The sequence below is a fragment of the Eulemur rufifrons genome, chromosome 8 (assembly GCF_041146395.1).
Source record: "Eulemur rufifrons isolate Redbay chromosome 8, OSU_ERuf_1, whole genome shotgun sequence".
Lineage (NCBI taxonomy): Eukaryota > Metazoa > Chordata > Mammalia > Primates > Lemuridae > Eulemur > Eulemur rufifrons.
The window spans coordinates 8,034,384-8,156,478 of NC_090990.1; the positions used below are offsets into that span (position 1 = coordinate 8,034,384).

The following is a 122,095-nucleotide window of genomic DNA, read 5'->3' on the forward strand; positions in this document are numbered from 1 at the left end:
GATTCCTCCCTTTTGGTAGGATTATGAGTGGTAGTTTTCTATGACAATGAGCACCTTAACAGTGTTTGTAAATTAATAAAAACTGAGAGGTTGGCATATTTTAGACATTTTTATCATTTTTCTAGAAGTTTCAGAATTGCAAGAATCTTTTGGGCAGAGTAAGTTAAGGTCAGTGTTAGACACTGTAAATCTACTCTGCTAAAAGCTGAATCATCTCTTTATTTGCTACAATGGTATTTATTTGCCATGAGATCTACTTTATGCAGTGATTAGCTTTAGAATATTATTCTTATGTTGGCTGTGAACTTTCCGAGACTCCCTTTTACAGAATGTCATTGTGAACCCTTTTTCCTGCATCACGACCATGTCTTCATTGCATTTGTGGTCTTTTAAATTTGACACAACCAGTTTCCTTATTTCTGTGTTACTCTTTGTCCATGAGCCTCCTGAGTCTTAAAATTAAATAGTTTCTTCTGATTCTTGATATTACAATGTGGAATTTTTTTTTTTTTTTTGAGACAGAGTCCCACTCTCTTGCCCGGGCTAGAGTGCCGTGGCATCAGCCTAGCTCACAGCAGCCTCAAACTCCTGGGCTCAAGTGATCCTCCTGCCTCAGCCTCCCAAGTAGCTGGGACTACAGGCATGCGCCACCATGCCTGGCTAATTTTTTTTTTCTGTATATTTTTAGTTGTTTCTATTTTTAGTAGAGACGGGGTCTCGCTCTCGCTCAGGCTGGTCTCGAACTCCTGAGCTCAAACGATCCACCCGCCTCAGCCTCCCAGAGTGCTAGGATTACAGGCGTGAGCCATTGCGCCTGGCCTGGAATTTTTTTAACTTAAGAAAATATCAGTGACCTCTAAGTGACTATTGCAAAGTTAATTATTTTCCAAATAGCCCTAAAATATCTAAACTGATCCTAAAGAACAATTTTAAAATCACATCAATGACTTATAGGTGAATGTGTAAATCAAATCAAATAAGTATTTTCCCAATTCTACCCTTTCATCCCTGCTCCCTCTGCTTAAACTAATGTTAAAGAATCTAATATTTCTTTTACTTTGCCTTTCATATAGTTTTGTAGATTTTATTTAATACAAGTATGCAAAGGGCAGATATGAAGGCAGTTTAACCAGTGTTATATGTGTTACATTAATGCGAGTTCATGTCTGTCTGTAGATTAATCAGAGGACTAGTGATGGAGATTGGGCTGCTGCTTCAGGGCTGGTATGACCCAGGGACAGGCGTGTCCCAAGTAGCTCTAGATTTTCTGGTCTCTGGACCTCTATATCACATGACAGCAGCTTAACAGTTGTTGAGGTTGTCTTTACACTTTAAGGGACTAATATTTGAATAAAGACCCTAATTATTTTATTATTGCAGCATTGATACTAATCATTTATAATCAACTCATCTTTATGATATTAATAAGTTAAATGTAAGGATGATTTGTTCTAGAATTTGAAAGCAATATCTTGGAAAGTACAAACACGCATATTAATTAAAACCTTAGATATGTAAAATAGAGACCAAGTTCTTATTTTTCTAAGAGTGTATGCTATTAATATTTGGAAGTATAGTTGGTGAAAGAAATTCACATGCTCTAAACTTGTACATCCGTTTAATGAATGTTATCTGCTCCTTCCAGGACTGATAAATATCAACAAGGTGGAACAGGAGGGATACGTAGACTTATTCAAGGCGTGTGGTAGAAATATTCAGGGTGGTTTGTTCAGGCATAGAAATCCAAAAAAAAAAAAAAAGGCATAAGCCAGGGTCAGAGAAGTCCTAGGGATTTAAAGATTTTCAGTATCTATCATTAGAAAACCAAAGGCACTTGATTCTTTAGCATTTTTTTTTTAAACATTTGATAGAATTGTTAAGGTTTCAGTGGTATGTATGGAAAGCTTTCTCTCTGCCTGTGCACTGATAGGATTGATCATTCATTTTCTTACATTTGATAAAAACTTGGCCTTGAGATATCATGTATTAGTTAAGTAGGTATGTAAAAACAGTGCTATTGAAGTCAACACTGAATACGAATGTTACGAAGGATTGCCAGGGCCCTTCCACAGGAGTTTCGAGCAGTGCTGGAGGAATCTTAAGGGAGTTAGTTACTCCAACAACTTTTAGAGTCTATAGTTGCTTTAAAATGCATTATCATATTGTGGCTAATCACATGATTACTACAGTTTAGAGGTGTGGGTATTTTCGGTTATCAGAGTGATCGGAGGCACTGCCACCATTGATTGCTCAGGGCAGTGCTAAATGCCCAAAACGAAAGGGACAGTCTTTCACAGGAGGAGTTGGCCAGTCCAAAATGCAGTGGTCCTCTGTTGAGAGACTCTGCCCAAAGTCTCTCTTCTTTTCTTTTAACACCCCTTGTTTTTAGTATAGTTTAATAAAGAACTTAATTTAAAAATATCATTTGAGAAATTGTCAGATTTGCAATGATTTTGATACTGTATAAGATTTTAGATATATATGCCAGGCACAGTGGCTCACACCCATAATCTTAGCACTTTAGGAGGTTGAGGTGGGAGGATCACTAGAGGCCAGGAGTTTAATACCAGCCTGAGCAACATAGCAAGACCCTTTCTCTACAAAAAATAACAAAAATTAGCAGAGTGTGTGTGTGGGGGTGGGGTGGGGGGGTGTGCCTGTGGTCCCAGCTGCTGGGGAGGCTGAGGCAGAAGTTTGAGGCTGCATAGTTTCTGAGCTATGATGACACCACTGCACTCTAGCCTGGGTAACAAAGCGAGGCCCTGTCTAAAAAAAAAAGATATGTAATTTGACGATGTTGTGAGTTAAGAGAGAGAGAGAAAAAACGAGGATCTGGTTTTTAGCAAGTAGGATTAGAAGGGATAAAGAGGAGGGTCCACCGACACAGACATATAGAGACCCTTTAAAAGAAGGCGTAAAGATCTTCTTTTCTCTGGGAAGAAATAATGAGTGCATTCCTATTTGGACAAAGAGGGAAAAGATAGTATAGAAAGTCACAGAAGCTTATCAATCATGAAACAATTTGAATTATATTGTAACTTGTTATTAAGAAAAAGTTGAGATTGATTTCAGTCCTCTCAAGGGTTTTTAAAAAAAAATAAAAAAGAAAACATTTAGATTCATTGATATAATAAAGAATAAAATGTTTTAAGTACTTTATTATTTTAGTTATCTGGTGGCAACTGTCAGGATATCTCAGTTGTAATTGTGCTGTGAGCTAGCATCAACAAAAGGTGAGGAAAAGAGAAGAGAAAAGTGACAAATAAAGAGGAAAAAGCAAATGAAAAGCAGATGGTAAGAAGGCAGCACCTTGGAAGACGGCAACTCCATCCTCCCATGCCCTCTGGACACAGACCTCAGTGTCATCCCTGTCCTTTTTTTTACGCCTAACATCTAATCCTGCAGCAAATCTTGGGCACTCTATTTTAAAAATACATCCAGGATCCAGTTACTTCTTACATCTCTTCCTCTGCCTGGACCAGCCCCCCATCACCTCTTGCCTAGATTGGGCATCAGCAGGCCCCAGCCCTGAAAGGCTTCTTACTCTCTGCTCCGTCTCCTAGGGCATTTCTTCCCATACGTTCATGGCTCGCAGCTCTTCTATTTCCTCGCCTTTAGGCAGATGTCTCCTTCTGGGTCCTTCTCTGACCAGATTGTTGGATATGTAGGCACAGAGATAGAGACAGAGATTGTAATTTATATCTCCCTTTTCATAGCGCCTTTTTATTTTTTCCTACAGCACTTTCATTTATCTGATATACCATGTATTTTACTTATGTATTTGTTTATCATGAGTCTCTTCCCAATAGGGCAGGGATCTTCCTTCTGTTCACTGCTCAGGGACAGGGCCTGACACATAGTAGGTGCTCAAGGGAAGGTGAAGTGTAGTTAAGAAGCAATAGCAGAAACCCAAATTATGAGACCTTGATTGAATTAGCCTAACCTCCTTAAATCTGTCTTGTTAATTGAGGATGCTAGTACTGTACTTGCCTTGGGGAAGATTGCCTGAGCTAATTTATGTGAAGGCAGCACAGTGCCTGCTGGTCCTCAGGAGAAGCTTCATAAGTGATAGTTATGATGATGATACTGTTGATTCTTGTGAGAAGGAAAAGACGAACCAAGGGAAATGGTAAAGCACTGTGGCTCTTTCCAAAATCTTTTATTAAAACATTTGCATTTTTTGCAGATTTTTTTGTTCTGTTCCTCAAAGACAACTCCACTTGCCCAATGTTAATAAATCCATCTATAAAACTTAGTAAGACGGAAGGTGAAACGCCTATTTCATTGACCCAGGGGCATAAGGTATCACACAGGACCATCTAGTGGAAGGCGGTGGTAGTCAGTAGACATTAATGGTTGAGGGAGTCACATCTTAGGGGCTACTAACCTCATCACTGTTTGACACTAAAATGTACATTTTTAACTTGATGACAATCTCAAGTCTCATGGAAAAGGATTGATTATATTCAATATACGATGTTTACTAAGGAAAGACATGTTAAATATATATAAGAAAGATGCTCAATATTAAAATGTAAAGGAATGGACTTCATGAGTTAACCTTCAATTATCTGACATTTTATTCACTATTTACTTACTAAGAGTTTATATTGGTTTGGCTAGTACTGAGCTCTCCAACAAGATGTAATGTCATACATAGAATACATTCCTTGTGCCAATTACAAATAGAAAATAGTTCAGATGACCAGGCCCTAAGTTAAATATAGTGCCTATGCTTGTTAAAGGTGACCAGGTGAGTGGTTAAATAGCTCCAGAAAAGAAAAAGAAAGTCCAACTATCTTAAGAACTGGGGTAAAATGTCAAAGCCCTGTTCTTTATGACCATGGGCAGGCAGTATGAAGAATGTCTTTAAATTTCATATTCCTTGGGTTATTAACAATTAGAACATAAAGTTTCAATGTAAGTAGAATCTTATGGATCAAGGAAGGAAAGATAAGTTATTATAAGCAAGTTCGTGAAGAAATAGGGGGATTATGCTCAATGGTGTGTGGATGTATACATGCTAGAGGCATTTAGGCTATTACAGTGGAAGTTCTTAAAGTGTCATGATTTTCGTATGTTATGAATGACATCAAATGACTCTTGAGGCATATGTTGCAGAAAGGACAATCTTCAGAGATTATTATTTAGAAACAATTCTGTCATATGCATCAAGAAATGATTTTGTCATCTTTTTATTTTACTATACTATGAGTGTGTCAAACACAGATTTTTAATGGAACAACTGTAGCTCTTTCCAAGCATCTTTTATTAAAACATTTGCATTTTACTGTGAGTTTTTTGTTCTGTCCTCAAAGAGAACTGCTGTGGCTAACGTTAAAAAATCCACCTTTCTATTTCAGGAACTTGAAAAATTGAATAACGTAATGAGGTCTAATTGTGTTTACAGTCAACACAGTATTGATATAAGCAAAAGAAGGACACTTACATTGCATAATAAGGTACTCAGCAATGCTTTGTGTTTCTATTAACAAAGCCAATTTGTTTCTTCTTAGCAATGATGCAATTCCAAAGCAAAAATTTGATGTCATTCTAATGAGTCTGCTTTCAGTTGTAGTACAATGAAGCCCTAGTAAAGATTAGCAAGAAATCCATTTTATTGTAGATAATAAATCTGAGAAGTAAGCTCTCAGCATAGATTGAAGTTGATCTATGGACTTGCTTTATAAATAGCCCTTTGAGCAAACTCTACGGTTCTGTATGTGGTTTTAAGTCACTGTAAATTTGTAGGCAGGTACATATTACAATTGTCTGTTTTTCTTTTTAGGGCTCATGTAATCAAAGAAGTTTCTTTGTTGTGTGTATCTTTACAGAACACAACAGGAATTGAAAATGAATCAGGTGAGTTTAAAAATAAGAATTTATACAAATACATGACCTAGATGTTAGACCAGCTTTTGATTTTTAAAAGATAGTAACACACACATTCCATTCCTCCCAGATTTTCATTTTTGTTTCTTAATACCATTAATTAGTTCATTGCTTTCATGTTGTGCATTTGTTCGTTCGTGGAGTGGAATGTGCATTGTTTTGGTGTGGGTTGGCATTTCTGTGGATCCCCGAGTAGAGGACTCATTCTTAGGGATTTTAGTTAAGACTTTCTTTTTGACCTCTTCCCTGCCACACTCTAGTGTGACTTGTTTTGTTTTTGTTTGTTTTGAAGCTTATTAAGCTTTCATTTTTAATACTTTTTATTTTGTAATTATCCATTTGTTGAAAAGGGAAGATTGAAAGTTATTTTTAGAGACCCCAGCTGATCAAATGAGAAACTTTAAGCATTTGTCCTTGAAAAAATCTGTTCATAAAATAAAAACAAGAAGGCAGATATTGAAATGTAAGATGTGTTTCTCTTTACAGGAGGGTGCAGGATTACCTGGTGTGTAAACTGTTCTGCTATGGATATTTCTGTAGCCACAAGGGTGTTCTGATAAGTAGAACCAGTTATGTGGATTTAATATATTCTAGAGTAGGATTCTTATTTTCTGGTCTCAATATAATTTCATTTGCAGTTACAGAAATTTGTGGGTGTCAGAAACATTCTTTTTTAAAAATCTTCATAAGCATATTTTTTTTTAAAATACAAAGGACAAAATCTAAAACTGTGAAGTATATAATTTTTTTTAGTCCTTACCTTAAAACTCTGACTTGAAAACATTTTGTATCCCTCATCAAATGAAACTTTGGACACCTTTTTATCATTTACAGATGCTTCTAACTAGAGATCACAAGTACAATTTAATTAGGTGGCCAAGTTTAATAAACTCAGTTCTGTGTTGCATTAAGAGAAGTGAAAATTTTGGAAGGGATTCTTTTGATATCTTTTCATTGCTGTCTTTATCAGGAATATGTTTATCTTAATGCACAGGACTATACATCATAAAAAATGAATCTGGCGAACACATGGGGCACATGGTTTCTATTATTTTAAAACTTGCGGATTTACTGACATGCTTTTGAAGGCAAATTATTTTTGAAATAGTGAGAAGGGGGAGGGAAAAGAGACCGGAGTAGATTTTCACAATCATCGTCCATCAAAGTTATATGGATATAGATTTCCTAGATTTCATTTATTTTCCAATTTTAAGATTGATTCTTAACGTGAACCGGGTGAACCAAAGGAGTCTGCTTCTCTACTGTTTAAGAGTTGTTGTCAGAGGAGTCTCCATTCTGGATTAGAATGATCGTGAACGCTTCCAAAGAGGAATCTAAATAGTGCTATCGTTCTTGTTGCATCACCGTTCAGCAGTCATTTATTTGAGGTGCTTACAGCTTTAACCTTAGGCTTAATTATGCCTTAATTCTTGTACAGTATTAGGTTAGCAATATTTATAGTGTGTTTAGACTTGACACGTCATACTTTCGCTTTAATATTTCACTTACAACAAACAAACTTGTGTTTAAGAAAAGCCCGCATGCCATTCAGAATTGTAGCAATAACCATTTCTTTTTTTGGCTCTTTTACAATTTCATTTTGCTCTTGACAAGTTTTAATATCAGATCTGCATAGGACTGCCTTTGATGCCAAATGCCACATATCAGTGGAAAAGTGTGCTCTTATGTTTCTAATAGCACATTTCTGATTTGAGTGTAATTTAAATGGTCTGGTAGTAATGAAACTTTTATTAGGACTATAAAAATTGTTCACTTTATATGAGTAAAATTTTCAGCATCTTTTGTTATAGTTTCATGATTTGAAGAATATTAGTTGTATGCTGTTTAGACTTGATTATTATGTCATGGCATGAAATCTATCAGTGCTTTTCAACAATTGTCTCAATAATTTTTAAAAATTAAGAATTCAGGATAGTTTATGGTTTTCCTCTCATTTTCAGCCAGTGAAAATGATAAATAAATGCTTGAAAAACTTCAAAATAACCCTACACAAAAATTCAGTTATAAAAAAATTTGAGCTTGAACAAGATTGACTTACAATTAAAATCCTGATGATTATTTTAAGGTTAGATTATTTTCTCTAGGAACTTACCAGCATCGCTTTGATAAATTTTAGCTGTCACATCTCTCTCTTATGATAGGTATGAGCTCTAAGACAATAGCACAGAATAATTTGTTTATATATACCTGCCATTTGAGTTTTAGGAACTGAAGGATCCTAGGTGTGAACATACCTTATTGTTTGCAAGTGATTCCTTTAGAAGAAGCAGTAGAGTCCAACGCCTGCCAGCATTTAGGCACTGACTACTGAAGCCACATTCTGAACTGCTGTGTTCAGCCATATCAACATATTCCTAGTCCGTCCTGGTGTAGTAGCTTGCCAGGTCCCTGCTCTACGCCCAGCTCTGGGGCTCCACAAACCTCCCAGACCCACAGGCTCTCTGTCTTTTTCTTCCTTTCTGTTCTTCACTCAAAACTTACCCCTTTCTTAATATCTCTTACCTTCTCAATTTAGAACCCAGCTTGTTTTGTACGTGAGTCTTTGTTCCTTCTAACTGAGCCCATGCCTGGTTGGAGCAGAAGGAGTAAACAGTGTACTTCCCCCCCCCCCCCCCTTCATTTTCCCTTCTCTCCATTTTCAGGTCCGAGATGTCCTTTACTTGCTTCATTAACATTCCACACCCATCCTGATATTTAACTTATGAGATGTTCCACTATTTTCCTTCTTATTTTACTAGATTTATCTAGGAAAATTCAAAACTTTGTGTCTCTCTCATTGAATAAAGAGTGTGGAGTACTTTATAGAATATCCAAGGCCAGCTAAGTTCCACAATGTAAATATGCTCATAGTAGTTTAGAGTAGGTATGCTAGAGTTTAATACCACTTGCTATCTATTGAGTGCTTACCAAACATGCCAGTCACTGTGTTAAGCGTTGCATAAACATTGTCTCATTAATTCAGTCTTTGTAACCACTCTAGAAAGTGCAGGTTATAAAACCTTCATTTTGTGGATGAAGACATTAAGGCCCAAAGGTGGCCATGGCTTTCCATTGATCACTCAAGTAGTCAGTGAAAGAGATCTGATGCAAACCCAGACCTGTCAGATTCCAGGGCCCAGGTTCTTGGTTACTGTGCTATACTGCTGTCCATCAGGATAAGCTATGTTATGCTGAGGTAACAGGCAAGTCCAAAATCTCAGTGGCTTAACACAGCAGCAGTTTATTTCTTGTCCTTGCTCACATTGAGTGTGGATCACTGTGGGATTCTGCTGTTGTAGTTGCTCAAGCACCAAGGGTATGGAGGCTTTGTCTCAATATGCAGCACTTCTGCTTGCATTAATTGGCCACAGTTAAGTCACATGGGCACATCTAACTTAAAACTAAGGTCAGGGGAGTAGTGCAGTCCCATCACGTGCCTGGGAGGAGGAGAGGAGAACGGAGATGTTTGGGGACAGCGCTAATGATTTATTATATCTGCCTTGATTACTAATTTATTGAGCCACACTTAGTTTTTTTAAAAAGAATCTTTGTGTAAGTCAAATTGTTATTAATATGTATAGTTTTCTATCAGTGTAGTGGCTTATGATTATAGCATTCTGCATCTCGATCAGTAATATATGGTATTGCCTTTAACTGGCAACAAAACAATTTAGCCTTTGAAGCTTGTTTTAAGGACAAGTAACAGAATAAGCTTTTAATCACTTGATGCTGCAGATCAAACCCTGAGAATTGTGATAAGCCATTTATAGTTTCATTATCTTAGTTGTTGTGAATGTTCATTTTTTCCTTCCCTCATTCATCCTACACAGACCGCTTCCCAGTGTTGTGGGTTCTGCAGTGAACTAGGTAGCCATGGGCTCTGCAACTTACGTACTCCTAGTGGGAGACAGTCAAAAAGCAGGAAGACAAGCAAGGTAGTTTCTGGCAGTGAAAAGTGCTGTGAAGACAATTAAACAAGGTCCCGTGATAAAGGGTGGAGGTGGGAGGAGGTTCTCTGGATTACATGGTCAGAGAAGGCTGCTCCAAGTAGGTAACTGATAGGGGAACTGAGACTCAGGTAATAACAAGGAACCAGATAAATACATGAAAATCTGGGGAAAGAAAATTCTAGGCAGAGTGAACACACAGTGAGTGCAAAGGCCCTGGGGTGGGAATGAGCTTAGTGATTCAGGAACAGAGAGTAAGCCAGAGGCTAGAGCTTGGCCCCATTAGGGACTCTGGGAGAAGATGGCATTGGTGTGAGAGGCAAGGATGAGGTTTATAGGGCCGTAAGGACCACTGGGCAGTTACACAAGCTGATTTCCATTTTTTGGATATTACTCATACTGTGCTGTGGAGACTGAATTATAAGGGGGCAAGAATGTGGTAATACGTTTGTTCATTATTGAGATAAACACAGTATTTTAGGACAGTTTCTTCAGTTGGACAACTTAATGGATCTGTCAGCTTTTGAAAGAGGGTACTTTTTTATGTTTCATAACTCATTTTACTGCTGTTGTTTTGAAAGATGGTATATAAGATTTTCTTGTTCTGTGTTCCCATCTGTTTATTATTATTGCAGTCCTATTCATTCCTTAACCAAATACAATTTAATGCTATTTCAGTAAACTGAGGCTTATTTGATTTTTTTCTCATTGTTTGCTCCAGAATAGTAGCTTAGTTGTGTTTGTACTTCTAAACAGAGTTTTTCGTACAATTTTAGAGTGTTTTAATACTTTATGATTCTTGTGCTTGTAACAATTACTATGGTGATGATTATTAGTCTATTGTAGCAATAATATATATCTTAGTATGAATATACTATAAAATGTCCTTATTCAATAAATGGTGCTGGGAAAATTGGGTAGCCACATGCAGAAGAATGAAACAAGATCCATATCTCTCACCACTCACAAAAATTAATTCAAGATGGATAAATGACTTAAATGTAAGGTATGAAACCATAAGAATTATAGAAGAAAATGTTGGAAAAACTCATCTAGATAATAGCCTATGCAAAGAATTTATGAAGAAGACCCCAATGGCAATCACAGGAACAAGAATGAATAAATGGGACTTGATTAAAGTAAAAAGCTTTGGCACAGTTAAGGAAATAATCAACAGAGCGAATAGACAACCTACAGAATGGAAAAAATATTTGCAAACTATACATCTGATAAAGAGCTAATAACCAGAATCTACAAGGAACTCAAGAAAATCAGCAAGAAAATATCAACCCCATCAAAAAGTGGTCAAAAGACATGAGCAGAAGCTTTTCGAAAGAAGATAGACAAATGGCCAATAAACATGAAAAAATGCTCAACATTACTAATCATCAGGGAAATGCAAATCAAAACCACAATAAGATATCACCTTACCCCTGTTAGAGTGGCTTTTATTAAAAAGTACAAAAATAATAGATGTTGGCGTGGATGCTGAGAGAAAGAAATGCTTATATGCTATTGGTGGGACTGCAAATTAGTATAACCTCTATGGAAAACAGTATGGAGATACCTCAAAGAACTAAAAGGAGACCTGCCATTTGATCCAGCAATCTCACCACTGGGCATTTACCCAAAGGAGAAGAAGTCATTTTATCAAAAAGACACCTGCACTTGAATGTTTATAGCAGCACAGTTCACAATTGCAAAGATGTGGAATCAACCGAAGTGTCCATCAATTCATGAGTGAATGAATAATATGTGGTATATGTACGTCATGGCGTACTACTCAGCCATAAAAAAATTGAATAAATACCTTTTGCAACCATCTGGATGGAACTGGAGACCATTCTCCTAAGTGAAATATCTAAAGAATGGAAAAATAAATACCATACCTACTCACTATGAAATTGGAACTAACAGCACACATGTGCATAGAGGGAAGCAAAACTTAACTGAAATCAAGCGGTGGGGGGCGGGCAGAAGGGGATGAACGAAAAGCTACCTAACCCTTACAGTGAACAAACACTATTTTGCTGACAGGCACACTTATAACCATGACTCAAGGATTATAAAAGTGATCCATGTAACTAAAAATATTTGTACCCCCATAATATTTTGAAATAAAAAAATTCTTGATATTAAAGAATATTGAATATGATCTCTTCTGTCACCTACTGTTGTTTCTCCACTATTAGTTTTGATCAAATCAATATTTAAGAAACTAAGTGCTTTAAGTAAATAGGGTAAAACTGATAGAATAATTTCTGGTAATTCTATAGGTGAAGAGTGGAAAAGGAGTTACTTATATAAATGTAAATGAACCACCAGTAAAACTTGCTTATTTTTATACATTTTTAAAAGTAAAAACATTTGTACACGTTGACCATGTAAGATGGTGCATGCAGCCTTATATAAAAAGAGCCAATGTCAGTGTTGTAGAGCAGAGTTACCTTAATAATTGCAGTGGACATTTGTCTAAGGGTGTGGAAGACGCTGGTTCTGCAGCCACACGTGCCTGAAACAGAGGCGGGAGGTAGGGTGAGTGGTCAAAGCGGTATGGGGTCAGCTCCCTGGTCATCGTAAGGACCAGAGTAGATTTTGCCAGGGAGATGGGAAACTTTGGAAGGTTTTGAGTTGGGATTAAAAAAAAAAAGTCTTAATTAAAATTTTTTTCTATTACATTGGTATTTTTGTCCTTTAAACTATTTTTTGGTGCATTTAAATTTCATTTGAACATGATTTAAAGATGATAATGTAGAATTTATTTACTTGTTATTTGACATTAAAAATCAACTTTGAGGTGTAATTTGCATGAAGTAAAACATAACTTTTAATTGTATGAGTTTGACATATGTGTACGCTTGTGTAACTGCTAACCACTGTCAAGTCATAGGACAATTCCATCACCCCGAGAAGTTCCTTTTTGCCATTCTGCAATTAGTCCTCTCCTACCCCAGGCAATCACTGATCGGCTTTCTGTCCCTATGGATTGGTTTTTCCTATTCTAGGGTTTTATAGAAATGGAATCATCCAGTACATGCTCTTTTGTGTTTGTCTTTTTTTGGTCAGAGTACGGTTTTTGAGATTCATCTACGTTATTGTATGTATCAGTAGTTCATTCTTTTTGCAGTGGAGGTATTTTATAGGAGACCATCTGACCATCTAGATTAATCTATTCACAGTCCTAATTCCGAAGAGTTGGTGAAACCCCTGGATGGCTATCTTTCATTTTAGTTAGTATACCCTCTAGTCCTAAAAATATCTATGGTGTAAAAAATTGAAACCATTTTCACTGTTTTAGCATATTGTTAATATAGAATTATATTTTTCTAGATACTTATGAATACAAATTTGATTTTTCAGACAAAAAAGGACTTCTGTTATGACTTAAATCTCAATTATTAATAAATATGTGGTTTAGGAAATTACCGTGCTGAATGAATAATGATGGCACTTAAAATCTCATTTTGAGTCATGTGTTTTACTAGATAAATTAGCGATTTTTATAAAATCTGGGACTTTGCCTTTGTGAATGAAAATACTAGATCATTTCTGAAATTTGAAAACAAATTAACAACCCGAATAGCATTTTCTTAAATAACTGGAAGGAACTTGTGGCAAGAAGGTTTACCTTTTACGTTGTTCTGATATTAGCACGTTGGTAGAGAAGAAGTTGTAGGATTATTCAGCTCTGCCACCCTTGTTACCTTTTGACTCACTCTCATATTCAGCTCTGGGTGTGTGACCTTGGGCAGCCCCTCAACTTCTTCATTTTAGCTTTCTTTTCTGTTAAATAAGGATAGTGATAGTGCCCACCCCATGTGGTCATGGTCAACAGTAAATGAGTTAATAAATGTAAAGCACTTCGGCTAGTGCCTGGCATATAGGAAACACCGTGTAAGTTATTATTTATTATCATTATTATTTTCAACCCATAACCGAGTCCTGATTATGCCCTGTAAAATACCTTCTAATCACTGTTACTGCTTGAATTCAGACCCAAACGTCCCTTGTCTGGACCACTACAGAAACCTCCTCACCAGCACTTTCTCTCGCCATCCAACTGTTCTCTGCAGACCTTGAATGCTGTCCTTACAGACCATAAACTGGCCATCCAGGAAGTGAGCAGGGCGAGCCATCACTCTGAGTTCTTGGAATGCCTTCATGGATGAGCTGGGATTTGAACTTGACTTAGAAGGATGCAGAAGATACTGACTGGTCAGAATCGAGGCCAAGAGGACCAGTGGCTGGGGGCATTGCCAGATGAAAGCCTGAACTGAGAAAGACCCAGATGCCTATGTGGGCCAGGGAGGAACTGTAAGAGTAAAATGGGGAGTTTTCTGTGATTTCTTCCAACAGAATTTTTTTCTTTTTTTTTAAATAAAGCCATGGGTATACCATAACAAACCTGTCTGACTTCAAAGGCTGTAGCCCTATGGTTTGCTGCCTTGGATGAAGATGGTTTGAGAAGTTGCAACTCAGTCTCACCCAGTAACAGCCTTACTGGGAGGCAGCAGAAAGCTCCTTCTCTTGCTTACCCCTGCCCAGTTCTTACCTAGCCCTCAGCCCCCCCATCCTACCCATTTGTGCTTCTCCTTGCCCTGTCCCACCCTTCCAACCACCCCATTTCCATCCCCATCCACACCCTAGTCCCACCCTATATCAGAATCTTCTGGAGAGTGGGAAGGGGAAGCTGGCAGGTACCTGATTTTCCTTGCTTCTCTTGAACCTTGAGGGTCTCTGGTTGTAGAGGAATATTGGATTTTATTTAGAATGTTTTTAAAAAGCGCTTTGCATGAGCAGCTTAATAGACTGATTAATGAAGAAGACAGAGGGTTTGGAGAAGTTGCATGTAGAGTAGACTGGGAGCCAGAAAGCCTCATCACGTGTCACTCCCCTGCCCAGATCCCTAGTGGCATCCCACTGCTCTCTGAATCTGTCCAGCCCTTTTCTCTGGCTTCCAGGGTCTGCAGGTCCCGGTGGCGGTTGCCTCTGCTTTCTCCCTGGCTCACTCTGACCCAGCCACAGTGGCCTCTTTTTGTTCCTGGCATGACAAGCCTTTCTCTCCTCAGTACTTTTGTTTGGACTGCTCAGGCCTCATGGATGTATAATTTCAGGTTTGAAAACGATGATGGCAGTGGGAGCCGGAGAAAGGGATCAGATACGACAGATTTTGAAGGTTCAACAGCAGCGTTTGACCGTCGACCACTCTCTTCCTGGATTCCTTTCCTGGCTTTGCCGACACCACGCGCTTGGTGTCCCTTCTGCCTCTGTGATGACTTCTTGAGCTGTGACTCTTTTGCTGCTCCTTTTCTTACATTTCACTCTCAGATAAAGGCATCTTGAGGGCTCTGTTCTCTGCTCTTCTCTCATTCTCTGCTTCCTTTGAAGCATCTCTTCCATTCTCGTGGACTCCACGACTGGTTTGGTCTGAATCCCTCTTACACCCACCTCTCTGCGCCCAGACCTCCAGGCAGTTGACTGTTCACAGAGACCACTGCTCTGAGCTGGGCACCCTATGCCAGGACAGGTGAAACAGAACCTGCCTGTGCTATGCCCTAAACTTGCCTCTTGTGGAGAGGTAATTAACCAAGCCAATCCTAAGGGCTTACAAAATGCAAACTGCTGCTAGTTGGGAAGCATTGTAACCCCGGATAGTGGGGGCAGGCTTCTAGGAGGCTAAGGTGTCCTCTGAGTAGGGCAGAGGCCTAGAATACAAATGCAAATTGCCATTTAAGTAATCTCCCTTCCTTGCTGTGGTCTTAGCCCCACCACCCTGGGGTTAGAAAGCAGAGAGTAAGAACTCTCTTCTGCTTTTTTCTCCTTCCCATGTAGGAGCCCTTACAGGCATTAACAGTAAGTTGTTGCATTTAATACTCTGAAGCCATTGTAACTTATCCCAGTTTATTCTGGTGTATTTTGCTTGTTCTGATTTAGAGATTAGCAATTAAACCCTTTAAATAAAAAAGACCCTTGTGCCTGTTTTCGGGGAGCTGCCCCCTACGGTTGTACTCAGGAAGAAGGGGAGGCGGGGCATGATGTGTAGACCGAGCCCTCCCCCCTCCACTCTGATCACCGCATTCTTGTCAGTTTTGTCTCTAAGAATCTGGTCCTCTGCTCCACAGCCCTGAGAGCCCTGAGAGGAGCCGCAGCAGCAGATTGGAGGCAGGCCGGCTCAGTGCAGCGGTTCTCAAATGGATGCGTGTTACATCTGTGGGTGTTTATCATGTTAGAAATTAAAATACATTTTTAAAACTTTTTATTTTGAAATAACTATAGATTCACAGGAGGTTGCAGACATAGTAGAATTGTGTGTACTCTTCTTCACTCAGCTTTCTCCAGCAGTAACATCTTACATCGCTGTAGAACAATATCAAAACCAGGAAACTGATTGGGTATAATAATGTTGGCTAGACTACAGGCCTTATTCATAAATCAGAAAATTTTAAAACTCCAAATTAAGCAACGGCACACTTCATTAGCCATCAGAATGATGACATCATCACACATCATAGCCTCCAGAAAACTCCACTCTGCACACCTGAGAGTGAAGAAGGCAGATAACATCTTAGTGTTGTTATAACAATAGCTCTGACCTTGTGGAGCCCCGAAAGGGATTTCCTAGCGTCCCTGGACTTACGTGGTATGAGACACCACTGGGTTAGTGGTTGAAATGTGGACTCTGGAGTCTGACTGTCTGGATTTTTATCTTGACTCCACTACTTTAAAACTATGTAGCCTGGGAAGGTTACTCCACAGGGCTGCTCATAGTATTTGGGAGTCCAGACCCTGAAGCCAGATTGTCTGGGTTGGAATTACCTAGCTCTGCCATTTGCTGTGACTATGAGCAAGTTTCAGTTTCGTCTGTAAAATGGGGAACGTAAAAGTACCTATGGTAATTGGTAGTGTAAAGATTAAATGAGGTGGTACAGAGTGGTTGGGATCGTGTCTGACGTATCCTGAGCACTCCGTCCATGTTAGCTGTAATTATTATTGTTGTGAGGATTAAATGAGGTAATGTGTGTAAGGTGATAAGCACAGGTCTTGGCCTAGAGGAAGGAGTAGATATTATACTCTCTAAGCTCCTCACCCCGTCCAGCATGGGAAGGTCATCCTGGGTCAAAGGAAAGGTGTCCGGGGAACACAGTAGAAGGATCCTTCAGAGGCTCCCCCGCAAGGTCAAAACTGGTGAATCAAAATCTCGTTAAGCTTTCTTGTCTTAGGTAGCAGGAACAGAGCAGTTCGTCTAGCCAGTGGGCTTCATGGGGCGGGGGCCTTGATCAGCTTTTAACCGTTGTGTCCTCACTGCCCAGCACAGACCCAGGCCTGAGCAGGCACCGGGGAAGTATTCGTAATGATTGGTGGGCTGAGTGAAGGAGAGAGGCTTTGGCCATTAATTGGGGAAGGGAGGGAATAGGGACTTTCTTTAAGTTTGAGGTAGAAAGTTGGAAACATCAGATTAATGAGATCAATTAATAGTTAATAACTAACTTATTAAATTAACTTAAATTTAACACATTAAATTTAACACATGCTATTTCAGATCCATTCGTTGCTACATGTTTGGAGACTGTACTTCATTAAGCAGTCAAATAATGAGTCCTCATTGCAGTCTATCTGATAGGAAAGCAGAGAAGTCCTTTAGCCTCTTCCATACTGTCAGTAAGTGTTAAAAACCCCGAAGACAGGGAAGTGCCTCTATGCAGGGGCAGCAAGGATGGGGGTGCCGGGAGACGTGGCCACTCAGAGCATAGGGGCTCCTAGCGCGGCTCTGGGTCGGGTGCCTGGCTGAGCTTGCGCTTAGCTCTCTGCTTGGTGGGTCTCGTCCACTCATTCCCTGTAGAGGGGCAAATGGCCACGCTTCTCTCTCAGCCTTACCCCTGCCTGCCCCTCCCACCTCAGCCCTAGCGGCATCTCTCACCTTCTCTGCTTCGGACACATTGGTCTTTTTGTTCTTCTGCTCTCTGAGCCCACCAGGTTTCCCCCAACTCGGGATTTGGCCCTTGTTGTTTTCCTCTTGGCATGTTTCCCCCATATTGTCACACAGTTCCCTTTCTAGTCCTAAGCACTCTGTCTGAAACGACACCTCATCCCATCTCCGTTGTTGTGTCCCCTTTTTGTGCTTGATTTTTCTACAGAGCCTCAGGCATTGTAGTATTTGATTTTGTCTGTGCTGCTCCCTGGAGGGATGCATTGTCGAGGCAAACGCGATGCCTAGAACATTGCTGGCCCACGGGGGGACTCAGAAATATTTTAATAAATTAATTGAGTAGATGCTGCAACTTCTTTTAGACAAGATCGATCCAGGAAGGTATCCCAGGATCAGATTGTGATTCTTCAGTGTAAGAACCAAGATGACCCTGTTTAGAGCATGATTTTACATGTAATACCATCGGGATATGTGTAAAAAAAAGAGATCCAGTTTGTGAGTATGTGGGCAGAGAATTTTTTTTTTTTTTTAATGTTCTTTTGTTCTAAAGGTTTACTTGTAAATTGGTTGCTTGGAATTGAGAGCATATCATATTTTCTAAAAAAGGATTCTTACATTGACCCAGAAGAATACCTCAGATTCAAGAAATCAGGCACATGTCGAGAAAATACTGACCCTGCTATTTTATTTACTTATTTGTTTCTATCCCTCGCTTTTCCCAAAAAAAAAGCTTTAAGTTAGCTTACAAAGAGTCATGTAGTCGTTCAAGTATTTAAGTGACACCAAACATTCCAGGCGTACTGCTGGGGGCGGGGGGGACCGCAGCGCTGAATGAGGTAGACACATCTGTCTTCACTGCACTCTCCCGGGGGAGGCACACGTGACACACAGAGTTACACAAATAATTATTTAAAATTCTCGTAAGAACCATGAAGGAGAAATGAGGAAGAAGAGAGGATGGTTCTATTTAAGAAGGCCAACCCACGAGCCTACCTTCTTCTACTTCTAGAATCATTGCTTTTCTAGAAACGTTTCAGGCAACGTGCAGCCACCGCCACTGCAGCAGAGATTCTGACAGCCAGAGAGGTGGGAGGGGCCTGGGGCTGCTCCGAATCTGGGTTGGGATGCTGTGAATTGAGGTCCCGCTGTAGGTGAGTCCCATCGGAGTATGAAGGGCACTATAATAACAGGAAAAGCTTTCCTCTACCAGGTGAAGGAATCCAAATTAAAAATAGTGGGTTAACCTGAAGCAGGCAAATGCACAGAAATTTTTCTTTCGTTTTCCTGTGGTAGCTCTGCCGAGGTCCTTTATATTCTTGAGTGTTTCAGAAATTTTAATTTATGTGGTTTCCAATTTATACTCGTTACAAATTCCCAGCGGGAATGAGGATTCCTGCCTTAGGTACCATCCTGCTGACATTTCCATGGAGGTCTGGAAGTTTTAGGGCAGAGGTTCTCAGATTATATTCTAGCAGAAACCCCACAGTGGTTACTAGTTTAGGCTGTAGAGTCAGACTGGGGTTCAGATCTAGGCCTTGAGCAATTTCGGCAATGTCCCTAAACTTCAGTTTCCTCCTCTGTGTGTGTGGGGAGGCTGTTGGAGTACTCCGTCAAGCATGCAAGATGGTTAGCACAGTGTCTTGCACTGAGGAAGTTCTCAGGAGGTATTTGTTATTAGTATTTCTGTAACAGTACCTGGATGTATCAGTTTAGGTTCACAGACAGGCTGTCTATTCAAAGTGCTGTGCTCCTAGGGAGGTTAAATGGTGCTAAATCTTTGCTTAGGGTCCCAACTGAGAAAGGAGAAGAAAACTCCATTTTACTGTACAAAATGGCCATGCTGATAGGATTCATAACTCTGGCTAATACTTACTAATATTGCTTAATTTATCAGTGTTGTGAAATAATCATTATGTAGGCTAGGATACAATTTAATACCCTTCTTCCTTTTGGAAAAAAATTGTTCACATTTCCAAAAATCCAGCTAATAGATTAAAATTTTAAAACTGGAGATACTATATTTAGAAGTGAGAAATGTCTATGCTTAATTTATTTACACTTTGGCTAATTAAAAGTACCATAAGACCGTTTTCTGGGGTGAATTTGATACTCCTATGTTTTGGGTAGCATTTTGGGGGTTTTGTCAGGACAAAGGTGTAAATCAAGTGGGAACAAAACGTTGTGCCTCTGAGGTGTGTGCACTGTTGGCTTGGCCCTGAGACGAACCCGGAGACGAACCGTCTGTAGGTGCCCTCTCTCAGGCTTTCCAGCTGAAGTAGGCCAGGGCGTAGGCGACTGTGTTCGTAATGACTGTGGGGTTTATTTCTCTTGAAGCAGCCTGTGGACGTTAAAAAAAACCCCGAAATTGAAATGCTAGGAATATGCAAATTTAGATAGTATTCTTTTCTTGGTACATAATATTCTTTAAACCTATAAGAGTTTCATTGTTTTGGGAAAAAATAATAATTTTAGCTTAGAGTTTGCTTTTTGCCTATGTTGGTTCCTTTGAAAGTCCTTGAGAAATGTTCCCTTTGCAGTGAAATAAAACACACTCAGACCACAAAACCTAGCGTTCTTAGCAGTGTCATGATATGCACATCAGTTCTTTAGGGTATATGTGGTACTTACTAGACACTTGGTTTTCTTTGATTTGAAAGTTGTTTTTAAAATAACAGTAATGATCTACCAGTTGGCTCAGATCTCTCTCTTCCTTACATACATACATATCTTATAGTAATATTATTTCTTAGGATTACAATGAATTCCAGTCTCAACTTTGATAAGTAATTGTATAAAATGCTCTATTTTTTAGCGATTTTCTGATATCGTGGTGACTGGTGTTTAGTGACTTGGTAAACAGTGGTAAATTACTGCTTCCTGGAAAGGTCGCATTTCCAGTGAGGGACAACAGTAAGTTGGGAAAAAAAAAAAAGGAAAAAAACCCCAGTAAGTTGTAGTGCTGCTCTGCTCTTGGGTGGAATGTTCAAGCCCTGGTCAACTGGGGGTTGTTGCTGGGGGGATGCACGGATGGGGCAGAATGGGACTGCCAGGATGGCCTTCAAGGTGTGTGCTTGGAAGTATGCATTTAAGTGGGGAATATTGATTTTTATTTTCTAAAAGTGCTAACGTGCAGATGGGTAGCCTTTGATTTAAAAGTAAGCCTAGGCTGTATTTTGCTGCCAGATTCTATTTGAGTTTAAAGCAATATGATGCCAGAGATTTTTATAGTTTAGAAATGGCTACAGGTGGCTGGAACAAAATAGATTAACACAGACATGCTTGGAGATTGCAGTGGCTTCCTTTGGACACTCACAGGCAAGCATCAAAGCAGCTCCTGAACTGCTTGACATCACAATTTTTAATAAGTGCTTTGGCCTGGCTTGCCAGCTACAGGTTTCCGTCACAGCTTTGCATATTTGTGTACTGTACTGGAAAAAAGCCGCGCTGCTTGAGTTTTCTTCCTTTTGCTATGACAATGCTTCTATGTTTTGACTTGTAGAACGCTACTGAGCCTGTGGCAGCCACTGAGACACTAGCCGAGGTACCTGAACACGTGCTGCGAGGACTTCCAGAGGAAGTGAGGCTTTACCCCTCTGCTGTTGACAAGACCCGGATTGGTGAGTGCTCTGGTCGCAGAACGAGAAGCAGTAAAGGGCAGGCCATGCTGAGGCTTTCTGGGGGGCATGTAAGGTAGGGAGCGCACCACAGCAGCAACAGATTTACCCCGACTTAGAAGATTGTGTGGTGTTGATGCATTTTCCAGTCAAGAATCCAGGTTGGACATAGATTAGAAAAATAAAACCAGGAACACACACACACACACACACACACACACACGCACCCTATCCTTTGTGACCTGCCCAAGTGTCCCCCTCCTCTGAGTCTCCCTGGGCCTCTTCCCACAGAATGTGTTGTTCCCTCCTCTCTGATTTCACCGTGATTTGAGTATGATTATGCTACTATCTTTACTGATTATTTTATAATTATTTTTACATCTGTCCCCGTCATTGATTGTGAGTACCTTCATTTCTTATTTATCTTTATGTCTCCAGTACCAGACAGTTTATGGACCCTCAGTAGATATTTAAATGAAAGACATGACCTGAGTGGATCTGAATGCTTCTGGCTGGGATTTCTTGTTGAATACAAACCACGCTTGTGTGTGTTTGATCTTTGTGCCTAATCTTTAGGGAGAAGGCTAAAGAAGTAAATTATAAAAGTTTTGTCAAAATACAGTCTTGGAATATATCATGTTTATATCTTGTTTTTTTAAGATGTACTTCTGATATTCTAATTTTTATGTATATATATATATATATGTGAATAAATTTTTAATAAATGCTTTCCTAATTCTCATTGAAAAGTTACTCAGTGAGCAATTTGAGTATTTATGTTATTATTACTATTATTTTTAGAGATAGGGTCTTGTTCTGTTGCCCAGGCTGGAGTGCAGTGGCACAATGATAGAGCGCTGTAACCTTGAACACCTGGGCTCAAGGGACCCTCCCTCCTTGGCCTCCCAAGTAGCTGGGACTACAGGCATGCACCATTATTCCCAGCTAATTTTCTTTAAAGTTTTTATAAATTCCTAGGCTTAAGCAATCCTCCTGCCTCAGCCTTCCAAGGTGCTGGGATTATGCTGCACCAGGCCCTGAGTATTTATATCATTCAAATGAAAATGGTTCATTTTGCAGCTTAACTAATTGATAGTGGTGTGTTGATGTAATTTATAGCAGACTTACAGAAAAGTAGAATTTGTACATCCTAGCTGGACAGGACTGGCCCAGCCTCCATGCCACATTCTGTACTTGAGGAATTTGAGGCTAAAAGGTGAGGGAACCTGCCCAAAGTGATACCGTGTGCCAGTTCCCTGAACTCCTGGGGCAGGCTCCTACTGTGGTACCGACTGCTTCCTCATCGTTTCTGTTTGCTTTATGGTCAGAGCGTAGCGAATAGAATAGCCCTAAGAATACTGTGGATGAACATACATTTTGGCTATTTGAAACTCTGTAAAGCGAGTTGTTCCAGTAACTAGGTTTTCAGGAAGCTTAGCTAGGGAGGAGAGGGTTTTCCACTTTAAGCAATTGAGCTTTAAAAATATTTATTCATGAAACTGTATTTCTAATCCTTTGTAAAAACAGCTCATGTTCATTAGAAATAATTTGGAATCTGCAGAAAAGCAGAAAGAGGAGTTTAAAAATTATTTGCAGTTCCATTCCATTCCAGTATTTCTTCTCTTCAGTTGTGATTGTGTTATTCAAATATTTGTGATTGTACAGCATGGGTAGTTTTAGATGTAAAAATTAAAAACAAATATAAAACATTCTTTTCTAATTATAAAACAATATAGGTTCTTTACAGACTATTTGGAAGATACGGGAAGATAATAAAGAAGAAAAATAAAAATCCCCATTGAGGACTCCATTTAATTTGACTTGATCTCAATTAATTTAACATTATCTTGCTTTTAGGCCGTCCAGCCTTTTAACCATTTTGTGAAGCTGAATTAATTTTAATGCTTTCAATATTTAAAATAACCACAATAAGTTATAAAAATATTGATTTTATTTTCTAGGTGTCTGGGCCACTAAACCAATTTTAAAAGGCAAAAAGTTTGGGCCATTTGTTGGTGATAAGAAAAAAAGATCTCAGGTTAAGAATAATGTATACATGTGGGAGGTAAGAAAGAATTCTGGTTCTTTGTTTATCAGAGTTCTATATATATTTTAAAGAAATTGTTATCCTGTTCTCTCAGGATTTGATATTTCAAAATTAAAACAATCATTTTAACGTGTTCTTTAAAATCAAGAATATTTTTATTAAAGGAAAAATGTGTTTCCCTGGATACAGACTGCTATTTATATATGCTTTTGTATTTTGAAACTGCTTGGCTGTCCTCAGCAATAAATGTCAAATCTATTTTTTTATATTGCCTTGTCGGGGTGTTTTGCTTTGCAACTAAGACCTTGACTTCCTGTGTGATGGTCTGTCACTTTACAGGCTTCCAGATAAACACCATAAAAGACACTCCAGGGTGGCTGCAAAGAAAACACCAGTAGATTCTCCTCTATATTTTTGAAAGTAATTTCTGTGTCGCTAGGGTATTCAGAGTTGGATATATTTAGCACATGGCACATTTTATATAGAGCTTTTAATTTTTCAAAAGTCTTCAATTAATTTCCTGTTCTCACAACAATGCTGGAAGACAGAACAGAGAATTAGCATGCTCCTTTGAGAGGAGAAGCAGTCAGGAAACAGAGATGAACTGTCCTTCCCTGTGGGGCCCCTGTTTGAGAGGCCTTTAGATGCAGAACTAGAATGCATCTGCCTCAGGGAGAGGCGATTAGAAAGGTGTTCATTACACTGCCTGGGTTCAAATCCTACCTCTAGCTTCATAACTTTGAGGAGGGTACTTAACCTCTGGGCTCAACAATCCTTAATTTAAAAAACGGGGATAACAAAAAATATTTGATTAGGATGTTGTTCCCTGGGGTATTGCATGGACATTCAGCATTTATGTTGAATTTAGTTTAGGTCAGTGCCCTCCCGGAAGCTCCTCACATTCTTAAAGGAACTCCATGGTATAAGTCCTTTTTAAAGGAAGCTAAGTTTTTGGATGGTAAGGAAAAGCATTCCTATCAGATTATCTGAATTGAATTACATCTGTTTTTTTCACACGTTAACATATGAAAGCCTATGGATAAAAAGATGGCCTACTGTGAAAAAAATAGAAACATAAAAGCTTAAAAATAAAATATGGCTAGGAAATGTGTGGACACTTTCCGTCAAGAAGTTCTGTGGCATTTGTATGTCTGAGGTATGTTGTTATTTTTCTTAATGCTATAAGCAGTGTTTTTTTAACTTGAAAAATCTGACAGTTTCTCCCAGTAATTTTGAGTTTCTTGTAAATCTGTTGTAATGTATCTTCTGACTATTAACGGGGAGGGGGGCGCTTAGGAAATGAGGATTTATGAGGAAAATCATTACATTATGTTATTTTAACACTTTTGAGGTGCTCTATTTGTAGAAAAACTGCCTAGCTAAAAATATTAATTACTAAAGATATTGCCTGCATGATTAAAAATGTCTTGACCACAGAGTTATACTCCCAAATAAACTACATTTTTAATTTTAAATGTTTTCCAAGGGAAACTGACGAATATGCTCACCAGGTTAACGCTAATTTTAGTGAGGATAATGTTAAGGAACCAGAAAATGCTTATGCTAGTTCTCTGTGTTTAACACTAAGCTTGAACAAATGCCATTTATGTTAAACTTAATAGTGCCTATTTTACCCAATATAACAATTTGATGTTGTTGGGGCATGTTGTATAAATTATTAAATAGTGCTTTTGGTAAACTAAGCTTCATTTGCATTGAAATTCATGTATAGTATGACTTGATAGTAGCTTGTTGACAAATTATAATTTGGAACCATGACATATTAGTGACTCAGTTTCCATAATAAACTTGTTAACATTCCATTGTTAATTTAAGACGCTTCTTATATACTGCACTACTACAGTTTGCAAATCCTTGTGATAGTGCTGGTTCTTTATAGTCAGGTTTAAAGATTTAGTTCTTGTCAAAGCTGGCTTTTCCTTCCTGCGATTAAAAAAAATCTGGATCTCATTCAGGTAGTTCTGGCTAGTAGGTATATGTTTGATGCAGAAACCTTTAAACCTTTTGCTCTGTTAAAATAAAAGTAGATAGATATGATATATACGTAAGTATGCATGTGGCAAAGGATAGGAAGAATAAATTATAATGTACCTATGTCTTTAAGAAGAAAATGAAAATTGAGTAAGACTTAGTCTTTTCCCATTAATTTATTCCAACCCTGGTCTTATCCTCAGACTTGCATCCGAATGCCTCATATTAATGTAATAGAACCAGCTTATCATCAGAATCTCATCTTGGCATTTGTTCTTCCATCAAAGCCCCTAAGATCAGCTTATCTGTTAACAGCAGGGTCTTAGACCCCAGCCAGAACTCCATTTTAAAGCTAATCTAAGACAAAGTGTTCAATTGCTTTTCTTGAGCCCTTGATTATTTAACCTAGTCTTAAATCCTCTAAGCTTTCACAGAAAACATTCTATTAAATCAGAAATAACAGGAGAGAAACAGTAAAATACCGTCAGGGTGAATGCACAAAATAGGTTCTCACAAGAGGAGAGCATTCTTTGATCAGTCTCTGGCCAGGAGCTGCTAGCCAACTGAAACTCAGGACTTCATGTAATACTTCTCTTGACTATTCCCATATATGCTGAGTAATCTGCAGTATTTTAAAACCGCCTCTGATAAAATCCTTTCAAATTCACTTTTATGGGCCTCAAATTGCTTCTAATGAACAAAACTTTGGAATTGTTTGAATAAGAATTATTTTAATAAGTCTTTTTTTTTTTAAAGATAGACTTAATTTTTTAGAGCAGTTTTATGTTCACAGGAAAATTGAGCAGAAAGTACAAATAGTGCCCATCTACCTGCTGCCCTGACACAGGCACAGCCTCTCCCTCTATCAACATCCCAGAGTGGTGAGTTTGTTACAATCCCTGAACCGTCGCTGACACTGACACTTCGTTATCACCCAGGGTCCATAGTTAGAGTCAACTCTTGGTGTTGTCCCTTTTAATGAGTCTTTTTTTAAAATTTAAAATTAACACATGCTCACTGCAAAATAATATAAACAATACAGAAAAATATATACAAGAAAGTAAAAAATTATTTAAGCTCCTACCATCCAGGTATAACCTCTGTGAATGTCTTCCTGAACATTCTTTTAACTCTGCTTCTCTGCCTCTGTTTTTATTCTGTTCCTCACACACACTAGTACGTATATAAACACTGTATATGGAAACTTACGCAGTTGAGATCAAACGGTGCATGCAGTTTTGTAATGTGCTTTTTTTCTTTCAATACATTGTGGATATAGCCATGTCAACTGCTTATTTACATCATTATTTCTTATGCCTTCCTAGAATTCCATTGTATACCATTCATGATTTATTTAAGCAGGCCCTATGTTGGACATTTAAATAGTTTTAATCGTTCATGATTATAAATAATTCTTCAAAGTATAAAGATCACTGTACATATACATATATGTGCTGCTTTGTCTGATTATCTTCTTAAGATAAATTTCTTGAAGTATAAAAAAAAATGTTAAGTCAAAAAGTTATGTACATTTTAACCCTTAATAAATTTTGCCACAGCCCTCGAGAAGGATTTGTACTAATTTCCATAACCACCAAGAGTACATATTTCTTCCTGGCCTTTTAAAACCCAGTATTGTTCATCTTTTTAATAATTTTTAAAAATTCATTCTCATAGATGAAAAGTGATAGTTCACTGCTTCTATTTGCATTTTGTTCATTCAGGCAATGAGTCAGGGGATGAAAGAAAGAAGTAGAATTTCCTATCAGTTAAAATTGATAGAGAAATTGTCTCTGTAAAAAGACTTTAATTTTTTTAAGGAAGTGAAAACATTTTTTATCACTCTGCACTATTATGATTAAATATTAACAAGCGGTTTTATAGACCTTGCTATTTCAATTCTTCTAATATCACATTATTTGTAAGTTAAAATTGCAGGCAAGAAGAAACAAGAGAGTCATTAATCAGCTGATTCTGCAGAGCCCTTTTTCCGATGAAAGTACTGCTCAGCTCTCACTGCTGCTTTCCGCCTCCTAAACCAGGCATCAGAGTCGCACGGCAGGGAAAGGTCTAAATCACCAGGGAAATCCACCCTGCTGTCTATTTTTTTACAGCCTGGAGCTAATAATGGTTTTTACATTTTTAAATGGTTGGAAGAAAATGAAATGTTTTTGTCACATGTGAAAATTATATGAAATTCAAATTTCAGTTCATGAATAAAGTTTTATTGGAACACAGCTATAGTCACTCATTTACATATCATCTATGGCTGCTTTTGCCCCATAATGGCAGAGTTGAGCAGTACGACAGAGACCGTAAGGCCTTCAAAACCAAAAATGTATTTGTGTGGCCCCTCACAGAAAGTTGGCCAAGCCCGGGTCTCAGTGTGTGGAGAAGAGAAGCAGTAGGAATGAATGTGGTGATGTTGGGTTTCAGGTTTACTGAGAAGCTGAGTGGTTAATGGCAGTGCACAGATTGTGAACTTGGTACTTAAAAGTGGGGTGGCTGAGCCAGTCACCTTCTTCTCTCAGGAACTGTGGGACAGATGAGGAGGACATTGACGTGCAGAGAATTAAGTGATCCTTTCAAACAGGTTAGCCTGTACTCAGATTGGCAGCTTAGTCTGGTGCAAAAAAAAAAAAAAAAAATCTCTGAGAGTTTATTTATTAACTCATTTAATACCTATTTGTTAAGCTTTTACCGTGTACCAGGCACCGTCCTAAGTTCTGGAACACGAAGCCTGTCCTATAACATGGGTGGTGTTATAAACAACTGGCGATTTTTATTTGTGGAATAAAGAAATACTAGAAATGACCTAGATCTTTCCACAGATGAGAAGTCTGAGTTCCAAGTAGCTTGCTTGGTGTTTTAGATCTGTCATTCCTGGGGTCAGGCCAGGAGCCCGTGTTCCTTGGTTGCCTATTTAGTTCTTTCGCATTAGCAAAGCCTAGAGACTGTTACACTTTTTTGCATTGCAAACCCTTTTGAAAATCTCCCCAGAAAATATATAAATGCACATATATACACAAAATTTTGCATATTATTTGTAGGATTATATGGAATTCTTAAACATCCATGGTCCAAAGATAGAGTTTCAGATTTAAGAATAAGAATAGACTCTCTTGTTTACCCAGTGGATGTTGATTGGGGCCTACTGTGAACTAGTCAGCATTTATTGGGCATCTGTTTTTGGGAGATTTTCCAGAAACGTATGTGTAGTTGTAGGTGTGAAATCTACGCAGAGTAATTTCAAAAGAGAGGGTTAGTCAATGTGGCTTGCCCAGTACAGTTGGATATGAGACTGGGCTTTGAGGGCTTGAGAGGCCAAGCTGCTTATTTTCTAAATTTGTATCTTAGACTCGCTTATAAAAGTAACCTGTATATTGGGAAATGTCCTCTGACAAGTGGGCTTATTGTAGTAAAATGTTCCATCACCGATTAGATTCCCTTTTCTTTCCTTTATTCCAGAATCTTCAGAACTTTTTAGAATACAATGATGCATTAGGATAGTTCTTAAAGGAAGTCTCTGATCTCCTAAAGTAATCTGATAAGTGAAGTAGTTTTACTGAAGATCCATTTTTGTAGCCACCGGAAAGTTAATTCTATAGGGTGGCAGTTTTATTCTGTAACTAAAATCAACTGAAATTTGAACACACCAAGAAGGTACAGTATTTTCTAGATAGCAGTGTTAATGAAATTCTTTATAATTTATGAAGATATAACTTTTATTAAATATTTTCATTGAAATGCTTTTATACCAAAGTGAGGTTATCCTTTTTTTTTTATTTTCACTTTTAAATGAGGTAAATTCCTCATAGATTTGGTTTGACTGCACATTAGACAATTTGTATGAAATTAGTTGATACAGACAACTCTGGCTCAGTAAATATTACTTGAACCTGAACATCAGAGACGAACACTTGAATGATCATGTAGAGGATAAAAACATTTTTTTGGTAGTTGAGTACGTTTTAAAAGACAATCAACTAGGACTTACTCCTGCTATGTAACTGTATGTTTGTACCCATTAACTAAATGTTTGAGGTGATGGATATCCTAAATACCCTAATTTGATCATTACACATGGTATGTATGTATCAAAATATCACATGTACCTCATAAATAGGTACAATTATATATCCATAAAAAATTTAGAAAACCAATATGCTATAGATACTTTTCCTCATTAATAAATATGTCAAAATTAAAAGATTACCCACTAAGTAACGTCTTCATTTGGGCTTAGAATTTCTTTATTCCCTAACATTGGAGAGTATGGGCTGTATTTCGAACCAAAAAAATTAGAATAGTGATGGGAAAGGGCGCGGATCCCAGGACTGACTTCTGAAGGCTGAGTCAGGGTTTACGGATGGAGACTCACTGGAGAGAAATGCGAGCCTGCTGCTGTCTTTCAGGAATAGACAGGGAAAGCGGGAAACGGTGTAGATCGTGACACTGGAAATTCAGCAGGCCAGATCCCCAGAAAATGAAGATATGACAGGGAGCCTCAGGCAGAATGGACAAACTAAAATGTGAACCAGGAGAGAGGTTCTGTCCCCACCACTGGTGTGTTAGAGGCCAGGTCACACGCAGTGGAGGGGAGTCCGGAGGACGGCTTGGGGAGGTGGCTTTACTGCTGTAGACTGTACTGTTGGGAGCTGCTTTGGGTGAATACAAGACTTCTCTCCTGTGAGGGTTGCTACGGTATGAGAAGGTTTCTTCATTCCGTGTCTTAATTCTCGAATGATTTCTCTCAAAATAAGTTGGTTAACGCAAGTTGAGGTTGGGTGAGGACCTTGTAGGGGAATAGTTGAGGATTCGAATGATGATAGTTTGCATTAATTGAATGAGAATTTTTTTAAATTACAAATTTGAATTAATACATGTACAGTGTAACAAGTAAATAATAAGGAAGACTGTAAGTTAAAACCCTCGTTACTCCTATCTCCTGAGGCAACTAACAATTTGGCTTCTTTGCACACCTTTCTCTATATTGGCATGAAGATTTAATTTTGAGTGTGTATTTAAATTGGCATGTGTACTGAAATTTGAATGTAGGTTATTTTATCACCGTTTCAAAATGACTGGGTTAAATTGAATGGAAATTGGGTGGTGTGAAAATTACATTTTGCTTGACAAGGAGTTAGCGCCCAGTCTTTGTTTAGTGGTAAAGACAGAAAGGAGGTAGGGCCTGCTGGACACTCTAGGGGAGGTTAGGCCTGGAAAAGAGGGGTTTGGAAGGAGGAAAAAGAGAAAGGTAAGTTGAGAACTCCTCTCAGTAGGACAGAAGTAGGAGACTCCCTCTCCCATTCCCTATCTGCATGTATGTTTTATTTTGGTGTAGGAAGAAATGAGGGCACCAGGTTTGAATCCTGGCTCTGACTTATAGTGACTTGATTATTCTACCCAAATTGCCAACCTTGTGTAAGTTTCCTCATTTATAAAAGGGGCTTAATATTTCATAGGTTATTGTACAGATTCTTATAAAGGTTAAATAAAATAACATGGAAAGCATCTGGCTCAGTGCTTGGTGTAGTGCTATTTCTCTTTCTTCTGTTCCTTTCCTCTGAGTGGGGAGTTTGAATCTGAGAGTCAGTAACTTGGCAAAACTGTTTTATGATAGTACATAATCAGGTACCCTTGTCTTCTTAAACGGGACTGTTTTATAGATTGGATCAGGAAAAAAATTATTGATCATATGGTAATATTTCTCTTTGGGGTCAAGTCAGCTGACTATTTCTTGGCCCTTATAAAAATATGGAAATAGTTTTATTGCATGGCATTTATTACCTGCCTTTCCATTGTCTTTGTCTGAAAGGAAGAGATTGTGGTTGTTTCTCCACTGTCTTCCCACCACCTTAGCCTGATGGTGTGTGGCACGGTCGCAGTCTGGTCATTTGTAGTTAAGCAAAATTTTGTCACATTTTGGAGATAAGTGCTGTGTGTCAGTCACTGAAATTAATTTGATTGGAAACGAAGGTTTGACCAACTAAGATGGGAATTGTATAAAAACACATTTTCTTCCCAGTTCTTAAATATAAGGTTAAACTCTCAATAAAAACAAGAAAGCTACATACTTTTTAAAAATGTGTGTGGATTATGAGGAGAATTTTAGCTTAGCATTTTAATTACCTTCATTCAAATTTAAGTTTTCATTCAAAAGACTTGCTTTTCCCACCCACCTCCCTTTTCTTGTTTTTTTTTTTATGAGATGAAGTCTTACTCTGTCACCCAGGCTTTAGTGCAGTGGCATGATCAAAGCTCACTGCAGCCTCCAACTTCTGGGCTCAAGCAGTTCTCCCACCTCAACCTCACAATTAGCTGTGATTATAGGTGCATACCACCATACCTGGCTAATTTTTAACCAAATTTTTTGTAGAGACGGTGGTCTCATTATGTTGCCCAGGCTGGTCTTGAACTCTGGCCTCAAGCAGTCCTCCCACCTCGGCCTCCCAAAGTTCTGGGACTAGAGATGTGAGCCACTGCACCTTGCCCCATCTCCCTTTTTTGTTATGTAGATTATACTATTATAAATCAGTGGAGGAAAGATCCAGATAAACAAAAGAAGGAAAATAAAAATTATAGATTACCCACTTCTCAGAGAAAAACATTATTGACATTTTTATACTTTTAGTTTCAGATTTTTCTCTTCTTATATTCATATGCTTAAAATAAAAATGATTATATAATCCATACTTTTTATAAATGGCTTTATTCAATCATCAATATATTGTAAGTATACTTATGCCAATATATGTATTTCTTCAACATCTAGTTATTTTTGTTCTCTTCTAATTACAGAAATGGGTATTTAGTTTATTGGAAAAATTCTTAAAGAATATAGAAATATTTAACAGAAAGTAAAAGTTTCCACATAATCTAATTAATCATTTATACAACAGTACTTTGTATGGAGTGCCTTCTTAGGTTTCAGCTATCAGAATGGACCATAATTTACAAGCTAATTCTATTTAAAAGCCATGAATTAGAAACAGTTTGTAGTAAACCACACTACTATAAGCATCTTCGTACATACATCTGGGTACTGTTGCCCAATGATCTCATTAGAATAAATTCCTACAAGTGTATATGCTGGTTAAAGTGTATTTCTATTTTAAAGCTTTTTAAAAAATCCCATCGAAAAATATTCTATCAATTTGTTCTCTGATCAGCAATGTTTGGAGAATATCTTTTTTCATACCTTTTCCAATCTTATTTTTTCTTAAAAAACAATTTTTGCCAGTTTAATAGGTAAAAATTGTTTTAATTTGAAATTACTTTTGATTATTAGTTTAACTTTTTTTTCACAATGTTTTGGCTATGTGTATTCCTTTATGAATTACTTGTTTGCCTATTTTTAAAAATTGAACTGTTTGTCTTTTCCTATAAAACTATTTTCTTTTTGCACATCAGTCAGTATGACTTAGAAGGTACCTTAGTCTCTTTTGAAACAAAATGAGCTATGCATAAAGAATTCACTCAACTGGAACATTTTGCTTTGTGCAAAGGTCTATATTGACCTGAGAGCCAAGAGGTTCCTGCACAGCCTGTATTGTTATCCTGAGGCAGGTGGATAGACTCTAGCTGCCTTCTGAACTATGTGGGGTTTTCCTTGCAATCAACTATCTCTGTGTTTGTCTCTGCAGCCTCGTTGATCTCTGTAACTGTCCCAGTATTTAGGTGGGGAGTGAGTGGGACTCTGCTATCCACTGTGATCAATCAAAACAACACTTTTTATCCCCGAGCTCAGTGTCAGTTTATATTGAGGGAAGGGGAAATAATGCCTGTGTAAGTGACTGTGTACAAATATTCTCTTTGGTGCTTATGATGATTAAATAAAATAACTTGAAAGCACCTTCTAGCATGGAACTTGTCTCGCAATAGGTGCTCATTAGATGATGCTGGTCTTTTAACGAGGGTGGTCAGGGAGAAGGTGCTGATAAATAGAGGTCAAGCAGATCTGAGTTTAAGCCCATCTTCATTACATTTAAGTAGGTGACTTTGGGAAAGTTGTTTAATTCCTGACTTCAACTTCCACATGTTGAAAGGAGATTTAATCATAAACCTGCTACACAGGGTTAAATGAGACAATATGTCAAGCATGTAGCATTATGCCTGACGTCTGACTCCCAATGGGAAGAAAGTAGTGTTAGTGCCCAGTAAGGTGGATGCTGCACCCTGGCAGTCACAGGCTCGGGCACCCACGCATGCCCAGAAAAGCAGAGTTCCCACCATCAGCTGGGGAGTGAGAGCTTTGTTCCAGAAGGAGAGGTGCGATAAAGAAAGGGGATAATGTGAGTAAGAGAGGGAAGAAGGCATGAGTGGAGAGGTCGTGGGGAAGAAATGGAAGCATCTAGATTCTTTCCTTTCTTCCTAAAAAGAAAGTAAAAGACCCATTTCTTTTGCTCAGCACATCTGTCACTAATTGATTCTGCAGTTGTATTTCAGTGTCTACTCAGGTGTTTTACAGTCTAGTTTTGGGGAAATAAAACATGTATATGTATGTATAAGCAAAATAAAAGTTAAAACAGTGGCTACATAGGTGTTCTTTAAAGCGAGGGAATGGTAAATGAGTGCTGGAAGCATCTGGGGAAGGAATTGACTCGGCATGGGTGATCGGGGAAAGCATCTTGCAAGAGTAGATTTGATCTACTCTTAGTAGAAATAGTTTTTGATTCTTTTTTTTTTTTTCTTGAAGGGCACTAGTATTTCCCAGAGGATGTTCCTTTACACCTTAGTCCTGACAGATGCTCTGGAGAGAGCTGACCACTGAGTTTGCAAAAGCATCATACTCTGTCACCCATGTGGCTGGTTCACAATGTGTGTTCACTTCCTAAAGTCCCTGTTAACCTTGCCAGAAAGGGACCTGCTGAACAGCCTAGCCCAGCAGAGTCAGGCCCCTGCACTGGACTGGCAGAACAACCCAGAAAGCTTGGGATTTGAGTGCTGCCAAACACTGCTGCAAGCTCAGATTTCCTCTTTAAGTTACACTTTAGGGAATGTGGTTGTTGCTTGTCTCTGTGTACATATTTGTAAAACATTTGGAGATCATCAAGCATTAACTCTTTTAAGTTTAGGGGAGAAGAATGAACGTGCCCAAATAGGAAAATAATGAGAATTACAGTTTTGAATTTCAGTTTCCACCTTGTATTGTTCTTTTCTCTGTTGCTTATTTTTGTTTCTATGAAATGCTTTATAGAGTACTTGCATATAATGAAAAAGAATTACCTTAAAAGTTGAAAATGGAAACATTTTAAAGATACTCGTATTTTAACAAAAGTGTTTTTTTTTTTCCCCCATTCCCAAGGTATATTACCCAAATTTGGGATGGATGTGCATCGATGCCACTGATCCAGAGAAGGGAAACTGGCTGCGATATGTGAATTGGGCTTGCTCAGGAGAAGAGCAAAATTTATTTCCACTGGAAATCAACAGAGCCATTTACTATAAAACTTTAAAGGTAACAGTGTTAGAATTAGTTTGCTGTTAGTTACTCTGCTTGCGTTTTTCTAAATGCTGTCCTTAGTTGTTATTGGCAATAATGACTTTTTAGAGTTTGAAAGGATTATATTTGAAAGTGGTTTGTCCACACACTCAAGGAGGTTCTGTGTTTTAAGCATATGGTTGCCATTGCTTCGTATGTGTCAGGGAACTAAAGCCTGAAGATCGTGTTAAGTAATTACATTCAGCATCTCTATAGATACTGATGAGTTAAGCTTGTGGCAGCTGCTTCCCTCCTCCTAAGACATAGAGGCATTAGGAACTGCCTGCCTGGCAGATTTATCCAACTGTGAGAAACTATCAATAGCTATGGTGGGTCTGTGCTAACTGAGAACACATTCTTAGTCTTCAGTATAAATGCAGCCTTGGATTAGCTTTCCTTTTCTCTACATTTTACTCAGAATAGAAATTGAACTAAACATGTTTCTTCCTTCTGCCCAGTTTTTCTTTGGAGACACTAATTGTTGAAAAGAAAAAGAGGCCGGGCGCGGTGGCTCACGCCTGTAATCCTAGCACTCTGGGAGGCCGAGGTGGGCGGATCGTTTGAGCTCAGGAGTTCGAGACCAGCCTGAGCAAGAGCGAGACCCCACCTCTACTAAAAATAGAAAGAAATTATATGGACAGCTAAAAATATATATAGAAAAAATTAGCCGGGCATAGTGGCGCATGCCTGTAGTCCCAGCTACTCGGGAGGCTGAGACAGGAGGATCGCTTGAGCTCAGGAGTTTGAGGTTGCTGTGAGCTAGGCTGACGCCACGGCACTCACTCTAGCCTGGGCAACAGAGTGAGACTCTGTCTCAAAAAAAAAAAAAAAAAGAAAAGAAAAAGAAAGTCATGTTCTAGGGTTGGTAGTGAGGTTACGGAGCACATTCAGGGATGTTTGTGTTAGGAAGTTGCTGCATTTCTGTGGCAAGTAAGGCTGTGCCTCTCTCCCTGGTTTTCACTGGGCATGCTGTCTAGGACATGTTCTCTAGGAAGATGAATCTGTACCTTTTGTATGGAAGTGTACTAAGGCAGAATCTTGAGCATGTAAAGATAGATGGTGGGTTTGTTTTTTTTTTTTTTTGTAATCAATATGTTTGCTAAAATTGCCATAAGGCAAATTTCTCTTCATTCACTTGTATCCATTAAAAATGTCATAGACTAGGGGATAGTCCATGAAAAAAAAAATCTGCATCGAGTTGAAAACTGGATGAGCAAACATTTTAAGATAGTGGCTAGCTTTGCAAATGTGTGCTGGGTTTGCTAATGTGATAGCAGTAGGACTTCTGGAAGGTTAGTAACTTGTAGCTGTTTAATTTTCCCTCGCTGCATTTTTCCTGACATTGTTAGCCAATTAGACTGCCCTTTACCACATGTACACCCGTGTCCTTGCTTCCAGTGTCTGCAGGAAATTTTTTTGTGTGGTACTTTCTCATTTAAGACTTTAAAAACCTTGTTTTCCATTTTTGTTCTGTTGAATTGTGGTACATGCTTTCTAGTAGCTATTACTCTACAATATTACTCTACAGTAATTATAGTATTACTCTATAATACTGTTATGCTGGAGTTTGAATTTGTATTCACAATTTGATAAAAGAAGAATTCATTGTTTGTGAAATTGATTTAAAGTGAGAGAGATACCTAGCTGAATCAGTGAGGTAGAATTCTGGTGGAGACAAAACACTAGCTAGGGGATGAATATGAGACAATCAAGGTAGTAGGAGTGATGTTCTGAAGGAGTGTGAGCCCAGGGAAACAGTAGGAGACTGCAATTCCTTCCTTAGACTTCAAGTTAAAATGTGTTCATCTCTGATAGCAAATTTGCAGAAATATTGCGAAGCAAGATAGAATAGTGGTTGGGAGAGTGAACTCTGAAGCTAGACTTCCTGGTTAGATCTTGACTCACTGTGTAACCCGAGGCAAGCTGGTGTGACTTTACTAGCTGTGTAACCTTAGTCAAGCTCCGTCTCTGTGCCTCCATTCCCTCATTGTAAGACACAGGTAATTATAGCATCGACCTCATAGGGTGGTTGTGATGATTGTATGGGTGATATGAATAGAGCCCTAGCACCCCATAAGTGTTAATAGATGCTAGTGGTTATTTTTGGCAAGGTGTGGTATGGTGTCGTGGAAGACTCTGGGGCAGTTTGTCTTGTGAGTAGACTGTTTTGGCCTCTAGATGTGTGACCATGTGAAGTTACTTAATCTCTCTTTGTCTTAGTTTTCTCACCTGTAAAAATGGAGGTGGTAGTAAAACTGATTTCTGTAGTCGTTGAGAAGGTTAAACAAGCAAGTATGTGTTAATATAAGATTCTGTGAACAGTTCTTAGTCTGATGTAAGTACTCAAAGTGTTAACTAGCTACACTACTACTATTCTTTTTACCTGTCTTTGTCCAAAATAACATAGTTCTGATCTTTACAGACCTCTGCGAATCCTGACCTTTGATATGTTTCAAGTAATGCACAAGGCCTTTCAGATGCCTTACGAGTGATTACCTAACTATATTCTTCTAGATTAAGTGTTCTGTGGGTTAGGCTTTGTAAATCCATCACATGTGATGTTCTCTGGGCTCTGTATTGCCTTCTCAACTTTTTATTCCACCCAGATAAGTGGGAAATCTCCACACTGGTTTTGTTTGTAACATAATTAAAAATGATTTTAAATTCTTGAAAGTTAACTGTTAAGCCTACTGTCTATTCATTCATTTATTCATTAGTTTGACAGATATCTATTGAGTATCTACTGTGTACCATGCACTCTCCTACAGCAGTGAACAGGACAGACAAGGTGTCTGGTCTCCTGGAACTGTCATTTTGTGGGGGAGGAGGCAGATAATAAACAAGTAAATACATAAACAAAATAATTTCAGATGATGAGAAGTGCATTCAAGACAATCAAATGTGATAGGGAGTGACTAGGTCAGGAAGGGTGCTCTGTTTCTCTGTTTTCTTCTGAGAGAAGACATTGGAAACCCTCTGTCCAGGATAGGAAGGAGCCAGCTACTCAGAGATCTGTGGGAAGAACAATCCAGGAGGAGGGGCCAGGAGAAGCAAAGGACTGAAGTAGGAATAAGCTAGTTTTTGTTGTTTGTCTGTCTGTTTTTAAAGGACTAGAACAAAGGCCACTGTAGTTGGAGGGAGGAGAGGAATGTTAGGAGATGAGGCTGGAGAAGTGGGCAGTGGCCAGATTAGGTGGGGTTGGGTGGTCCATGGGGAGAAGGATGATTTTTAGTCTTAAGTTCAGATTTTCTATGGGGGAGTTGAGGCTGGAATCTGACCTGCAACTTTTAAAAGATCATGCTGGGGACTGGATCGTAGGTGGTAGGAGTGGACATGCTCTGTGTGTTCTGATGATTCTGGAGTATTTCTCTTATTTTTCTAATATTCCTGACCAGGTGTTAGGAATATCAGGACCCTTGCTTCTTCCTGATGGGTTTGATAAAATTTCAAGTGTATATATAATATATACACACAGATATTTAGAGAAGAGAATATACTTAGTTTTATGAAGTCTGTCTGAATCCCCCAGAAAAGTTGGATGAGTTTCAAGTCTTTTTGTTGTTATTTTTTCTTTAACATCAAAATATATTTAAAAAGTTTGTTCTTTTGACTTTTTTTTTTTAACGTGGATTTGTATTTCCTTTGTTTAAGGGCATAGTTTTTCTTCTGAATTTGACTTAAAAATGCTAAGCAGTACAGAAGGAAAAAAAACAATACAGTGCAGAGAAAAACAAGCCTTGATTTTAAAAGATATATTATTTTCCTCTTGATAAGGGTCTGCTATTGGTGTAGTTGTTTTAATGTAAAGTTAGGACGCATATATAGCTCTATGATATAATAACCATCTCAGCTGCTAACGATTTTGAAAGCTGTTCAGCAGCTAACAAATAGGTTCCTCTTGATCTAGTGCTTCACCAGCTCTTCAGCCTTTTAGAAATTTTATATTAGATTTGTGGTACAAACAGATTCTGGTGTGTTTTCATATTGTGTGTTTTGCAACAACAAAAGAGGATCTTAGGACACGAGTGCCCGCCTAAGTAAAGAGTTTGTGCCAATATTGAACTTCACCAAGTTGCTAGTACAGTTAGCACTTCACCGACGACTCAGTGGAATGAACATGGAAACTTAAGCTCTTATTCTTGGAGGTATCTTGAAAATGTCTGGTGGTGTCTTCCAGCCAGTTTTCTGGTTATGCTGTTTGGGTTGGGAATATAGTGGGAATGCATTTGTCCTTACTCTTTCCCATCTTCTTTTTTACTTTGGTTTTATTTTAAGACTTCACATATTTCTTAGAACCCTAGTCATTTCAAATATCATTGGATATCACCATTTCATAAATACGTGGCTTATCACAGAAAATAGAGAACAAACTATACATTTGGAATTTACATCATCTAGAAATAGTTTACTTTAAAATAAGCTGTTCTTTCAACAGAAACAGATTAGCTCATCAGAATGCCAAAAGGCATTTGTGATGGCTATTTTAACTCATTGTTATCTTTCATATATTAAATTTTTTGGTTTAAGTTTAACTGATTCAGGAAGGGAAATAATATATTCGTTCAAATATAAGAAAATGGTAGGTTTTAGCCATCCAGGCAGGGGTTGAAGGAAGCAAAGGAAACAGTGGCTGCTGCTTTTATTTTAAAGAATTTAGAATATTTTGAAATTTGGGCTATATAAACAGTGATAGTTCTGCAGGGAATGAAATGAAGTAGTATTTACTGTTAAGGGCTTTATCTAGACTAGAAGGTATGTTGAAGTGAGGAACTATTTTGTTTCCTAACTGACATGTTAGGTGGAATTTCCTTCCCCCCACAAAAAACAGTATCATTCTCTTACATAACTACAGTGAAAAGATCAAAATCAGGAAGCTAACACCAACACATTATTGTTAGCTAATCTGTGTACTGTACTCAAATTTTGTTGGCTGTTCCCATCATGTCCTTATAAAACTCCCATCACATTTAGTTGTCATGTCTCATCAGTCTCCCTAGTATAGGTGGTACTTTAGTCTTTGTCTTTTATAATCTTTCAGTTTTGAGGAGAACTGGCCAGTTATTTTATAGAATGTCTCAAAGTTTACGCTTCTCTAGTTTCATCTTGATTAAATTTTGTTTATGCATTTTGGGCAGAAATCTTCTAGAAGTCGTGCTGTGTTCTCTGTGCATCATATTAGGAGGCATATGATGTCAATTTGTCTTATTACAAAGATGCTGTTTTTTCCTTTGTAATTAATAAATATTGAGATATTTTGAGATTATGCAAGTATTTTTTACTCCTCAAACTGTCATCTACTTTTAGCATCCATTGATGATTCTTTGTTTTTTTGTTTTTTTTTTTGGAGACAGAGTCTCACTCTGTTGCCTGGGCTAGAGTGCCATGGTGTTAGCCTAGCTCACAGCAACCTCAAACTCCTGGGCTCAAGCAATCCTTCTGCCTCAGCCTCCCGAGTAGCTGAGACTGCAGGCATGCGCCACCATGCCCGGCTAATTTTTTCTGTATATTTTTAGTTGTCCAGCTAATTTCTTTCTATTTTTAGTAGAGACAGGGTCTGGCTCTTGCTCAGGCTGGTCTTGAACTCCTGACCTCCAGCGATTCTCCCACCTCCGCCTCCCAGAGTGCTAGGATTACAGGCGTGAGCCACCACGCCCGGCCTCCATTGAGGATTCTTGCCTGAATCAATGATTACTGTGATGATTGCCAAATGGTGATTTTCTGATACCATCTTTTTTTTTTTTCTGATTAATTGGGATCTATTTTAAGGAAGAGCTTTCCTTTTTATTTACTCCTTCCTTCCTTTCTCATGGATTCTTATTCAGTGAGTTTTAGATGGAATTTTACTTGTATTGATACCTTTGAAACTTTTTGAACAGATGAATCACTGTGAGAGAAACTGATAAGCCATTTCTCCAAATTCTGTTTAGGTGTCTACACTTTACAGTCAATGTGTTTTTTCTTCAGGTTCTTGTTCTAGGTGTAATCCATATGATGGTGGTGTATGTACTCACTACTCCCAGTCATACACGACTTAAGAATTTAATGATTTAGTAGCATAATACATGGGAGGTATTTCCTTCTATATTTAAAAGTTATAATGTGAAATCTTGATGTTTGGTACAAAACATCTTGATGTTTGGTACAAAGGGCCAAACGCTTTTCAGAGCGGAGCAGGTTGGTGGCAACGCGTAGATAATGCCCTGTTCCCGGCACTGCCTCTTCTTTTAGCATTTCAGTGATATAAATAGCGGCGCATTTATAAATGTGCAGTGGCATATAGTTCTGCCTTGTTCCCGTGCTTAACTTGCTCTTGGAATCTGAAACGTGCGCTGGCAATTATCTTTCAGCGCTCCGCTTTCCATGACGCCCGCTTCTTTTTAATTATGCTTTACGTTTCTCATCAACTTCGATTTCGGGAGCAAAATGGTTCCATGTTTTATTTTTTCTTCTGCGTGGGTAGTCGTGAAGCTTCGAACAGCAAGATGTGACAGCGCCTGGCAGTTGCGAGTTTAAACCGACCGGCTCGCGATGAGCTGCCGTCGCCGGCCTGTCTGTCCGCGCGCCTCGCCGCCCGCGAGGGCCTCCGCCGGCGGGGTTCCTGCGGGCGCCGGCCCGCGCCCCAAGGGTTAAGGAGCCCTTCCTGCCGGCCGGGCTGCGCGCGGCGCCGACAGCTGTTTGCCATCGGCGCCGCTCCCGCCCGCAGCCCGGCGCGCCCCGCCCCCGCCAACAACCGCCGCTCTGATTGGCCCGGCGCTTGTCTCTTCTCTCCCCGCAGCCAATCGCGCCGGGCGAGGAGCTCCTGGTCTGGTACAATGGGGAAGACAACCCCGAGATAGCAGCCGCGATTGAGGAAGAGCGAGCCAGCGCCCGGAGCAAGCGGAGCTCCCCGAAGAGCCGGAAAGGTAGGAGCCCCCGGCCCGGCCCGCGCGGCCCCGGCGCCACGCCCGCCCGCGACGCCGCCCCGCCGCTCCCCGCTCGACCGCGGGGTGGGTCGCGGGCTCGGGCGGCGGCGCCCGCGGCGTCTCGGTGACCTTTTCCGGACTCGGCCCGGCCGGGCCCCGGTCCCGCTCCCGCCCCGAGATCCTGCTCGGGCCCCGCGAGTCGGCCCCGCGACGCCGCCCTGCCGCCGGCCGGCCCGGCCCCGCTGCTGAATCACGGCCGCCGCCGCCGCGCGCTCGGGCTGTTTTCTAACTTGTGACTTAGCACCTGGGCGGCGGAGAGTGCGCGGACGCCGAGCCTGGGAGTGGACGCTTCGCCCGCGGACGCCCGCAGCTGCGCACGGCGGGGTCCGCAGCCCTCCGGGCGGCCGGCCGGCGTGACAGCCCCGACTCCGCAGACCCGGGCCCACCGCGCTGACTCGGGCACGGAGTCGGGGAGGGGGGCGGACGGACGGACAGACGGGGAGAGGAGAGCAGGGACACCGGGGCACGGAAAGCCAGGCGCGCTAGCTTCCGAAGGGTGCCGAGGGGCAGTGTGGAAGTTAAGGGAGCGTGCTGTTCTGCCGTTTTGACTCAATTCTTAGTTTTATGATTTATGATTTCTAACAAAAGGTAAAGTGTAGTCATACTTAAAAAGGGAGGGGATAATTTCTGGGTAGGAAAATAGTTTGGTTGGCTGTATCATTTCCAGCTGGCATACTGACATGTTGAAGGGATTTTTTAAATGAAGAATTTTAATGTGAATTCAGAAATGTTTCATAGAGCCCGGTTTGAATATATGCCAAGGAACAGTGTGGTGGTTTCTTATTAATATAAACACATGGGTTTTTTTTTGCCCGACTTAGGTCTTAAGTAAATTTTTGTAGTCATCTGAATGAAGGAGTTCATCCTTTACCCAGAACATTGCAGAGTGAGTTGTGGAAGTAATATCATAAATAAATAAATCATATCATAAACTTGATTTTGGAAAATTTCAAAAAAAAAACACTATTAAAAAATGTTGGCAAGAAGTCTGTTCTGATTTTTCAATTACATATTCTTTGTATATCACAGCATAATGGAAATACAACTAGTTCACCCAAGGGACAGTTGGTAGGCCTCTTACTGAATACAAGTTCTCTATTTCTCAAAGGTGATTTAGTCACTACTTTAGGTCATTAGATGCTTTGATCCTGAATCAGATGATGCGTCTAGACAATTCCCAGGCCTTTTTTTTAAATTGTTTTAACTGAGTACTGGGATTTTGTTGGTATTAAGTTTAGTGCCTAGTTGTTTGAAGATTCTTCACATAATTCAACTCGTTCCTTTATTCGTGTATAGCTAATGTTACCAGGTAAGGTGTGATTTGTAGGGAACTGGAGATTAGGAGGATGGGGAATCTTTACTGTACCACTAAGCATAACTGACTCATACCTTTAAATATATTTATAGCTCAATAGCAACCTTACCTTAAGACTTTTCTCAGGCATACTTTGGTGCGCATGTTTAGAACATATTTCATTACTCTTTTTTTTTTTTTTTTTTTTTTTTTGAGACAGAGTCTCACTCTGTTGCCCAGGCTAGAGTGAGTGCCGTGGCGTCAGCCTAGCTCACAGCAACCTCAAACTCCTGAGCTCAAGGGATCCTCCTGCCTCAGCCTCCCGAGTAGCTGGGACTACAGGCATGCGCCACCATGCCCGGTTAATTTTTTCTATATATTTTTTTAGCTGTCCATATAATTTCTTTCTATTTTTAGTAGAGATGGGGTCTCGCTCTTGCTCAGGCTGGTCTCGAACTCCTGAGCTCAAACGATCCGCCCACCTCGGCCTCCCAGAGTGCTAGGATTACAGGCGTGAGCCACCGCGCCCTGCCTTCATTACTCTTTTTAAAATTTTATCCTTTATTTTTCTATTCACTTAGTTGGGTAAAAACCTGAAAGTAAACTTTTTGTTTTATTAGTGATAGTGAACTTACACATCTGCATTTTTATACCTGCCTAGATTGCTTGCTGGGGTTTTGTATTGAGCTAAATAGTTAATATTTCTTATCCCATTACTATTTTTGTAACTATTCTGGCAGCATATAACCCACTGAATCCTAGGATTTAATTAAAAGACTTGCACAAAGCTCACTCTTGGAACTCAGTCTGATTTGAACAGTTTTCTGGTAAAGAGGCCTGTTTGCTCTGTATGACCTAAAGTTTGGAGAGTTTAAATAATGAGTCAAACCTTTTTTATTTTTAAATTAAATACTTTGTGAAGGCTAATTTATAGCTTGCAAAGACCTGAAATGGAGAACTTTTTATATTAACTCAGTTCTATTTAATGTGACCTCAGACATTTAAATATCTTTTCAGGCAGTCATAGAGTGAATCAACGTAAATTTTACTCAGAGGCAATGTTAACTTAGTATTTTTGAAAGCCAGATGTTGAAGACATACAGCTGACAGGTGGATTGGTAGTGGACCTGACTTCATTCTGGTTATGAGACAGAGAGAAACAAAGGGCTGAATTCTTCATAGTTGTGGACCTCGGCTCCTTTGCATGACAGCTGCTGTGCTTACAGCTGTGCATTGCATGTGGTGCCTTTCAGAACTCATCAGTTTGCTGGTGGATCATAAGGCGTGTTTGGGCAGTGCTAAGACCTGATTTCTTCACAAACAGTTGTGTCGCCTTTCACCCCCTCCCCTCTCTTTTTCTCTCTCTTATTCATTCATTCACCTAATGTTTATTGAGTCCCTGCAGTGTGCCAGACACCCTGCTAAGTTGTACAGCACAGTGTTGAGCAAAAAAACAGCAGTAACTCTTCTCATGACGCCTGTAGTCTCGTGGAGGATGAATACATTAAATCAGTAAATAGTTGATCAGAGCCGAGGTGGTTGGTGTGTAGTAGGCCCTCAATAAATATTCGTTGATTGGCGAACAAAGACTCACACAAACATGTAAGGAAAGAAAAGAGCACAGTGCCGGGAGAACACAGTTCATATTGTCTCTGACCATGGAGCATGCAGTTTTGCCATGGGCCAAAGATATACATACTTCAGGCATTTTCAACTAGAATTTATTTTGGATTCAGCTTAACTTTTTACATGTCTGAGCAGCCTCTATAAAATTGAAGATGAAAAGTTCCTTGGATGGGATAGATTAAACTTCCAGGTAGAGAGGAAGGAGAGGGTTTTTAGTGTCAGGTGTTCTAGGTTATTTTAATGTGAACCACAGGAAGATTATAATCTATAAAATAGCATAGTAAAAAGCCCAAATCTAGAAGTATTTATCATCTTCCTGTCCCCTATTTGATACTGTGAGAAATGAGATTGAATTTGCTTGTTAGCAATAAACAATGACTGTTGGCAAATGCTCTTACAAAACGTAGGCTATAGTGCAGAATGTGTGCCCTGCTCTCTCTTAGCTACGTAAGAGCCTTACCTGAAGTTCTTTTAACCTGAAGAAACAACAGTGGCTTTATACAAATGGGCTTAGTGGAAGGAATGAAAAACACGGGACTTCTGGGTATTTACCAGGTGTCTGATTTTGGGTAAGTCATGTCACCTTTCTGTAGCACAGTTTTCCTAGCATTAGGAATGGGTGTCATGATATTGATACTTGTGGCCACCTAACCTCAGGAGGTTGTTGTCAAGAGCAAATGACATAGAAAGAAACACGCGTTATGAAGCTTGCAAGTTCTTGGTAACTGTTAAGTGCCACCTCTCAAAACGTGGCTGACAAGTTACTTGCACGTTTCCTGCTGAGGAACTACTGAGTTTGTGACTTATTTATTCAGTCAGTATTTATGGAGCACCTGTGTAAGTTCAAAATAAGCACCGAGTCTCTTCCCTCCTTCTTCCTCCATACATCAGAGTCTTACTCTGCTGATTCGCCCTTATTTTAGGCCTCGTTCTAACCTACTGGCCACACCATTCACAGCAAATTAGGAGAGGAGTTATTTACAGCAGCAAGAAGTTTTGTACCTGATAGCTGTGAAGTGAAGAAGAAAGAACATTTATGACCAAATCAGTAATGAACTATAAAGAGCATAGTTCCTTAAAGTCAGTTAATAGCTTCAGATACTCTTTTATAAACCTTAAATGGTGCCTGAAAATATCAACTCAATAAATAAGTGTTTATCTAGGTGACTTATAGAACTGTTAAATTATAATCAGCTCAACAAGGAAATATTTCATCTGTCTCTGCAATCAGAATTGTTCAAATAAAAAACGTTGGTGCTGTGAAGAAAGGTTTTTGAAATTATATATATTTGAAAATTTTCCCTAAAGATGCTGAATAACTGATGCCTTTAGAAACTTAACATTCAATAAAGGGAAGTAAGAGATCCATATGGAAAGATAACTCAGTCTAAGGTAGTTTAAAAAAAAACCAAAAGGTGCTAAATGAATGCTATAAGGCAGTAAGGACTGTACACCCATGGGAGGGCAAAGGAACTCGAGGCTGGGCTGGGCTGGCCAGGGAGGGTTTATATGGAAAAGGTGGAGGGTGAGGGCATTGCAGAACCTAGGAGAGTCAGGGAGGGCGTTCAGAGGGGCCTTGGGGGCTGTGAGCAGGTTAGAGAAGCTGTAACTGTGTGGATGGTCATCATCATTTGACAAGTATTCATTGAGTCTGTGTCAGGCAGTATTCTAGGTGCTGGAGGCTAGAGTTCAGAGAACTAAAATGACAAAGGTCCTTGTTATCACAGAATCAGCATTCTGGGATTTTTTTTTTTGTTTGTTTGTTTTTTTTTTTTAGAGACAGGGTCTGACTCTGTTGCCCAGGCTGGAGTGCAGTGTTGTGATCACAGCTTACTGCAGCCTTGGACGCCCGGGCTCAAGTGATCCTCCTCCCTCAGCCTCCTGAATAGCTAGGACTACCGCCATAGCTCAGCTAATCAAAAAAAATTTTTTTTGGTAGAGACAGTGTCTCGCTATGTAGCTCAGGCTGGTCTCGAACACCTGGCCCTAATGATCCTCCGAAAGTGCTGGGATTACAAGCATGAGCCGCCTTGCCTGGCCTGAAATTGACATTCTGGAGAGTGGGCACTACAGGCCAGCAGATGAACTAGGCAAGCCTTATAATGTCAATAAACAGTTTTGCGGTATAGGTGAGTGGTCAGGGATGGCCTTTCTGAGACTATAAGGTAAATGACATAGGAAGTTCTAGAGGCTGAGGGCTCCAAGAAGAGGGACCCAGTTCTGTTAGCAGTTCTACTCCTGTGTAGAAACCCACATGAGTAATTTTGGATTATGAAACTCAGTTCTGCCAATGACCATATTGGCCCCTTTTCTACCGGGCACTGCACTAAGTGCCTGGGTTGGTAGGGGAGATTTGAGAGATGACTATAGCAGGCACTATAGAGCTTCTAGTCTGTTTCAGCGCAGGCAGGTATAGGTCAGACTTAGTTGGTGTTCTGGTTGATGTGGAAAAGTAGGAAATGGACACTTTTCGTCATTGGGTAACTTGTCTAAGATCACTCTGCCAATGGGTGTCATAGTCGGAATTTGAACTAGGTATTCCTTGCCTTTTCCCTACGCAATATGCTGTTTTTGTCCACGTCTATATGTGGTGGGCCGCAGCAGAAATGACAACACTGGTTCTGTTTAAAGTTAAAATTAAAGAATACACTTAATAAAAGCAGAGAACTGATGGGTTTCCGTGGAGTTTGATCGCCTGACCTTTCCTAGCAGCTAACAGCTCTGTTTTAGGCTCCTTGGCCAAAGCTGAATGGCAGAGACCTGGCTGTGGTGTCTGAGGATGATGGTAGACGGGCCCTGTACCTATTGGGTGGCTGGTGGGTGGGTCCTGCACCCACTGACTTACAGGGCACTGGCCCATGCTTCCTGTTTGTAGGTGCTAGAGCAGGGTGTGGGGCATTTGGAGGTGGTGGTATTCTTGGGTCTTGCTTTATGGTTGCAAGCTTGTCCATTGAAGTGAAGTGAGCTGTTTCCTGGCTGGTCATCTTGGAGAGGGGCCTGTCCTTCTGTAGCTCTCTGGCTGCCTCCTTGCTGTGGATGCCTTTGCTGAGCATTGGGTGTCCTGTCTGGTAGTTGCTTGACAGGTTGATTTCTTTGCTGCTGTTGTGGTGGTTTGTTTTTAAAAGCTCAGTACAGTTATTTATTTATTTATTTATTGAGACAGAGTCTTGCTCTGTTGCCCAGACTAGAGTGCTGTGTGGCGTCAGCCTAGCTCATAGCAACCTCAAGCTCCTGGGCTCAAGCAATCCTTCTGCCTCGGCCTCCTGAGTAGCTGGGACTACAGGCATGCACCACCATGCCTGGCTAATTTTTTCTATATATTTTTAACTGTCCAGCTAATTTCTTTCTAGTTTTAGTAGAGACAGGGTCTCGCTCGTGCTCAGGCTGGTCTCGAACTCCTGACCTCGAGCGATCCTCCCGCCTCGGCCTCCCAGAGTGCTAGGATTACAGGAGTGAGCCACCAGGCCCGGCCCTCAGTACAGTTTTAATTAATATTTTTTCAACCACAGGAGTTAGGGAATTTTTTGATTTCTAATTCTGCTGCTGCTCCGGAATTGCTCCAAATTTAGGTAAAAATGTTGGTCAGTATTTTTGTTTTGTGCCTTTGATTCTTGCTTATTTATAACCTTGTTTACAAGGAAATTATGTGGATTAACTAAAAGTTTTCAAAGCATTTTGTAAGTTTTTCAACTGTATTTTAGTGGGTGAATTTGTAAAAATCCTAATATATGCCACATTTAAACACTGTTTCAAACACATAATTGATTGAGTATATTAGGAATTATACTGTGCTCTGTCTATTCTTAGGTTGTTAATTCTGGTTTTCATGTCCATATGTAAATTGGAAGGCGAGACTTGCCTCATACAGAAAAGGTTTGATTATGATTAAGTTTTTAAAGGGTAAAAAAAGTTAACAAGACCCTTATTATAGTGAGTTCAAAATAGTTTGAGTTTTACAAGTCTATTTGTAATTTGGAAGTAAAAAAACAATTTTCTATGTTTTCCTCAAATATGAACACTAGATTATTTTCCCAAATTAATGGATTTTTTATTGTTTTTTAAACTCCTGTGGTGTTTCCTTTTCCTAGGTAGTTTCACATCCCAGTTTACAAACGGCTGTTACAACATTCGAACTTACTGTTTGTAGGAGCATTACGTAGAGGAGGGTGTAGTTTTATATTTCAAGTTTTCCTTTAAAGAACTGAGGAATTGGATAGATAGCTCAAGAACATCATTATGGAGGTTAAAAATTAATAGACATTTCTTTCAGTTAAAGATTGTATGGAGAACTGAAAGTTGCAGTTTCACATAGACTGGCACGGTACTCTTTTGGCATTCAGATTACCTGTTTATATTTTGTAGCTGCCAAGTACAGTTCTAAAGTTTGGTTGTGTTAATGTTAATAATTTGGTTGAAATAGTTTAGGGGAGCTGAATGACATAGAGAAGCAAGAGTTATTTGAAAATACTATTGTTTGTCTGAGTGAAAAAGATAAACACTGAAAGTTTTTCTTTTTACCATGCAGATTAAACCAGTTTCATACATTACAAGAGTCCTTGGCTGAATTCATTTATTATGATGTGTTTTGTGTGGGCATAGCTCATGATTTGACACTTATTTTCACATGTCATTATGTGATGAATCACTGCTTTATTGATGGTGACGATGATGGCAATTACTCTTGTTTCCAGCACCGTGCTTGGTGCTCCATATATACCATTGCTAATCCTCTCATAACCCTGCAAAGTAGGAATCATTATCCTCATTTGTAGAAGAGGAAACCGGTGCTCAGAGGGGTTATGTACATGCTTTGCCCAAGTTCACCCAGCTACTAAATTAGTGGCTCTGTCTTGCCTAAATCCAGTTTTTGTTCATAATGTTCTAAGTAGGACATTTATACTGTATAAGTAGCAGTATTTTATTGGCTTTAGTAATTAGCCAGGGTGAAGTTTCACCACTCACCATAGTAATGCCCACTTTAATCCTAAATACTAAGACAGTGATTAAGTGAAGTCTTAGTTGTAGTAAAGCTAAGTTATGGTGAGAGCTGATGGCTTCAGTTATTTTTGCTTTGTGGGTTTATGGATTATATAGATACTGTATTCCTTTGAGCATTCCAAATAAACAGTTTTTAAAATCACAGATTACATTTATACCCTTTGCTAGCTGTTGTCCAGTGTTTTTTTAAACAACGTATATGTTGGTTTGGGCTTTTTATGAATATTTTCATTCTCTTAGGTTTTATATTATTTTGGCATCAGTTTTAAAACCACAAGAACAGAGCGAGACATTGTTTTTGCCCAATTCCCTTTTCAATGCGGAGGGAATCCAGTCTAGGATTGTGGAGCTCTTTTGTTTTGTTTTATTGATGAGTTCAGTTCAAGAAGCCAGTGATGTTCAGCTTCCTCCTTTGCAGGGGGAGGTCTTTTGTTAAGACTGGTTTTATAGTTTGGCTGTTCCACTGATAAAATACTAATTTCAAAGTTTTCTTAAGCTATGTTATGGGTCATGGATAAGCTTTTTATTAATATATACTCTAAAAATTACATCTAAGAACTGATTATAATTGCAATTCTGATTTGTTTGTGGATATAATTTAGTTAAATCATCTTTGTTAGTTTCACTATCTTAGGATGTTATACCAAAAACAGATTTTGTTTGTTTCTTGTTTGCTCTACAAAGTGTTTCTGGGGAGTAGCTTTTTATATTTTACTTTTACCTTTAAGAGGAACACACTTGAAACTATTTAAAGCAATACCTTCTTAAGAGGTTTTGTTTGCTGATAAAGCTTTCCTATTCCAGCTACTTGACTCACTCCAGAGGAGAGGCATGAAAGGAAACCAGAAGGTGAAGAGAGTTGCCCTAACCTGTCGATGTGCACTCTTGAATTTTCCTAATGAGGGGCAGAGGTTGATTTCTTCATTGTCTTTATCCTACAATAGATTCTTAGAATGTGTATGTGCGATATAAAATTTTAAAAGCTTCATGAATTTATAACAAAATGTAACGTGGCTTTTTCTACCTGGAACTTTTACTAAGAGTACTCTACTTTGTTGTTCCTTAAAGATTTAGTAGGTAGCCAAGATCCCACCCCTAACCTCCAGACACACACTGTAGGCCAGGCAGAACTGCAGTTTAGTAACCTGGTGCTTTCGTTTTTCAATTTTTAAAGTATTTTCCTTTCTGTTCTACCCTTTTCACTGATAATTAGCAGGTAACTTTGTTTAAAAGGTTAAAACAAGAAGAAAAAGTCCTGAGGATTATGGGTAAGAGACTAGAAAACCCTCGGTGTTCTGAAGCATTTATCCTAGCTGTTTCCTGTTCCTATTGCTGTGGTCATGATCCTGAAATTTAAAAATACATTTTGATGGAAGTTTTAATAATCTGGCAAATGTGTAGTTACTTTAAATTTTACATGTGTAAGTACATTACATTTATTTTTAATATACAAAGTATATTTGAATAATTTCAGAGGCAAGAGATTTATTCTGATGTTAATATTATGTGTGTGGTATATAAAAATACCTCAGTTTCTAAAATAAAATTATGACATCTAAAATACTAATTTGATACTTTCAAAACTTTGAATTTTTATGTTGTTTGTTTAATCAGTATCCGAATGACCAAAACTTAATTTCATTCTTAATGAATTAGCTGTGTATGTTACCAAAGCAAAATGTGTAGTTTGTTGCAAAGGACTGTCTTTGCTTTGGTTAAAAATAAAAGCAATTAATGTAGTGCTGTTCAGGCTAAAATCCCCACTCCTTTTTTCTATTAAAGCTACAGTGGTAAATAATCTATTTTTCTAGTATTTATAATTCTGCTTCTTGGTGCAGTCTTTTGTAGGTTTCCTGAGACACCACATGCCACAAAAATGAAGGCGAACTGGTTTGTTCACCCATGTTTAGAACCCCCAAACAGAATTACGCTCAGTGTTTGAAGTTACAGTACTGTTTGGAATGGGTAACAATGCAATTTCTGGGCCCTTCGTTATTGTCTTTACTGTTTGTCTTCTCAGGTTCAGTTTTCATTCCTTTGCCAATTTGAGTTGTAGAATATGCCTTTCTAGTTCTGTTCGTATTTTTGTCTTTATCGTATGGTATTATCAGAGCCTGTTTCTTGTGGAGTAAAGCGACTTCTGGACTTAGCAGAATGTCTTAGGTCCTGTGAGCAGTGAGGATTTTGCTGCTCTCCACCTCCTGCCTTGGCACTTGCTCTGCAAGGATGTTAATGTTGGCCCTATGGAGTCCTAAGTCTTCTGTTCCTCTGTAGCAGGTTTATGCTGAGGCCTGCACCGTAGTGGTAATAGTTGCAGTTCTGATCTTTTACATGTGGAACAATCTCGTCTATGTACACATGATGGTGTGTAATTTTGGATTAACACTAGTGTTGAAATTAGTTTCCCTCTCACTGGCATCTGAAAGAATAAATAAAAAGTACCAGTAATGAAAGTAAATGAAAAGGAGTATCATACTATCAATATTCTCAATCTTGAATTTTTGAAGAAAGGACTTAAGATTCCAAATCTACTTGTTTTTAGGAATTTTGTCAGTTGCTAAGTGTAATATCAGAGTGAATGTTTTTTCCTTGTTAGGTGGATCATAGGAGTGTTTGATAACAAGATCAAATTTGAATATTAAGCTTAATAGCTATTTGCAGTTATGATTCTGTCATTATAAATTGAGGAATTCAGGATAGAAAATAATGTAAATTACTGTCTGTATGCCAAGATAAATTCATGGTTGCAGTAAAGTATAGAAAATACGAAATAAAAAGTGACTTATTTCTGACTCTCTTAAGTTTTAAAGAGATGGAGTCCTACAGATTTCTTGGTTAATTGTCAAAAAGTACATGAATTGGTGAAGTTTGTTTTCATAATGAACGGTTGTTGTGCTCCCCTTTCCCTCCCTTCAATTTCTGTGCTAAGCCACACCCCCCAAAAAAAAATAAAAATAAAAAAAATAAATCTATTTAAAAAATTCATTAGTAGGAATACACTGCTTGGGGGCTTTACTGTTGCTTCTGCATTAAATGTAAATCGATCAGTTCTTTGAAAATCGATAACTTGTTTAAAATGAACCTGAAATGTCTATTTATGTTGGGTGGAAGAGAGAAGGGAAAGATTGCTGACCCAGCTATACCTTGAGTATTAGGAGATGCATAGTATGTGGAATTTATTAGGATCTGCCAGAACATATCCTTGAAATTAAGAGACCAGGTTCAAATCCCAGCTCCACCAGTTTAGTAGCATTGTGACTTTGGACAGGTTACTCTGCATACTTTGATCTTTAGTTTACCTGTCCATAAAATGGGGATAAAGAGCTACTCTGCAGGGTTGCTGCGAACATTAAGGGAGAGCCTTGTTAGGAACACTCCTCGCACAGCAACCTTTGGTTCATCCCATTGTAATGGGTGGGCACTGGCAAAATCCATTCTGTGGTGACTCTGCTATCATTTGACCTATCAGTACACTTCTAAACAATGAATAGTTTCAACATCTTCTAACATGTTCTTTTAAAATCCATATGTTTTATTTGGTGACATGGAATGAATTAAGTGGATTTCAACTTAAAGTTGAGTAAAGGGCTTCTTTGGATCTGCAACTAGATGTATACATCATGACACTAAGGAATTCCTCATATGCAAGAGACCTGCTTCTTACTTAAAAGCTGTCCTGTTTCACTGTTACCCAAACTAGGACGCCTGTGGTCACATAAGCTGGTGGATTTAGATAACGCTTGGAATTTGATTTGTTGCACATGCCTGGGCAGAAGTCAGCACTCCTCACTGTTTCCCAAATGAAGGGTTTACTGTTTTCTTCCTGCCTTTCTGTCTTACTGTTGTGTGGTCCAAACCAGTCATGACTTTATTGTTGCAACCAGATTTTATGCTGGTGACATTGTGGATGAGTTTTTCTTACATTTTCTTAGATACTAAATTATCAGACAGCCTTGAAAGTAACTGTGCAGGAGCAACTTCAGGGTTGTATATGACAGATTTCTTTACAGTCTTTCTGGATGTGAAATCAGGAAAAAAGCGTGAAAGAACCATTAAGTTGATGATACCAGTGTTAAGGAAACAAATGTACTGATTATCTGTGCAGCATTTTTATTGAACATTCTGAGGAGGTGGGGTTCTTTTTCAGGGATCACACAGGTACGTTCCTTCTGTTGATACACAATGCTTGTATGAACTCACAACTTGATTTTGTAGTAACATAGAAGACCACTGAGCCCCCAGCGTTGTCTGCCAAATGTTGTGTTTATATCCATTTGTGACTGTCTGGGGAGATGGGCCTTAGATGTTAACCTGATCCTCAAAGGGGTCTAAAATTTTGTCCCCAAAAGATTAAGAACTGCTAAAGTGAACCAGTATGTTTTATTTTCAAAATTGAGTGTCCGTTAGAAGCAAAAAGTAGGTTACAGACTTAAAAGTGAAATATACTCACAGCTTACACTGTTGGAACATTAATACATATTGACGGGGACTGCAGTGAGTTTTTGACAGGATTCTTTTCTCAGTTAAACTTCTGTCCTTATTGGACTAGTATGTTTCCATAATTATATCTGGGTGGGATCCTGTGAATCAATGTAGAACAAATGAACAAAACAAATGGCTGGATTAGGAATTGTTAGTGGAAGCAGAATGTCATTGTCTTCATGAGAAGGAACATATGCTGACAATTTAGACTTGTAGGCATGGGGTTTCTGTAATTTGTTTGGTAGAATCTGCTGTGGATACTCCTTAACACTGATGCCATTTATTGAGTCTGTGCCAGGCACTGTGCGGCATTGTGTATGTGCGTTATCTCATTTACTCCTCCAGCATCAGGTCGTTATTACCCGTCTGAATCATCGTTGGTTCCCATCTGCTTTGAACAGGATTATTTCTCGTTAATCAAATCATGGCCCCAGGGCTGTGCAGTACAGTTTCATGCTATTTCACTTTTGTGGTTTCTGTTGTTTGAGAACCAAACTTACCTTGAGGACCTGCTTTATTCAGAGTACTACCACAACACGGGGAAGGGGGACGAGAACCCAGTTCAATGTCTCACCTCAGTTGGGGACAGCTCTTTGCACGGAGGATGTGTGACCCTGGGGACATAGTAACCTTCCAGGAGCAAGTGAAATGAGTGCCTGGATTGAGAGTGCGACTGTTTCCGCCAGCCTCAGGCACTGGTCTAGGAAGGGCTGGTGTTTCAAGTCCGAGGTGCCTTCCTCCTGGGGATTCATTTGTTCCCTGTGGGCATTATTTTACTCCTATGTTGGCAAAAGAGAAAAAGCATCCACCAAAGGACAATATGGGATAATCCTCAGAGACCAGCATTGAGTAAGATTGAGTGTTTCTAAAAGGTTCTGTTCTCAGTGCTGGAGTGGGAAAGCTGGGGTCCACAGCTTGTCACTCACTGGGCTTCCTTGCTCTACCGGACCGGTCACTCAATGGCAGTTGATGTCGTCATCCCTCTGTCTCCATTCTCCTTTCCTCTGTCTCCTTCCCTCCCTCCCTTTTTATTTTTAATGAAGTATGGATTCTCTGGGACATACTTTCCACTCAAAATTTGCTTCTTGTTAACATTAGTAGTACCTTTCTGCAGGGGTGCTTGCTTTTTACAAAGTTAAACAGACATGACTTTAATTTTAAATTCCTTCGTGGCGGACATCTTTGTAATAATATATTTGCAGCTCTTCACAGTGTTGTGTAGCTAATGAACACCCAAGAAAAATTACCAAAATACTTCTTTATTTCACCATGATTCCAGAAACTTTACAAAGTATTAGAGATTTTTTTTAGTCTATCAAGAATAATGACCTTGGGTTAAATTTGACTAGTCTGATATAAGCTAGCACATCTGAGAATGAGATATATCGTTGAATAGTCTAATACAATTTTGTGTTTTACATGGAGATCTATTAGAAAAAAATCTGGTATTGAATTTAAAATGTAATTTGTGATTTTAAAAATAATTACTTTATGAGAAGAATATGCTTTAGTTTTATCTCTGCTTCTTGAATCTGAAAGACAGCCCTGGCAGCTTTGGGTTTATCAGACTGGGCGAATTTGTGCCAGCCCATGTGCATGCGGAAGGCCCAAGAAGTCCAGGACCTTTTTTCCCTTGGAGTGCTGGTGTGTCAGACTGTAAGTGCTGACCAGGGGCACAGCTGCAGGCAGGGAGGTGGCTGGGGGACAAGTTGAGACCTTCCGCAGAGATGGGATCAGATCGATGAGTAGTAATGATACAGAGTCTAAAAAACCATGCAGGAATAAAAGTGCCTCATTTCATGGTAGGGCCAAGTGAATAGGGAATTTAATATCTCTATAAATGCTTTTGTAGTATTTTCAAATGCTATTGCCTAATCTTTGCATTTTTAGGAGAAGCAAAATAAAAGCTAGTGAAGAATATTCTCATGATTATCATAATCAACTGCCAAGACATTGACCCTCAGGTTAATACTGGTAGGCACTCAGCATGACTGTTTAAATTAGATATTTGATTTAAATAATGATGGTATAATAACAAAGTGCAGTGAAACAAGAAAAAGAATGAGGTGTGTGGCTGTTTGAAAAGAGGAGACAAATTAATTTTTTGTTTGAAATAATGTGATGCATAGGGAAAGACTGGAAGGGTGTATCCCAAAAGGTCAGCAGTGGTAATGTGAATGCTTAAGCAGCTCTGGCTATTTAATAATGTCTGTTATGAATATTTTTAATCCCTTTTAAATCTTTATAACTGTGTCCATTGTAAATTTCATGTTTCTGGGGACAGTGCATTTTTTTCTTGAACAGTTTTACCGGAGCATATAGGTAGGGGGTAGAGAACAGAGGAACACTTCAGAATACTTTTTGCTGTGCAAGCACAGTAGAAAGTAGAGACCTTTTCCAAATTGTACTGTTATTAAATTGCATATGTTAATCTCAACCAACGGAAACATTTTCACTTATCTCATTAATTTTGTTAATGTAGGCATTTTGTTTTTAAATTTTTTTTGGGAGGGGGGGTTATGATGTAGTCAAATGTTCATCTTAGAAAATACAATCAGACAGGGGAAAATATCATGCCCTCATCAATAATTCTCATCATGGGGCCATCTGCCAAAATCCTAATGTCTGTCCTCTTGGTTACCCTTAAGTTTAGATCTATGGCTACATTGTGGCCCGATTTTATTAATTAGCGATATGGTTTGATCATTGTTCCTATGGGCACTTCTGTAACCAAATGTGAAGAATGAATTTTTAGTGTTTTTAGTTGTATCTTGTCTCAGATTTATGTCTAGATTTTTACTTTGTAAAAATATTTTTAAACTAAGTTTTGTAGTTAATGCATCAGGATGCAGTATTATAAAATTTACCAGGGGCTTTGAAAGAAGAAAAAATGACTTTCCTTTTAGTTGAGAGTAACCAATTCTCAAGGGTGTGGCTGTCCCCTGTGTTTTCAGGGTTGCCAGGCACTGGAAGCACACCCCCTCTGCAGTGGCTCGCAGTCCTGACTGTTCGGCTGCAGGGGACTGAGACCTGAACTGGAATTAAATTCTTTGCTTTATAGTTGTCTCTTCACCTTTTGTGTGTAAGGTTTTCAGATTTTAGGTGTATATTTTTCCTCTATTAAAAAAAGCTACTGAAAAACCATGAGAAGAAACCTAGAAATTGAAGTAATTGTAAAATAGAACAGGCTTGCTTCTTAAGTGTCAGAGGTATTTTATTAGTCTCTCCTCTTGCCACAGGACTTTTTGAGGTTCCAGAGAGTGTAAGGAAAGTCAGTGCTTTCTGAATTTGAATTTGCTCAAGTTTATTTGGTGAGCCCTTTCTAGGATTTGGAATTATCCAGCCAAAGCCACTGAAAGCCTTTTTTAGACAAATTAAAAGCTTGAAGTCCCTTCTGATGTGATCTTTGCTGTTCTCCCATCAGCCTGACATTTGGAAGAGTTAGGAGAGCCTATAGCCTCCACAGCTGCAAAGGCTGTGTGACAGCCCCCCTGGCGGGAAGCAAGCATTTCAAGAATTTATACTGTGATCTGCAGAACTGCAAAATCCAGAACTTTTCCATTGTTTCTGTTGGAAGCAAAGCCTAGAGTCCTGTTTTAATACCATGAGCAACTTAAAACCAGAAAGGTTTTATTTTTATAATTTGCCTCCGGGATTGCAGGTAGTTCTGGGGTGGGTTTAACTGCAGAAAAAGATTTGAAATTTTGCCAAAGTAGCTTAACAGAATTTTTTAATATCAGGTAAATTTCAGTTATTTTAAGTGAGGAAGAAATCTAGAGAAAATGTTCATTTTGTACAAACCAACAGTCATAGCATCTTGCCACTTCAAACACCATGGTCCCATGGGGCTTGTTTTGCCACTGATCTCACCTTGGCGGGTTGGAACAGCCACTTGTGATCCTCTGATAACCACACCCTTGTGTGTGGCACTGCTGACCTTCAAGGAAGCCTTTCTGGCCAGCTTCTGAGGCATTGGTCTCCCATCAGCCCTGCTGTCCGGGTTTCCCGATTCTCTTTATCAGTGACTTTTGATGACTTCCAGGGCACCCAAGTCATTCTCTTCTTATTTTAAAGCATACATTAAGGATATTGAAATGGACTGTTCATTTGTTGTTGAAAAACTTAGTTTTACATACCTGTTTCCAGCTTCTCTCCTCCTCTCCATCATCACACCAACTGCAGAATGTCAAACTGCTACCAAGTATACACGGCAGTGCTGAGGTCTAACGTTAGCCAACTGCCCTTTACCGTCTTGCACTAGTAACATCATTTAGCCATTGTATAAGAGGACAGCTTTGCTGTTATCCCTTCATTGCCTTCCTTACCAACACTATCTAGTACAGATTTTAGTTTTTTAAAATCTTATAAAGAAGTTATTTAACATGTACTTTATACTTTCCTCACAGTTAAGCCATTTTATCTTGCTTTTGGAACTCTAAGTTAGCTCTTAACTAAAAATGTATCCTGAGTGCCAGTGCCACAGCTGGCCTGCTGTCACAAAAAAATACCTTTGCCTTTCAGAAATTTGGAAAGATGTATAATGTATTTGTATCCTGTACTTTCACACACTTGCCTGACATGCAGATGGCTAAGCTGACTCTCAAGGCTCCTCCTGTGCCAGAGTCCTCTGGTTCTTCTCTCTCTCTCAGCTTTGAGTGTAGTTGGTTCATCTCATTATTTCACGTCTGTTCTGTCCTCTTGTCTAAGTTCTGTGCCCTCAGCTGTGTACTTTTGTCAAAGCCTTTCTTCACTCTAGTGTGAAAGCATGGCTCCAGTCTTTAGATTTCTCTCTCGTTTAGGGGAAGGAAGAAGAGGAAGACTGCAAAGGGCGAGATCCTAGATCCTGATGTCATAAGGCGGGTAGAGGAATTCTAAGAATGAAAGAAACATCAAATTGTCAAATGCGAAGGAGAAACTTGGGGCAGATCAAGCCTGAAGAAACACTGGACTTTGTAATTGTGAGATCATTGCTAACCATGGGAAAGTCAGCCCCATTGGAGTGGAGAGGATAAAAGTTCAGTTGCAGGGATAAGGGGTTGATGAACTGGAGGCAGCAGGCACAAACCGCCCTCCAGTGAGTCGGTGTTGATCTTGTTCAGGGTAGCTCCTGTCCTTGGTGACCTTCCGTGGAATAGTCGTACAGCTCTCCCAGATGGAGGCTCCGCTGATTTGGAGTCAACTGTGGATCTGAGTAAGATGGTGAGCTCCCCAAATGAAAATCAGATGACCCTGGCTTCTGTGCACTGATGTTTAATTCTGATTTTATACTTCAGAGTTGGATAGCTCCCCAGTGAGGAGGTAGCATATGCGGAGTTACATATAGTTCTAAATTTAATTTTTAAATTGCCAAATGCATGAGCCTTCACTCTTGTGATGAATTTTTAATGTAACTTCAGCAAGCCTTCTAGAATTTTGCAATCTCTCTGCTGCCTGAACATTTTTAAGTGAAACGTTATTCTCTAGAATTTCCTAGTGTTTGTCCAGTTTATTAGAATAGTAGAACATAGTCTAGACCTAGGTTAAATTATTCATGTGATGCTTTAGGCAGTTTTGATTTTGCAGCTGGCATCCCAGACGCCAGCAGTATCATGCTATACATTGTCTTAGAAAGTAGTCATTATGGCGGTTGAATGTCTCTCTATGGTAGCTATTTCACTAGAAAATCCAATTTTATTGATATTATTCAGTGGTGAATCATATTTGTTCAGATCTGGGTTCTGTGCTGTTGACTGATACTGTTTCTGGCATAAGATAAAATAGAAATGGAAAAAAATGCATTCCAATTTGATTGTTGCTCCTTTACTATAAAATGCAGCGCAAGTCTCTATACAACTTTTTTTTTTTCATTTGCCCTTGAAACCAAGTGAAATAATGCATGTAAAGTGCTTTTAAAGAACAAGGGACTACATTTATTCTACATTTACTCATGAGATTATTTGATTTGTGTCAAATTAAGCTATTATTGGTTTTAAGAAAACTGTAGAAGAAAGCATTTTTAGTGTTATCACCTTGGGTTTTAATTCTGGCTCTAGAGCTAATGTAGTCATACAACCTTGAGCGTGTTACTTCACATTTCTGGTCCCTGAGTGTCTCCCCTGAAAATGAGAGGCATACATTGGGACTTTGGGGTCTTCTAGCAGAACGGTCCATAAGTAGTAAGGGCATCAGCTCTATAAAGTGGGCACAGCACAGGGCTGAGAATGAGTATATACTACATTGGTCTTACTCTCAGCAACTAAGTACACAGTTAAATTAATCATTTCTTTACTATGTGAGCACCGTGATGTAGTAGATAACAGTTTCCCTTTTGTTGCATTCAATTTCTCATCTTGATGTGTGCATTTCTTTTCCTCACGTACATAAAGTTTTGTTCTCTCCCTCATGCTGTTCTTTGTCATGATTTCCATTTCACTTTCCTCCTGTTTCATTCCTGTCTTTCTTGTCTAGACCAAGCGGAGCAGCCAGCTGGCAGTAGCGCCATGTAGGACCCTCAGGAACCCAATGGTAAGTGCACTCATGTGCTTACCAGGCTCCCAGCGGCTCCCACTTCGTGCTGCTCTTGCCTCACAGATAGAAGCCCACTTTGTAAAAGTCCTTATAGGTTTGTTTCTGTTTTTCTTATAATTTGATGACATACAGGGTACAGATCAAGTATCAGCAAAACACTGCACTGATTTAAGGAAATGTAGCCACTGCCACCACCTGTTGTTGCACTATTTGGTGGTTGTGAGTGACAGTAAGCGTGTGAAGTGTGGGCAGGACCTCTTGGTTCTAATTTCTGCTCCATCATAGACTTGATTGGTCCCTCCGTGGCCCTGGCCTTACGGTATCTCCCACAAAACAGCAGGCAGGACTGGTAATTTTGATAGTCTCTTCATCTCTAATCTAAGGCTAATGAGAAGTAACCTGATAGATGTTTCTGGCTAAGATTGAGAACATTGTTTCTCATCTGTCAGATAATCTGAATTCCATGCATGATTGATGGTCATGGTAGATGCATTTCTGTAATAAATGCTGTCAGTGTTCACCAAAATTACTTTGGTGGTAAATTCTTCATTTCTCCGTTTTTAGAACTGGTTTATTAGTCAAGTACTTTTTTGTTATTTTAAACAAATATATAGAGAATCCCACATGTCTTTAGTGACCTGGAAATACATTGGTCTAGCCTAGTGGTTCTTATCCTGGGGAGATTTCCTCCCCAAGGGACATTTGGCCCTATCTAAAGACTTTGGGTTGTCACAACTAGAAGAGGGGTGCTCCTAGCATCTAGTGGGTAGAGGGCACAGGTGCTGCTAAACATTCTCTCGTGTGGGACAGCCATCCACAGCGGCATTGTGTAGCCTGGAATGCCACGCATGTTGAGGTTGAGACTCCCGGGAACACCACAGTTGTCTGTTTTGGGACACTCTCGTTAGTTCTCTCAATAGGATACAGGAGATGTACCTACTGCAAGTGGCTTCTGTTCACAGTGGAATAGGTTTCCATGGTTGTGGCTTTTAATGAGGACACCTAGCGGGAGAAAAGTAACTTCTTACTGATTAGGTTTTAGGAGTGCAAAATGGACGTTTGACATTTGGTGTCAGCCAGGTGTTCTAATGTTCTTTTTAGGCAGGGAATAAACCTTTAAAAAGCACTTTATCTTCTGGATAGTTATGTGAATTCATTTTGAATGCATCTTGTTGGTATTATTAAAATTGTACTTTGTTTTATTATGATATAAATATAGAAATTTCACTTATTCAATACTCTATTTACATAGAGGCTAGTGTACTTTGTTTTTTTATATGACTTGCTAACTGGGTTCGTACAGTATTTGAGAGGTTGCAGAAAATCTTTGAATTTCTTTTGTAAGTGATCGTATTACAACAAATTGACTCCCCTCCCCTCCGACAGGGTCTCTCTGTGTATGTTGCCTGGGTTAGAGTGCCCTGGCATCAGCCTAGCTCACTGCAACTTCCAACTCCTAGGCTCAAGCGATCCTCCTGCCTCAGCTTCCCCAGTAGCTGGGACTACAGGCTTACGCCACCACGCCTGGCTAATTTTTCTGTTTTTTGTAGAGATGGGATCTCGCTCTTGCTCAGGCTGGTCTAGAACTCCTGACCTCAAGCGATTCTCCTAGGCCTCCCAAAATGCTAGGATTATAGGCCCCTGAATATAACTTTTGAATCAAATGTCTGAGGGATATGCCAGGAGCCCTTCCAATGGTAATAAAAGAAGCTGTGGATTTCCTCAGGCATCAACTGCAGCATTGCAGCACTTGTGCTATGTTATGTAGGCAGGTGCCCTGTATATTTGCATTGTGTATGTGGGTGATAAGCATTTTGTTGGGTATTAGTAATATGATAAGGGCAGAGCATAACACACACAGCAAGGCCTTATGTCACAGTGAGCATAAAAACTGGTTGAAAGGAGGTAGAATCTAAATGCCTTTAAACAAAACTGGGTCCCTGAAGAGCTTTAGTCGTCATCAGATTTAGGATAAGTGCTGTTCAGTTGACAAAGGGAGAAAGAAGCCTAAGAGGAGGTTACTCATGAGGAAAGGTGCTTTACATGCACATGCCCCTTGCAGGGGGGATTGGTTCATAATTCTTTACCTGGAGACACACACGAGTCAGCCGTCTCCACACAGGCCCTCAACTTCTGTTCCCACCAGAATGTGGTTCCAGTGAGTGCGTGTGCTTGTGTCCTGAGTTCCTGTCTTTCCTTTGGAAAGAAACTGGTAGACATGTTACCAGGAATTTACATGGGTGAACCCTTATATACGTAGTTACAAAAAGTATCTTCTGTTTTCTTAGAGGCTGAAGAATTAGGTGTTTAAAATGGTATTTTACAGTTTGCTTTTTAAAACTAAATGATTGCTAAGCATTTTGTATTCTTTTTTGTTGCATCTCTTACATTTTTATCAAAATCGGGTGGTGGTTTTTAGGATTAATGTTTGTATTGTAATTGATGTTTCCACTTTTAATCTATGATCTTTTCCATGCGGCTATTTTGTGTCTCTAACCTCATTTTTATCTGTTGTCTACATTTTAGCTGACTGCACTCATCTGTAGTGATTCTGTGTGTTCAGAAGCTGTAAGTGGTTTCTAGTCTGTCATTTCACTAATGCAGAGGTAAAGGTGGCAGAGGCTTGTAGCTCTGGAAGCTGGTGGAGGCCTGTTTGGGGAGAGCGGTGCAGAACGAGGAGTGTTCAGGGAAGAGGAATAGGAACCTGTCTGGATCTGAAGACTGAGAAGCACCGGCTACTGGGAAAAGGATATCTGGAAATTAAAACATGGAAAAGAAGGGTCACAAATTTTGATTAAATCCTAAAGAGACTGAACTTCTGAACCTTCAGTATTGGTACTTCTATAGGGAATCGTTTATCTTTATCGAGTATCTTCATGACTTCAGTTCATTGTTACAGTTTATCAGAAATATGTTGCATTTTAATCTTATCTTCTAAAATACTGTATCACTTGAAATGCAGTTAGTGTTTCCTGAATTCCTTGGTCTGAATTGTTACCGAAATGTTGAACTGTACTGGACCTAGAGTCGAATCCCTCAGGACCCTGCGAGTGCTGTGCTGGTGGGCAGTGAATTATTCATAATTACTCTGCAGTTGATATTGGCGCCATTGTGAATGTGTATTGCTTGTAATCCTGTGGAATCTCTGCTGCTCTTATTTTACTTCCGACAATTGTGGCTAATCATATCTTAACTAACAGGGCCCCAAGTTACACCATATTGTTTTTCTCTAATATGCTTCTTACAGATAACCAGACTTCTGCCAGTCTCTAATATTTGTGTGGTATTGAAACTCAGTATTATTACTGATTTTCCTTTGACATCAGCGTTAACATTTTGAGAATATATTATCTGTTAATTTGATCACTGTTACAGCTATCAAGGAAACTAATGCCCAGGATTCTCAAAAATACAGGATTGATGGGTTCTTCTTTTCTCTGACATGACTTAAATATTTATATTCATCATCCATGTCTTTCTTTAGGAATCCAAAGTGATAACCACCTAGAAATATGCAATTTGCTGTGATTGGATTAATAATTGACATCTTTAAAGATTTAGAATAACAAGTAAATGAATAAATAAATATTGTGTTTCAGGGAAGAAAAAATCCCAGGAAAATAAAAACAAAGGAAACAAAACCCAAGACATACAGCTGAAGACAAGTGAGCCAGATTCCACCTTTGCAAATATGAGAGATTCTGTGGAAGGTAAGCTTGTGATACTGGACTGGTCTGACTTGGGTGTGTGTGTACCAGTTAATTTAACTTTGTGTCTCCTTCTGTGGCCCTTCTGAGAATCATTCTCAGGAACTGTAAAGGGGTTAAACAGCAAAACTGCCTAAACTTAATATGGTGAACTGAGCCTTCCATATCCTACCTTCTCTTCAAAAAATTATCAAAATCCTTGTTAATTATAAAAATCCTTACTAAAAATGAAATTGTTCTCTTGTTAAAATAAAATGAAACATACTGTGTATCGTATTTATAAATAATACAAAGTTCAAAATCATGAAAACAAATCTGTGGTGATAGAAGTCAGACTGGCAGGGCTGGGAGGCGGCTTCTAGGGTCCTGGTAGTGTCCCATTACTGAGCCGTGGGGTGGTCACATGGGTGTGTTTCCTTAGTAAAAACTTTATCTTCCTATATACTTATGATTTATATACTTTAATATGTGTGTGTTCTACACTTCAATTAAGCATTTACTTAAAAATATTAAAAACCTTTGATTTTATAAAACAACAAAAATTACTAAATAAACCTCACTACCTTTGGTGGCGGAATTGAAAAACACATCCAACAGGCTCCTCCTCCTCTTCAGTAATTCAGGCAATATTTTTTTCCCTGATAAAACATCGAGTCCCATGGAAAAAGACATTTGCTGCCTACACCCCAGTTTGTGGTATGGCTGGTCAAAGTGAGGCCGGTTCTGTGCAGTGTGTTCACAGGCCTCCCTGAATGTTCCGCCTCGTCCTCAGCAAGTGATCTATATAATGAGTAAACGGTTCATACTCCTCTTTGTGGTCCCCAAACCTCTTTTTATATTTAAAGCTCGGCAGACTATTATCAAGTATGTGGACACACTTTGGCATGGACCTTTTTAGTTAATGTTGCTGTGCATATTTAGGTTCATATTACTTTAGACAGTTTTAAATCTGGGATTGTTTACCAGTTACGGGGAAAAGACATTTTCCCCCCATCAAAAGAAGCCACAGATTTTGATTGAACATGAACTCTATAAAGAAATTGCAGAGCCTCAGAGAGGCATTTTCTGTTGTCTCATTTTGACTTTTTTTTGGCAACATTCTGGGTCTTTTTGAAAATGTATTTGAAAAGAGAACTAGCTCCTAATTTATAATGTATTATCACCATCAAATGACTGGTTTCCCTGTTTGTGGAAGAGCTCATGGAATTTATGAAATTTGTCTAGGGGGAGAAGGCTGGTTTCTATTTAGAAGCAGAAACCTCATTGCTAGTACATGTAGTAGCAGATGGGAAAAAGTAAGGCTGACGTTCCTGGGAAGCAGCAAGAGGGTTAGGACCGAGTAATTGAACTTGTGGTAATACCTTGCATTGACCCCCTTTTTTCTGCTGTATCCAAGTAGTCCCCACATCCGGCAACAGGTCTGTTGTTTCATAAAAGTCCGGCCACTTTTTCTGCCTTTACTGCTTCTTGCCATTTTCTGCTTAGCATTTTCTGCCAGCATCTCCATTCTATTCTCATTCTGCCAGTCTTGTTCCCTGGTCTCCAGTAATGTCCTTCTCCCTGTCCCTTAACCCATCTTGCAGCTGAATCTCCCAAGTGGCATTCTCCTGTTTTAAAATACCTTGTTGGGTCCCCATTGCCCCAGATAGTCCACCCTAATTTACAGTGTTCTCTGTGTTTTGATTCCTCCCTGCTTGCTTTTCCTCTTCCGTGCTCGATTCTTAAGTTCTTCAGGTTCAGCCTGTGTAGTACTTCTCTAAGAAGCCTCTCCTGATTAGCCAAGTGCCATTGGATGCCCCTGCTGTGTGCTTCTGTACCACACTCACTCCCACGAGCACAGTCATTACTTTACTTCAGCATATTGCCTGCTTGCTTGTTTGTGGCCTCTGTTAAAGTGAAGCTCTATACGGGTAAGGCCCTTGACAGTCTTGTTTACCTAGTACTGGCATATAGTGGGTGCTCAGTAAATGTTTATCTAGTGATTGGGGGAACATCCAGATAACATAGCCTGGAGATGTCAGAGTAGCTCTGCCTCCTCTCCAGAGCCTGTCTTAGCTCTGCAAGTGTCTACAGGTCAGAGGGCCCAATTCTGCAGTGTAGCAGGTAGTGCTATAGGGAAAGCAGCATCATGAACCATCCCCATCAGCATTAAACCTGCTGTTACAGCTACTGTCTTTAAGAGTCACCTGTTGTCCCTATGTTTCCTTCCGACTCCAACCCCATTTCCCTCTTTTCCTTTACAGCAGATCTTGAAAGAGTTACTAACAGTCTCCCTGTCTCTCCTGCCTCCTTCAGTTCTCCTTAGGAACTCTGTTAAGCATTTTGTCCCTACTTCTCCACTAAAACTGTTGTCACGATCACCAGACCTCCATCTTTATAAATGGAATGTTCCATTCTTAGCCCCATCTTACCCAGTCCATCAGTAGTTCTGGACACAGCTGACTGTTCTCTCCTTGAAGTAGTTTCTTTACTTAGCCTCAGGGCCACACCACTCTTGGTTCTCTGGGTGCCTTCCTGGCCATTCCCCTAACCTCTCAGTATGGAGTCATCTGGGCACAGTCCCCTTGTCCCTCTTCTGTCTGCATTCACTTTCTAGGTGACCTCATCTAGTCCAGCGTTCTAAATACCTTCTCCAGCCTGAGGACCTTGACATCTCTAGGCTCACCCTCTTTGTTGAACTCCTAGCTTCATGTGAAGCTATCTGCTTGATATCTTCACTTGAACGTATCAGGTACCTTCAACTTCAGCACGTCCAAAGTAACCTTGATCTCCCCCAACACACATGTACACAAACCAAACCTGCTTCTCCAGCAGTCATCTACAGTGCAGTAAATAGGATTATTGCAGTTGTGGGGACTCCTCTTTGGCTCTTCTTTCTCTCTAACCACAGCCAGTCAACAAGCGCATTTTGTCATTGTCATCTCCAAAATACATCCAGAGTCTGACCACTTCTACCCCAGCCCTACTGCCACTCCTGTATGACTGTCCTGCCTTTCTCTTGGAGGATGTATTAGCCCCTCTATTGTCCATCTAGGGTCTTGTTTCTCAGAGCAATCAGAGTGATTCTTTTGAATGTAAGTCAGACCATGCCGTATTTCTCTGTTAGAACTGTCTGGTAGCTCCCTGTTTCACTCAGATTAAAAGCCAACAGCCTACAAGGTCTTGTGTAAGCAGGTTCCTAGTTACCTCTCTGTTTCATCTCCTGCCCTTTTCCCTTCTCTTCTCTTTGCCCCCACCCCCCAGCAACCCCCCACCTTGCTGACTTCCTTGCTGTTTCTTCAACACATCTAGCATGTTCTTGGCTCAGTGCTTGTGCACTTGTGGGTTATGGGTTCCTCCCCCAGTTATATGCATGGCTTGTTTTCTTTAGGTCTCTGTTCCACTGTCACCCTGCCAGTGAGTCCTCCTTTGACCATTTTCTACCACCTGCCTCAGGTGGGCTAGGCATAGAAACCCGGAAGTTACTTCACATTTCTGTTGCCTTCAGTGAGGTGCTCCTGAGCTCTTAATAACTTGGTAAGCCTTAGAAGAGATGATCTGTAAAGTGTCTTTGACTTGAAAAACTCTGATTACACAATTCTGGAAAATGTTCTGGCTTGTAAAAATAGAGTTTAAGTCAGAAAGGAGAGAGAAAGAGGATTGTCCACTCAAGACAGACTACTAAGAATCTAATCTGGTGATGTGTTTAGCAATTAACTCGTTTTAGTTTGGAATCATGAAAAACTGGAATTTAGTCTCCTGAAATTTCCTATCAGCTACTCCAACACAATTTAAACACTACAGTTTTTATAAACAAAAGTGTACATATGGGTGACTGAACACAGAAAAGAATCTAAGCTCTGCGTGGGCATTCTTATCTGTTGTGTTCATGTATGTATCCTCACTGCCCAGAATGTTGCCTGGTACGTAGCAGGTACCCTGCAAATTCTTGTTGAACGAATGGGTGGATGAAATGGATTCATACCCAGTACAGCTCTATAAATGAAGTTTATGAAGTAGAAGTAATTTATTGTGAATCGTAATCTCCTTTATACATTTTAGGTATAAGAGAAATAACTTGAATCATACAAGTTGATCACAGGGTGGCTGGTTTCCCATGCTTCACCTCCATGCTTCTGCTTCCGTGTGCTTTCTAGGTCCTAAAGAAGAGGAGGAGAAGCCTTTGGCTTCGGCACTTGAGCAGCCAGCCGATCTTCAGGAGGTGGCTGGTCAGGATGTGCTTCCAGAACTGGTAGCCCCTCCCCCTGCCTGCGAGCCGCAACCAGAACCAGACGAGAAATTAGAAACAACAAACTGTGAGGTGAATGATTTGGAGGAAGAGGAGGAGGAGGAGGAAGAGGAGGAAGAAGAAGAAGATGATGAAGATGAGTTGGAAGAAGAGGGGGAGGAGGAAGCTGACATGCCAAATGAAAGTTCTGTGAAAGAGCCAGAAATACGGTGTGATGAGAAACCAGAAGATTTATTAGAAGAACCAAAAAATATTTCAAAAGTTCTTGAAGACTGTCCAGAGGTAACACCTGTTATCAAAATCCCTAAAACTAAGGAGGAGGCCAATGGCGACGTATTTGAAACGTCTCTGTTCCCGTGTCCGCACTGTGAAAGGAAGTTCACAACCAAGCAGGGGCTGGAGCGCCACATGCACATCCACATATCCACGGTCAACCACGCCTTCAAATGCAAGTACTGCGGGAAGGCCTTTGGCACGCAGATCAACAGGCGGCGGCACGAGCGGCGCCACGAAGCTGGGTTAAAGCGAAAACCCAGCCTGACGCTGCAGCCAGCAGAGGACCCAGCTGATGGCAAAGTATCTGGAGAAAATGTTGCTCAGAAAGATGAATCGAATCCTCCCAATCTTGGGCAAGACTGTCTGATCGTGGGTTCAGAGAAAGCTTCCCAAGAAACAGTAAATTCTTCTATTTTAGAAGAGAATGGGGAAGTTAAAGAACTTCATCCATGCAAATACTGTAAAAAGGTTTTTGGAACTCATACTAATATGCGACGGCATCAGCGTAGAGTTCACGAACGCCATCTGATTCCCAAAGGTGTGCGGCGAAAAGGAGGCCTTGAAGAGTTGCAGCCTCCGGTGGAGCAGGCCCAGCCCACCCAGAATGTCTACGTCCCCAGCACAGAGCCAGAGGAGGAAGGGGAAGCAGATGATGTGTACATCATGGACATTTCTAGCAATATCTCTGAAAACTTAAATTACTATATTGATGGTAAAATTCAAACTAACACCACCACCAGTAGTTGTGATGTAATTGAGATGGAATCTAATTCGGCAGATTTGTATGGTATAAATTGTCTACTCACTCCAGTTACAGTGGAAATTACTCAAAATATAAAGACCACACAGGTCCCTATAACAGATGATCTTCCTAAAGAACCTTCCAGCAGCACAAACAGTGAGTCCAAGAAACGGAGAACTACTAGTCCACCTGTGCTACCCAGAATTAAAGCCGAAACAGATTCTGACCCCGTGGCCCCTTCGTGTTCCTTAAGTCTGCCTCTAAGCATATCAACGACAGAGACAGTGTCTTTCCATAAAGAGAAAAGTGTTTATTTGTCATCACAGCTCAAACAACTTCTTCAAACCCAGGATAAACTAACTCCTCCTGCAGGGATTTCAGCAACTGAAATACCTAAATTAGGTCCTGTTTGTGTGTCTGCTCCTGCATCCATGTTACCTGTGACCTCCAGTAGGTTCAAGAGGCGAACCACCTCTCCTCCCAGTTCTCCACAGCACAGTCCTGCCCTTCGAGATTTTGGAAAGCCAAGTGATGGGAAAGCAGCATGGACAGATTCAGTTCTGACTTCCAAGAAACCCAAATTAGAAAGTCACAGTGACTCACCAGCCTGGAGTATGTCTGGGAGAGATGAGAGAGAAACTATGAGCCCTTCGTGCTTTGATGAATATAAAATATCTAAAGAGTGGACAGCAAGTTCTACTTTTAGCAATGTGTGCAACCAACAGCCGCTGGATTTATCCAGTGGTATCAAACAGAAGGGTGAGGGTACAGGCAAGACTCTGGTCCAGTGGGAATCTGTATTAGATCTCAGCGTGCATAAAAAGCCTTGTAGTGACTCCGAAGGGAAGGAATTCAAAGAAAATCATTCAGTACAGTCAACCTGTAGTGCTGTAAAGAAAAAGAAACCAACCACCCGCATGCTACAGAAGGTTCTTCTCAATGAATATAATGGCGTCGATTTACCTGTAGAAAACACTGCAGATGTGGCCAGGAGCCCAAGTCCTTGCAAGTCCCTAGAAGCCCAGCCAGATCCTGACCTTGGCCCTGACTCTGGTTTCCCTGCCCCGACTACTGAGTCCTCACCTGGTGTTTGTCCTTTGTCACCTACCCTGCAGCCATCTTCCCATTCTTCCAGTCAGCTGCCTCCTCTCTTGGTCCCCACCGATCCCTCTTCTCCTCCACCCTGTCCTCCCATATTAACTGTTGCCACTCCACCTCCTCCCCTCCTTCCCACCATACCTCTTCCAGCCCCCTCTTCCGGCACGTCTCCTCATCCATGTCCCTCGCCACTCTCGAATGCCACCACACAGTCCCCACTCCCAATTCTGTCCCCTACGGTATCTCCCTCTCCCTCTCCCATTCCCGCCGTGGAGCCTCTTATGTCTGCTGCTTCGCCTGGGCCTCCAACACTTTCTTCTTCCTCCTCCTCCTCCTCATCTTCCTCCTCTTCATTCTCTTCTTCCTCCTCCTCTTCCCCTTCTCCTCCTCCTCTTTCTGCAGTATCATCCGTCGTTTCCTCTGGTGATAATCTGGAGGCTTCTCTCCCCATGATATCTTTCAAACCGGAGGAATTAGAGAATGAAGATCTGAAACCCAGGGAAGAGCCCCAGTCTGCTGTTGAACAGGATATCGTTCAGGAAACATTCAACAAAAACTTTGTTTGCAATGTCTGTGAATCACCTTTTCTCTCCATTAAAGATCTAACCAAACATTTATCTATTCATGCTGAAGAATGGCCCTTCAAATGTGAATTTTGTGTACAGCTTTTTAAGGATAAAACTGATTTGTCAGAGCATCGCTTTTTGCTTCATGGAGTTGGAAATATCTTTGTGTGTTCTGTTTGTAAAAAAGAATTTGCTTTTTTGTGCAATTTGCAGCAGCACCAGCGAGATCTCCACCCAGATAAGGTGTGCACACACCATGAGTTTGAAAGTGGGACTCTGAGGCCCCAGAACTTCACAGATCCCAGCAAGGCCCACATAGAGCATATGCAGAGTTTGCCGGAAGATCCATTAGAAACTTCTAAAGAAGAGGAAGAGTTAAATGATTCCTCTGAAGAGCTTTATACGACCATAAAAATAATGGCTTCTGGAATAAAGACGAAAGATCCAGATGTTCGATTGGGTCTCAATCAGCATTACCCAAGCTTTAAGCCACCTCCATTTCAGTACCATCACCGAAATCCCATGGGTATCGGTGTGACGGCCACAAATTTCACTACACACAATATTCCACAGACTTTTACTACTGCCATTCGCTGCACAAAATGTGGAAAAGGTGTTGACAACATGCCTGAGTTACACAAACATATCTTGGCATGTGCTTCTGCAAGTGACAAGAAGAGGTATACCCCTAAGAAAAATCCAGTACCATTGAAACAAACTGTACAACCCAAAAATGGCGTGGTGGTTTTAGATAACTCTGGGAAAAATGCCTTCCGACGAATGGGACAACCCAAAAGACTGAACTTTAGTGTTGAGCTTAGCAAAATGTCATCGAATAAGCTCAAATTAAATGCATTGAAGAAAAAAAATCAGCTTGTACAGAAAGCAATCCTTCAAAAAAACAAATCTGCAAAGCAGAAGGCCGACTTGAAAAATACTTCTGAGTCATCTTCTCACATCTGCCCTTACTGTAATCGAGAGTTCACGTACATTGGAAGCCTGAATAAACATGCCGCTTTCAGCTGTCCCAAAAAGCCCCATTCTCCTCCAAAAAAAAAAGTTTCTCATTCATCCAAGAAAGGTGGACACTCATCACCTGCAGGTAGTGACAAAAACAGTAACAGCAACCACCGCAGACGGACAGCAGATGCAGAGATTAAAATGCAAGGCATGCAGGCTCCTTTGGGCAAGACCAGAGCCCGCAGCTCCGGCCCCGCCCAAGTCCCACTACCCTCCTCATCCTTCAGGTCCAAGCAGAATGTCAAATTTGCAGCTTCGGTTAAGTCCAGAAAACCAAGCTCCTCCTCTTTAAGGAACTCCAGCCCGATAAGAATGGCCAAAATAACTCACGTTGAGGGGAAAAAACCCAAAGCTGTGGCCAAGAATCATTCTGCCCAGCTCTCGAGCAAACCGCCCCGGAGCCTGCACGTGAGGGTACAGAAGAGCAAAGCTGTTTTACAAAGCAAGTCCGCCCTGGCGAGCAAGAAAAGAACAGACCGGTTCAATATAAAATCCAGAGAACGGAGTGGGGGGCCAGTCACCCGAAGCCTTCAGCTGGCAGCTGCTGCCGACCTGAGTGAGAACAAGAGAGAGGATGGCAGTGCCAAGCAGGAGCTGAAGGACATCAGGTAAGCTCCAGCTCATGGAGGGAAAGGCACAAGACAGCAGTGTCCTTGCCCGTGGGTTTCCTTTTTTTTTTTTGTTAGTTATTTTGTTTGTTTGTATCTTTTCTTCCTTTCCCGTAACATTTTTATCTAAGCATTTAAAGGAAATAGCTATTGCATAAGTTGTAGGCACGAAGGGTTACTGCTTCGGCTGCTGTAGAGATGAATAAATAGTTTTTATTTCAGACATAGGACTCACAAAGAGGTACCATTTCTTTAATAGGGCCAAGTGTGAATTGAATCTGAAACCCTGGAAAAGCTCTCAAAAGAACTCTGTAGGAAAAGATGAGATTCTCTTAAACTTCCTTCATATCTTGGTTAATGCTTCAGTGTCAGTTGTATTATTTCCTGATCACAGATCATTTCTTAGGTTACGATGGATGACTGAGTTCATTAGTAAACCATGTTGCAATGTTGTTTAATATTTTTGGGACTTCAGCATAGGTATAGTAACTGAGACTGCTCTCATTATTTGTGCTTTGATTGCTGGTGTTTTAATTTTAACAACTTGTTGCATTGGTTAAACAAAACATTTTTAAAAAAAAAGTCATATGTCCCCGCCCGCAATCTCCAGTCATAGGATAATAAATAAGACAGGTTCCAGAGGGGAAGAAGAGTAGGAGAGAGCACTTAGAACCCTATAATAAGGCAGAGACCCTCTGGGGACTCTCAGGCACATGTGATAACCCAGGGCGAGACCATCTCATTTGTCAATGCCTTTTTTCCCCCCAGTAATTATGTAGGGATTCATCTTAGATTTGAGTTGACTTTTATTGCATGTTCTCCCTATGTTAGGAACTGTTCTTAGTGACCGACAAAAAGATACGGCAATAATTAAATTTGTTACATTGACTTCTGAGTCCCTTACCCTAAGTTGATATGCATCCTTGGAATTCCTGCTGTTTCCTGAGTAATTCCTATAGGTTAATCTCCTGTGAAATTACTTATCATCAGATAGCATTTCTACAAAATACCTGTAAACCTTGTCTTAGAGTAAGTTGCCTGACCTGACTCCAGGCTTTCGTGGCTATAGCTTTTGGTGTCTGAAAGTTCTTTGGTGCTTTAAGCGAGCAGAATTAGAGATAACTGTGGAGTGACTGCTATTTTGGAGAGGTCATGAGGACATCTGCATGAGGTCATAGTGCACAATTATGTATTATCACTGCATAGTTGATCAGGTAGAATTCTTGGTGCTGGTGTGCCTTAAACTGTGGCTAAAGAAAGATGTAGAGAAGAATCTGTAGCCAAGGCTGATTTGAATGATTTACTGTAGGATTAAAGGATTAGATTTTTAAAAAGCTACTTTATAAATGTATTAAATATTCTGTTGCTATAGCTCTGATCGACATTTGGTCTCTGGCCAGAGCATGTGCATAGGTGGTGCCTTGGAGGTTAGCCCTGTGAAAACAAGCACCTGTTCTTCGGCTGTCACAGCTGCCTGCCTTTAGCAGTTTAATTGTGCACTTGTTTGCGCTCAGTCCTGTGTCCAGCAGGACGTTACAGAACTGAGTCCTGTTCAAGTTGCTGGTGTCTTAACCAAAACGTACTATCATTGTCATGGATTGTACTAAAATATACCTCCCAGGTGGCCAGTGCTTTAGAATGTAGTATGTCTGTCCCTTTTTGTCTTTGACATTATCTAAAAGAACCTCTTATTTTGTACTGGATCCCATTGATACAGTTCATGGGTAAAGTTGATATGAAGAAATAAAGTTTTGTAAAGAAAAGGTAACTATAAACTTAGGAAGCTCATTCAGTTAGCTTTAGTGCCTTTTAAAGAACCCTTAAGTCTGCAAAGGACTGAAGTACCTAAAAAATAATCTCTCCTTTGCTCCAGTGAACTTTAAAAACTGCACTTTGATACTTAACAAAAAGGTTACATTGCTGGAGTGAAATTTGGCCTAAGAGGAAGCACAGAAGAACCAGATAAGAAAACAACGGTGTTGTCCTAACTTGTAGATGGTAGCAGCAGGCACCCGGGGTAGCCGCTCCTCCTGTGTGAGTCTTTGGAACTGTAGACACATCTGTAGGATGTGGGGGTATCGCCCAGGGGTCTGCTTGCCAAGTGACCATAAACTTGTGATGTGTTTTGGGGAATTTAAAAAACAATTGTTCAGTGCGACATCATATTTTGACTGTCTGGAAACAAAAGTGGGCATTTCTTCAGTGTTTTGTTTTTGTCTTCTTAGTACCTCATGGGGAGTTTAGTACAAAACCGGGATTCCTGAATTCAGATGTGGGGGAGTATGATCTTAGCGTTAATGTCTCGCCCGGGGCTGTCCCAGAGTAGGCCTCAGCCTCAGTGCATATTCCTTGTGTTACATTGTTAAGGAGTTGTTTCAACTGCAGTGGTCTTCCAGTTTTAGTACATTTCTACTTCTAAATTTTCTTTAGGGATGATTCATGACACAATTACATGTTCATAAATACTTGCTTTCACTTTCTTTTCAGGATTTTGCTTTCCTTACCCTGTCCCATATGTGGGGACTAGTCACAGAATGGGCACCACATTCTTTCCTGTGTATTTCTCTACAGCACACTGTGTTTGAGAACTGGTTCCTAACACTCAGACGTTTCACATTCGAATTCCTGTTTAGGATTCCACAGTTTTTCAAGTATGTGCTTGCAGTTAGCCATGTGGATGTAGTCTGAGTTTCCCATGAACACTGAGGGCTCAGCAGTTTGCTAGTTGGTAATTTCCTGGAGCACAAGCCATGGTGCTAGTCAGGGTGTAAAAAAAGACACATGCTCCAATTTTTTTCCTTAGGGCAGAGCAGCAAAGGAAACCAGGCATGCCACTCATCTTTCAGATTCTCCTGTGCAGCTCTTAATACAGTGACACCTCCCCCCGCTCCAGAGTTAGCAGTCAGAACCCACCTGTGGCTTTTTGTGGTGCCGAATTCAGATTTGATGCTGAGGGTTCATTTTCACAGGCTCCAGTATGACACAAAGGGAAGGAAAGAGGTACATTGTCTACTTACCTCTTAGCCATCTTTCACCTCTGTAAATCTCAAGGTGTTTTACATTCTTTACTGCTCCTTTTAGAGCAATTTTTTTTACTGAGTTCTTTTGCAGCCACTCAAGAAAATTTAAAGATAGAGAAAAAAAATGAAATTCTAGACCAAGTTTTTCCATTTACCATGAATTGATTAAAAAAATAAAATTGGCCGGGCGCGGTGGCTCACGCCTGTAATCCTAGCACTCTGGGAGGCCGAGGCGGGTGGATTGCTCAAGGTCAGGAGTTCGAGACCAGCCTGAGCGAGACCCCGTCTCTACTAAAAATAGAAAGACATTATATGGACAACTAAAAATCTATATAGAAAAAATTAGCCGGGCATAGTGGCGCATGCCTGTAGTCCCAGCTACTCGGGAGGCTGAGGCAGTAGGATCGCTTAAGCCAAGGAGTCTGAGGTTGCTGTGAGCTAAGCTGACGCCACGGCACTCACTCTAGCCTGGGCAACAAAGTGAGACTCTGTCTCAACAAAAAAAAAAAATAAAATGCTGATTTCCCATGTCTCTGTGTCTGCTACACCTACTAGGAAATGGACCTACAGGTAGTTCCTCCCATGTGTGTCTTCTGAGTAGGACACCTGAGTTCTTAAATACCTTCAGAGTCATTTATGTGTTGCTGTCTTAATAACATTTGTCTTATGGTCTACTCACCTTTTTCTTTAACATGGTCAATTCATACAAGGTTATGTTATGTTGTCATTTATCTTCAGTTTTCTTATTTTCTAGGAACTTCCTGTAGAAAAGCCCCCAAAACAAAACAAACCTTAATTGACTAAAAGATATTGCATGCTCAACTTAGGATAAGCACTACGGCAAAGAATATGAAATCTACCAAGCTTGCAAGACCAGTTGAAGCTGACTCAAAAATCCTAACACACAGCTGATTGCCGGCAGGCTTAGAGTCAGGCATCTGCTTCTTCGGTGGTGCCCAGCCCGTGTACTGGGCCCCTGGGTGATTGAGATCCAAAGAGGAGGGCACTGTAAGACGGGCTAGATGAACTGGCTCCTCGTCACGGGACTGGTAACTCAGATCTGAGTGTAGCCCTTGTTGTTGGCACATAGGAGAGAAAGGAATGATTTGAACTTAACCTTGCAAAGCAAGTCCTCTGTTTTAGCAGTAGTTTGTTGTAGATTTCAGGGATGACAAATTCAGATGCACTCATTTAAAATGTTTCGTTCACTTACCAGCTCTTGGTGCCTTTCTTTTAAATGAATTATAGACAGAGAGAGGCAATTTAGCTGATCTCTTGCCCTGTTTTTGTTTTTAAATCACAAGCAGATTGCCAGCAAAATGGAGAGGAAAACAGATTGGATATGGACTTTTTTTATGCCTCTTACAATGTCATGTTTGTATATCCAAATGGACATTATCTTCTCAAATTATTATCTGGCACTAATTTATAACTGTTATATATTATTAGAGACTATGTAGCAATATGTCAATGCACAGGGTGCATCCCAGGCCTATAAGATGTATGTCTACACGGAAGTAGAAATGAATTTACATACCAGGTTTTACACGTAAGTCTCTAATAGAGATTAAAGACAAATTGGCCGCTGCCTAAGTCTATGAGTATCATTTCTCCATGCATTTTTCTACCCCCAACCCTGATTAATGACTGAGTTGGTGGAAAATGGCTAGGTTTTATTCATACTGTTTTTGTTCTCAACTTTAAAATTAATCTACCTCTTAAAAATTTGTAGTTTAATATTTGTTTGATGAATTTATGCCACTTTAACCCTTTCACTATCATTCCCATTTTGTTACATTTCTGTCATGGGGACTTTATGTTGAAATATTGTATAAAGCATTTGTAGCAGTTTAAAAATAAAATATTTAAAATTATTTAAATTGTTTTGGATGCTTCAATTGTATTATATGTGATTTGCATTTTACATTTTTTGTTTGAGTTGTTAATCTGGAGCGTGTTCCTGTATTGAAGTTTGCTGTTAGTTATTTTATTGCTTCTTGTTGGAGAGTGCTATGAAAGACTATTCTAATGAAAACATTAAAATTTACAATTTGACGTACAAAAGGGGTTGTCCATTGATTTTAACCAATGTAGCCTTGAGAGAGAGAAGTTAATTATAGACAAGTTAAGAGTGGTGTTTGCTATTTTTCCCCTTCCAGCATTGAAATCATTGGGGCTTGTCAGATGTATAAAAAAAGATTTTTTATGCTGTTGCTGCAAACACTTAATAACTAGGGGAGAATTTAAATGATACATTTTACATAATTGTAACCAATAAAAAATTTTCTAAAAGCTTGTGAAAGGACTGCATTTTGTACATAATTGGGAGCAGTTAAGGGGAGGTGCGTGGAGGGCTGTGCCAAGCCTGCACTCTTTGCTGTGTGGTCAGCCTGCCGGGCCTCTGTTCACTTGTTTTGTATTTGACATTTGCTCATTCCAGTTGCAGTTCTTTTTAGATGGTAGGCACGTACGTAGTCAGACAGTGGTGCTGAGAAGTACCTTGTGAACTCTCTTTTGGTAAGAGTGAAATAAAGAATTTCATCTCTGGGGGCTCAGCATCCTCTATGCTTGCTGACAGTTAACTCTAGTTTGTGGATTATGTTTATTTTTATGGATCTCCAAAGAATGAAACAAAGAAGTTGTAACGTTTATGTTAAATTTATATGAAACTGCTGTTTTTTTAAGATTAAAAATGGTCAAGTAGAAGCAGTTTCATGTAATCCAACATCAGAGCTCTTGTTCTGACACCATCTGTGTCATTCCTCAGGGAAAGGAGGTGAAGGGATGATCAACTCCCCTTGGCCAGATGTTCACATTTCTGGCTTACGATATTCTTACATTAGAAAAACCCAGGGAGGTGGAGGAAAGAGGTTGGTGGGAGTTTGGAAATGGCCTTCAGTATCAGTAGTTTTAAACACTGTGCTGAAGTGAGTGCTGAACATGCAGCAGGGCCCTGTGAGGAGCTGAAACCGGGAGAGAGAAGAGCGGGGGGTGGAGGGGAACTGAGTGTCCACGCTAGCCCATCTGTGGCCATGCTTCAGTAAACAGGCCTATAACTAGCGCCCTCACGACTCTGGTGGTTTAGCCTGACTTTGGTTTGGGCAAATTCTCTTGTTTTCTAGAAAATAGTTCCTAAGCTGCAAAAAGTGTGGATTGGACTGGTTGGTCTCTGAGTGCTCCTTCTAGGAGATCTTTTGTACTGGATCTGGACCCACACTGGAAAGAGTGAGGTGAAGGCTCGTTCTCCACGGCGTCCCCAGCTCTTCCAGCAGTACATGGGACACTACAGGCCCTCAGATGTTTACTGAATGGTGGAGTCCCCAAGAAGCCACGTGACATCCATCTCACCAGGGAGGAGCTGCCCTGTTTTGGTTGCTTTTACTCTTTATAGAGTTAAACATTTTTTAAAAATCGAAACCTAGTAATAACTAAAGCCTTCTGTCTCTGCTACTATTTTGAAGCATCTCACAGTGTTTCTGATAACAAATCCCTCTCTAGGCTGGCTGTTTTTTAACTGGGCTGTTGCAAGTACTTTCTAGCAAGTTATTTTATAGAATCAATTTATTGAGTACTTAGTATATGTCTGGCTATGTCCTGGGTGCTTAGGAGACATCAGTGGACAGAAATCCCTACCCCTGCGGAGCTTGCATTCACGTGGTGGCCTTTTCCCCCTTTTTATACTTCAAATTCAACACCTCGCTTTGTCACAATTCCCCAAAGTCTAGGTGGTCAGGAAGATGCTCCCAGCTTAATATCTGAGTGCTGATACCTAGACGATATGTTAGTGACTCTACTAAAATTATAGCTCATTTAATGCATTTGATACTTTATTCATGTGGATTTTGATTTGATGTCGAACCTCACTTTGGATATATTGACTTACATCCATAAAAGAATTGATAAAGAGTAACTTACCTTGAAAACGGATCGGAGCACAGGCAGTTGAGAAAAGGGTTGGCTTGGATGTAAAGGCCATATTGAAAGTGCTCCAAAGACTAGGCTGATAGAGTAAGCAGGAAATGGTTTGTCGTTTTCCGTCGGCTTTTCCAGGTCCAGCAGCCTGTGGCCTCTGTCTTCCCTGGTGGCACCAGCCCTGTGCTGCTGCTTGGGGGTCTGGCCTCTCAAGTGAAGGTTCTGGTTAAATCTCTCTTGAGGGTGTGTTCGAGAGCATCACAAGCGTGGGTGAGCCATTCTCCCGACTTCAGAGGAGGAGGAGGAGGAGCTGCAAGCCCTGCCCTTTAGTGTGGTGGTTTCTGAGCTGCACCTGGGGGACTTGTCAAAACTAGTTTTAAGGCTCTGCAGCCAGGCTTTCCAATTAGGCTATTTCAGGGTGGGGCTTGGGTAGTCTGTACTTTAAAGCCCCCGGGTAAATTCAGTGCACACTTGAGAATTTCTGAATTTATACTGGAGAAATAACAGATGCGCTTAGCTCTGAATTGCTAGAGTACTGTGTTCTCCTTTGAGCCGCAGCGCCACGTGTAACCTGTAGACTCACCCTGCAAAGTGGGCGCTGTCATTTTCCCATCTTCCCAAGATCTGCGAGTGGGGAGTACAGGGTAATCCTGAAGCCAGCCCTGAGCCGCGGGCCGCAGAAGGGCATGTGCGTTTGGTGGAAGGAAGAGGTGGTAGCCTCAAAGGGCGAAGGAACCGCTGGCCTGTTGTGCAGTTCCCTTCTGGCTTGTGCTTGCTCCAAGGCTCTCTGGGCCCCTCCCATTCGGTGCACTGACGTTTCCCGCTAGGTTTGCCTGACAAGCAGGGCCTTAAATACTAAATACACAGTGCTATGGGATAAAAAGAAATAGAAACAAGACCTAGATTGGTGGGAATGATGACATCCACGTGACCATTAAGATTCTAGATAACATTAAAACATCCAGTGTAAAGACAAATACTGAATGGAACAAAACTTGAGGCTTGAGTGGTGCCGTGTAGGTAAAAATTGTAAAACTGCACTTTGGTTGATGTGTGGAGGCTGTGAGCCCCAGGCCCGCCGCGCCCTACACCGGGTCACTCCGGTTCTTTCCTTCCTCCGCCTGCCTGTGGGCGGGGTCTGATCAGCTTCCGGCTTCCCGGGGCTTGCTGTGTGCCGGCTGCTGGGCTGAGCATTCTAACAACTTGAATCTTGACTATAACATCCATGAGGTTGGTGTCACTTACAGATGGGGAAGCAGACTCGGGGAAGAGATTTTGTTCCGGGGCACACAGCTCTAAAGTGGCAGGTTAGGATTTGAGCTGCCTTCAAGCTACACTGTCCTATCATTTTTTAATAGGCTTTTTTTTTTTTTAAAGAATTTCATTTCTTCTGAATGTAGAAAACAGGTCTCAGTGCCTTCTCTATTAGAGGCTTTGCCGGCATTGGCGAGCAAGTAGAACAGTTGCTCTGGAGGGAAACCTGGTACCGCAAGAGACTGTTCGCTAGTCAGAGCAGCTACTAGGCTGCCCCGGCTTCCGTGTCACTCCGCACTGTGGAGTGACTTCTGCCCGTCACAGGCCGGTCCGTTCAGGTCAATGGCTCTGTAGAGCCATCTGCTTCCTCAGACGCGTCTGACTCCAACAGAAACCAAGCTCATTATGGTAAAACCCTCTGAGTTTGGAAATGATTGTAAAGAAGGTGCCAGGGGTCACCGGGGAGAACCTTGACCTCCGTGCATTAACCCAAAAAGAACGTTGGTCTGGGCTCGCCTCCCCACCTCAGCAGACAGTGCGTTAAATGTGTACAAAACAAGGGATATTTACAGTTCTGCTGACACTGGTATTTTCAAAATACAGGATTAGAACCTGGAGAGTGTTGTTTGGGTTTTATTTAGTTTCTGGGTTAAGAATAAGAATTCTAAAAACCATCATGACTCTGCATTAAATTACTTGCAGTTGCAAAAATTACGTTCACTTGTGAGCCATTAAAGGGGGTTGGAGATACTTTTATTAGAGTAAATTTGTCGACCTATTGGGCATAATAGGATTTGTACATGCTCGTGTTTTCTGCCTCACTGTGCCAGCCGGATTTCTCTTCAAGAAATGTTTCTTATGAAAAATGATACGAAGTTCAGGCGGATGTTCGAACAACATAAAACATTTTATGGAAGGACCTTAGTGCCTAAATGTGCCTTCTCAGGTCCTGCTAATAATAAACATCAGCAGGAGGTCAATGAAAGAAGCCGTGTTTCTGAACGTCCCTTAATAGGTGCTACCTGAGTTAGTGAGGGGAGAGAACTGGAGTGTCATTTCAGTAGACAGAAAGCTACAGATGGATTTTAAAGCACAGGTTTATGTTCTGAATCGTATTTAAGAATATTTCCATATCAGTGTTGAGACAGGAGCCTACTGTGTAATCTGGAATTCTACTTAGATAATCTAGTCAGTCTTGGCATTACATCTAAATGTAAATTTAAAATAGTCATTTTAAAAAGACCTGTATTTTATTGCACAGGTAAGTTAATAACAAAAAGGGGTATTAGGCCTTGGGATACAGTTGTGGCAGTTTTAATGTTTTAACTTAGAATTTCAGTGTATAGCAGTTGGATTTGTGTTAGTATTTAATTGCCAGAATTACAATTTTTAATATTCTTTATTGGAGTTATTTAAAACTCATATGGGTTCAATTTTCCTTTTCCTTGCAGTAACATTCTCTTCTCACTTGCTTTTTATAATCACATGCAATCCTTGCCAGCCCAGCTAGAGTTTAGGAACATTTTCAGATGGCTTCTATTTCCAAGCTATTATTGGACTTGTGAATTCAGGCACATTCTCCTGTAGTGATTCAGTGAGCCAGCCATTCAGAAAGCATCTTTAAACAGGCAATCTGGATCATCAAGGTGCCGGCCTGTAGAGCCAATGGGCTCTACCCTGTAGCCAGAGCACAGTCCCTTGCCCTGGGCCTTGAGAGGAACCTGGGGATGGGATGCCCACCGCGGAGGGAGTCACCGGCCGTTCCTACATGCCGGGCACTTTTCTGAGTGCTTATGTGACTCGTGTGCTCTGCCGCCACCTGAGGGAGATCGTACTCTCATTTACAGGTAAATCACCAGAGGCAACACCGCTTGAGTCAAGTCTAACAGCTGTAAGTGGGGACCTCAAACCTAACTCTGATTTCAGAGCTGATTTCAGTTGCAGCCTGAAGCCATCTAATTTACTGTGCTCTTGGGTTTTAGAGAGTCTTATATTTGCATAACTGTATTGTCCCTAATTGATGCTGATGTCATCGCCCAGAGAGTTTTGTTGCCGAGAGGTCGTGTAGCAAGAGTGGGAAGAAGCATTGGCTTTGAACTCCTACCGATCTGGGTTTTCATTCCCTGGGAGCCGTCTGTAAGTGGGAGGCAGGGCACCCCTGCCTGAGCCTCAGCTTCCTGGCCTGCGATGCGGTCACGCGCCCCCCACCCTCCTCCCAGTGTGGCCTTGAGTATTGGGTGGCAAGTGTTCCCAGTTAGAATTCAGTGACTGGTGGCTATGGTGGCGCTCATGATGACTGCTGATGCGTAGCCGCAGGTGCTTTAGTCCTCACGGTAACAGACCTAGGAAGGAGCCACTTAGCAGACAGCCAGGGATTAGCAACGTGCCCAGGTGCAAACGGGCGGCACGTGGACGGTGGTGAACTCGGTGATGATCGCCGAGGACCTCGCGGAAGAGGCTGCTGAAGAATTAAGGGATGAGCCAGAGCATCTGGACTCGATTCTCGGCTGCCCCTTAGCTGGGCCTTCAGGCAAATTCCTTAATTTTCCTCTGCCTCAGTTTCCCCATTTGTAAAATGGGAGAACATAAAACTCACGCTTTTCAAAAGCCCTAAAAAAGAAAAATTAAAAAATTCCTTCGTGCAGACTGAGAAACATCAGTTTATATTAGTTTCACGAGTGGGTGGTTCCAACCTTTGGTGAGGCAAGAGCTTTCATCAGAAGTTTTTAAACACTCCTCAAGGCTCCTGGGATGAGCTTTCCTTCTGCACCTAGACGAGGGCAGAGCGGTGGAGCTGGGGCACGCCGAGGGTGCACGGGAGCCCAGGAGCCTTCTCAGGCCCCTCCTGGGAGCAGTGCAGGCGGTGAGGAGCTGCAGTTCAGGATGGCCTGCCGTGATTACACGAGAATGGAAATTCAGACTTCAGAATTTCCTGAAGGCCACCTGCTTTGCATGAAGGAGATGGTGAGGTGTAGGTCGGCACACGCCTGGTTTTGAGGTCTTGCTGTGATGTCATTACAGGCAGTGGAATGTAGGTGAAGGCATTGGCTCTGGAAACTGATCAGCTGTCACCTCCTCCAAGAATTCTTCCCTGACCATCCGATCTGTAATTACTGCCCTGCCCCTCATCTCTCTCCTTACCGTGCTTCACCGTTCTTCAAGGCACTCGTGCCTTCCATATGTTCTGTTACGGATTCGTTATGTTTATTTACTGTAAATCTCCCCCTTCTTGGATGAAGAGTTCTGTCCAGGCAGGAACTTGGTTTTGTTCATGGCTGCATTTCCAGAACCTAGAACAATGCCTGGCGTGTAGTAGTTGCTCAGTAAATGCTTGTTGGATGAATAAAATATTTGAATCTTGGCTTTATCATGTATAGTTCTGTGACCTTAACCTCTGCCAGTTAACCTCTCTGAGCCTCAGTTTTCATTTCTGTAAAATAATCAATAATCAATCTGACCACAAAGAATCACCATGAAGACAACTTTAGATCAGCCTGTAAGGACCACAGATGCTGCCTGTCATAGTAAGTGCTATAAATGTCATCATTAGATTACTGAAAGATGTCCTCTCTAGTCTCAGTTTGAATCTGATAAAAAGTGGCTGGTGCTTGAAGCTGATGCACCATGTGTAAGATTTCATGGCGCGTAGGTTACAGTAGCTGGAACATTCCCTCATCATCTCTTACCTCCACCCAGACAGAAAGCTTTCCAGTGGCCTGTAACTCCTCCGGTTCTGCCGCCAGTGACACCAGCGGCCTTCGCTGTGTCTTCGCTGGGCCACACCTGCTGCCTCCTCGCAGCAGGGGCTCTCACCCAGGAGACAGGAAATCAGTTTTTAAGTCAAAGTGAGAAAAAAGATGATTCATTTTTATCCTCTCACTCTTTCGTGTAACTTTCTTTTTTCATAGAATGTATAGGGAAAACATACAACTTTCTACTTCTCTTGGTTTTGAATTTCAAAGCCAAATGTAAATTTTTAAAAGGTAAGTTCAGAAGAGAACATTTCCGTAGCTCTCTAAAACCATGAAAATTTAACCGAAGAACCTGAGTTCACTGAAATAATAATGTAAGAATGATTGCCGGTATTTTAATGTGCTTGCTGGTCACTGTTTTAAGGGCCTCACATGTACTCCACCCATTTAATCCCCAAAACAACCCTATGAAGTAAATATTGTTATGTTCTCCCATTTTACAGATGGGGGAACTGAGGCAGAGGGCAGTAAAGCAATTTGCCTGAAGGCCCAGCTAGAGCTAGTAGGAGGTGGAGCCAGGAATCAGTCCAGGTGGTCTGGCTGGTCTCTTAATCATGAGTCTGCTGCTGTGGGGGTGAGGAAATAGAAGGGAGCCCCTGCTCGCACCCCTGGTTTTCTTCCAGTGGCATCTCTTTTAAGAAGCGAGGAGACGTGACTTTTTTTTTTTTTTTTCTAATTTTTAATTTGTCCCTCTGCCCCCACCCTCCAAGACGTAACTTATCAGTAAGCACCTGCCTGAGTGTGGACAGGAAGCACCAGCTGATTTGAAGGAGCTAACAACACGCTGGAGGTGCACAGATGTCTTGGTGCTTCCCGGGGCTAGTCCGCTTTGTATGTCCTTGGGAAAGCAGCCTGTGAGCGGTTTCAGCCAGGCCTGGTGCGCTTGTTTGCCTGTGGTGGAGCCGCCTCTGCCCGGCTCTCTCAGGGAAGGAGCAGATCCTGCCTGCTCCCGGGCACTGATGAGCCTCGCTTCCTAGTGTCATCTTTCCAAGCCACACTTGACAGGTCGGCTTCCATCTGTGCAGGGAGCAGTTGCCTGGGTGCTGCATAGCACTGGATTCTGAGGCTGGGTTCACGCTCAGCCGAAGGATGGCCAAGTGCCCCTGTGTCTGCCTGGGATGCAGGAAGGCGGGTGATTCTGCAGCGCCAGGTATTTCCTGCCTGTGGTCTGTCTGTATCTGCCGCTTTCCTGCTTAAAACTGTATGCTGGACTTAATTTTACCTTTCCTTGAAAGCTCAAGGTAACCATCCAGTAATACTTCAGGGAAAAGTGATGCTCTCAGAGATGATTCAGGCGTATGGGACATCCTGTCCCTACGCTGGAGGATCCAGAAGCTGGAGATGTGGCCTTTCTTTGAGATGGGTGTACTCCGTGGGGTCTCCCTTTTCATCTTGTCAGTCATGGATATTGTCTGCACCCCCTGGGACAGAAGCATGTCCTTCAGAGATGCTTCTGTTAATTGTCTGTGGGCTGGGAAGCTAGATGGTGGTCCTGTTAATATTGTGTGCAAACAAAGAGGTGGTGGGCCCTGAGAGGCCTCCCCCTTGTAAGCAAAGTGCCTTGATACCAGAGCGTGGGTGTCCGGACGTGGTTTGCTCTCTCATTAGGCCTTGCTTCTTGGTTCTGCGCTGGTAAGTGACGTTGCTGGACACATGACTTAGATAGCAGGGTGTTAAGTGTAACAAACACATATAATAGACTCCGTTTTTTCTTCTAAGCTCCAAAAACACATGAGATAAATAAATGATTTGTGAAGAGAATGAAATGAAAATATGGGTGAAAGTGTAACCAGTCACTTTCTCAGCAAGGTTTCTTGCCAGGTGGAGTACCTTAATTCTGAAACAAGGGTTTTCTTCTTACCATCCTGTGTCCTTTAGTCTGTGTTTAGGATAAATATTTTGTTTGGTGCCAACTGGTTGAATTTTAATAGCTTTAGAGATCTGGTCCTTACAAACCCGTGGAAGTACCTGGAGTTCATCTGACTCATTACCTGTAGCAGGAACCGATGAACCTGCACGTTGATTGGATTATCTCCTCGCTATAATTAATGATATGTTTATATCCTTTAAAATTGTTTTTAAAAATTACCAATGCAGCCCATTAGTGCCAGCTAACAGCAGGTGTTTTATTAAGGTGATGTTCTGAGTTGTGTATGGCATGTTAGGTAAGGGGAATGTATTTTGCTGGTTCAGTGGGAGTATTGTCTTGTTAATTACAACTTGAGAAAGGGCCATTTCCTGCTTGTGTTCCCAGGTGTGTGAATGGCCCCTAGTTTGGATTATCTCACCAGGAGAGTAGCTCAGTGGGCCACCTGCATCAGAAGTTACCTGGGTGATTTATTAAAAGTTGCAGACCTACTAAACTGTAATCTTTTGGCATGAGACTTTGAAATCTTCATTTTTATCAGCTTCTCAAATGAGTCTTACCCAGACCTCAGAGTTTTCCTTTTAGTATTAAAAAGAAAAAAAACAGTGACATAGTATCACTCATCACTTAATTTGCTTCTGATTTGAATTTTAAATTCTTTTCCTTTGCTTATTTATAATCTCTTTGATAAACTTTTAGCATGCTTTAATTCTCAGAACACTTTCAATTAAAAATTTCCCTAATTCTTATAACTACCCAGTGACAGTCAAGCCAGGGGTAGTTTAAGAGTTGGGGACATTTCTGAGTGCCAGGGATGAGATGGAATTGAGGATTTACCAATTTGTCCATGTTCCTCTTTGAGTGTTTTCTGAGGATGATATATGAACTTTGGTCATGAACTAGGACAAGCTTGGTGTGGCACAGAGCCTGTGTGTTCACCGCACCAGCCCAGCACCCACTGTACACCGAGTATGTGAGCTACTCATGTGACCCTACCTCCTGACTCTTTGGTTTAAAATGTGAATCTTGAGGCCATTAATTGCTGGCAACTGAATAGAGAGCATCACTTTGATAAGTAAATGATCAATTAAAATCAAGTTGAAAGAAAGGGATGGTGATAGCTAATGGCAATCAGCATTACTGCTCCAGGGTCTGGTCCTCAAGGTTAAGAATGCATAATGAAAGCCGATCAATAAACTGTAGAGCCCAGAACAAAATTGCCTGCTAGGAGTCCAGTGTAGCAGGGCCTACGCATTTCAAGGTACTGGTGGAATTCTGTTCTCCCCTCCCAGTCTACGCTGGTACACACAGCAGAGGTCTGAGTCCTCACAGGCTGTCTTTGGCTCTAATTGAACATCCTACACGTCATGGAGTAGAGCTATTCAAATATTCCTTCAGATTTTTAGATTCTTTTTTCTTGATTTTTGGACCTGAAGGGAGGGTCGCCCTTTCTGTGGCACCGACTTTAATTCCATCTCCTGACATCCCCTAAGCGGTCCCACTCTAGTAGAGTCCCCCAAAATACATGGCAGTGGGTGATTTTCCTTGCATGTCTTCTTTCGCTCAAAATAATAGATCTTCGTAGAGCTCAAACGCTGATTTCACAGGGCCATATGCACTTGGCGGGGCTGTGTTGAGAAACCCTGTTCCAAGAGCTGGATTTGCAGCAAGCGTCACCCACCTTGGCGATTTCCCCATCACTCCCTGAGTCAGAGCTGCTGCATAATGTGCTCCAGATGAAAGCAAAGGGGTAGCTCGCGGGCACCCGAACAAAGGGAACATGGAGGTCTTGACCACTTACTCAGTCTCCAAGTCCGGCGTGTTCACCATTGCCCAAGGAAGAATTTGAGACTTGTGAGAACATTTTGCAAAAAGCACAGGCCCTGGGAGAGTGGGTTGGTAGCAGAAATCCTTCTGAACTTGCGTTAGAACACCAACTGTGGATAAAATGAAATACAGCTGCAAGTCAATCAATTTTCGTTTAACCGTCCCACCATGTGAATGGCCGCCCTCATTGCCTCCGGGAGCCCGGACCACCACTCTCGGCGGAGCCTGTGCACCTCCGTTCCCAGCAGTCAAGTTCAGTGCATGCCAAAGGGCAGTTGTATGTGTTCCCACACCTGTTTATGCCACTTGTCTTTGATATTTATTGTTGTGCTTGCGTGATGTAAGTAAATATTATCCGAACTGATGAAACAGCATAGAGCTGTTTATAAAAAGCAAGTCGAATGCCTAGAAAGGCTCGTAGTAATTTGCTTAAAAATTGTAGTCCAACTAGGTGTAGGTGACAAAATCAAAAATATTCAGGGGGCAGGGTGGCGATCATAAAGGCATAGATTCTTCACTCAGATTGCTTTGGAAGTGCCTTAGGTTCTCACCCCACTTTAAACAAAAACTGGAATCATAGATGATGACTGCCGGGTGTGACTTAGTCGAGAAAGACAGTGCAGGTCTTGGCCCTTCATCCGACCATTCGTTCATTCATCCAATACTGCAGTAGGGCCAAGGCCGGCTGTTCTGTGCCAGGTGCTGTTTCAAATGCCAGAGGACACGGCCGTGAACAAAACCGACCGAATGTCGCACCCCATCAATCTTAGGTTCTAGTTGTGGGGACGGACAATCAGGTAAACAGATAGCGTGTCAGACGATGAATGCTGTGGAGAGAAACACAACGGGGGAGGGGATGGTTCTGGGTGGAAATGGGGAGTGCCCCGCTTTAAGTACAGGGGTCAGAGAGCCTGACCGAAGGGGACCATGACAGCAAAGACCGGGAGACGAAGGGGCAGCCTGCGGACACGGGAGGAAAGCCGTTGGCAGAGAGAGCGGCAGGAGCGCAGGTCCGAGGTGGAAGCCTCCGGGTGTGCTGGAGGAACAGCGAGGAGGCAGCGTGGCTGGGGGAGATGAGGCCAGGGAGGTGACGGGCGTCCAGCTGGTGTTGGATATCGCAGCTGTCGCAGAGACGTGGCTTTTCCTCGGAGTGAGTGGGAGTCACTCAGTGGGAGTGGAGGGTTTGGGGAAAGGAGTAACATGCCATGATTTTTGCCTTTTAAAAGAATCATTCTGCCCATCTTTTGAGAATAGCCTGGAAGGGGACAAGCGTAGGAGCAGGCTGGTCGGGTGGGAAGGGATGAGGCTGGACGGTGCAGCAGTGGAGATGGTAGGCAGCCCGGGGTGGTGTTTCTGGATGTGTTTGGAGGTGGAGCTGCAAGGTTTGCTGAGAGAGACGGGAGTCAGGATGACCACTTGGTTGGTTTGGTTGGTTTTTCCCATGCATCCGGGTGGGCGCATGGAGTTGCCGTGAGTGATGAGGTGGGACTGTAGTTGGAGCCAGTTTGTGGGCAGCGTGTGAGCTGGGAACCAATTTGGGGCATGTTACATTTGAGATGCTGTTAGATGTTCAGGGGAGACCTAGAGGGGGTCATTGAATATATACATTTGGAGTTCAGAGGAAAGGACCCAGCTGGAAATAGAAATCTGGGAGTCCTCAGGGGACACCTGATATTTAAAGCCATGGGATTGGAATCTCCAAGGGAGTGAGTGTAGATGAAGAGAAGAAGCCCAAGAATCAAGCCCGGGGGCTCCGACACCGAGAGATTGGAGGGATCCGGGAGAGCCTGGCAGTGGGACGAAGAAGGAGCAAAGTAAGAGGAAGGCGCCGAGTGAGGTGTCCTAGAGCCCAGGTGGCCTCGCAGACTAGGGGTGAAAACTGCCCCCAGGTTTCCCTCGCCCGTGGCAGGAGCTTCAGCAGGCAGTGGGAGCACTAGCTTGCCTGGGGGGGTCGGGGGAGATGGGAGACCTTCCAGGCAGGGAGCATCAAGGAAGGGGAGCAGAGAAGCGGCTCCTGGAGGGGAAGTGAGGTCAAGAGAGGGTTGTTCTTTGTTTAAAGGTGGAAGGAATAGTAACATCTTTGTGTGTTGATGGGAATAACCCGGTAGAGCTAGAGAAGCTGACGGTGCAGGAAAGAGGAGGGAGAATCGCTGGACCCACCCACGCCCTTTGGTGGGTGAAAGGCGATGGGACCCCCCTGGAGGAGCTGGGCTCTGGGGAGGGTCCAGCCTCCCAGGGAGGAAGGTGGTGGGCAGGGAGACAGGGCCGGAACGGTCTGCCCCCATCAGTGTGTGACAGGAAGCGAAATCATCAGCAGAGAGTGAGGGTGAGAGATGTTTGGGGGCTGGGATGTGCAGCAGCTGTGGGGGCAGCAAGAGAACAATGGCGCCAGGAGGCGTTGGGAGCCCACCCGAGTTTTGGGGGTCACGTATTTAAAATGTGATCTGGCAGCGTGGTTGTGTTTTTCTCTAGCAGAAAGGTCAGTGAACACAAATACATCCATGTGGTTTTGTTTTATTGATAATTTTTAATTTCAATTAAAAAACGCTTAAGGGCTGTCCCAAGATTGATCCCCTGCTTTGAGTGACCACCTGCTGGGCTGCGTGCCGCTGGAGAGCAGGGTGTCCCGTCTGGTAAGATCCGTCCGTTGTGAGCTCCTGCTCTGCCCCGGGCGCCGTGCAGGGGTGAATGTCTCCCCCAGCCGTGCAAGGCTGGCGTTAGGCCTGTTTCACAGAAGACACTGTTCCAAGAGAGTGGGTGACTCACTCAGACGGCTGGTGGCGGAGGTGGGACTGTCAGGCTCCAACCCCCACACCCTGCCTCCCCAGGAGCACCGGGTCAGACCAGTGAGGGCAGAAGGCCCGATGTGCTGGTGCGAGAGGGGTGCCTGGGGGGCTGGAGAGGAGGCTGTGGTGGGGGAGGGGCACTGCAGGCAGGACGTGGCAGAGGACTGAAGTGACATATGATGGAGGTGGCGCAAGCGGGAGTCTTGTGTGCAAGAGGCCAGTCTCCTGGACTTGACTGAGTAGGCTTTTGACCAAAGCCGTCCCTTGCAGAGCTCCCCTTGTGCCCTTGGGGCATGTGTGCCCGGCTCACCACGACACCCTGCTGTAACTGGCGGAGGAGGCGGTCCATAGTTACCAGATCGCTGGGGGAAGTAAGTTCGGGGTAAATGACAACCTGTCTCCTCTTTTGGGAATTTGCATTGCCTGTCGGCAGGCTGCAGGCTCAGAGATCCTGCAGAGACACGCCCGTTTGGCTTCCCCAGCCCGCGCTCTGGAGGCGAATGGCTTGGGCTTCAGTCCCAGCTCTGCCTCTTGCCAGCTGTATGTTCTTGGGCGAGTTGCCTAACTTCTCTGTGCCTTAGTTCCTCACCTGTGAAATGTCCCATCTCATAAAGTTCTTGTGAAGATGAAGTTCGTTACTCCGTGTCAAACCCTGGGCACAGCGCTAGACACATCGCAAGCACAGGAATGTTAGCTGCGTGATGCAAATGCCTATGAAGGCACGTGCAGCGTCGTGGGGGCCGGCTCCACTGAACCCTGTTTGGGAAATGCTGGGAACGTGGAAGGAAAACTGGGAGGGTTTTCCTGGCCATTAGCCCGTGGGCTCCCCACATAGTGTCTGGCTGGGCCAGGTGTCTGTCCCCTGCCAGGAGGGAGCCAGTTCGAAAGGCCTCCACTCCGTGAATGAGCGGCTCCCGCGCCAGACAGAGTGCAGGGTCCTGGTGAGGTCTGAGCAGCCCAGAGTGGAGTCAGACGGCCTGGGCCTAAGTCATCTCACATCACCAGATCTCGGTGTCCTCCTGTGCGAAGTGGGTTAAGCTGTCTCAGGCGACCTACAGCCTGTTCGAGGTCAGCCGGGATGTAGGGTGAGGGCTTTGGGGACCACGGGCAAGGAGGGGGAGAGGCCAGTGGGCAGACTCTGCTACCTGAGCCCCTGCCACACTTAGGATGAGGCCCCCAGGCCCACAGCCCATGGTGCCCTTGTCCTCTGGGCAGCGTCATCCCCGCTGACTAACGACTGTTCGGGCACATAGCAAGCATGCCTTTCCCATAACAGTGCCAGCCCTGCGTCTGGGACGCCTTGCCAGCTGGGCACGCCCGGGCCTCCCGAGACAAGCTGTTTCAGCCCCTCGTGTAGCAGAGGAGCCCCCTGAACCCCCACAAGGCTTCTCCATTGAGGCAGGAGCAGAAAGCCCTGCAGGGAGCGGCCACTTCTTGCCATTAGCATCCTTGGACCTGCTCCCAAGTTATACGTCTCCAACCCAGGCATCGGACATCAAGTTCTCGAAGCCCTAGAACCGGGGCAGATGTCACATAGGCTTAAAAGACTCTTAGTCCCAACAATGCCAAGCCATATGAGGGTTGAGCTCTTCTTTACTTTGTCCTTGGACTTCACCTAGTCTTTTTGACGTCCTTGGCCTAGATCATCTTTAAAAGATAGAGCAGTAACAATAACGAAGTCTTAGTGTCCTTATAAAATGTTACCACTGGAAAGACCTCTTCTGGCCAGGCGGGGTGGCTCATGCCTGTAATCCCAGCACTTTGGGAGGCCGAGGTGAGAGGATCGCTTGAACCCAAGAGTTTGAGACCAGCCTAAGTGAGACCCCCATCTCTACAAAGTGAGACCCCCCCCATCTCTACAAAAAGTAAAAAAAAAAATAGCGAGGTGTAGGGGCATGCCTGTAGTTCTCACTACTCAGGAGGCTGAGGCAGGAGGATTGCTTGAGCCCCAGGGCTCAAGGTTACAGTGGACTATGATCATGCCACTACACTCCAGCCTGGGTGACAGCGAGAAAGACACTGTCTCTAAAATAAATACCTACATACATACATGCATGCATGCATACTCTTCTATGTGGATCTCGTAGGAGACTCCTTCATCTCTTGCTGTACCAAGCTTGGATTCTGCTTTTCCTACATTCATCAGTCTTGACGCACTCATATTTGTTCATGTTTTCTTTTTGGCTTCCCTCCTACTCTGAGAACTAGAGGGAGAAAGAAGGGACGGGATTTGGGGCAAGCTTGAAACTGGGTGGTTGCAGGGCAGCAGTGTCGTGGGAGGTGCAAAAGCAGAAGAGAGAAAGAAGCTGGGAGCTGAAGGAGCTGCTCCTGCACCCTGCTGGGGCTTCTCCCACCTGGGCTGGTCGTGTCACGGGCAGTGACCTGCCTCCTGCAGGGCTGGCGTCCTCCGGACTTGAACCCCTATGCCGAGCAGAATGGGGAGAGTCTGTTGGGGAGGCCTAAGGGCTGCAGAGTTGGGTTCACAGAATTGTAAAAATGGGGACCTCACCCCGTGGTTTTGGGATGGGACCTTGGCAACGAGAGGAAACTTATGGGAAGCTGTATTTGAGGATTTGGTTCTGGAGCAACACGGACAGGGGGTGAGGGTTGAACTGCACCAGGAGCCTGGCTCCAGGTTTGCCATTTATTTGCTCTGGGAACAGTCCCTGAGCAACTGCTCGTGCCAGGCCTGGTGGCAGGTTCTGCAAGTGAGAAGTGACTAGACTGTGCTCTCCTGGGCCCCCATCCCAGTAGGGGACAGGCAGTCACAGAGAGCTAAGTCCCTTACCCGGGGGGTGCCGAGAAGGGCACCTGCCTCCCAAGGTTCCTTTCCTGAGTCCACTGGGGCTGTAGCCCACCCTTTTGCCCATCATTAGTGTCCCCAAATAAGCAGTGGGCCCAGTCCTATCCCTCACATCTCCCTAGGAACAACTTGCTGTGTGACCATGAACGAGTTCCTGGCTCAGTTTCCTCGTCTGTAAGGACAGGTCTGCTGCCGGTGACCTCTGGGGTCCCCTGCGTGTCTTCCGTCCTGGCAGCCAGGGAGGCAGGCCCGGCAGGGATTTCCTGGCTGGCAGCTTCCTTTGGCTGAGGTCATTGCAGGCCAGGCTGGGCCAGGGTGTTACAAGTTTGTCACATGCTGGGTGTTTGGAGTTCAAGCTGAACAGGTTTGGGGAACTCACGGCCTCTGATCCCTCAGAACCTGGCGTGGAAGCCCCGAGAGGCCAGGGGCTTGATTGGTCTTTCGGTGCGTGGAGGCCAAATCAGGAGCCCAGCCCCCCAGGCCCGTGGCCTCCCTCAGGGTGGTGAGAAGGAAGCAATATCGCCCGCTGAGAGGCCAAGTTCAGCCCTGGATCGTGAGTCCGGCTCCCTCCGTCCCTCCTTCCTTCTGTTCATACCTCTTAAGTAAAGGAGTTGTTGTACTCAACCTTCCTGTGTTGCTGTCCCCTCAGCCACAGAAAGGGCTAATGACCCATCTTGCTTGATTAAAGGGAAGATGGAGTGAAGAGACCACGTGAGCACCGTGGCCTCTTCCCATCAGCTGCTGTCATCCCCACCGTCCCCCCAGCGGCACCTGAGGGCTCTGTGTCCACTCGAAGGAAGCCCAGCAACTGGACCATCTGGGCCAGTGGTTTCAAACCTTTGCCCCTGTCCCCTGACGACCTCGCACATTTCCCTCCCCTCAGCCCCCACCTTCGGAGACCTTATCTGTAGAACTTCACTAAGCACCAGCCCCTCCCCACCCAGCACAGCTGACACGTTGCCACACCTGAGACTCTGCTGAAGGTGTCCCTGGCCCTGTGCTTCAGCTGCAGCGGACAAACGCCTCTCCCAGGCGGATTCTGACTCAGGTCGGCTGGGGCGAGTGTCTGCGTGACTAACAAGCTCCGGGGAACGCCGATGCCGCTGGCTGGCCCGTGGACCACACTTTGAGTACAAGGTTCTAGACCAGTGGTTTGCAAAGTTGGCTTTTAAAATTGCCAGTGCCTAGGCCGTACCCCCAACCAAGAAAACGAGACCCTCTAGGGGTGGAGCGCGGGCGTCAGGACTGTTTCAGTCTCCCAAGGGGATTCCAGCGAGCACCTGAGTTTGAGAACCTCTGTTCCAGGGCTGCTCTGAGCTGACGTCTCAGCCCACAGCAGACTATGGTGTCTCAGGTGGTCTGTGCCGCTGTTCTGTGGGCAGAGGGTCAACCCCAGCTGGCTTTGGAGTGTTAGAGCTCTTCGATCCCCTTTACCACGAGGACTGTGTCAGGGATGGGGTGCAGGCTTTGTTGTCCAGTGGTCCTGGATTCAAATCTTGGCTGTTTCCCTTGTTGATCAAGGGAACTCAGACATCAGCTTCTGCACCTCTCTGAGCCTCAGTCCCCTCCTCTGTAAGATGGGGACTGTCACAGGCCCCGCCTCACAGGGCTGCTAGGGGATTTGAGGAGCTCCTAAAAGGCACCCAGATAGCTCCTGGTGCATAATAAGTGCGCAATGAATGATGGTATTACGTTTTTGGTTTTTTCCTTGCCTGACATCTTTGATTTACAGGCGAGACTACTGCGGCTCAGAGAGGTGGAGGCACTTTCCAGGGGCCGCACAGCAAGTCAGTGATGGAGCTAGGACTGAAACTCTGGGCTCCCGAATCCTTGCCACCCTCCTTTGGGTGCCTGCTTTATCTCTCTCCACTGTCTTCCCACCTCTGACTCCCAGCCTGGGGGCTCCATTTGAATGGAAGGAACCTCCATGGGGCACACGGGGGCTGCTCACTTTGGGAAGCCTGGTCCTGCCTTGGATGTGACCGTTCTTGGAAGCGGCTGGGGGCTCCTGCAGCTCCCACTTGGGGACCTTCACCCAGGGAATTCCAGGGTTGTCACAGGCTTGTCTTGCCTTTGCCCCAGCGGCTCCCACACCTCCGCCTCTCCCCTACCTCTGGCAGAAGTGCACAACCGCAGACGCTGGCTTCAAATGAATTGTGCTCGGAGAATTTAGGGAGAGTTGTGTAAGGCTTCTGCGGCCAGCTGTGTGGCCTAACCAGCCTTGAGGATTGCTGTTCCCGGAGATCCCTCCGGATGCATGTGGGAGGAAGAGGTGGGAGGAAGAGGCGTCAGGCAGGGGTCCCAACCCAGAGCTCTGGAGAGCATGTGTCCCTCAAAAGCTGGCAGCTCCTTCCCTCCCTCAGCGCTTCCCTGTACTCTCCTCCACCGGGTGCTCCGGATTCCTGCCTCCGGTTTCTCTCCTCCCCTCCTGTCTTGAACTCACTTTCAGGCGTTTGTCTCTGTCGCACCAGCAGTTCTGCCCTTACCAAGGTTGCCAGCAGCCTCTAGGGTGCCAAATGCGGTGGGCGGTTCTGCCTCATCTTCCTTGACCCAGCAGCAGCCGCGGTGGACGCATCTAGTCCTCCTCTTCCCTGAAACGTGTTCCACCTGGACACCGCTCTCTCCTGGTTCCCTCCCGTAGCCAGCCGCCCCTCATCCTGCCTCTGTCCCTGGGCTCCTTCTTCCCTCCGTCTCCCGGTTCCCTCCTGTCGCCAGGCCGCCCTGCTGATCTCATCCAGTCACAGGCACTCAATACTGCGTAGATGCGAAGAATTCTAAATTCATATTCTTATCAGAGTCTCATTTCACCACTCACCTGACATCTCCCATGGGTATCTACAAAATATTTCAAATTTAATCCTCCCCAATCGAAGTAGTCTCTCCACGAAGCCTCCCTCCCCATCTGGGCTGAGCAGAAACCGACCTGCTCCAACAGCTCAGCTGGAGTCCAGTGTCTTTCTCAGCACCTCAGCTCCCACTTCCCAACTGTGCGGGTCCTCCCCACTCCCAGCTAGGCCCCTTCAGCTGCTCAGGTGCCCCGTGCCCCCATCTCTCCCTGGGTGGCAGGAGTTAGTTGCCTCCTAACTGGTCTCCCCAGTCCCAGTCTGTGCCCCGCCTGGAGCACACAGGGCCTAGCTGGCCCAGCAGGTCATCCCCCTCCTCCAGGCCTGCTCAGCCTGCCCTGTCCCAGGCCTTCCTCTTCCGCCCTGCGGCCCCGCCTGCCCCACTGTGCTCTCACTCCCAGCCTCACTCCCCTCCTCCTTTTTTCTCCATAACCATTGCTGTGGTCTGGGTGCACTTGTTTGTTTATTCACTGTGTCTCCACTAGGACAAGAGCCTGGGAAGGGCTTTTTGCCCCTCCTGTTCTCTGCTGTGTCTCCGGTGTTCACCCTGCTGAGCGGTAGTCACTGTTCACTGGGGCTGAGATAAATGGCCTTCGGAGGGAGTTGGATGAGAGGCTCCCAGGAGATGGGGCAGGGGCAGGCAGGGCCTCCCCAGGTGGTGGGGTGGGGGCAGTCCTCCTACCGGTCACATTCCCCATCCGCGGGCAGTGTGTACGGCCATGTCCCCATCTGACCAGGGAAGTGGCCTCTTGTTTTAACATGCTCTTCTTTGACAACCCCAGGGAGAATGGACATCTTTTCATATTAATGAGCATTTGTATTTCTCTGTGAATTACCTCTTCATGATACTGTATGTTCAATGATTGTGTGTCCTTTGTCCATTCTTTATTTTATTATTTCTTTAGTTTTTGTTGCACTGATTCATCTCCCTGGTCCCAGCCATCCTTGGTCCATGGGAAGGCCCTGGAGAGGAGAGGCTCAGGTGCTGGCCACTGCCATGATGTCACCTCTTCCCCGACTCCCCAAAGCCGAGTGACATCTGAGCACCAGGACAACCACTTGAGGTGTGGATGCTTCTTTCCTCGGAGGCCCCGTTAATTTGTGAGAGACGTCCCAAGCGGACAGGCAAAGCTGAGTTAAGTCCTCATGGGGTCCCTGTGTTGCTCTCTCTGCTCAGGACTTGAGCCAGAGCCTCCTACTCCCAGATCCTTCTCAGTGTCGTCCCCCCGTCACCTTCTCTGTCTCCCCCACTCTGGTTTCCTTCCTGTTTCTCAGTTTCAATATCTCCTGTATATCCAGCAGATTCCAGCATGTCTGAGTTTCTGCTTTACCAGAAACCACCAGGGGCTGAACAAGAACGTGGTCACTTGGGAGCCAGGAGCCCTGAGTCCTGGCCTCGTACTGGCATCAAACTCCCTGAAACTGAACATTTTTCCTCTCTAGGCCACACTAAACCGCACGTAAAACTGCGTTTTATGTAGAGAACGCAACACGTTTTATTCAGCGAAACTTGGTTGGCAAAGCATCTGCACGTAGCAGACACACCATGCATCTGGCCTACTGTGTGCCAACCAGTGGCAGGTGCTGGGACACATCAGTGACAAACAGCCTGTGCTGGCCCTCACGGAGCCTGCTAGGCAGACAGTAGTCAGTCAGCTGAGTAAATACAGGCTGCGTGATTCTGGGATAGTGCAAGTGAGAAGGGAAAACAGACTGGAGAGGGAGGTTTTGCAGGGGGCGGGATTTGCAATTTCAAATAGAGTGGTTAAGGGAGGCTCACTGGGAAGGAGGCATTTGAGCAAAACCTCAAGGTTTTGAATGGGGGTGTGCGTGAGCCACGTGATTACGTGGGGGAAGCGTGTTCCAGGCAGAGGGAACAGCCCATGCCGAGTCCCTGATGCAGGAATGGACCACTGGAAATGCGACTGAAAGAATGAATGCGTCCTTGAGGCTGGGGACAGAACAATGCTGTCCTTGCATTGCCATCAGACTGTTGGGGTTTTCTGACAAGCAAGAAACTATGACCCACAGGAGACGAGGCCCTGAGGGTCCCCATTTCTGAGCCCTTCCCGTGAGCCAGGTGTGGACAGGTATTTAGATCTGTTTTCTGCACAATCCTTCCCCATCTGCACAGATTGGATGGTGTATGAGGTCCCCCCTGTGCTTTCAAAGTCATGATTTTTTTGTTCCGTGTAAATGAAATTTCCAGAGATTTCCCTCCTAGGGAAGCAGTGGAGCATGTTTGCAAGTGGCCAGACAGTTCTGAGCAAAGGCTGTGTGGAGCGCAGAGCAGGCCCCTGCCAACCCCCACTATGTTTACAAAGTTAAACCACTCTGTATGAAAATCTTAGGGAAGTAATGCTGCACCTCTCTCCTTTCCAAAAACAGTTGATGCTGAGCTTGTTCAACCCTTCTTGATGCCTTGGATTTAGGACTATGAGTGTCATCCATCTTACTGGGGTTTTAAGGAGGGATGTCCGTGGGCGCCTGCTAAGCCCATCTTCTCGCCCATGTGCTAAATGGGCACAGATTTCTTGGTGTCTGAGAAAGTCTGTGCAGCAGGAATATCCTGGGTCTAGAATCACTCATTTCTTCGTTTCTTAAATTTTGAGGGTCAGTTATTCACTCACTCGAAATTAGGTACAAGGATACATGGTGAGCAAACCCGACATGTTCTGCTGTCATAGACCACAGGGTCCCCTGGGAGACCTGCATTCCTCAAACAGTCACAGATGCATGAGAAACTGCACATGTAGGGGCATGTGACCCAGGGCTGTTTTGTCTCAAGAGGGCGGCCACAGGAGTGTGACCAGAGCGGTGGTTCTCACTCCAGCTGCACGGAATTGCTGGAGAGATTCTGATGTCATGGCCTGGCGTGCAGCCTGGGCCTCTCCGGGTGATGGTAGTGAGTAGCCGGGACTGCAGGGCACCAGGACGTGGTTCTGCCCAGATTAGCTGGAGTGACGAGAGCTGGAGGGGAGAGATGGGCTGGCCGGTCAGTGGGGGGTAGGCTGGATGTATTAAGGAACTTGGGCCACATCCTGGGAGGCACAGGACCCATAGGTTGCAGCAGGGACGTGTCATGGTCCATTTTGCTTTCGGAGGAGCAGACGGGAGGGGAGTGGAAGTGAGAAGTCCAGTGGGGAAGAGCCTCGCAGGAGACCAGGTTCGAGGTGGTGGAAGAGGGAGGAAGGCAGACCAGATGGGGTCTCGCAGGACAGGGCGAGGAAGGGACCTTGTTGACTCCCAGGTCTTTGGCTTTTAGGACAGGAACATGGTGCTGTTCACCAAGAAAAGGAGTGTGGGGGTGAGGGGGTCATAATTTGGATCAGGACCCGAATTTAAGGGCCTTCCAGATGTGTAAGAGATGTCACGTCAGCACGTGAATGGGTCCAGAACTTGGAGGCAGATGTGGGCTGGGCGTGGGCCCGGTGAGTCATCTGTGTGAAGCCACGAGACCGGCCATCGGCCATCGAAGGCAAGGCTGGGGTGGGGTCGCCTAGGGAGGGAGTCGTGCTCGGGGAGGACGGGCTCAGCTTCAGATGCTGACCTGCGTGCTCTATGGCTCAAGGCAAGTAAGTGGTCTTACCTCGGGCTGCCGTAACACAGTTCCGTAGCCTGCGTGGCTTGCACGGCAGAAACTTATCTTCTCACGGTTCTGGAGGCTGGAAGTTCGAGGTCAGGGTGACAGTATGGTCCAGTTCTGGTGAGGGCTTCCCTCCCGGCTTGCAGACTGCCGCCTTCGCGCTGTGCCTCCCGTGGCCTGTCTCGAACGTGCGTCTGGGGAGAGACAGAGAGAGAGAGAGAGAGAGACAGAGAGAGAGTGTTTCCTCTCTCTCCCTCTTATAAGGGCACTAGTCCCAGCATGGAGGTCCCACTCTCATGACCTCCCCTAAACGTGATGACCCCTCAGAAGCTCCACCTCCAAATACCATCACATTAGGGGTTGGGGCTTCAGCATATGAATTTGGGGAGGACGCGAATGTTCAGTCCGTCACATAGGTTAACCTCTCTCGAGTTTGTCTACCTCACAGGTTCACTGAGGGACCCGGGCAGAGCGTGGTACCCATAGGGCCTGGCACACGGTGTTTTTGAAATCGCCCTCCCATCCCCGTTCCGGGATGTGTCTGGTGTCACTGCTACACACTCTGTGTTTGCTTCAGCCTGACACGACAGCCCCTTTCTTCCTCTTCTGTTCACTTTTCTGTCCTAACTGGCTGTGGACCTGTGACCCGCCCGACCGTGTGCGTTGGAGTTGCGCGTGCGCTGAGCGCGAGCGCCTCAGTTCCGTGTGGCTTGTGCCCCTTCAGGACCCGCCGTGGGCCCCAGCACCAGCCAGGGTGCCTGCGTGCAGTGAGCCCTGTAAGAGCTCACGGGTCCGTGGGCACTGGCCATGGATGACTCAGACTTTCTCCAGTGTTCCCTGCTGCTCTCCGGACTGTGAAGGTTACAGGGCTCTGGACAAGCGAGGCACTGGTTGTCAAAACTCACTTGCATGGTGACTGTGCCATCGCCAGGGCCATTCTGGGACGCTGTGCTCCACCCCCAGCCCGGGCAGGAGGACTTCCGCTTGTAATGGGGCAGTGCTGGGAACTCGCTCGGTGTCCTTGCACCTGAGCCTCCGGGCTCTGCTGTCCCTGGGGGTGGGGCCTGGCCTAGGAAGGGTGTGTGGTCCTGTGATGACAGCGGCAAACCAGGGACACCCGGTAAGGAGCACCTTTCTTGTCCATTGTAGAGTTCCCCTCTCTCTCCACCCATCCATCCATTCTTCACCTCAGTGCACGCATCCTTCACTGCGGCCTCCATGCACCACCCAGCATTGCCTGCACCAGGCCCTGTGCTAGGCACGGGGGACCCAGCTGGGACAAGACCCAGTGTCTGCCCTCAAAGACATTCTCTTTGGTGGAGCAGTAAAGAGCTCCCCAGGCAAGGTGACTGCCGTGGCACGTGCTGGGAGTGAGCGGCCCAGGAAGGCACAGCACGAATAGAGAAAGAAAATGCAGAGGAGCCACGCTGGAGGGAACGGGGCCAGGCGGTCGCTAAGGTGGGGAGGTCTGAGAAGGCGTCTTTGAGGAGGGGACACAAGCTGAGACCTAAAGAGAGAGCTGTGGGCAGATGAGGGCGGTCGGGGGGAAGCAGGGGGTGGGGGGTTCTGGGGAAAGAAAAGCCTGGCCTGAGAGACCAACGAGAGTCCCCAGAGGGAGAGCAAGTATGGAGCAAGCCCGGAGCCAGCAGGCGGCTTTGCTCTATCTGCCGTGGGGAGCCTTGGGCCAGTGCTGCTCTGGGCAGTGACATGGTCCAGTGTCACTGTCAAGCCTAGAGGTCCCTATAAAGGCCACTCTTGTTGCTTGGTGGAGAATGGATTGAGGGGTCAGCTTGGTGGTGGGGAGACCAGTGAGGTGGCTGTTGCCACAGTCCCGGGGCGGATGTGATACCAGTGGAGCCGCTGGACGCTGGCAATGGGCGTGGAGACACGTGTAGGTTTGGGGGCAGAATCAAGGGACCTGGAGCTGGACTGACTTGGGGGGTGAGGTACAGGGGGCTACACAGGCCCAGGCTCAGGGTGCATTGCTCTGTGCACGGGGTTCAGGCGAGTGCGGTTGGTGGTCTCTGAGTCTATCGCCAGTTGGAAGCAGCAAAATGCGTAGAAGGGGCAGGAAAGGCTGTGAAGCTTTGGTTGGAACAACCACACATTTGGTGGTGCCGTTTACTGAGCAGGGTGAGAAGCTTCTGGTGCAGATGGAGCCTGGTACGGGGGGAGCAAGCTGGGGCTGTACAATGTCCCGCCGTGGCCGTGTTAAAGTGGAGATGTCCGTTAGATGTCCAAGTGGAGGGGCCCAGTGGGCAGCTGCGTGTTCGAGTCTGGAGCCTGCACAGGGGTTTTGGGCCAGAATTCCGGGCAAAGTGTTGAAGCTGAGAAGCCCCACTTGACGCTCAGTCTCTGAGGACTGGTCAGGGCTCTGGCTCCTTCTCCCTCCGCTCCCTTGCGTCACAGCGACTGGAAACATCTCACGTGTGCTGAGCTCTTCCTGGTCCCCAGAGCACTTCCCAGCCCTGCTCTGAGTTGCAGGTTGGTGGGGATGGCCTTCATTTGATGGAGGAGGAAACCGAGGTTCGGAGACCAAGAGACAGGAAGTGACTTAGCCTGGTCATTAAGCCGACAAGAATGAGGACCAGAGCTGCCCCCAGAGCCACCCTCAGGCCTCCAACAGCCACCTGTCACCTCCTCCTGGGGTCCTCACTTCTCAGTCTGCATCTACCACCCGCAACTTCCACAATTAAAACCCTGCTAATAACTGTTGGAGGCCGGTGTGCACTGTGCTGGGAGCTTTCTCTGAAGTTGACCATCGCAGTGACCCTAGCAAATTGGGGTTCCCATCGCACATGGTGAACCCGGAGCTCAGAGAGGTCCTATGACTTGCCGAGGTCACACAGCTAGTGAGTGGGAACCAGAAATCACGAGGTTATCGCCTTAGCTGCTACCTGCCCCCCAACTATAAGAGCTCCATCAGGCGGACGCCCTGAGCCAGGGAGAAGGCTGGCCCTAGTGGAAATGGCTGTGGTTGCTGTGGCTGCAGGAGCCAGAGGGCGGAACGGAGGTGGAAGGGGCAGAGAAAGGCTGGGTAGCTCGAAGGGGCTGGGAGGCCGGGGCGTTACAGTGACTGATCGATCCAAATGTTTCCCAGATGCACAGGGGTGGTAGCAGAGAGGGAGAAGCTGGATGTTGATGATGCGGGTTTGTCTGTCTCCAAAGCTGCTGCTGGTCCTGCTACACTCCGCTGTAGACACTTCCCCAGAGGGGCACATCACGGGGGGACCTACTGTGTGCCAGGACTGTTCCTTGTTCCCCAACAGGATGGAGTCCACGTTGTTCATGTCTCCAGGCAGCCTCCCAGCTGCCGTCTCTCCTCGGGTTGTGTCTCTTGGGGCACCAGCCAGCCCTGGGGTGGGGGCAGCCACTCTCTGTGGAGATGGCCCCCCTAGCTGTGGTGTGGCCTCCATGGCCTCCTCGTGGGCCCATAATCCTTGCAGGGCTTGGTGGCTCATTTGTTGCACAGACTTGCTGAGTGTGGGGCCTCGGTTTCCTCCTTGACTTGTTCGGGAGAGTGGAACGAGCTGACCACAGGCCTCGGCTGCACGGCGTCGGGGAGGAACTCAAACAGGGGCAGCCCCGACCTTGAGACGGAGACGAGTGACACAGGCTCTCGGTGCCGCCGTTTCCCATCTGCAAATGAGGGATAGTCATAGCGTCCACCTTGGTAGGTTGTACGAAGAGTAAGACAGTTGGTACGTGTGAAATACCTAGCACAGGTCGGGACACCCAGTTAGCACACATGTGTTGTTCTTGTTTGGCAAATGTTTCTTTTTGTTGTGCTAAGCTGAGGATGCAGCCACGAGCACGACAAAGGCCCTGATGTTGGGATCCCGGAGCTCACGAGGAAGGCAGGCGCCTTAGTATGTGCTTTTGGTTCAGTTTAACAAGTGGGGGGGGGGGGAACGCACAAGGGAGAGTGGGAGCCTGCAGGAGGGACACCTCACCCAAGGGGTAAAGAAGGAAGGCTTCCTGGAGGAGGTAGTGTCCCAGCTGGAACCTGAAAGAGAAGTTAGCTGAATGCAGGGAGGGGAGGAATGATGGTCTGGGTTACCTATCTTTTAAATACATTTGTAAAGGCTCTTCTGAAAAAACCAAATCCCGTTCAATGGGCTACAGTACAAGCAGGGCCAGACCATGTCAAAGGCAGCTGGCTCACATCTCTGTTGGGAAGTCACGTCACCTCTCTGAGATGCCCGACACGGAAGTGCCTGGCTCAGGGTAGATGTCGAGTGTGGGGGTTGATGGCGTGGAGGGGACCTCCCCCCCCGCCCCCCACGCAGGTGTGTTTGTACCTTGGTAACAGCAACCTCCCCAGATGCTTTCTGCCCTGGGGGTGTTGGGGCCTGGCAGGAGGGGAGAACAGAAAGGCAGGTGGGGAAATGGAATCAGAGAAATGTAAAGCTATTGTCTTGATGCCACAAGAGTTCACTCCAGCTCACCTGCATGTCCACTGGGGGTCACCGAAGCTCTGCCCATCGTGGTGTCTCAGAACCAGGCTGGTGGACACTTCTCACCCACGCTGCTGTGAGCACCTCCAGAGGGGAGAGAGTGTGGTGGGTGAGCATGGTGAAGTGCACACTGGTGGTTAAAGCTCACGTCCCGGTGGCTGAAGCCAGGCACCTGGCCTTGAGGTGTCCAGGAAGTGCAGTCCCGCCCGGACCTGGGAAGTGGTAGCCAGCACTAAGGAACCCCTGGCGATGTCTGGGGCACCAGGCTGGGCTCCAGGTGATGATGTGTGTTGTTCCTCTTCCCACACAGCTACAGCCTCCGCCTGGCGTCCCGATGCCCTCCGCCAGCAGCCCCGTACGTCACCCGGCAGTACAGGAAAGTCAAGGCCCCGGCTGCAGCCCAGTTCCAGGGACCCTTCTTCAAAGAGTAGACGCTCCGCCTGCTCCCTGACAGGTACGAGGCAGGATGGAGCAGCCTCTGGCACCGTGGGGTGGGTCTGGGGACCAAGGGGAGCTGGGCTTGAGTACTGGGTGGGAGGAAGGGAGAGCAAGGGTGGGCCTGGTCGCTTGTGTGTGCCAGGCATGGCACGGGGCCTCCCTGCAGGGGCGCGCTTGGCTGAGAGCCCAGATTCTGGACCACCTGGGTTCAGATTCCAGCTCTGTCACTGGCTGCGGGACTTCAAGCAAGTTACTTACTCCCTCTGAGCCTCAGTCTCCATATTTATAAAATGGGCACTACAGTAGTACCTACTTGTTGGGATGCTTGTGAGAGTTACAAGTGTCAGAAGTGCAAAGCACCTGGAACAGTGCCTGCCGCATGGTGAGCACCGGATAGGGATTAGCTCTCGTTATTGTAATAGCAATGATAATGATAAAAATAGTAATTATACTTAGTACTCAACTGAATCCTTCTGGACTTGTGGAGTCTCCATTCCCTTATGTATTTGAAGATAAAAATAATATATGTAATAATAATATCCCTAAATAATAATATCCCTATCCTAAAATCTGAAATCCAAATGCTCCAAAATTTGAAACTTTTTGAGCGCCAACATAATGCTAAAAGGAAATGCTCATTGGAGCATTTCAGATTTTGGATTCTAGGATTAGGGATGCTGAATCAGTGCAGGTATAATGCAAATATTCCAAAATCCAAAAATATCTGAAATCTGAAATACTTCTGGTCCCAAGCATTTCAGGGACTACTTCAGGGATACTCAACTAATCCATAAAATATAAAGCTTACTTTATGTTGAGCCAAAATTGTTTCTTCCTAGGTTTTCCGATGGTAAAAAAACCTGGAATCATTCTAAATTTTCTGACGGTAACACACAGAAGGCAGACTTTCCATTTTGCGGGCACCTTGGCTCTGCTAGTGGCCCACAGCAGGCTGGGGCCTCCCTGTTGACAACACAGCACAATTGCATTTGTTGTGTCCCCGAGGTCGGCGTCCCAAGGCATGATCGGAGGACGTGTCCATCAGAAGATCTGGGGCACCGTTATCAGTACAGACCTGGGGTCCCCTCCCAAATGTACAGAACAAGCATCCTGGTGGGCGTGGCCTGGGAACCTGCATTAGCAGGTGGCCCTGTGGTTCTGGGACACACTCACGTTTGGGGATGCCTGCTCAACACAGGGCAGGGGTTAGACCACTAGCCAGGGTCGTTTGGAATGAGAATTTAGTTGTTTAAGGCAAGAACGGGCTGAATTCTGAAACTTTAGGTATTTTTGTGTTATACCAGGAAGCAAAGACTCTTCTTCCCTTCTGCCTGCCCTCCCACTCCAAGACCTCACTCCTCTCTTTCTTAAGCAGTTGGGGTTTCTGGCTTGGCTTTATTCCTCTGGGGGTGGGGAGGGGGATGACAGTAAAATCCACCTTCCCCAGAGAGCCTGTTGCCTGCAGCTGGCACTGAGCCTGACTCTCTGGAGCCAGCTGCTCCCTGACAGGGGACTTGACCCGGAGCCGGAATCCTATGGAACAAAGTTGAAATGGATCTAAGATAGCACAGAGCTGGGAGGCCCCAGAGATGAACCTCTCCTCCTCCCATTTTATAGATGGAAAAATTGAGGGTTTGAGAGCAGAGACTTGGCTAGAGTCTTCTGGAAAATGGGAGGCAGTGCCAGAGGAGCAGTTCCCTACTCTGGGTCCCATTCCTGTCCTGGGATCCTCCCTGTGGCAGAGGCTGCTGCATGAACCTCTGTGTTGATGGGTGCTCTGGGCATGGCTTCCACCCCAGAGCAGGTTCTCTGCAGCCTGCAGGAGAGCTGGGTGCCACCGGGCTGGCTTCCCAACAGACTGGATGGTTTCTGTCTGTGGCCACTGCAGTCCCAGCGAGGACGACGATGTGCTGTACACAGCATTTGCCAAACCTTCTCAATCCAGGCTCTCCCCAAGGCCAGGCACCATCCTGGATGGCTGCATTCTTTTTCCTTCTTCTCAAACTTATACAGCTTCCCAAGCTAAGCGCTCAATAGAATAAAGGCCGAATGTACTTTGCATCTACAACTAACAGGCTGTCTTTGCTCATCTACGATGAATATTCTAAACTGAACAGTTTAATTTCTAAGTGACTGAAACTTGCTCCTTAAAATCTTTTTTTTTTCATTTTTACCTCTTTGAAAACTCCTTAAAATCTTATTTAACTTTTTTCTATTTTTTAAAATTTGTATTTACACCAATGTGCTACTTATTTTATTTTTAAGGATTTGGTTGTTTTTTTAAAAAAACATCTTACACTGTTTGCCTTAGTCAGCTCAGCTGCCGTAACAGAATACCACTGACTGGGGGCGCTTCAACGCTTAACAGAAATTTATTTCCTGACCGTTCTCGAGGCTGGAAGTCCCAGATCAGGATGCATAGTCGAGTTCTGGTGAGGGCCCACGCCTTGGCTTGCAGACGGCCACGTTCTTGCTGTGTCCTCACGTGGTGGTCGTGGCGGACGGACAGCAAGCTCTCTGGTGTCTCAGAAGCCCACTAATCTCTCATGAGGGCCCCTCCCTGGTGACCTCATCTAACCCTAATTGCCTCCAAATAACATTACACTGGGGGCTTCAGTATGTGGATGTTAGGGGACACAACTCAGTCTATAGCACTAACACAGCTCCAGGAAATTTTTTAAAGTGCCATGGCAAAGAATTTGAGCACAGGAAGGTATGTACAGATCAACATCCTCATTTTACAGACAGGGAAACTGAGGCTCAGAGGGGCACGTGGCAGAGCTGGCATCAGACCTCTGGTCTGCTGACTCTAGGGTGGACGCTGGACTTGAAGTAGGCTGTGTCCCCTTCGTGCAGAATCACATGTGCCGTGGGTCTTGTTCAGGGACGCCGATGGCACTCTCGGAGGACCCCGGAGCCGGGCTGCCTTGCTCCTGCTGCCCTTCCCAGGTCGGAGGCTCCGTAACTGTCTGCTGGAAGGGCCAAGTGGAGCGAGGCGTGGACACAGGAGCTTGGTTTCCTCCTGTCCCTGCCTGCCGCTCGCCTCTGCTGCACCCCCCTTTCCTGTCTCAGGCACAGCCCAGAGCTTCTGTTCACTCTCAGGCGTAGGAAAGCGCCACCAGCCCGGTGTGGTGTGAGGCTCCCCCTGCACATCCCGCCTCACCCCACCCTCGGGGCCAGCGGCCTTCTCCTGGGGGGCTGAGGGGGGACGCCCATGGAGGGGACCAGTGCCTCTCATGTTCCCAGCCACTGTCACTGTCCTCGTCTTGGCTGTTGCTGCTCCTTGGCCAAGACTGGCCGGCCTTGAGCCCTCTGTGTCAGGCCTCCTGACACTCCCTGTCCTGCTCTCCTGGGAGCGGGGTGGGTAGAGGCCCCCATCTCCCTCGTGTGAGAGCTCCCCTCCCCTCAGGCCCAGCCCCTGCTGCTGTGACCCCTGCAGAGGGCTGCCCCCTCGGTGGGGGACTGGCGGGATGGTTCCCTTATGGAACCCACTCAACCCTCAGGAGATCCACAGGGGCTGGCCATGCCAGGCCGAGAGAGTGTGGCTTCTCCGAGGCAGCCCCGGCTTGGCTTCCTTCCCTCCCCCGGCTCCTGGGCGTGGGCGTGGGCAGACGGCCCGGCCTGTCTGCAGCATAAGCAGGTGTTCCCTGGGGAGGGAAGCTCCCTCTCTTGAAGGCGCCCTCTCCACCGAGAGCAGCTCCTTCCAGCACCATCAGGAGGTTTCAGGGGGTTGGGATTAACAGAGCTAAGAGGTTAAGTGCAGTTTCTAGAGCTGCACCTTCAGTCGGTACTCCACTCGTGTGTGTTTCTAGTCACTCATCTGTGAAATGGGTTAACAATGATAATGCCTCTCTCGTGGGTACATGAAAAGCCCTTAGGAAAGTGCCTGGTATGCAGTTAGCCTTCCATAAACCAGAACTGCTCTTGTTGTCATTGAATTATTATGATTAGCAATAGTAATAATAATAGTTATTTTTAGTAATAGTAACCGTGATCAGGTCCACAGGGTGAGAGAACTGTACCCCTGAACTTGGCCCAGCAAGTTCAGTGCAACACAGCAAACGTTATGAATCGCTTACCCACGTGCCCCGCTCTGTGCCAAGCGCTGTGAGCGTGGTCTCCGTGGAGGACGGGTGTGGGCAGAGCCACCCCCTCCTGACGGGAAGGGCGCGCAGGCTCCGGAGCGAGCTTGACCCTCTGTTGTTCGTCATCATCGGCTGCCTCGGAAAAGTTATCTCTCCTCTCTGAGCCTCCATTTCTTCCATGTAAAATGGGGATCGGTGTCTCCCGCCACGAGAACGATAGCGCAACCGCCGTGGAGAACTGGCGGTGTTGACTGACGCTGGACACCGGACCCCGCAGTGCCACAGCCGGGGCCACACTCAGCAGAAGTACGTGCCCACGTGTACCAGAAAACCTGTACAAGAACGCTCATGCGTTAGATATGCACACCCTCCCGCCAGCACGTCCACTCGGCAGACATGTGTACATACATTCGTAATATGTGTCTTCTAGACACATACAGGAACGTTCTAGCAGCATTACTCACATGGCCCCAAACTGGAAACTACCGGGCTGTGCACCAGGAGTGGAATAGGTGGATAAACGTGGCACATTCCTGCAAGAAACACCGTACAACCAGACGATTGAGGGAACTGTAGCCACGTGCTCAGAGTGGATGAATCTCACAAACACGCCACGAGGAAGAAGCCAGACACAGAATATGTGCTGGACTGATTCTGTTTATTTAGTTAAAAGATGGGCAAACTAGTCTATGGTGGTGGCGATCAGGATAGTGGCTACGCTGGTGGGCGGGTCGGGTTAGTGTATCCTAAAGGGGGCCGGGGGCGCGGGACAGTGGGTGCCGGTTGCAAACTGTGTTCACTGTGAAACCCATCCTGCGGGGCTTTCTGCTGTGTGTACAGTGGACATCAGTAAACAGTTTCATTAAAAACTTCAGTGGGACAATGCGCTGAATTCAGAAGGCATTGAATATGTGGTTGCCATTATTTTTCTTTTCTTTTTCTCCTCAGCACCTGAAGTGACCTGGAATCAGTGAAGCCAAAGGGACTGCAGTCTGCCCCGCAGGGAGTAGCGACCTGTCCCCATTGTGTGCGCCGCGAGAGCGGGAGTGCGTGTGCGCGTGTGGGTACACGAGTGGTCTTCAAACAAGGGTCCTGACCCCGGGAGGCAGGAAGGCGGCCGACTCCAGGCAGTCCTCTGGGACGATACTCAGAGGCAGGTCTGGCGCCGCGTCCTACAGCTCAGCCTTCCTGCCGGGGCGGGGCCTCTCCTACTATGCAATTTTTCAAGAGCTCCTTGACCCTTGGTTTTTGCTTCTCGAATTGTCTGTTGCCATTTTGGGGACTTTGGTCCAGTCTGAGGAAGGCCTTCAGGAGGAGGTCAAGTTCCCTTTTAATACCACCCCTGCCCCCACCTCCTGTCTCCCCACAACATCTCTGGGAATCAATAACATACAGACACGTTGAGACACGGGCTGAGCACGGCCCTTGGCCCCAGCGCTCGGAAAACCCCCTTTCTTGCCTGAGCAATTGAGCTGCTGGCTCTCGAGTCATTTCCAGATTTGGAATTCTCATCAGTCCATTGCTCTTGAGTCTCTGCAGAGAACGCCCAAAGCAGGTGCCCCTGGGAGAAAGACTTTGTCCCCACTTATGCACCATGTCCTTCTCCAGGAAGGGCGGCGGGTGGGGCCTCACTGGGTGGGACCATCACACCTTCAGTGTCTGAGCTTCTCAGATTCGCTGCAAAGGGAAACGGGGAAAAAAAAAAAAAAAAAAAAGGAAGGATTAAAAAGCACAGGGAAGAAAAAGAGATTTCTGGAGGCTGTAAATCCCCTGCCAGGGGCTGCCGGGGCGGACCCCTGCTCTCTGGGGGTCGGTCCACGTCTTGGAGAAACATGTGAGCTGAGCTTGGAGTTTGGACCCAGTTCAGTTAGCATCTCAGACGAGGACATCTGAGACCACTTTGGTGCTGTTTTCTCAGCTCCGATTTCAGTCGTGATGTTTCAGACCCAAAGTGGAACGAGGGAACGAACGTTGGCGAGCGCGAGTTGTCACACAATAAAGGGATTTTTCTTTTTCAGGGCTACTATGGTTGATCTTGCAACTCTGTAAATATGTACGTAAACACTTTTAAAAGCACGTATTTATGTCCCTGACTGTAAATGCCCCGTTTTTAAAGTTTTATAACTTGTGTTATTTAATTAATCAGTCGACTGGCAGCAGTATGGGGTCCGACAAGGGTCCGGGAGAAAGGGTCTCATGAGATCCTGACATGGGCAGAAAAATGCTGAGCATTGGCCGACGTCACGGTTTTCCTATTCCCAGCTAAAAACCGTTGTTTGCTTATGATTTTTATGAACTGGAGTCCTTTTGCCCGCTCCTGCAATTAACCCTCACGAGCATGAAGAGCTGTGGCTGCTCCCACCCTCTTGATACAGTTTGTCACATAAACGTCCACATTCATGAACCGTTCCCCGTCAGCAGTGAGGAAACTCAAACCCAAAGCCTCAGAAGGCACCTTCAGCCCATGGCGCATTCTGGGAATTGTGGTCGAGGCCTTGGGGGAGGTTCATTGTGTTGCATGTGCAAATGTGCTGGTCACCCTTCCACACTCCCCGACTGTCAGCAAAACTGTTCCAGTGGTGAAAAGGGGGGGGGTGGTCGGCGATGGTCTTCAGGTGTGGGTGTGGGGCGCGGAAGAAGACAGCTCTGTCTCTGCCATGTGAAGAAAACGAACAATAAACGTGTGAAGAGCCATTGTGAGGAGCAAGTGTGGGGTGATCACTTTGGTCTCGTCGCTTTGCCTTCCGTGTGGGTGATTGCCGTGGCGGGGGGTGGGGGTGGGGGGGCCCTGAGTGCTCCGTGCCAGCAGCGGGAGGAGCCCAAGGCTTCGAGGAGACTCACCTGGGAACATCCTGCCTGGTGAGCACGGCTGCTCGGCCTTCGACTCACCCTTCCAGCCGCCAGCCAGTAAGGTAGGCCATTCCGCTAAGACTAGAAAGGCCTCCTACGATTGCAAATACAGTCTTGCCTTTAAACAGCTTTATTGAGATCTAATCCACACATCAGCATTTCCCTACTGAGCTGTACAGACCAGTGGTCTTTAACATATTCACGGTTGTGCAGCCATCCTTGCAATCAATTTTAGAACATTTTCAACACCCCCAAAAGAAACCCAATACCCATTAGCAGTCACTCCCCAAGCCCCTTGACCTAGACAACCACAAATCTACTTCCTGTTCCTACAGATTCGTCTATCTGGACATTTCATATAGATGAGACCATATCACAGGTGTCTTTTGTGACTGGCTTCTTTTAGCATACTGTTTGCAAGGTTCACCTAGGTTGAAGCATGTGTTGGTACTGCATTCTTTTTTATGGCCAAATATTCCATTTTATGCATATATCATCTTTTGCTTATCCATTCTCCAACTGATTGACTTTGGCTTTGTTTCCACTTTTTAGCTGTTAGGAATAGTGCTGCTATGAACGTTCGTGTAAAAGTCTCTGTGTTGACACAGGTCTTCTTGAGTGTATGGCTAGGAGGGAATCGGCGGGTCAAATGGTAACTCCTCAACATTTTGAGGAGCTGCCCAGCTGTTTTCCAAAGCACCTAGGCTATTTTGCCTTCCCACCATCAATACATAAGGGTTCCAATTTCTCCACCTCCTTGTCAGCACTTATTACTGTCTTTTTATTTTAGCCATCCTACTGGGTGTGAGTGTATGTAAATTCTTTGAAGAGCTAACTGTGCCTCTGATCACATATCCCAGCAGAATTAGGTATCAGAGCCCCAGGGGATGGGGTGAGCACAGGGAATTCTAACGGGAAGTGAGAGGCAAGCATGTTCTTGGGTTTGGGGTGGAAGGAGACCCCCCCCCAATGGTCTTTGTCCACAGCCAAGTATTGCAGAAGGGTAGAAGGAAGAGCCCAGAATTCTAAATACTTTCTTGAAAAAGGAGAAGATGTGATGTGTTAGGGTTCTCCAGAGAAACAGCCAATAGGAAATTTATATATATAATTTACATGTATATAAAAATATGATTTATTATTAGGAATTGGCTCACACGATTATGAAGGCTGAGAAGTCCCAAGTTCTGCCATCTGCAAGCTGGAGATGCAGGAAAGCGTGTGGTGAAATTCAGTCTGAGCCCAAATACCTGGAAACCAGGGGAGCTGATGATACGATCCAAGTCCAAGGGCAGAAGATGAGATGTTCCAGCTCAACAATGAGGCAGGAGAAAAGGGGCGAATTCCTCCTCCTCCTTCCTTTTGTTCCATTTAGTCCTTCATGGGTTGGATGATGCCAGCCTCGCTGAGGAGGGAGGTCTCGTGAGTCCACATATCAAAGCGTGAATCTCATCTGGAAACACCCCCAGACACAGCCAGAAATAACGTTTAATCTGGGCACCCCGTGGCCCACTGGAGTTGACACATAAAATTTACTATCACACATGACTTTCCACTTTTTGGAGGAAACTTATCTAGGGAAAACAAGTAAACAAAGTAGACCCTTCTCGGTGCAGTCCATGCATTCAGCTCATCAGCATGGGCTGGCCCTAGTCTGGGCATGCAGAGTTGGATTTCACACAGTGGCAGTGATGGCAGGGCAAGGAGGGGAAGAGTAGATGGAGGAGAAAGTAGACAATTTCAGGGAATGAAAAATGCTGATGTCAAGGCCAGTCCTGGGTGTGTTGAGAACATAGAGGAGGGGTCCCAAATGCAGCCTTAGGCATCTGGGAGGGCTTCCTGGAGGAGGAGGGGACACTTGCAGATCCTGATGAGGTCTCCTTACCTAATCTCCACATTAGGCCTTAGAATGGTTCATGAAGGGAAGAGAAGTGTTCTTAGTGTTGCAAGCAGCCTGGAATTAAAATGAAAACAACGTCCATTTATGTTCTGCTTTTCAGCTCCCTCACATACTCTCCCACACATAATTCCATCCCATTCTTCCAACAAGCTTCCAGGTGGGCAGGGCAGGCCTAATGTCTTTTCTGCACAGATGGAGCTCAGCGAGCTGGTGACTCACCTAGGTCACACCTGCTCAGCGTCAGCAGGACCTGAGCCAGCCTCCGACTGCAAGCCCGGGGCTGAACTGCCATGTACTGAGCGCTGTGATGTGCCAGGTGTTCCCTCTCATCTCACGGCCACCCAGCAGTGTGGGTATCGCGATGGCCATTTCACAGGTGAAAAGATCTGAGGCCCAGAGATGTTAAATGATTTGGCCAGCGAGAGGGCCACACAGCTGGTAGGTGTGAGCCAGGAACTGGACACAGGCCTTTCAAGGCCCCAAAGCCACGATATCCTACTCCCCCGTCCCTACCCCTCGCCGCTCCCTCTGCCGCCCCCTGCAGGTTGAAACGTCACAGCACAGGTCATCTCCAGCCCCAGGCTCAGCAATAAGCTGCTGGACTTTTCCTCTTCCCCAGATTGGTGGCCACACTGGACACGTGGGTTTAAAAGCACAGGCTTTGGAGCTCCAGCCCCAGGTTCCATCCCAGCTCTGCTCCTGACTGGCTGTGTGACCTCGGGCTGGCCACTGGCGTCAGCCTGGTTCCATGTTTGTACAGGGGATGATAATCATATCCGCCTTCCTGTATTTTAGTGAGGACATAAATTAGCTACTACTACTGTTTCTGGGATCAGCTGGTCTTATTCTTAAAAGAGATTCTTGTCCTCCACCCCCAAACCCGTTGAATCAGAATTGGTGGTGTGTGGGGTGGGTTCTGGGCCACCTGTATCGTCCACAAGCTCTGCATGTCCCGCCGAGTTTAATGCCTGCTAAGTCTGAGGATTATGGCCATAGCCATGACTGAAAACAAGCATTGGGCCTCAGCCAGGACAGCGAATGGGTGTTGCCACAGGCTCTGGGCTTTGCATTAAACAGCATCTCTGGTGGCTCTTTTGAGCATCCCACGGGGTCACTCCTAGGAAAGGGGAGACTGGCTCCCAAAATGCACACCTTGAAGGTGCTTCCCAGCCTGCTGAACCGGCCACCTGTCTCCAGGGGAGAAACCTGAGAAAAGCAGAGCTGGGGACAGGGATCAGGAAACAGGGAGCCCCCCTAAGACCTCGGTGGCAGCAGCACGCAGAATGACGACAGCCTCGACTTCCTTGGGACAGGTTAGAGAGAGCCCAGTGGGGATCGCAATGGCGAATCTATGGTGAGGTCTGGGATTTAGCAAGTCACCGAGTGACCAAGACTACGCACGTGTGAGCACACCCAGGGAACCAGAGGAGCCCACGCACGCTGCCTACCTAACATGACGTCAGCCGTGGCTGGGAGGTCCGTGCGTCTTCCTGTCTGATTCAATGCTGTATCCTGGTGCCAATGACAGTACCCCTCCACAGTAGTGGGTCCTCAGGGTGCGTTGAGAGGCCTCCCCAGAGGAATTCAACCTCGGAGGATCCTTTGCTGAGTGGGGATCGAATGCAGTTGTGTGAAAACAGCTGGTTTGCAGTTTCCAAGCTGGGTAGAGCATTTGCCCAATTCTCAGCCATAGTCTGCTTCTGTGTGGGGGCCTCTCTGTGACCACCTTCAGGGCCAGGGGAGGGAAATGAGGGGGATTTTACTTTAAATGTCATTGTTTCAGAGGTAGGGTTGCCAGGTAAGTTCAGGATGCCCAGTTACATTTGAATTTCAGATAATAAATACTTTTTAAGGCATAAGTATGTCCCAAATATTGCACAGGGCATACTTACCCTAACAAATTTGTTGTTTACCTAAAATTCAAATGGAACTGGGGATCCTGTATTGTTATTTGCTCGGTCTGGCTACCTACTCGGAGGGCTACACCTCTCAGCGATGCCCTCTTTTCTGGGTCATCTTGAGGGGTTCCAGCTGGTCACTCTGAGAGCACGTCAGCAGCCCTGGCCCCTGGCCCGGCAGCTGGGCAGCGGTTCCTCTGCTCTTAATAGCAGCTCATGCTTTGGATGCGAAGGTCGCCAAATGTCAAGTGGGGCCCTCAGGACTCTAAAGAGTGTTCAAGTGGCTCTCAACGCCTGCCTACATCTTGTGATTGTGGCTTTGACCTTTGCTTGATGCCTAAGATCAAAAACATTTTTCTTTTTTTAATAAGCAGCCTCCCTTTCTCGCCATCGGATGTGAAGGATGGCACGACACAGGGGCAGACAAATGGGCCTGCTTTGGCGTCAGCGGGTAGGATGTTGCAAAATAACATCATTCTTGGGCAAGGAAGGGCTCCTACAGCTGCCTCTTCCCAGGGCCATGGTGGGTGTGCGTTTCCAAACCAGCTGTCCTGGACGGCCTTTGGGTGTTGGCGTGATCCGTATCTGCTCTGTCTACCCAAGCACCATTCTGTGCTGCCAGCAGGGCTAAGGCCCAGGGCAGAGGGAAAGCAGGAGTATGGACGCACCAGTGCCCACATTGGGGCCCCAGGGAGGGCAGCCTGCACCGGGGGCCATCCATCCCTCTGTGACCGCTCAGGCCTGGGAGGTGCCCAGCTCCTAATGAGCACATAACCTGCGTGCGCTACCGCAGTGCTCAGGCACGGGGACAATTCTTGTGTGATTGCTTAAACACCAATTTTTTTTATTTTCTAATTAGAAAATGTCATGTTAGAAACAGAAAATCCAAAAAAATCCCCAATTACTGATGGACTCTTTAGTGCAAAATCCTTGAGGTTTTTATGAAAACAAACACCAGCAACTGGCTATGCCATCAACCTGCTGTGTGACCTTGAGAAGCTATTGAACCTCCCTGTGCCTCGGTTTTCTCATCTGTATAGTGGGCAATGGTCATAGGCCCTTCCTCATAGGGTTGTTGGGAAAATTAAGTTGGTTGTAACATAAAAAGCAGTTAGTGGATGGCTTTGGGAATGGACTGTTAGTTCTGATGCTATTCACAGCGGGCTGGTAAACTTTAATATTACCGTCAGCTCTGCATTCCCTCGAATGACGGTGGTGGGAGGGGCACCCGATTAGCCAGCATTTAGATTACCTCTGAGGTTTCGCCGGACACTGGGCATCCTGGTGCTCAGTTGCTCCCAGTACTTACCGTGGACGTGGATTGACTGTGTTGATCCTTACTGCACACACACCACGTGTCAAGCACTGGCTGAAGGGTTCACCTTACAGAAACCCCATGGAGGGGGGCTCTGTCGTTGCTCCTGCATTTATGGAGGAGGAAACAGGCTCATAGAGCTTGAACTCTCCTGAGGTCACACATGGTGAAGCAAGCCGCTGGTCTGTTCTCCAAGGTCAAGGTGGAAGATGCCCTGTGCACAGATCTCCATGGCACATCCTCCAATTGCTGCAAATGTCCATGGTCCACAGCGCTTCCCTGGCTTCCTGAGGCTCTGTGGCTTGCCTGAGGCCAGCCCGGGTCCCCACGTCTGTCTCTTCTAAGTCAGGGGACACTGCAGGGCTTCTGCCTGGAGAGTGTGGGAGGGGCTTTGGGCGTGTCATGTCCCAGGGCAGGGCACCCCTGCAGGGTGGGGTCCTGGTGAACACCAGCTGTCCTGAGGCTCCCAGCTGGGTTCCGCTGCCTTGTGGAAATCACATCTGCTTGGCACAGCTACCTGGAGAGGGCTTGTGTGCAGAGGCAGGTGTGGACAATTGTCTCCTTCCGGTCTGTTTGCTTTCGGCTTTGTATGTAGATCTTTAATGACGTACAACGTAATGCAAAACCAAAGAGACTGACTTCTACGACTAGGCGCTGCCCACTGTGCGGCCCTAAAGCAGAGGTCTGGAGGGAGAGGCTGTTCTCCAAGGACGGAGAAATGCTGGGCAACCCGAATTCAATGTGCCCGAAAGGGGCCAGTGATTTCTTAAGATGGGCCTTCCGAGCCAGGTGTCCAGGTGGGCTTATCTGGTGCCAGCTCCATGCACATCTGCTCTGCAGAGCCCCTGCTGCCCCTGAGGGTCTAATAAAAAATCTCCTCCAGGCGCAGCATCCCCGTGAAGGCACCTGCAGGGGAGCGGCAGGAGGTGCTTATTCCAGCGTCCCCCTCCCCCTTCCTGACACCACGCACGCACTCACTGCTCCGGATGGAGCCTTTTCCGTGCTCGCACCAGCTGGGACACACGTGTGCTCCTCGCTGCACCTGCTGAGCCAGCGGCTGGGAGAGGACTCTAGTCTGACCTTTCCTGCCAACAACAAGGGACCTGGGCTGGGTACAGCTCCTCAGGGCACAATCGCCTCCTCTTGACGTGAGGCCTGTTCCCTGGTACGTCTCTTCTGAACACCGACCGTCCCTCCACATGTCCCCAGAAGATGTCAGTCCATGTAGGAGCAGCCACAGTGGGTGGAGCCCTTGTCCTTAATAGGAGGAAGATCTTTTTAACCTGGAGAGTGCGAGGTTGTGTGCACAGGAAGAGAAGGATGTGCAGGACAAAAAGAGGGTATCATTGTCCTCAAATACTTGTGATGTTTTCCCGCAGTACAGGACTCTGGGTGTGGCCTCAGGACAGACCTAGGACCTGTGTCATAGAAGATGTAAGGGAACAGATTTGCCTCATGCAAAAGCTTGATTGCTTTTTAATTTAGAAGTATTTCAGGGAGAGGGCCTTTATGATGGGCCCGTTGACCTTTTCCATCCTCTCTGCCACGTTGAGGTCAGCACTATTGCACTGCCCACCCATGACACGGGACAGCAAAGGCGCAAGGCTGGGGCCTGGCTGGCTGTGGGAGGCTGGGGGAACGTGGGGTTCGCGTGCAGGGCTGTTGGGCCTGTCCGCCCAGCTCCCCAGAGGCAGCAGTGGAGAGGGGCAAATGGCTACTTTGCATTTCTTTTTGGCCTTCCATATTTTGTTTTGTTTTTCCTAAATTGGGCTCATTTAGCAAACATGTTTGTTGCAAATGTTTCTTCTACTTGGGATGCGTTCAACCCTCTGCAAGAGAAAGGACCTCTTTGTGAGGGCGCGTGTGCATTCCCCATCATGGACCAACGAGAGGGGTTGGATGGCCGTGTGGTGGGCTGTGACGGGGCGTGGCAGAGTCCCTTCTGAATCCAGGAGGAAATGTGGGGGCCGGGGAGGCACAGTGGGGAGACTGTGTCCTGGATTTTCCTCCCCAGACCCCTAGATCTAAGGAGTCCCCTAGAGCTAAGAACCCTTGAAACCTGTCAGAGCAAGCTGGGTGACCACCGCCCTGGGGCTCTCCCGGACTCTCATCTGTTTGGAAGGCGGTAGTGCTGCCCACGCTGCTGGACGGGAGCACACCGGGCTAGCCGCCCTCTGACCCTGCCCACGTGGAGCGAGGTGGCTGGTTTGTGCCTGCACCTGCTCGTCACCCGTGTCGGAGGTGGCCGCATCCCTTACCGTTGCGGGTAGAGGTTCAGGGGGATTAGGCAGAGGTGCGCTCTCGGCTGTGGAACTGCCTCCACCACTGCAGTCCCCCGACCTGCCCCTGCTAAAACGGTGCTTGTTCCCGGCACTTGTTCCAGGCTTCCCATTTGTCTCACCCCGTTCCGTGACTCACTGGGCACGTGTCCGTCCACGAGCCCTCAGTGGACGGAAAGTGGTGGACGGAGTGGTCTGTTCTTACAGGCACGAGAGCATCACCCGGTGTTGGAGTGGCCGACTTCAGTCCTGGAGTGTACTGGTCTGCTTAGGTTGCCATAACAAAATACCTCACAGTTCCGGAGGCCACAAGTCCAAGATCAAGGTGTCAGCAGGGTTGGTTTCTCCTGAGGCCTCTCTCCTTGGCTTGCAGATGGCCACCTTCTTGCTGCGTCCTCACATGGTCCTTCCTCCGTGTGAGCGCATCCCTGGAGTGCCTCCTTCCTATGTGGGCACAAGTCCTGTTGGATTAGGACTCATCCATATAATCTCAGTTAGCCTTAATTACCTGTTTAAGGGCCCTCTCTCCAAATGCAGTCATGTTCTGGTGTACTGGGAGTCGGGATTTGAACAGATGAGTTGGGAGGGGTGGCACAATTCAGTATGCAACATGGATATTGCGATATTTACTTGTCCAGTTGGAGTTACAAGGGAGGTCCCTGGATGAGAGAGCTGAGTCGCCAGTAGGTGTGGGGCTAGGGCCTCTGCAGGAAGTTGGTCTGAGTCCTTGTCCTAAGGGCACACTGCTGTTCCTTGCCAGGTTCACCAGTTCTTATCCAGACCCTAAGTCCTGGAATTTAGACAATGTTTACCTGTAATCTCTCCTACTGTGTAAGTATTAATATTAGTCAGGATGGGCTGATTGTGCTACTGTAACAAACAGCAAAACCTTAGTTGCTGATGACAAATGCTTAGTTCTTGCTCATGCTACGTGCCGAGTGTGCATCCATGAGGAACATTTTCCCATATTTGCTAATCTAGGATCTAGACAGAGTAGCCTTTTTTTTTTTTTAAAGAAAAACTTATTGTAAAACAAAATACAGAAAAATCACACAAAACTAATGTTGTAACTTAGTAAATTATATCAACTCCCTCATAACTACACCCAGGTCAGGAACAGAATTTTGCCAGTTCCTCAGTCCCAACCAATAGCAGCTCCCACCTTCCCTCCCAAAATAACCAGTGTCCTAACTTTCGTAATAATTACTTCCTTGTATTTTTTAAATTGAACTTTTAATTTTGAGATAATTGTAGATTCACATGTAGTTGTAAGAAATGTTTTACATTTCTTTGCCCATGTTCTATTTGGGGTGTTCACATGTAGTTGTAAGAAATAACACGTGATCCCAGGTACCCTTGGCCCTATTCCCCCCAGTGGTAGCTATGGTACAATGTCACATCACTGCGGGATCCCTCATGTTGCCCTTTTATACCCACCCCAACTTTCCTCCCACCTCACCTCCTCCTGAACCCCTGACAACCACTAATCGGTTCTCCAGTCCTATAATTTTGTCATTTCGAGAATGGTATAGAAATGGGATTATTCAGCATGTAACCTTTTGGGAGTGGCCTTTTTCACTCAGCATAATTCTCTGGAGATCCATCCAGGTCGTGATGTATATCAATAGTTTGTTCATGTTTATTGCCGAGTAGTATTCCGTGACATGGATGTGCCACACACAGTTTGTTTAGCCATTTACCTGTTGAAGGGCATCTAGGTTTTTTCCAGATTTGGGCCATGATCAATAAAGCTGCTATAAATGTTTGCTTGCAAGCTTTTTTTTTTTTATTTTTTTTGAGACAGAGTCTCGCTCTTTTGCCCTGGCTAGAGTACCGTGGCGTCAACGTAGCCCACAGCAACCTCAAACTCCTGTGCTTAAGTGATCCTCCTGCCTCAACCTCCCGAGTAGCTGGGCCTACAGGCATGCGCCACCATGCCCAGATAATTTTTTCTATATATTTTTAGTTATCCAGTTAATTTCTTTCTATTTTTAGTAGAAATGGGGTCTCGATCTTGCTCAGGCTGGTCTCAAACTCCTGACCTCGAGCAGTCCTCCCACCTCGGCCTCCCAGAGGGCTAGGATTACAGGCATGAGCCACCGCGCCTGGCCGCCATTGTGATTTTTATACTTGTTTTTCTTCAGATGCTTTTAGGGTCTTCTGTTCATCCCTGAGGTTTAGAAACTTCACAGTGTGGCTAGGTACTGGT

At 44.2% G+C, this 122,095-nt stretch overlaps 1 protein-coding gene across 2 annotated transcripts; it reads left to right on the forward strand.

Moving 5' to 3' along the window:
* Nucleotides 1-5,820: 5,820 nt before the first annotated feature.
* On the forward strand, nucleotides 5,821-110,841 carry PRDM2 (PR/SET domain 2). Of its 2 annotated transcripts, XM_069479367.1 has the most exons (9): nucleotides 5,821-5,862; nucleotides 21,266-21,383; nucleotides 23,342-23,445; nucleotides 34,727-34,879; nucleotides 41,679-41,805; nucleotides 64,372-64,482; nucleotides 68,616-73,017; nucleotides 105,435-105,578; nucleotides 110,596-110,841. In XM_069479367.1, exons 1-8 carry the CDS (start codon nucleotides 5,854-5,856, stop codon nucleotides 105,553-105,555), a joined length of 5,145 nt encoding a protein of 1,714 aa, XP_069335468.1. In that variant the 5' UTR covers nucleotides 5,821-5,853; the 3' UTR covers nucleotides 105,556-105,578; nucleotides 110,596-110,841. The 2 variants fall into 2 exon arrangements, with proteins under 2 accessions (XP_069335468.1, XP_069335469.1); XM_069479368.1 differs by lacking the exons at nucleotides 5,821-5,862; nucleotides 21,266-21,383; nucleotides 23,342-23,445; ... (1 more) ...; nucleotides 105,435-105,578; nucleotides 110,596-110,841 and adding exons at nucleotides 60,713-60,769; nucleotides 76,792-78,328 and having other exon boundaries at nucleotides 41,733-41,805.
* Nucleotides 110,842-122,095: the final 11,254 nt, after the last annotated feature.

What these genes read in the sequence shown, in the direction of transcription:
- PRDM2 (XM_069479367.1), top strand. An exon ending in TGTTGACAAGACCCGGATTG is followed by an intron (nt 21,384 to 23,341) that starts GTGAGTGCTCTG and finishes TTTATTTTCTAG; the next exon opens with GTGTCTGGGCCACTAAACCA. An exon ending in TTTACTATAAAACTTTAAAG is followed by an intron (nt 34,880 to 41,678) that starts GTAACAGTGTTA and finishes CTCTCCCCGCAG; the next exon opens with CCAATCGCGCCGGGCGAGGA.